This window comes from Synchiropus splendidus, chromosome 1 (assembly GCF_027744825.2).
Source record: "Synchiropus splendidus isolate RoL2022-P1 chromosome 1, RoL_Sspl_1.0, whole genome shotgun sequence".
NCBI lineage: Eukaryota > Metazoa > Chordata > Actinopteri > Syngnathiformes > Callionymidae > Synchiropus > Synchiropus splendidus.
Window position 1 is genome coordinate 44781387 of NC_071334.1, and position 110827 is coordinate 44892213.

The 110827-nt window shown below is 41.8% G+C and overlaps 8 protein-coding genes across 23 annotated transcripts in view; 5 read left to right on the plus strand and 3 right to left on the minus strand.

The window, feature by feature from the left end:
* The window catches only part of ggt1b (gamma-glutamyltransferase 1b), an 11392-nt gene extending 2291 nt beyond the window's left edge, over positions 1–9101 (plus strand). For both annotated transcript variants that reach the window (XM_053882276.1, XM_053882284.1), the window contains exons 4-14: positions 443–573; positions 923–1012; positions 1080–1272; positions 1349–1509; positions 2454–2603; positions 4344–4480; positions 6097–6284; positions 6355–6482; positions 6560–6672; positions 6891–7004; positions 8416–9101. In XM_053882276.1, coding sequence (XP_053738251.1) covers positions 443–573; positions 923–1012; positions 1080–1272; positions 1349–1509; positions 2454–2603; positions 4344–4480; positions 6097–6284; positions 6355–6482; positions 6560–6672; positions 6891–7004; positions 8416–8562 — 1552 coding nt within the window. In that variant the 3' untranslated portion in view covers positions 8563–9101. The remainder of the gene's footprint in view (positions 1–442; positions 574–922; positions 1013–1079; positions 1273–1348; positions 1510–2453; positions 2604–4343; positions 4481–6096; positions 6285–6354; positions 6483–6559; positions 6673–6890; positions 7005–8415) is intronic.
* Positions 9102–11319: 2218 nt separating this feature from the next.
* On the minus strand, positions 11320–21914 carry LOC128752455 (glutathione hydrolase 5 proenzyme-like). 4 transcript variants are annotated; one of them, XM_053853671.1, is made up of 14 exons: positions 21772–21914; positions 19684–19947; positions 18622–18749; positions 18459–18554; positions 18009–18204; positions 17791–17951; positions 17560–17706; positions 17313–17443; positions 15117–15292; positions 14963–15054; positions 14534–14643; positions 14349–14459; positions 13049–13233; positions 11320–12262 (listed from the first exon to the last, which is right to left on the minus strand). In XM_053853671.1, exons 2-13 carry the CDS (start codon positions 19854–19856, stop codon positions 13087–13089), a joined length of 1668 nt encoding a protein of 555 aa, XP_053709646.1. In that variant the 5' UTR covers positions 19857–19947; positions 21772–21914; the 3' UTR covers positions 11320–12262; positions 13049–13086. The 4 variants fall into 4 exon arrangements, with proteins under 4 accessions (XP_053709646.1, XP_053709645.1, XP_053709648.1 ...); XM_053853670.1 differs by having other exon boundaries at positions 11320–13233; XM_053853672.1 differs by lacking the exon at positions 11320–12262 and having other exon boundaries at positions 13089–13233; positions 14534–14635.
* A 5723-nt stretch (positions 21915–27637) lies between these two features.
* Positions 27638–48150, plus strand: LOC128756451 (calcium-binding protein 1-like). Of its 4 annotated transcripts, XM_053860997.1 has the most exons (8): positions 35856–36313; positions 42317–42481; positions 43695–43725; positions 43802–43945; positions 44023–44132; positions 44224–44298; positions 44963–45035; positions 46057–48146. In XM_053860997.1, exons 1-8 carry the CDS (start codon positions 36272–36274, stop codon positions 46080–46082), a joined length of 666 nt encoding a protein of 221 aa, XP_053716972.1. In that variant the 5' UTR covers positions 35856–36271; the 3' UTR covers positions 46083–48146. The 4 variants fall into 4 exon arrangements, with proteins under 4 accessions (XP_053716960.1, XP_053716966.1, XP_053716981.1 ...); XM_053860985.1 differs by lacking the exons at positions 35856–36313; positions 42317–42481 and adding an exon at positions 27638–28413 and having other exon boundaries at positions 44224–44301; positions 46057–48150; XM_053860991.1 differs by lacking the exons at positions 35856–36313; positions 42317–42481 and adding an exon at positions 27646–28413 and having other exon boundaries at positions 46057–48149.
* A 2062-nt stretch (positions 48151–50212) lies between these two features.
* On the plus strand, positions 50213–61931 carry LOC128756436 (golgin subfamily A member 6-like protein 25). Of its 3 annotated transcripts, none has more exons than XM_053860958.1 (6): positions 50213–50637; positions 56536–56966; positions 57066–59184; positions 60189–60887; positions 60979–61072; positions 61170–61931. In XM_053860958.1, exons 1-6 carry the CDS (start codon positions 50309–50311, stop codon positions 61374–61376), a joined length of 3879 nt encoding a protein of 1292 aa, XP_053716933.1. In that variant the 5' UTR covers positions 50213–50308; the 3' UTR covers positions 61377–61931. The 3 variants fall into 3 exon arrangements, with proteins under 3 accessions (XP_053716933.1, XP_053716949.1, XP_053716940.1); XM_053860974.1 differs by having other exon boundaries at positions 50298–50425; XM_053860965.1 differs by lacking the exon at positions 50213–50637 and adding an exon at positions 50792–53956.
* A 388-nt stretch (positions 61932–62319) lies between these two features.
* brf2 (BRF2 RNA polymerase III transcription initiation factor subunit) lies at positions 62320–66310 on the plus strand. The gene is made up of 4 exons (XM_053886527.1): positions 62320–62685; positions 62788–62847; positions 62921–63242; positions 63820–66310. The coding sequence occupies exons 1-4, from the start codon at positions 62547–62549 to the stop codon at positions 64559–64561; spliced, it is 1263 nt and encodes a 420-aa protein (XP_053742502.1). The 5' UTR covers positions 62320–62546; the 3' UTR covers positions 64562–66310.
* Positions 66311–68159: 1849 nt separating this feature from the next.
* Positions 68160–71401, minus strand: LOC128751187 (prolactin-releasing peptide receptor-like). Its single transcript, XM_053852059.1, has 2 exons — positions 70965–71401; positions 68160–68790 (listed from the first exon to the last, which is right to left on the minus strand). Exons 1-2 carry the CDS (start codon positions 71399–71401, stop codon positions 68160–68162), a joined length of 1068 nt encoding a protein of 355 aa, XP_053708034.1.
* A 10265-nt stretch (positions 71402–81666) lies between these two features.
* On the minus strand, positions 81667–92274 carry anxa4 (annexin A4). Of its 4 annotated transcripts, none has more exons than XM_053867359.1 (13): positions 92172–92274; positions 89486–89524; positions 88808–88895; positions 88222–88316; positions 86277–86390; positions 85899–85989; positions 85637–85716; positions 84900–84956; positions 84720–84813; positions 84426–84521; positions 84165–84223; positions 83455–83577; positions 81667–83173 (listed from the first exon to the last, which is right to left on the minus strand). In XM_053867359.1, exons 2-13 carry the CDS (start codon positions 89492–89494, stop codon positions 83117–83119), a joined length of 963 nt encoding a protein of 320 aa, XP_053723334.1. In that variant the 5' UTR covers positions 89495–89524; positions 92172–92274; the 3' UTR covers positions 81667–83116. The 4 variants fall into 4 exon arrangements, with proteins under 4 accessions (XP_053723334.1, XP_053723317.1, XP_053723343.1 ...); XM_053867342.1 differs by lacking the exon at positions 92172–92274 and adding an exon at positions 90694–90975; XM_053867368.1 differs by lacking the exon at positions 92172–92274 and adding an exon at positions 89820–90306.
* Positions 91567–108604, plus strand: LOC128760193 (AP2-associated protein kinase 1-like). 4 transcript variants are annotated; one of them, XM_053867318.1, is made up of 20 exons: positions 91567–92582; positions 94704–94822; positions 95178–95286; positions 95660–95802; positions 96316–96437; positions 96555–96636; positions 96864–96996; positions 97084–97187; positions 97435–97517; positions 97693–97853; positions 98220–98341; positions 99156–99449; positions 99843–99970; positions 100054–100226; positions 100728–100784; positions 101166–101261; positions 101402–101509; positions 102108–102248; positions 102358–102465; positions 106982–108604. In XM_053867318.1, exons 1-20 carry the CDS (start codon positions 92420–92422, stop codon positions 107569–107571), a joined length of 3036 nt encoding a protein of 1011 aa, XP_053723293.1. In that variant the 5' UTR covers positions 91567–92419; the 3' UTR covers positions 107572–108604. The 4 variants fall into 4 exon arrangements, with proteins under 4 accessions (XP_053723293.1, XP_053723284.1, XP_053723273.1 ...); XM_053867309.1 differs by having other exon boundaries at positions 91569–92582; positions 99159–99449; positions 100728–100811; positions 106982–108603; XM_053867298.1 differs by having other exon boundaries at positions 91570–92582; positions 100728–100811; positions 106982–108602.
* The last annotated feature ends 2223 nt before the right edge of the window (positions 108605–110827 follow it).

Below are 110827 nucleotides of genomic sequence, written 5' to 3' on the forward strand. Positions count from 1 at the left end.
TAGTTTCCTTCATAACGGAGGTTTTGAATTATGACATCAGGTTGTGTAATGTGGTGCACCAATGTGCACATTACAACCACACTTATAGTGACTAATCTGCTTTATTAGATCAATTAATCTTCTCTGTAATAAATGAATGAAATCTGTCCCAGCCCTAACTGTTATATTGCAGACAATTCTTTCTACTTACTGTAGGGTTGTAGAACATCAGTTTTCCACCGTCGTACAAGGAGGGTTCAAACAAAAGCAAACAAACAAACCAAAAAAAAAATGAAATAGCATTGTGGCAAAGAGATTGTAGCATGTTAATTGACATGTCTTACCACCCACATATTTACAGTATTAAAAATTTAAATGAACAACTTTGTTTTATCTGTTTCCACACACTGACCGCGATATGAAGTTCCTTTCTCCTTCTGTACTCTTGCTCTTATCAATTCAGAGATATGCTGAAGAAAGGAGGGTCAGCTGTAGACGCCTCAATAGCGGCTCTGCTGTGTGTCGGACTGATGAACGCTCACAGTACGGGCATCGGCGGGGGCCTTTTCTTGATCATCTACGACGCAAAAACAGGTTGGACCGTTCTTTCTAAATAACCACTCTGTATCTGTCTCAAAGCAGTCGACACACAAGGACCTGGTGGATGAGTTTAGGATTCAAGTCTGTAAATTTCCTGTGATGAATGTAGCGTAGACATAGTAAGCACCATGACAGCACTAAATGAGGTCTATGGCCAAACATGAAACTCAAATGATCTCAACCATAAGGTGCTTGAACCCTCATATTTGTTACTGTTGAAACCCCATATTTCAGTAGATTCAGCAAATCTCAGGGAGTCGCATGTTGTGACTGTTGTTTGTGTTTTTTATGCCTAGTATACAAACTTTAATTCTTAAAGGAAGTGCATGCTCGTGTGTCTCAGGTAACGTGGAGACCATTGATGCTCGGGAGACAGCGCCTCAAAATGCGACTGAGAACATGTTTGGCAGCAGCTCGGAGGCATCTCAGATGGGTAACAATGGAGGACATTTGGACCTGCAGCTCAGCAGTTGTCAATATTATGATGAATTGTATTCCAGGAGGGCTCTCCATCGCGGTCCCGGGGGAGATACGAGGCTATGAGATGGCCCACAAGCGACATGGGAAGCTGCCTTGGAGTGATTTGTTCCAGCCCAGTATAGAACTGGCAGAGAAAGGTTTTCCTTTGGGTCGAGCCCTCGCCTCCGCCTTGAACGCACATCAAGAGACCATTGTCAACGATCCAGCCTTGTGGTGAGGATTTAAGGAGTCAAATGTGTGTGTATGTCTAGCCTCATCTCCAACAGGGAATGATTTTCCGTCCTTTCAGTGAGGTGTTTTGTGGCCCGGATGGTACCGTTCTCAAAGAAAATGCCACCATTAAATATCTGAAACTGGCTCAGACCTACCGGAAAATCGCAGAAGAAGGTGCAAACACTTTCTACCAAGGTCAAGTAGCAGAGGACCTTGTGTCTGACATTCAAGCAGCAGGTATGGATTTTGACTTTGAAAATATTAGCTCACCTTTCCCACTAGGCTCACACTCTAAGGAAGACCCATTTGGGAGACTGAAGAGGACACTAGGCTTCTATACAGCCAGCCTCCAGAGCAAAGGCTAGAATAGATTGCAGTTGAGGTGATAGGTGCTTTTACATATTTTTTTTTATGTGTCAACATGCAGCGCAGAAGGCTGCCTTTTTTCGTCAGTAGAGGACGCAAAAGGCAACTTTCCCAACATCAAAATATGATGCCATGAGAGTGAGGATGTGTTGTTCCAGAAATTGCCATTTACCACTAAGAAAAAGTCAGTACATCACCAGTGCAATCCAAGATGATTTTCCCAAATGCATAAACATTCCACAAATGTGTGTTTCCTTTTCATCTGGAACATTTTCTAGCTGCTAAGGAAACATCTATTTATCAAGAACTTACATCTCCCGGACTCGGGCACGTGTGAGATTATCTTACATGGTTACTGGAATGCAGCAGACCATATGTTGGAAATGAAGATGCCAAGTAAAAATGACCAATGAGGTTCTTGGATGTTAGTGTCGGCCAGGATAGGTGCAAGGATGTGCAATATGTTGAGGGAGTTACAAGTATTGCAGGTGAAGATGAAGATAGCATATCTTTCGAAAACCTACTGTAACTGTTTGTGGACTGCAAGGTTTAATATTTGCAATAGTGTCAAAAGTGTGAAATGCATGGCTATAAAGCTCACATGTAAGTTTCATAAGCAGCGTCTGATGCATAAGTGACGACTCTCTCTCTGACTAAAAATCGAATTATAATTGCTGCAACTGTCTCCGTCACACACGTGTACAATATTCTAAAACCTACTTTTCTTTCATGCTTCTAATTTTAATGGCATGAAGGATTTGTTTTTCCAATTCTGTCCAAGTGAGCATTCACTGTGTTTGTCAATCCCTGCACAGGCGGAATCATCACAATGGAGGATCTGAGGGATTATGTTCCCATCTTGGATGAGAACCCTATCAGGGTGAATGTGGGGGAGTACACCATGGCTGTTCCCAATGCCCCCGCTAGCGGCCCTGTTCTCTCACTGATATTAAACATCTTGAATGGTAAGCCTTGATGCAGCGTCCAAAAGCACCTCGAGTGGGAGAGAAAGTGCTTTTAACATGCGCTGCCTCGGTCAAAGGAAAGACTCTGCTGAGCAGTCACTTGAGCTGAAGCTGTGAAAATCTACTCTGAGAACAAAAAAAAAAAAGGGAAGACTTGTTGGCCTCGATATTCTACAGTGGCCTCTGTCAGTGCAAATGCTAATCTTAGAGATCGCTGCAAACCATGTACAAATGGTCATGGCCTACGAAAGGTTCCTCAGCACAGAGGATTTAATAACTTCATTCTGGGAAAAAAAACAAAAAACAAAGTGGAATCTGAGCCAGTTTTTGACATGGATTCTGAATCTGGTCTGACAGTATAGTCTGCTAACACAGTGACGTGAGCCAGGAAAAACAGGTGGGACTCAGATAAAATGAGGGAAGATATCGCATCAGACTAAAATAGAAATGTCGAGCATCTGTTGAAGAGGAAATCTAAGATTCAATCTAAGACTAAAATCAAATTTGTGTTCAGAAACATTAAGACTTTAAATAGTTTCTCTCGACTTTCTGTTTCTTCAGATCAATGTATACTTGCTACGGGTGCGTGACCTAACTACATTGAACTGTCACGTTTTACCACCTCCATAAATCCCTAATCTTGGCAACCTTTTACATTAAGTCATGATGACTTTCCCGTTGTCTTTTACGACACAGCGGTATCCACCTCCTCTGCTCTTCCAGTCAGAGTTGACTGAATCAAATTAATAATTAGTCATAGGAGCAATATAAAAAACAATATTTAGCTTGAAAGAAACACAACCCAGGACTGGAAGTTTCACATTTATGAAAAAGTGTTGAATCATTTAGCAGTGAATGTGGAAAAAAGTCTTTACTGTTTCATAATGATAATTCCAAATATGGGATTTACATTTTTGCTTTGTGATTTTAAAACAGAAGTCCCTCACGAATGCTACTCATTCTTGAATTCATTCACACAAGAACTATGAGAAAGTATGAAAAACGTGAGATTTAATGTTGCAATATAAAAGTAAATTGGTGATACAACTGAGTTGAAGAACATAACTTTTTAATGCAATTTTGGAGACATCGTATCGTACTCTCCTCCTCCAAAAAAGTGTTTTCCAATTCAGTGTTTAATTACTATGGTATTCCCAAAAATTACATATATTTTTACATGCCTTCTGTCCATTTGTGAGCTCATCTATATCCTCCACAAAATGTGTAAGTCACTGTTATTTTTCCCCACAAATGTTTTTTTTTAACGTTGTTCAAAAAAAATCTAAAGCTCCCATAAGGTTCCCATGAAGTTATGTAAAGTTCATTCTGAGGCAATTCATTTTAACTAACAAGTCTCTGCTGGTCATCCGCTCGCTGCACCACGACCCGCTGCACCACGATCTGCTGCCACACTCCAGCACAAATCTCGTCCAAACAGTCTGTAATGGGACACAGTTGCACGGTTCTTGTTCCTTGGCCTCCGTGAAGTTACATTGTGCTGATTTACTGTGACTCCTGACTTTGCAGCTGAAACCCATCAAGCACAAAGTCACAGTGACTTCCACAGTCTCGAGTTGAGACTGTCACCTCGAGGTTAATGCCACCAATCTTGTTGTCTTTTAGGCCAGAGCAAAAACAAGCTCAGAACAGTTGCACCAGCGGAAAATACTGCACTCATCAGTTACGTGTGTCACTCATGAATACAGAGTTACAGATGTTGTTTGTGTTTTGTTATTGTAGGCTTCAACTTAAGTTCAGAGAGTGTGTCGACCACCGAGCGCAAGATCTTGACATACCATCGCATCATAGAGGCCTTCCGTTTCGCCTATGCAAAGAGAACCCTGCTGGGAGATCCAGCTTATCTCAACATCACAGAGGTAAACCATCTGCTTCTTTCCATGTCTTTTCCCATTTAAACCTCATCTGTCAGCGACAACGTTTTTCTCTATTTAGTAGGTGATTGTTGATTTTTTTCCCCTTGACAGACTGAACTCACCCCTAATGAAAATATTTCAATGTGTATTGTCTGTTTTTCACTTTGCTTGACAGACCAAATCTTCCTGGGGTAACAAAGCAGACTGAATTACTGTGAAGATTTTGACCCCTGCAATGCCTTTTAGCTTATGTCTGTTTTTATGAAGCCATAAAAGCTTATTTTAGTATTAGTCTTTTAGATGTCATTTGTGATATCTCAAATCAAATTAATATTTCAAATGTACAACCCTAAGAGTGAAACACTTTTTCAGTTTAATCTTGTGGTAGGCAATTAAAATATGTATATTTATTTATTTATTCCATTGATCATCCTAACATCTTTCATGGGAAATACACACGTTACATAAAAAAAAAAACATTTTAGTATTTTCTCCAGGGACGACGGATCCATATAGTGTCACTCACTATAGTGAAATCAAATGTATTCACTGACATATTTCTTGCTTTTGAAAGACCATGCAATATTTCTAGACCACGGGTCTCAAACTCTACCATGTTTTCCGTGGTTATCCAGGGACCAAAGCGCTTTACACTATGTCACGAAGTCAAGCACACAATCATACGCCGTCCGCTGTAGATCGCAACACAGCGTACCATCTGAACCACCAAGATCTCACAGGATGCCAGCATGATCTCACATGGATCATCTGTTACATGAAAACAGGTCACCCCACAGTCTTGGTGGCTGTCATCAATTGTAGAGTGTTATTGGGTCAATATGTTCTTGTCTTGAGGTGTGCCAACATGCCCTGCAGGACTGAAAGATTGATCGTCCCTATGGGGGTCAATATTGTGTGTGTGAATAATATTATCACCTATATGAATGTCTCTAACCGAAATTCCACTCAGATCCGGGTCAATGGTGTGTGATGCAGAGCATTCAGGTCTTTCTGAAACTAAGTTTGCTGACTATCAGTTCTGATACAGTCTATCACAGTTGAATATTGCTGCATTGACACCAGTCCCTTTGGAGCCACAGGAAAATGGAAATAAATAAATAAACACATACATTTTCCCTGGTGATCAAATCCAGCCAAGTCCTTTTATGCGCCTCACAAGTTCTATAAATATGTCCAGCACAAATCATCTTAAAGTCTAATACAAAGCCTGCCAAAAACTGGGTCACTAACCAAACACGGTGAAGTCATGACCCACTAAGATGAGCGTTCAGGCTTTGCCCTTTGATAGTCTGGCATGGGCCATTAAAACTGTCAAAAATGTGACAGAAAAATTCTTTAAAAACTAAGCAGGTAAAAGCTCAAAGATGGGGATCCAATGAATGCTTGTGCTTCAAGACGAAAACCAGAACGTCTCTTGTATAGTGAGTCAGTGGAGAAGGAAGACAATTTAAGTTTTGAAACAAACCCCTGAGAAGCCTGATGCTAAAATTAGCTACCAATCATTTAAAGGCACACTGATGTCAAACTGCCTTTTCTCTGGAATAAATATCAATCCAATTTGCCCCGTGATGGTTCTTATTTTGCCTCTTCAATTCCAGCTTATCCAGAACATGACCTCGATGACATACGCAGCGGATGTCAGAGACAAGATCACAGACGACACCACACACCCCATAAGCTACTACGAGCCGGAGTTTTACCTCCCTGAAAACCATGGGACGTCACATCTCTCTGTGGTGGCAGCGGACGGGAGCGCTGTGGGCGCGACCAGCACCATCAACTTATTGTACGACCTCCATGAGTAACCTGGCAGGAGTACATCAAACATCTCACTGCTCCTACTTGTCTTCACACAGTTTGGGCTCCAAAGTCATGTCAGCCAAGACTGGGATTCTCCTCAACAATGAGATGGACGACTTCAGCTCCCCCAACATCACCAATGGCTTTGGACTTCCTCCTTCACCCAACAACTTTATCAGACCAGGTTAGCATTGAGGCCACACACCAAGCTCTCATTCTCATTTGTTTGAACAAGCAAGTGTTTATGGAAACTGTTTACAGGGAAGAGACCCATGTCTTCAATGTGTCCCACCATCCTCTTTGACAAAAAAAATCAGGTGAAGATGGTAGTGGGGGGGTCAGGTGGGACGAAAATCACTACCTCAATTGCTCAGGTAAGCGCTCTGTTGTTGTTGTTTTTACACCATTGAATAAACACATCCAGGTTATCAATGATTCTTAGTTGCAGCTCTTCCCTCCCAGAGTTGTTTTTGTCAGTGTTATGACAAATTCTGCGATAAAGTTTTTTACTTTATCATACAACGTTGAGTTTCACTGATTCACGCCATTTAAAATGAAGACCTTCCTCTGTCCCTCACCCACTGTTTCCCAGGTGATTCTCAACGCACTGTTTTTCAATTACGATGTGAAAAAAGCTGTCTCTGATCCGAGGATACACAACCAGCTGGTGCCCAACTCTACAGTGGCAGAACCCAACTTTGACAAGGTGAGCGTGCTCTAAGTACAAACCAGACACTTTGGGGATTGAACATGTTATGTCGTCTCTATGGACGGTCCTGGACTGCTGTGAGCGGCAAGCCAACCTTCACTGCAAATATTGTTTGGAAAGAAAAGAACCAATACTGAAACAGTCAATAGTGCTGCCGAATAACTGACATGTTGCTACCGCCCACAGGTGGACGATAGCCCAGGTCTGTCAGTAACAACACAACTTAGAGATTTCTTGCTAACTTCACGTCTGTGAATATTAGTGTGGACTTCAGAAGCAACACTCTGCATTAATATAGATTTTCTGGTGGAAGTAATTCTGTTCCAGGTCTCAACTCGAGTCATCTGTATATTTGACTTGGACTTGTTTCCTCTGGTTCACAGAGATGAGGTGTGGAATTTCAGCGTTTGACACAGTAAAAACCTCTTTGTAGATACGAAGGAGCAAATGAAGGTTATCTTGGAGTTAGCTGTTCGTACTGCCAGGACTGAGAGTGATAATCCTTTGACCTGTCAACTGTCAATAATCGCATGACTGGAAATACTTACATATTTCCTAATCATTGGCAGATTATAGAACATGATAAGACGATAACTGCATGTGACGGAAACACTGGAGTGCAAATTTCATCCTTATCTGACTCACACTAATCTGTCTGGGGCAAGGCATCAGCAGCCATCTGACAAGCTACTGCCATAAATGTGTCAGTGAAGTCATTCAGCACAGCCTCCCACCCCCAATACGCAAATAGCTCAATGGCCTTTGCCCATGTGCTGGGCTTCACTTCACCTGGTACCAAGGTCCAGATTAAATTTGGTGTTGAGAGGAGGCTTTTATTCTGGGTGTTCCCATCTATCTAAGTTCAATAATGGGTCCGGTACTAGTGTTCTGAATTCCCATCTGACTCCAAGAATCATTTGAAGACAGCTCCACTTCTTACGCAAACCTACTGTGTGTTTTGTGAAAGCTGGTTCCAGAAAAGTGTAAAATGCTGAGGAAGGTATTGGACTTTAAAGACTGAATAAATGTAGGGCAATAATAGTGAATTAAAATAAATGCGTAAATAAAATAAAACCATCAATTTAAGTGTAAATGATGAGCTTGGCTGCACTTGGCTCTCTCAGTTCTTTTCAAGTTTGTTACAGTTACTGAGAACAATGATGCCGTAAAATTACCCAATTAACAATTCTAAAATGTACAATGACAAATGTAAGTTTTGCACTGACTGACACTCGTCGATATGGCCTACACATAATGACATTTCCTGCTGCCGAACTTGCTCCTTTGTCCTGCTTTATTCAAAAAATGGATGATGATGACAAAATGACACAGTGGTTCTGTAGCTTCCTACCGTCTGACATTTCAACCAGAAAAGCCATCTGACTTTTACATTCTCTCTGTATTGCAGAACATCTTGGAAGGCTTGGTGAAGAAGAACCATAAGACAGAGTACCTGACGGCCACAGGTGCCGTGGTTCAAGCTGTGGTTCGCTACGACAAGGGTCTCCAGGCCCAGTCAGACCCACGGAAGTGGTCGTACGCCTCCGGATATTGATGGCGTAAACGCACCTCGAGAGACTGTTGCCTGAACCTTGACTCTGACAGTATGAGCTCAGAGATTAGGGATTTCACAAGAACTAGAAGCCATTGCGAGCACAGATTTCACCCTCATTAACTCACAATAATGCTTCTGTTCTGCTGAGATAACAAACCACTCGATTCTTGTTTTAATGAATGATGAATTTTGTCTCTCCACTGTTGTCACTGCAGAAAAATGTTCTGTATTCATTTGTCCTTCAGTTCAACTGTTGTAGAACTGTTGTCTATTTATTTAGCGCGATCGGTGATGTTGTGTGTCACATTTTATTGACGACAGAATGTGAAAACTCCCTGTCCTTTCAAGCCTTTCCTCTCAGGGGTTCCCACAGCAAGTCAGCCTCCTCCACCTGGATCTATCTTGATCATCCTACCTAGTCTCACCAATCCCTACACTATGTCTACAATGTCATTGGGTGGTGACGGAGATGTCATCCGTTTCAGTCGTCATTTTCACACAGAGAATGTTTGCCTTTCAAATAACAGGAATCATTAAACGTGAGTGGTGACAGACATTATTTTATACAGTCTTGTGTTTATGTCGGTTGAAAACTAAACAAGTTCAAAGATTCTACGTCAGCTATTTGACATTACTTTATCAGTTGAGTGACGATCGATTGTATTTTTCGAATGTAGTTCCATCTCCTTTAACTTTCCTTACAGAGCTAAGTCATTGCAGGATCAGACTCAGGCGTGTGTGTGTGTGTGTGTGTGTGTGTGTGTGTGTGTGTCTGTGGTGGGAAAAAGACCCCCAATGCTGGAAGAGAGGCGGTGAAAAAAGAGGGAGCAGGAAGCAGTCCAAACCAAAACAGACTGACGGGGGTTCGTGACAGTAAGTGTAAGATAATGTGAACTTTGACATAACAGAATTATTTCCCACTCTCTCTAACTTTTCTCCTTGTTAATGCTAAGCGCCTGTTGGGCACCTCCTCATGTCCACATCTAATAACATAGATGACAAGCAGTTGTTTAATTTCTGGAGGAAGTGAAGCTTTTGACAAGTTTTGCCAAGTCATCTTCTTCTACTTCTTTTTCTTTCGGCTTCTCCCTTCAAGTGTCGCCACAGTGGATCATATTCCTCCAAGTCTGATCCGCATCTTTTAGTTTGGCCGGTTTTACGCCCTTCCTGACACAACCCTCTGCGTCAGAAGAAACTGGCTTGCCTCCCCTCACGGCTGCCAAGTCATGAATTATTGTATTACTATGTTATTGACCTCTTTGTGAGCTGCTGGTAAGTGCTTTACCCTCTGATCAAGAAGAAATCTGGCCCTTTAAAAACAAAGTTGGCTCAAGATCCAATCCATTATGAATTACCAGTTATAGTTCTTGATTCACCTATAATGCTCTTGATATTGTGACCGACGATGACTACTGCGTTCAAGAATGTGCCTTTTGACAGGGTGTTTTCTCATGAGTGAAGCTCTTAAACTGATCGGAAAACGAGAAAAACAGTGGCACCAAATTCATTTACTTTTTTACAAGAAACAGACCGATACTTTCAAATTATCGTACAAGTTATGATAAAACATTATTTTTATGGCTTGCCAATAGACAGGTTTCATTGGTACCTACATTTTGTTTAGTAATTTGGTCCCTTGAGTGATTGAGCTTATGATAGCTGGACTGCAGGTGGATTTTGGTGAGACTCTGGGTCGAGGTCTCAATAAAACAATGTCGGAATGCGCCTCTCAACTCTTTGTTTGGGCAGAGGGAAATGAAATAATCACAGTCTTGGGAAGGGATTTTATGATGTGTTTTTTCACGCTTAGGCGTAAAGAGATTTTCTTCCATTTTTGGAATTTTAATATCTTTGACGCCACTGCTGATGACTTTGCCACAGCTCACTGAGATGTTTTTATTACAATAACAACATATTTACATCCAATATCAGTTTTATAGATGTGAAGATCTTGGTACAAGAGTGTTCAAATCACTTTTAAGAGTGAAATGAGTCATAGGAAGTTGGAAACAACAACAAATCAAGGGCGAGGAGTGAAAGTTGTAAGACTCCCTGACAAATGTTTTTTTTATCTCTACTAATATAACATCACAGACGCCAACTCACAGCTCACCCAGATTAAATTGTCAGGCGACACAGAGCTGCCTCACACTGGGTAGAATTCAAATCTTCTCATAACACATCAGGAGCCTCAAAGGGGAAACGCAGCGGAATCCACTTATGAAATCATAACTTATTCATCGGTGTGGACTGAAACGCTTCACCGTGCTGCTTCCTTTGTGTTGGAGCCGAAGTGCAGGGAACCAGGAAAAGCATGAAGATTATTGCTGATCACGTAGGACTTTCTGCGGGAAGTAAACGCTCAAAGAAGCTGGAAATGAGAAGTCATGTTGAGCGTAACTTCAGAGATCATCAACTGTCATTGTCCACGCAGCTCCAAACATTTATTTTCTATACGTGCAGAAACAACAGTCAATATCAACAGTGAAGGGGCAATATATGGAATGGGCTCAGCCGCAGTGCCTCAGAGGAATGGTTTCATCAGCTGTATTCACCACATTTCTTTGAGTCATTTGAAAGTTTTAAGATGGCAATCATCAAACTGTCTGGGTCTCCAGCGGAATACTGTGTTCATCAATGGTGTCAAATGTCGCCAAGTTAGAACAGTATTCAACTCTTAGCAGCGTCTAAGACTTTAGAAAAGCAAGCTTTCAACGTGTCAGAAGGTTGAAAAAAAGTGTAAGCTGCCAAGCTCGGTGTAATCAAATGTGCTTTATTTCTTTTCTTTAGCAATCAAAAGTCACATACTCTTTTCCCCAATTTCCACCGAGTCCGGAAGAGGTGTGAAGGCGGAGCTGTGTGGAGTTGTTGTCAACTTGTTGAGGTCCACTGGCTGCGTAGGGCTGGTGGAGGGATATCAGCCAGTGAAAAGTAATGTGAATCCGAGAAATGTATGTGTAGACGTTATTCTCTCTTTACTTCATAACCAGCGAACGTGAGTCCGAAGCAGTCAATGAGTTTTGTGGATGGTGAGTTGTTCATTTTGGATGGCGAACATCGGCCAATTCCTTTATGACACTGGTATAAACTCTATAAAGGCATCGTGTCTTTCAATCCGTGAAGTCCCACAGGATTGATGATTCTAGTGCGATGCTCCACTGCACTTCAACTCCGCCTTCCTTCTGCTAACATACCTGGTGGAAGTTCAGGGATAGGGTTGGTTTGTCTCAAAATAACATCTCAACACAATATCTCAACATCTCTGTTTGTATTTACCAAGTAATATTCATGTTAAGATTACAAAATGGCCACCAAACGCGAGTGAGACGCCGATCAGCGGAACACTGTTTCTGTCTGTTTGCCCTCATTATTGTCTTTGACGTCAAATCCACAGCTTTACTCATTCACAAGGCATTGATTGGCGCTTCAGTATGTGGCAAACACATCATCTATGTAGATGAATACACAGATTCATAAAGGTTCAGATCCAGGACCAATGGTCGGTAAAGCACCTTAACTGAGCATGAATGGTTTTTAAACCAGCAATGTACTTCATATCAGTGGAACTGTCTGCTGTGAAATGTTGCGATGGGAGAGCTTGTTCAAAGCTGGCCGCCGCTTGAAAAACAGGGACCAAGGAGCCTCCACTGCAGGGTCTTTAGGAAGTCCATGTGAGCCTCACCTACAGTCAAAACCACACCTGGAAAATATAGTCATGCGCTAAATAAGTAGCTGAGTGAAGGCTGTCAGTACAGCTCTGGACGTACTTATACTGTGTTTATGTCAATGACGCCATGATCGTTTGGAGGCATCAGTACTGAACGTCTAAAAGTAAGTAATTCTCTTGGCTTGTTTTTAGGGTTAAATTAAATATTAATGGAGATTTTGATATAAGTTGTCACAATCTGTCAGCATTAACTGCATATTTATTATCACATAATATCACAAAATAGTGCAGCCAAAAACAGTTATACTAGCGCTAAGTGATAGGGGTCTCTGTTTGCTCCAATTGTTTTAGCTGAGTAGCACTTTATAACACCATGCTTATTCTAATAGTCCTTGGTGAATCCTATATTTGCGGCAAATTTGAAATAAACTGCACAATGCATATTTAAAGTCTGATTTTGCATTCAAAGCTGTTCACGCAATATTGGTTTTTCCTTAGTCTCGCAAACAATTGTGATGAATAACCCTACTGCCATAAAATGTTTTGCCAAAATCGTGCAGCCCCGCTTGTTTTAAAACTCAGACATAGCTGATCATTCTTTCCCCTTCCAGTAAAGGTATGACTAACAGTGACGTTCCATCCTGCGAATACTGTCGATAACACTTACACGGAATCGTATTACAGAGATCGTTTGACATTCTGGTTTGGTGTTAACTATTGTCAACAAAGTCCATCATGGGGAGGAATAAGGCATCATAAACGTTACTTCACTAGCAGTATTTCTTGCTAGCCTGGATTTTGTTTTAGAGGATCGATAACCTGTAAAATGTGTAACGGAGCTCAATGTCAGTACGATGTTAGTATCCTGCAGCTGCTCCCATCTTCCTCATATCTGAAGCCCCTTCGAAGCAGCCGTTGTCTCTCTCCACCGCGTTCACAACGTTGAGGAAGAATTTCCAGTCTCCAACTTGGTGTCCTTGAGCTTTCAGGCCATCGATGACTGACTGGAAACACATACACATTCAACATGTTAAGAAGTTTTTATCAAGAGCATCCATATCTCAGATCATCTATTCCTTAAAAAAAACCGTCTGATTTAAAAATGTGTGCGTTGCTGTAATCCAAATAAAGTGTCTCGAGCTGAGGGTGGGAGTGGGGAGATCTAATACCATTCCTCCTGTTTTTAGAGTAAATATTGCAAATATAATCTAAAAAACAAATGTAAAAATCCTAAATAATGTAAAAATCGTAATAAAGGAATCAATGCGAGTGGTTGTCTTATATTGTTCCAATGCTCCTTTATTCTGCACGGCAAACAGGAACAACAATTATCAACATCAATTGACCATCACGCCTAAGAGCTGGGTGAACAATTACCTTTCCTCATGCACGTATGCAGACATTTTTGGGGGCTGGTGCTCAAGAAAGAAGACAGGGCACACATCACAGAATTATTTCTGTTGCTGTCACTGAAATAATTGACTTAAATGTATCTATTTCAACCAAAACATAGTCCCCAAGTGCAATATTTAGAATTCATTTGCATGCGACTTGGCCTCATGGTGAGCGTGTCTTGCCTTGAAGTGGAAGATTGCAGGATTGTATCCCGGCTAAGACTATATGCTGGTGAGAGTGAAGAATGAATTGGGTCATAAAGAGGCACTTTAGTCATTCAAGGCAAAGAACGAAAAAATGGCTGGTGCTCGAGCACTACTGCCATTTTATGGCGATACTTTCATTTATACTTTACCTATATCATCTTTGAATATATTATTTTTATTTTGTGATATTTAGACATGGTTTTATTATATTTATTTTATTCAGAATTGTATTCTGTTTTTTCCAACAGTTTGCATCAAGTGTATTTTTTTTTTTTTTAGTAAATTTGATGAACATGACTTGCACCTGTTTCCGCTGCTGGTTGGACTTTTCGATGACAATGCGATGATCACATGGTTTCATGTCATTTCACAAGGTTTTGGTTTGTGTACGAATAAGTAGATTAAACATGGTTGTTGATCACAAATGAAATCAAGAGTCATGAATCAGTTCATCACTTGAATAGGCCCCAGGCCCATTTGTTCTGGGAAAGGTGGATCGGATCAAAAACGTTCAGTACCTGATCAAATCCTGGCTCGAAGTTGACATTGTTCCTTGAATCGACAAACAGAATGGGAGCAGCGATGGCGTCTCTCAAGTTCATCCCCAGCCACAAGTGATTGATGATGGACTGAAAAAAGAAATATCGTTTTTGGATGGAAAGAAACAACAAGACAATGAAATACTCCATCAGGACAAAGGTACCAAGGCCACAGCTGAAGTGATCAGGCTTCCACCGGAACCTCCAATGACCAGAAGTCTTCCAGACGACCACTCCAGGATCACAGGAGTCATCGAGGACGGAGGCTGCTCACCTGCCGTGGCAGCTCAGGTCAGTAGATGAGACTTGATGGCATTTATTAGCGCCACAGTGGGGGAATTATTATGATTATTAAATTATCATATCGGGGGAATAGTACAGAGGAAGCAGACCGATAATTAACTTTGCATGTAATTCATAAACCAACAGAATGTTTGATAGTGTGGCAAACTTAAGCCTAAAACTCCCAACACTAGAAGGAGAAAAAGCTTGTCAAGCAAGGATTGAATGGGCATTTGAGACAAGAGCAGTGTGGACAGAGATCACAGTGAAGGGGATGTTTGGTGGCTGCAGCAGCTTGTGTGAGACTCCACCTGCGCCCACAGAGTCCACCCTCCCACAGAAGTCCAACAGCTCATTGTTGAGGATGACGCCTGTGCGAGGGGAGTAAATGGCAGCGCCGAATCTGTGGCACGGAGCGGCACAATCAGTCTTTTCATCATTACAGCAAAGCCTTGTTCCACTCACAGCTGGTTAATGGTGCTGGTGGCCGACACGGCCAAACCGTCCTCGTCCACAACCGACACATGAGTTGTCCCTAGTTGGTCTGATGGGGTTTTGACATTTTCCCCGTGGGAGCTGTTTGAGAGAATCTGCTCTCTGATTTTGCTGATGAATAAAGGATCTATCAAGAGCGCCGACCCCTGCAGGAAGACATGATGGGGAAGCTGTGACAGCACATCGGTTCATTTGTAGCCTGATGCCAGAGCAGCTGGCATTAGGGACTTTTGGAGTTTTCCAATGCAGGTGCAGAATGCAACACTCACACAGTTCACTGTTCATTTAATGTGCTCCATTTAATATTATTTTGTTTAAGAATGAATATTTTAAACTCTAAGTCGTTGTTAAAGTACTTCCCTCATAAGTAGTGTCTGCTCACATCCAATATCTTCAATATCATCTTCATCTATCTAGATCAGATATAATTCCTAAAAGGCCAAATTAGAAACTGTAACTGTTGTGAGAGGCCATCATCAAAAGAAAGACATAGATGACTACAAAACACGATGGAAAAATATCCAAAATGTATACTTCAGTCACAAGGACAAAATGAACCTAAAATGATTACATGTAAGAAAAGATATTTTATGTAAATTTGCCATGAAACCTATTGAAATATTTCATTTTCTATGCATTTAAATTGAATATAAATCAACATAACTATGGGCAAGAAGGCAATTTATTTCAAAACATACATTCAGGTCAGATCTAGATGCAGTTTGTCTTTTGAGATGTTTATGATGATTTTAAACCGGATTAGTTATCCACCACTTCATAAGATTTTTACTAGGAAATTATTTTAGAGCCCAATCCCGTTCTGCCAAGATATGAGAAAGCTCATTTAAAATTTTGGGTCACTTTGGAATATTTAACACAATGAGTCTTCAATGAATAATGCGAGGCCATAAGGAGATTAACTAAATGCACAGACAGAAGTAGAGCAGGAAAATAAACTAGCTTTAAATAAAGCCTCAATCTCAGTTCAAACTCTTCAGTCTCAGGCACTGATATATTTGTTTTGTCCAATGACAGGGAAACCTCAGTAACTGTAAGATTGAATGTCAAAACAAGACAGAACTGGACTGATTCTATGACCTGTACAGCAGGTCGGAGCAATATTTACACGGTAGAACTTCAGTCCTACAATGGATCAAGTCATTACTTTTGTTCATAAAACTTATAGAGGAGGGGCTCAATAAACAAATAATAATTTCTAAATTTGGCACCAGGATGGTCAAATTCTAATAGGATATGTGCTTAAACAACTGGGAGGAAGTGCAAACCTTCAGTGATCTGTGCCTCTATTCTGACTTTTGTTTCACTGTAATTCCATTCATCAGCGCATCTCATGTACTCTTCTTTCTTGTAGATGTTTATGGCAGTGGTCACCAAACCCAGGGCCGGGGACTGGTACCAGTCGGTGGATCAATGGGTACTGGGCCACACAAGAAATAATTATTATCGTTTTGTGTATTATCTGAATCTGAAATATATTTTATTTTGAAAAATGACCGGATTCTCTGGGTTAAGCCTCGGTCACTTGACAGCCAAAATTAACCCACAAGCTGGCAAAATGAGTAGGAAACAGTCGTTTCTTTGTGAAGGGGAAAAGGCTCAGTGAAGAGACAGAGGAAGAGCCCACAACTTCCAAGAAGACGAACGTATTTAACAAACAGTATCAGGAGTCATACTTGAAATATGGATTTAACGCGGCCGTCTACTGTCACGCCCAGATGGGACCGTCTCGTTGCACTTAAAATTTTCATGCACTATTTTGTGGTGTGTCTGTGTGCTCTTTTGAAGGCATGTTTAAACGTTACCATGGGGACCAATGTCAGAGAGCGTTAGGGCACTGGTCGAGAGGTGGAGAGTATGTGAGTCTTAGCGGGCACACAAACATGCAGAGGCCTTATATGAAGGGTCAAAGTGGCAACTTCATGCCCCCCCGGTGCCACTTTCAAATGTCCGCAGTGCTAAAAAGGTTGGGCACCAGTGGTTTATGGTATGACATCACATTGTATAATGTGGTGCACCTGAAATTGGGGAACTAAAAATGATTGATATAAAGATGTAAAATCTGCATCTTTTATGTAATTCATAAATTGAAATTGAGCATTAAAGCCCCAGCCCAAATAAAAAAAATTAACCAGCCAAGATTCTTACGTTGTGGCTGTTGAATTCAGGGTCATAGATCCGCCGACGGTTGTTGTTTGCAAATTTAGCAGCTGTCGCATAAAGATGGTAGAAGTGAATTTTCCTGTCGCCATCTAGAGAGTTTTCAGTCACGTTGAACCCTGCAGTGAAGGACATAACATCGCATTTAAAATGTTAAAGTATGTGCTGAAGGACTGTTTTTTTTATATTATTATTTTTTGTTTTACATTAAGGGAGCACTGGGAAAGAACCAAACCTTCCATTAGTTTCAGGATAAAAGCCAACAGAGCGCCCCCAGCTGGCGGTGGAGGGAGATGTAACTTAACATCATGTAAGGAAACGGTCCAAGCTTTGGTAACTTTCACCCGGACAGACTCCATATCTTCCATCGACAGCGTTCCACCTGCGACCATAGATGAAATTGAGGTTGAAAAACCACTCTGGACGCACAACTGTAATCTGGAGAATTCTTCTCACGCCATGATACCTGCAGCTCTGACATCCTGGATCAAGTCTTGTCCAATCTTGCCACTGTAGAAGGTGTCTGCTCCCAGCGTGGCGATGGTTTCCATGGTTTCTGCCAATTTAGGGAACCTGAGAACGTCTCCATGGCTCAGAACAGTCTTGTTCTCGTTGCAGAGGACCTCACTGCAAACAAGCATGTCAGCAGGTATATTTCTTCTCCCCTTCTTCGCTCCATCCTACCATAGGGATGAACTTTTCACCCGCTGCTTGACTATGGGAGACTGCAGGAATTTGCCCAGATATGGGGGCATGGGGATCCCCTCTCTGGCCAGTCTGATGGTGGGTTCAAACAGCCTGGACCAGGGAAGTCGGCCATACTTTTTGTGGAGCGCTTCATAGCCACGAAGCTCAGTAGGAACTCCGATCCACTTGGGGTCTAAAATAGGGAATGGAAGAGCAGGAATAAGTCAGTGCCAGGCTGTTAGTACTTCCATTTACAAGTTCCATCCTGAAATTGACGAAAACTGTCGATCTCATAAATATGGAAATAGAAGTAACTGTCCAGCATCTCTTAATTATTTACATCATATTCAATGAAAGAAACAAATGTGACTTGTTCTATTTGAAGTACACTGTGGATAATGATTCATGATGTTGCAGTAATTATTATTATTGTTGGGGCAAGCTCACCGACGGTCAACTGAAATCTGGTCGGGCAGTCACTGAGCAGGTTCTTCTGAACTGAACGAGGCGCAGTCTCTCTGAAGTTGTAGACGCTCACGTTACCTGGCAAATCGCGGCAGAACCTTTTTCATTTCGGAGCTCAGCTGCTTGCGTCATTCAGGGAACTCACCTGTTTTATCCCGGACTGTAAATATGGATCCTCCTCCGATGCCCATGCTCTGAGGATTCACCACGGAGGTGCACAGCAGAGCGCCGATGGCGCCATCCACCGCCGAGCCTCCCTCCTGCAGCAGCTTCCTAGGCAGCCAGTCAAGTGGCTTAGTTTCACATGATAAATGTTGCCCATTTTCTTTCAGCACGCTACATGATCCAACGCCATTCAAGCCCAGACTCGTGATTTGCTGTTTATATAATTCAAGAAGCGTCCAAGCTGGGGCCCTTTGTTTAAAAGAAGGAAAGTATGCGGTTTTGGGTTTTTTTTTGTTTGTTTTTTAAATGAAGGGCAATGTGTGGGGGACGTACTTTTCAAGTCATTTAACTCACTGTAGGAGTATATAAGTAAGAGTTTATTATCATTATTATTATTATTACTTTCACCATGGAGGTCAAGTTTTTTTTATGGTGTTTGTCTGTTTCTAAAGTGACTTTGAAAATTATAATTCGGATGAAATTAGGATGAAACAAGGAACAAATGATTCAATTTTCGTTGCTATCTCTCTATCAAGGCAAATTCTTATGAATGTGAAAGGAAAGACATCTTTCTCTTGTTTGTTTGTTTTTTAATCATCATGTAAATCACTGCGTAACATAACATAAGAAAACGTCTGGCAGTATCATGTTTGCACAATCAAACTGTCGTCGCATCTCTTTAATGATTTTCCGAAAGCTTTGGCAACAGTGTGAAGGACACACAAATCCCAACACAAAAGGCGGAAGAACGACATTCCTCTCATGAAAGTGCCGCTTATGACTATTTTGGGAGATGGTTTTACTACAGATTTATATGTTACAACTAATTTGGCACTGCAAAGTACATCTATTAGAGATGTTTCGACACGTATAATAACAATAACTATTGTCAGGATTAGGTAAACACAAGTACAAATCTCTTAATCTGCTTATCAAGTGTGCACACTTCAGCTTTGTACCTCACCTAGCAGAAAATGATCTGTTGCAGCTAACAAACACGATAACATTTGCTATCATTTGCTTAGTTAAATCCCAGACTTACCTGCCGATCTCTGAGCAGATTTGTGAGTCTGCAGAAACAGCAGCATTTTTGAAGCTACTGCTGGAACATCTCCTGTCCACAAGTGAGACCACACACAGACACACAAGAGCTGCCACACAGATTAAAGCAGAGAGGAGGAAGCAGCAAACCAGCCAAGCTTTCTTCTGAGCCATGAGACCTTCAGGAGTTAGACTGTGAGTGGAGACTCTGCTGCTGGTGCTGACTGACCCCCCTCAGTGGGGATTCACTCCTCCTCCTGCAAACCTGTCACAGAGTCAAGTATCAATGTGTTGCTATCATTTGTTTGATGAAGGATGCTTAAACTCCCCCCGCCAAAAAAAAAAAACAAGCAGCAGCAGCATTTCCCAGCTTGACCTGGATATGACCTTCAGCTGTGTGCAGGATGTGCACTCTGTGTCAGTGACCACGGATGAAAGACACACCATTTCAAAGCAAGGGGACAGGAATACAAAGCAAGACACACGTCCTGCATATTTAACACATTGTTTCACAAAGTCTGCAATTACACAACAAAAGAAGGATTTCCATCATCTGAGGAGCAAACTGGACAGAGCAGAGAAATGAAACTGAAAGGAGCCTGAGCTGGAGCTTTCTAAGTGAATGGATTTTTGTCTAACAATGGTACAATTGTGTGGCAATCTAACATTGAAATATAGCTAGTGTTTTTATTTATTTATGTATTAATACTAATCATAACAATAATTATAATTAAAAATACTTCCACTACTACTATACGACTACTACTACTAATAATAATGAATTCGCATCCTCCTACTGGTGAGATGTTTGGTGTCTAGCTGAGCATTTAGAGTGGCTCATTTAAGTTTACGAGGTGTGTTCCTTGCCTTTTGAACTCAAACCTCAATGTGATCGCAATATTAATGTGATGAGTCAGCAGTGACCCAACAATGTTGAGTGTTTTCAGAAATTCACCAGCAAAAGTTGATCTGGACAGTGCAAAGCAACCTGTTAAACACCGGGCCAGGGTAAGTAACAGGTTTAAAACCGTTACGGTAGTTCATTTATCATCCTTATGGCAAATCAACTTATATTGTGATGACAGCATTTAACTTGACTTGAACTTAACATGGTTAAGTTCAAACATTGTGAGCACCAATGTGCTCAATTTCCTTAAAGCTTCTCCTAGCATAGAATGACTACTGAATTTTTATATATAAAAATGCACGGCAGTTTACTCAAATTCACTGAGTGACTAAAATCACAGAGAAGCCCTCAGCTCATTCATAATTCACCGCTGGTAGAATTGCGCCCTCTAGTGGTCATTAGCCGCAATTATTCAGTTCAGTTGTAATACATGTACAGTATATTTTAACACCAAATAAAGAAGAGTATGCGCATGCAAAATACTAGCTCCCACAAAGTATTTTAACTCTGTTCGCTTTATTCGTATTATTAAGGAAACATATCTCATCTCCCATAAACGATAAAAAAAAACCCGTTGAATTTCACTCATGAATGAAATTTGCTTCTTTTCCTTTTTTTGAGCGCCAAAATGCGTTCAGTGTGACCTTACCAAGATGGCTTCCGAATTCCGAATAAACAACCTTCCAATCCCGGATGCAGGTTGAGTAAAAACACTTTTCCCAAATATGGTGAGATAAATGTCACACATTTAGCAAGTTTTGAGTCTTGGCTAATTTACAGTAACTTAACATGTCTGAAATATCACAATCACAAGTTCATCACATAGAATAATTAAGTCCATTATGAGCGTCCAGGTGTGAGAATTTCAGATGAACAGTAAACATCTTGTAATATCTCGTCATATATTTTTGTTCATTAATGTTTCTTTCTCTCTATAGGAAAAAAAGAGCAGCATCATATAAATAGCAGTATGGATGAGATCGATGATGACATTGTAATTGCAGTAATTTACCCAGAAATGTAATACATATATCATGTGGTCGTACATGTTTTCTCAGATCCACCGTACAGTGAATGTGTTTGTGTGTGAAACTGTCGCGTGTCGAGTGTGAGCAGACACACCATTGGAGCAATGATTTGTCATGTTGCTATTCTTGTGCCGTGTCAACCTGGGAGCCTTACCGCACTGTAGTTTCCAATATAAGCGGAAGCAGAGTAAATAACATCAAAAATAGTGTGGCCAGTCTTCTGCATGTAGAGTTGGTGTCCCTCCAAAATTGTGAGGAACGGCTAGCTAATGAAAGGAAGGCTTTGGTGACCTTTGTAGTCGGAACATAAAGTAGTAGTGACATCATCCGTGTCACTGTCACTTTGATCATTTTCAGCCTTCCTTCTCTGCTTTTATTCATTTCCCTCGACTATGTAAAAGTGACTTTAATGTTGGTCAGGTGTCTTCAATGACAAGACTCAATATTAAACATGCACACCACGTTCTGATCTGTTCCTCACGGCATCTAAGAGAAAACAGAGTTGCTGCGCAGTTGTCAGCAAAACATCAATGGACAGGTTGGATCTGGACTTTGAGCAGTTGATAGATGGCATTGACCCTGAGGAGTTGATTTCTACGGTCATGTACATGTGTGAGCTCACGCCGGACCCCTCGCCGTGTCCTTCCCCGCCACCAACACCTCTCCCATCCTGCTCTGCTGAACTGGTCCACCCAGCTGAGGACAAGAAGTCAGAGACCGATCAGAGAGGAGGACAGGACAAAGTTTCCGCCGTCCCTCGTGAACTAGCTGAGAAAGAGTCAACTGTCTCTAGTCAGGTAATGTTTCAACCCCTTTCAACCCTCTCTCAAAAGTTTTATTAGCAATGAGCATTAAATATTAACCCGATTGTTCTGATCATCGACACACTTCACAGACTGGACAATGTCAAGGGAATGTCCAGCGGATCCTGGTCTCTTCAGCACACCGCCACTCTGCTGTTGGTCGATCCATGGTGAGATCCAAATACCCACTTTTGTTTGTCAGTACAGGCATTTGGGCACTTTAGTGCAACACTCACATGTGGGTCCCAGGATCTCCTCAGTATTATCCCTGCAGAGCTCCAGAAGTTTCTGGAGAACTACGAGTGAAGCCCTCTTTGCTGGTCTCTGTTAACTCATAGACCTCAGTGACGTGGCTGTTGATCTTAAAGTGATGGATCAGCAGTGGCATCTCAACATTTGTGTTGTTTGTGTTCAGAAATTTAATGGTGAAATGGTGATCCTGAACGAGAAAAGCAACCTGACTAACGGCAGCCTAGTGTAAGTGATCAGCTACATTTGCAAATGTATGCAGCTTAATCTCTGACGTGATTTGTCCTCGGCTGCAGAGGCCGACAAATTTATTTTAAAGTTCTGGACCCATCCAAAGTAGAGCCAGCATGGGAAAGGTCCAGGTTGGAAAACTAGGTGAGATATTTGGGTCGAAAATACTGACTGAATGAGGCCCTGGAGCCTGGCATGTGTGCACTGTAGTTTTCCATGTGTCAACTTTTTATAAATTAACCTTTTTTTTTTTTTTCCATTTGCGGTTTCATCTAATGAAGTGAACGCTTGGATGCCACTTCAACCGACTTTGAGGCAACTTTTCTGTATAAATATAAAATAAAAATTATTTTGTATAATGACTTGTTTATTGCATTACTTTATTACTTATTATGGCATATGTTCCACAGTACAGCCAGAACTCTTGAGCATGACTCAAGATAGGAGTGGGTCAGGAATGAACCACGAAACAGTTGAAGATATTTTTAAATTTGTTTTACAGTTTTTGATTGTACCTATCTTCAAATGCGAGGGTTAAGATTATGGTTTGGTTCCAAGTTTGCACATACATGTTGAGTGATGTTGACAGGCTTTGTTTTATTGTTTCAATTGTGATCTCAGTGTTGTTCTTAGTGAACCTATAATGAACCCACTGCTCCAGTGAACAGCAAATTGTTTCATGAATTATTCACTTCCCTTCTAATGTCCCGCAAATGGAAATTTAAGAGACATTAAACTTAGTAATATAATATTATATATATATATATATATATATATATATATAGAGAGAGAGAGAGAGAGAATTTGTGATTAATGAATCTCAATTAATTGCAGTTTAATGGTATAAGAATATTTGCCAAAAGCAGCCACATGTTTCAGTTTGAATGAATCTGGTACATTACTGAATCAAATGATGGACTCATACATATATTCAAACATATTGCATACTTCAAGTCCATTCAGAGTAGTGGAAACCCTGGCCATTGTGTAGTGAAAAACCTCCCTGAACCAAAGCAAATAGAAGCTTTTGTTTGCTTTTGTTCAGGGATTCCTCCATGTTTGTTGTTGTTGTTATCATCCTAGCTGCCACGTATCTTGTGCATCAGTGGGATCAGTGGACCAGAAACCTGACAAAGGTTCCCTGTTGTCTGGAGAGCAAACTGTTCAGTTAAATTAAATTAAATTAAATTCTTGTTGTAATTGATAGCAAATGATAAATAAATGATTTTTTATTTATTTATTTATACACATAGACACACAAGCATCATCTGCTCTTTTTAAATCTAACTATCCTTAAGGACGATGACAATAATACCAAAACATGGCTTTTATCTTAGACGGTTTTGTTTCTCTTTAAAAATGAGGACTCAAAAGTATAAAGGATGTATTTGTCATTAAAACAAGATGCATGTGTACAATACTTCCAACCAAGACGTTACCGATTTAAAAAAAACATCACATATTTCACATATTTTCGCAAAAGATCTTGACAGACAGTAAATAATATTTAAAAAAACAACAACTCTTCAATAATAAAATTGAGTTAAATAAAATAAAGGACATATCCCACTTTAGATGATTCCATATTTGTATTATTATTTATATTATTATTAAAGCAGATAGCTGTGCACCCTGTCACCCAACACATTTTAAAGCCACTCAATATTTAGTAAATTTAACAAAGAATTTCACAGGTACGGAAGAGGGCTGTGGCTGACATATTTTAGTCATTATTTTCGAGATTATTTTGGAGATGCATCCAGGCCAGAGAAGAGGACTAATTGAATACAAACAACACCTACTTATCGCCAAAAATCCATCCCATCAAATCGATGAATAAAATAATAATGTAAATCAGTCATCACTGAGATACTCCTGGTTCCCACTGGTATCCATGGCAAAAAGACAATGGAGAGAATAGGAGGAGGGCAATGAGTGACAGATCTTCAGCTGGAGGTTGAGGAAGGGTAAAGTGAGTCTGCTGAATGTGAGTGGATGAGCACTGACATTCTGGAGTGTGGGTTCAGTTTATGACGCAGGGACGTCAGGATAATAGCTGGAGACTATTTTTAGGAATGTGGCGACCCAGAATACAGTACCCTCCCTCCCAAATTTGTCTCCTGTACATTTGTGGGTTTTGTTTGGACAGTTGAGGAGGTGTGTTTGGGGTGGGCATTTCTTTGGTCACATGGCATTGATCTGAATTCCATAGGATGACAATTGAATGAATCAAGGAGTTGTAGCTAGTTTATTTGACTCACCTGGGCTGTGATTTCTTTTACATTGAGAAATATCTGGACTATATTGTGCACAGTCACACACTGTTATATTCTGAATCTTTTGAACTTGTTGACTTGTTCATTGAGAAGTAAAGACCAGTACACAACATCTTGTGAGGTTAAAAAACGATTACTTTGATTCCTTTCCATAGAAAATAAAAGCAGCAGCAGGTTTTTCATATTGGTGTATGACATGGACAATAACAGTCATTATCACAGTCTTTTTTCTGTGTTTACAACTGACAGGTGTGGTAACATTTAGGAACAGGAGAGAAGAATGTGTGAGACATGAAGCAGAACCTAGTGGAGAGCCTGGAGGAACACCAGGAGATACAGAAGTGACACGTGCAGTGTTGATATCTCAGGTTCAAGCTGGTCTGTCGCCAACAAATGGTCGGAACCTGGAGGTGCCATGGAGGCGGAGTGGAATGGAACTGCAAGTGGGTCTATGGTTCGATTGCAATAGGCGCTGTACCGGTGAAAGCTGGTCAAAAAGCCTGGTCTGTGACTCTGATCCAGACTTATTGCACACAGTGACACAAGACACAGTGTCCATCACTCGCATTTGTGTCAATAGACAATAATGGATTCAACCACTGATCTGTACCTGGATGGATTAGGAAATAACACTTTGAGGGGAAGCTCGAGACTCATTCTTGTATTTGTTATGATGCATCTGAGCAGGATTTCTGTCCAGTTGACATGTGTGAACTCATCGGAGCCGACACTAGTTCTCGCAGCAGTGTTTACACCTATGCGCTTTGGTTTCAGTCGGCTCCAATGATGCCGCGTGTAAGCATGCACTGCATCTGCAATGAAGATTCAGTCAGAGTCAGCGCTGTATAAATGGGCTCTTGGTCTGAAGCAGAAACCAATGATAAACATGCATATCACACATGAGTTTTTTAGGAAGTAAAATCTCAACCGAGGGGTTCAAACTTCTAGCAGCGGGGTCCTATGCTGCTAAAGCGCTGGGGGGAGCCCTGTCCAGACGTTTTTAGCAAGCTATCTTCCAAGCTAGCCTCCTAACTGAAATAGTTTTGAAATTAATTGTGTTATGTAATAAGCATTTAATAAATTGTGCTGCAACCCAGTTGTTGTTTTTTGTCTCGTTCCTTGTCTATGTCATTGGTGAAGCTGTGTGTGTTTTGTTTATTTATTCATTTATTTATTTTTATCACACCAACCGTGGAACTGAGACTCATGCGCAAAACCAGGGGCTACAAATGTTGGGGACCTCAGTAATGTCAGTAATGATAATATAAAATGCATGAGTCAACTCACGTCAGCACTATACCTGTATGATCAAGAGTTAAGGAATTGCAGTTCAGGTGCCACAACTACTTGGCTGGGGCCTCGGGCTAAGAGTCATAGTGTTTGTCCTTTCCCAGATTTGCCTGAGGCTTCAATTGAAATTATGGAGGCTTCGTGCCATGACACTCCAGCTTCACTTAGAGCGTGGTGCACATTCATACCCTGTTATTCATTGTCTTATGTGTCAGTGACGTTGCAGTGGCGTCTCTATCTTGAACACACCGAGCACAAAAGCATTGCGAGCCAAATGCTGCCAATGCTGAAGGGAAGTGAGAGAGCAAGGGTGAAGAAACTTTCTCCCCGGAGGAGAAGAGGCAGAGTCACAGATGTCGGTGAACAAAAATTCCCCAGAGAGAAGAGAGAAATCTGCTCATTCTCAGCTCTTCTCAGTGAAAGTCAGTCCGTGAGAGCTGGAGTGAGTAATTGGCCTGTTTATTAACATAGTTACGCACTTTTGCCCTGCATGCCCGGACATCTGCTGCCAGAGCCACATCCCTGATGCTGCAGATGGGATGAGTGTGTGAGATGTTGTGGCTTACTGTCGGGTTTTTTTCCCCCTCATGTTCAGCTTTGAGGAAGATACTCCGTTTTCTGAATGAAGAAGTGCCAGTTCTGCAGGCAGGAAGATGAAAATAGGGAAGAAAAGGGAAGCTTTTAAAGTAGGAAAATAATGAATGAGAACATTGGATGGAAAGACATCAAGAGAGGAAACATCGTAGAAGAGAAAGAATGAGGATACATATCCTGTTTCTTTCTGTGAAAAGACACACACAAATAAAGGCAAAACAATCCACAAGGAAAGTAGACAAAAAAGAAAGGACGATGTGCAAGAGAACATTGAATAGGAAAAGAGGAAAAGAATGAAAGAGTAAATTATGCCATAAAGGTCTAGAGTTGGAGTGTAAACAATAGCAGAAGGAGGGATATTACATAGATAGCTCATAATAACGGACATATATGGAGGAAGGTGAGTGCGAACAACAAGGTGATGTTTCCATTTTTAGATGGAATGGAGCAACCACTCTCCTGGTGTCCGGTAATTCATTGATCTGATCAGACATCCACTCCGTTGGCTGCGCTGAGAAGTGAGGCGCTCATGAGGCGGGGGAGTCCGCAGTGACGTGGATCTGAGGGAACTTTACGCGCCGAATGCAGCGTCCAAACTTCGTCACGCTGTTGGCTGCGAAGGTTCGACCAGCTCGCTCGGCATCAGCAGCAACGCAGACGTGTTAGTGGGTTGTAGATGTGGACCCAGCTGGAACCGAACCATCACCTGCGCCACTCAGCTCCATCTTCCGACCTGCAGCACCCTGCGCTGGTCCTTTAGCGCACAGATCAGAGATGAGCTCCAAGGTGCCCAAAAGCGACTCCACCACCTCCCTTTTAAGATCTGGACTGAACCGCAGGTCCGCTGGTTCGGATCATGGGCAACACGGGCACCGAAGCCACCGCAATCATCAGCCGCCCAGTGGAGCTGCTCCGGACTGGTCCGACTGTGAGACAAGTTCCCGGAGACCGCTCTGCCAGCCCAGACACGCCGAGTCCAGGTGTACCAGCGACCAGAAGACCCGCCCGGACGATGCCAACCAGAGCTCAGGTCGGCATCAGAAGGAACGCAGCAAGTCCTGCAGGTCCAAAAACCCTCAGCATCACTCAGCGCGCAGTGAGCCGGCGCACCAGCAAGCCGCAGCCAGGAGGACTTCACCGGCGCATCCAAGACCGTCTGACGAGGCGGACTTGTTTTTCGAGTCCAGCGGGAGAGTGATCACCAGGGCCTCATCCACAAGTCTTAGCACGGGTTCACCTGCGACCTGCGCCCCGGTGCACGCCAAATCCGGCAAAACCACCAAGAGACCAAGTGCCAGCGCGTCCGAGTGTGACTCCACTCTGCATCCCATCGTCAAGTCAGTCTTCGGGCAGGTAAGAGCGAGACTTGAAAATGAAGATACCTTCAAACAGAAAACTGGGGCCCCGTGCTCGGAAAACCCTCAGCTCCTTTAGTTACAAGATCAAAGTGCTGGGAAATGGCTCTCTCTTGTTTCACTAATTCGGTATTGTTGACGTCATATAATGAAGAAACTTCACATGTCTAATAATATCCGAAGGCTGAAATGTTGATAATCTGTGATGAGATTGAAAAAATGAGAAAACAAAATAATACAACGAACTTGGGTCTTTTGGTTGATAAAAGCTAAACAGTTGGAACAAAGAAAGAAAGTGTGTGGGTGTGACAAAGATAAAAATGAATTCATCAGTTAAGCATTCTTCACTCTCCACAGATATGCTGCTGTAATTCATTTCCAGAATTATTTTTCTTGACTAAAAGATTCACGATCAGCGCAGCTGGTCAAAATCTGAATCCAAATGCTTCTACTAAATACAAAAAAATCTGATTGTTTGACCTTAAAATGGACGGGCGGCTTCTCTCTTAGTCCCCTTCATGGTCTCTCTACAGCCATGCTACTTTTGGCGCATTTATGCATTGCTGAAACTGTTGATCCTGGCTATATGGAGAAGGAGTGACTCCATGCCGAGTCTCTGGATGACGGAGATCGTGACCATAGGTGAAGATCAGACAGCAAAGCCCTGGTTCTAAAACAGGTGATAGGAATCAGTTAGATGTAGTTAGGTTTGACTCAACATTCACTTTCATGTGATCATGACGAGTGATTTATGGATTGTAATTCATTCAGTAATTTACATCATGGAGCCATCCACAACATTCTTCATCCAGTTGTCTCTCCCCTCAATGTCTGCCCCTTTGATAGGCTCATCTAGCTCTGGTCGCTTGCATTGAGAAAGTTATTTTTCATTTTTTTCACTTCTGTCTCTGCATCCTCGTTCTGTTTTTTCTCTCAACAACTGTCTCTAAACGGAAAATTTCAAACTCTTTTTCATCTTCTGAACTATGTAAAACGTAGACATCAGTGTTGTCAGTCACTCTCTTGACGTTTGTTCTAATAGATGTGGTAAGGATGAGGACATGCTGTGACATGGATGGCTGCTGGTAGTGCAGGCGACGTCCACCTCTGATGGCAAATGAAAAATTGATGTATATTTTCCCTTCAAATCAAGTTGCCTGGCATATCTGGTGTCTGCCAGGCTCTGTGATGGTGCTGTCATGCATCATATTGAGGCAGCTGCTTTCATTGTGGAGGGTTTCAGCGGGAGATCTAGTTTCACTTTATAAAAGACCTGGACCGACCATTGGAGAGACTGAAAAAGGTGTTTAACTCTGTACACCTGGTTCTCCGCTCTTCTCCCAGTGTGTGTTTGAACTGGTCGTCGGCTCCTAATTTTCTAGTTTCATTTAAATCCCTCTCTGAGTGTCGGTGATAAAAGGCTCAAGGGGACACAATTACCTTTGTGTGCGCTAATGTGATCCAAAAATAACTCGACTAAAACCAGGCCATAGCGTCAATCAGTCTTTGGGGCTCCAGTGAGGCAAATCCACGCACAGATGAGATATTTTTAGGCTCCAAAGCCGCTGCTGCAGTCTTCAATTTTGACGTTTGACAGGTTGTTTTCTGGCAACTGATTGTGAATGTTAACAATAAACAAAAAGAATAAAATTGAGGCGGATGATAGACAGGATTGCAGATGCATGTTTGCATTATGAAGTGAAGAATTTAGTTTCGATTTCTCCATCCTGTTATTGTTAAGCCAGTTGGAGACTGTTGAATAAAACTTTATCCCACATGTGATCAGGTTTGCCACCCCTTATTTACATCATTATAATCATATGGTCTCAATTTCAAAGTCAAGTTATCAGACATCATAAATGTGCGTCGCAGTATATGTTAAAATAGAAAGAGCTGGATTATCATTTTTAGCCTTTTATCCAGGTACTTCAGGGTTGTGTGCCCATACCAAAGGCAGAGACCATCCTGGTCAGGTTACATCAAAGGACAACCACTCAAATCAGCAGACCATTCAGACTCATCCATCCACCACAGACGCAGGAGAATTGCACGCAGAAGAAACCCAGGTTGTCCTTCAGCCAGGGTGATGTCAAGGTTTTCTGTTCAAATACGCAGTGGCTCCACTATCAACCAGAGATGCACCATACTGTAGGTAAAGGTGGTGAGATGGGAAATGCCAGAGTCTTATGTAGGGAAATCAATGTGGTTTAAATTTCATCCTTGGGTTGAAACTATGGCATGTTCATGACCACAGACCAACCAAAAATAATAGCAGCTAATTTTTCACAGTGCTTGCATTCACTCATTCACGTCACTGCTTTTGCAAAAAAGGTGTCAAACTGACCTGCTGAGCAGAAAAATGTAGTTGAAGTCAAACCGAACAATGAGCTGCCAGATTCAGACTTTATTATTACAAAAGAATTCAATGGATTCCAATGTTGCGACTCACACGTGTTTGTCCTGTACGGTTCACCGCAGTAGAACTGTGTGAAGAACACAGACACATTAGACGATGGTACACACCATGAACGTCCACAGAAGTATCGAGCGAAGGAGGACATGATGGAGTGCCCCAAGTCTCCCACTTCAGTTGCTGTTCATTAACTGACGTGTCCACGCATGGATGGGACATCACAGCGAGACGCCGCAGATACTTATACTTCACATTTTACTTATGTAACATCCAGATCTGCATATAACTCTGTGGCTGCCAGTGGAAGCAGCTAAAAATAGAACCTCCGGTCCTGATTTAGAGAGACTGGAGGATGGCAGGGCGATGGAGTCAGTTTTGGTTTTAAAAATGGCTGCAGCACAGTCGTGGCTTGATGGGCTTGTTCATCTTGGCGAGAGGATGAGAGAGGTTGAAGTGGGGGGGGCGAGTACGAGGAGAAGGTCGAGGCTTGATTTGCAGCCAAGCGCCTGTCCTTGTGATATTTCAACAGAGCAACGTGGAATTGTTTTCCACAATGAACGCACACGTGTCTCCTGCACCAAGTCTCACGTCATAGATGTAGATCCAGACCTTCACAGAACAAACCTCTAAGGCAGTTTATTGCGTCTATTTAGAGATGCATTTATCCATCCTCTACAAACCAGGACTGCGATGCTGATGGAGCTAATCTCACCTCAGGTTTAAGAAGAAGTTGCATTCTCAACTCTGACACTGTCAGAGTCTGTCGCATCAATAAGAGCGGTTGATACTTGCCTTATTTGGTTGTTGACGTCTCTGACTGACTCTGTTGTCATGGGACTACACAGGACAATATAAATAAGGTGAGTAGCGCCTGCAGTGCCTAAATCACAAGAATGCCAGTTGCTTCACTCAGAAGAAGCTTACAGCAAAACCTCCGTCAACGCATATGTTGTCTTCTGCTTCAGTTTGGGTCGAGGCAGAGTTGTCTGGCCAATGAGGCCCTCGACTTCCTCCTCACAACAAACACCCTTGTCGAATTGTTCACAGGACATCCAAACAACCTGGAATCCAGGATCCTTCCAAGTATACTGGAACTGGCATCCTCCTAGTACAGACCAGGGCGTAGTACAGCCTGGGGACCTGACCGCCCCCTTGGAAACGCAAAATGAATTATTCTGAAAATAAATAAAGAATGTATTTTGTAGACAATATATACTATTATTATTTCGCAGTTCAACTCCAAATATTCATATTTTAAGTATACAGTAGTGTATATATATTTTTTAAATGGTAATGAAAGAGCGACTGTGATGAAAACTTGTGATACATCACCTGAATGTGGAGCCAGCGGGGCTCCTTGTCTTTCACAAAGGCACCACCAGTGGAGCGAGGACAGCAGTAAATTGAAAGTGGAATAGCAGTGGAAAGTAAGAGTGCTTGCCAGCTTGCTAGCTGTAGCCTTTGCAAGGTTGTTTTTTGTCTTTTTTTTTCAAAGAAAAAAAAAAGTGAAATGTGAAAAATGTAAGGACTGACTGAAAACGTCGAAACTCAAAAGACATCTTCCAGTGGGAAATTTATATTTGCTGCATATGGATGGCACGTTGCATGACCAATAATAATGACTGCGAGCTCGTGGTGCTGTCCATGGTGATGATTTGACCATTGTAGACTGTCAGGAGACACCTATCAAAGTGTGATCTGTTCCGGGTCGTCTCATTTCATTGGACAGTGAACGAGACAGAAGTAGATAGTGTGCCAAACTGACAATGCAATTCTCATGGGACCTAAAAATATGAACGTGAGCCAATGGAGAGATAAAGGTCATTTTCTGATCCAGCCTGTAACACTCCACAGATCTCAAATATGATGTCTATGAATTTGAAAGAGAAATTCTAACGCTGTGTGAGAACTGCTTTTCAACCACCATATATTTAGTAGATATACGGTATATTTAGTAAATTGATCATTGCAGGCTCATTGGCTCTATGGACAAGCTTTATTGGGTCACTACACAGTTACGGTTTAGTATCTTTGACCTTCAGTAGTTATTTGCATCTGCTTTTTCCCCAAAGCAGGCGGATTCTTCTGTGTATTCATACAGTACATGCAACGTTTAATTTGTATGTAGTCCACATAATTACATATTTTCACAGCAAATAAATAATAATAATAATTCAATAAATTATAAAAATAATTTAGAAAATAATTACGACAAATTTACACAACAAACATAGCTGAAACTCATATCATTATTTGTCATTTAAATTGAGGTACAGCCTATGTGTGATCCGGGGCACGAGGCAAACTGGGCCAGAAAATAACTTGGTTCTCCCCCATTTTTTTTAACGACCTTAGGTCCCATGGACCAACTGTCAGGGGCGTAGACTTTGGCTCCCTATTACATATTCTGAGATCTGATTCCATATCAAGACTCTCATCTCAAACCTCAGCCTTTACGCTGAGGAAGTTTCAATAAGTTGTTAGAAATTGAAAGCGGCGCTACTTCCAGAGGCCAAGTATCTGTTTCAATAGTGACCAGTAGATGGTGCAAGTGACGTGTGGCTCTGAGCGTTTGAGACTATGCCGCTGTGGAGATTCAGTTGTTGTGGGTCTCGTTCAGGGTTAAAACGAGGAACAAGGTGAAATCATAAGAGAACACTGAAATATATTAGGTAATGATGAAGAATGCTGACAGCTGAGTTAGCTTCCTGTGCTTCTCTCTGAGGACAAAGACAGGAAATATTTTTCAACAACCATTAGCCCTGATCTTCCAGAGCTCACACGTTTCCTGTCCTCACCCTCTTCATTTTGGAAGTCTGACCTTGCATTCTTTAACAGATAACAAAAAAAGTAAACTGCCGAAGGAGGAAAATATGAGCGGGAGAAGAGCGGAATCATCACAGTCGGCGCAGCATATGCCTCCAGAGTGAGGCCGGCTATTTTTAGACACTAGTGTATTTTTATTTCCGTGCCAGCTCTGAAGATGGCAGAAAAATCCAGTCTTGGGTTAAATCCCTTCTTTGTAACGGGGATTAGTCCAAATGAAAGAGCTTGCGATTGTCATTGTCACTGAACGAACAAATAAAGATGACGAATATTTGTGGGAATCTGGAATTAGATAGTAGAGTGTAGACATGAGTCAGAGAAGTGAAGGTCTGGAAATACTATGTCTGTGTGCAGAACAAGCTTTTGACTCATGCCATGGTTAAATGGAGCCAGGCCGAAATATTCTGCCTCAGGGTCATATGACGAGGAAGATTGTGTCTGCAGTCTTTTACTTTGACCTTGTCACCGGAGTCGCAGGTTAGAAGGTCAGAAAACAGACTTGACACTCCGTCCGTTCCTCCACCTTGAGCAGGGGTTTGTCAACTCAATTGAGAGTAGTAGCTTGGTTTTTCATGAGCTGGTATCTGGGTCAGCTGGTCCTCCTCTCATCTCCTGCTAACACCAGAAGGTCCTGCACAAGTGTGTCTGTGAAGTTGTTTCTAATTAAAGGCGACCTTCAAAGCAAAAACACCGAGTTTGCAACAAACGCGCAGCGTTCCTAGTTTGTGCTTCACTGTTATGTAACTTGCGTGAAAAACGCCGCAGAGCCAGAGTTGGAGAAGACGTAGAAAGCTCTCCGAAGCAGCCAGGCAGGGATGACTTCCTTACCCGTGCGCACGCCGCTCTGACATTATCCGAGCTGATGGCCGCTGTGTCTGACGTCTGATTTGTTCTGATGTTCACAATGAGCCTCCGGTGAGAGGGTGTGTGATTCATCCACACAGACCAGCCGCGGCTCTGCTGAATGGAGGAGATATTGGAAATGACTGTGGTGTGAATGCGCTCATTAAAAACAGACAAGGCTGTGCACGAGAGCGGCGCTGGAATGTTTCTGGCCCTGCTGTAAGTAGGCTTGACAAGAGAGACACAATTGCATTTTAAAGGCAATTGGCTGGTGTTACTATTTTGTCTTTTCAAGTGAAAGATGGTTGCGACACAGACTCCTCTAACTGAGAAGTAATTGTGTCTTGACCAAGTGGGCACAAGCAAGAGTCAATGTTTGTATTTACAACTCGCTGGTGCTGTACAGACAGGTGTTGAAAAACATTTTCTTGTCCTAATGTTGTATGGTGTTAGGTACCAAGTGTCGGTTAGGGCAGGTTATGTATATATATATATATATATATATATATATATATATATATATATATATATATATATATATATGCCATGTCATTGAATCATATTTTTCAAATCTGAGTGGAGAGAAAGTAGAATCACTGTCTGTTAGCCTTTCTGTTGGCTTAAGTAATTATATTTAGAATATTGTTTTTGTTCTGGTGGCTACAATCTGTTGATACTGCATTGCCTGGGTTAGACTTTGTCATAATGGTGATCAGTGCAAGAATGTAGGTCCTGGTAGGAACCGGACGGAAAGCCTGTCCAGTTACTGAACTTTTAATAATAATGATAATAATACACTATATGACACAGGCTCAGGGCTGAATGACCTTTGATCAATGGCTTTCACTTAAATACATTGGTGTGTGTCACTGGTGTTTCATAACCGTGTGTCATTTCTGATCATTTTAGCCTTGATCTCCATCCAAGTCCTTCGAGCTTCGCATGACTTTGTGACGTCTGTGTGCTTCTCTGCTTGAGTGCGTGTGTAGCAAAACTGTGTATATATGGTGCATCTGTGTGTCAGAGGGAGAGGCTTGGGGTAGAGTGGGGTGAGTTTCTGGAGGATAGAGGGAGAGAAAGTGTGTATTTTTAGCAGCACAGCCCCACATCGGTGTGTGTTTAATCAAGTGAGTATGTGTGATTGTGTGTGTGGATGCAACTGTGTGTGTTACATTTGGATTAGTGACTGGGGCGTCTTGCTTAGGGGAAGGTAATATGCTTGTCCGAATGAGCTTCTTCTGTCACATTTGCATAGGTTTGGAACAGTGGGGAGAGAGAGAGAGAGAGAGGAGGGAGAAGGAGGGAGGAGAAAGGGGGAGTGTGAGAGAGATAGAGGGAAGAGAGAAAGCGGGGAGGGAGCAAAGACTCAGTTGGAAGGAGGATGGAGTGAATAAGCAATCTTGTTTTTTCTATTCCTGGCGCTCACATCTCGCTCAGATCACATGCATGCTTCCTCTCCCTCACACATTTGCTCCTTTCTCTTTGTGTGTATATTTACTCCCTTTGTCTCAGTGTCCCTCCCTCGTCCCACCCGGTGTCCTAGCTTCTCGGTCCTCCTCTCCCACCTGTGATACCTTCACTTCCTTCCCTTCCCATATGTTCTCTAATATTGATCAATGACCCACTAAACGCCCTTCCTCTCCTCTTTCGACCACCTCTGTTTCCATGCATGCGGGGAAACAGATGCAAACACACATGCATACACGTGAAACTTCACACATACACACACACTTAGAGAAAAGACACAAGACACAAGGACGACTTTTCTCTTGCAATGGGCAACTCTGTAAAGTCGCTTAAAATTTTCAACAAGAAGGTAAGGTCAAGGGTTTTTCACTTGAACCCCCCTGCATGTTTGAATCCCTGTCCTGACCTCGACGTTACCTGCGTGACCTCCATGTTGACCTGACAGTTTGAAGATGACCAAATATGACCGATATGTATTGTCTTTAATGAGATCTGAACCAGTTGGCTTTAATGCTAAAACCATTTGGCAGAAGAAGAGAAATGTCTTGGAATTTGTCGATGTATGACATGAAGAAATATAAGATCGGAGGCATCACTTTAACTGCTACTCAAAGGCAAAATAAGTACTTTAAAAGGAGATTCTTAAAATCTGGTGGCTCTGTTGGATAGCAGCAAACATACTCACAAGCTAACAGTGACGCAACTCCAATTTGGCTCGTGTTTATAGGTTCCCTGTCACAGTACATTAAGTAGCAAACAAGAACTGGTAAATCCCAAATGTGGCAAAGAAAGAGTCTGTCTGCTATGCCTCCTATTTTTGCCTCAGAATCACCCACTTTATCATAAATTAAAACAAAATTGAAACAGACTTTTAGTTCTGTGTTCTTCTTGTATGTCTCACAACGGCACTTTCTCCTTAGCAATCAAAACAATGGCGCAACACGAATGCTGAAATGCTTCCTGCAACCAAGGACTCGCTGCAGTATGAGACCATTATCTTTGTTGAAAAATCGTATTCACGTCATAAGACGAGCACTAATCATCACTGACCATCATAATTCACTGACCTTTTTTTTGAGCAAATATACCAACAAACTCTGATGCAACTCAATGGACAACAACTTGGAGACTTCAGGTTCGGGTTCGGGTCTTTTGCTCAGGCTTGTGGTAAATACACAAACCAGGTATCAGTCATGTTGTGTATCATTTCTCAAAAGAGCATTTGAAGATTGGATTTATCTAAAGAGTAGTTTACGGACATGCCGTTAGCATCACGGTTAGCTATGATGCTAATATATTCGAGTCACACAAACAACAATCTAAACCACAGCTTTCATGTGTGAATATATTACACTGATATTAAAACAAAACGCCAGATCAGAACGTTTTTTTCTTTTGTTTTTTTTTCTGTCAGTAGTAGTCACAGACATCATTGGCTCTGTGGCGGTGGGCAGTTTCTGTACTTTTTTTTTTAATTCTTGCAAGTTTACATGTTTTATTGACGGACTGTTGAACTGGAATGACTCATGAGGTCACAGCGCCACCCCTAGTCATTGTCATTCATTCAGTTCACTCTATATACTGCAGCAAACTCAGTGACTTGATCCTGCTGTTATCTTAGTCTGACAATCCTCTGCATGGGAACATGGTCACCGATGTGGGTTTTTTTACTTTCAAGTGCAGCCTGTCCTCGACTGGCATGAAATGAGACCATGGCATGTATCCTGGCTCTACACGGCGTGATGGACATATTCTTCCGCTGCGGTTTGGATGTCATGTAAGAGATTTGCTGTGATGTCGGAATCAATGTCAATCAGAACAAGGCATATGACACAAGTCATTGAATCCGAACATCAAATGTTGGTTACATCATAGGTCGATAAACTGTATAAATTCCGAAGAAAAATGCATGAACCTGGTTGGGAACAAGACGCTGGACACACTCGACTGTCTGTCTGAGGTTGTCGTTGTCCGTCACATGAGATGGGTTAACCAAATGTCATCTGTACTCGTACGTTACCTCCTTACTGAAGCCAACTTCTTCCAGTCTTTAGCATGTAACCATGGTGCGTGCCACACATGTGTCCGCTCAGGCTTGAATAACTTCCTCTCTCATCACCCGGACGTAAAATTATAAAACACTGTACAACTGTTGATGCCATCTGTGCTGGAGAAGGTTTTCACTCGACTTCGGGCCCTTCTCCGTAATTTTCATGCTTATGTAACCGCAAATGCATGGCTTCATGGTCATTTCCTGGCACGATATCTCCACAGACATCCCAGCTCCATGCATCACTTGGCTAGATCTGCCAGCGGGCAACTGACTCCTGTGGTGGGAACCGCACGAACCGGCAATAGGTCGGCCGTGGCAGCAGATCCAGTGGGATGATCAGCTGAATAAAATGTAGCAAGGATCTTTCCATATTCCTTCGTCATGATTACATTTATACAAACATACACTACGTGTCTAATCTTGTCTTTTGCCTAAAAGCTTCTGAAGGTCACTTGATGTCTGAGCAAGTCAAAGAAAAGGGAGTGTATCAGTAATCCACTGTGACAGTGACTGCAGTGCTGGATTTTCCTGCTCTCTCTCTCCCTCATGTTACACTCCGATAGTGAAAGAGCAGAACACTAGTAGGTACCATCATGTTCCTTCAAGGAGCTACCAAAATGTGCACATGATTGTTACTCAGTATACGAGAGAAGGTCAGTTTAAGTGCATGTGTGAGACCCAGGCTTTGTACGGTTTTGGGTCTTTGCAGTCCTCGGGTGCAACATCAGCCCGGTCTGAGTTGCAGCTGAAATCAATTGGACATGAACAGAGTATGTTAGGAACAAAAACACCCTCACTACATGAAAATATTATTTCTTGCTCACCATCAAACTCAACATCCTGAGGCGACCAAGTCATTTTATGTGACCCAACAGAGCTGTTAATACATACAGTAGAGCTCAAATTCAAAACTATGTTCTAAGGTCTGAGTTAAATCATGGCTACTTTTGTTTAAGTTTACATCTGCATGGGATGTTTTTTGTCTGTAACCATTGGCCCAGTGTTTGTCAACTTTTTTCTAGCCACGACACCCTTGGTTCATTGAAAAAATCCGGGGTCACACCACCAAAGGAACCTCGGCCAAAGCGCACTTGTGCTTACAGTCCTATAGAAAATCCCTCTTCATTTGTGGAAAACTGTAACTACTGACGCTCGGTTGTCATTTTTCCAGGCTATTGGCAGAAACAAATAGCAGAAAATGTATTTGTTTCAAATGTGTCCAGAAAGGGGTGAGCAACATGGCAAATTATATCATGATTTATTCATTTATTTACTTACTTTAAATAACTGTTTCGATTTCATCACTTCTCTTTTGTATGATTTTATTGTAGTTTTGAGTTTCCAGACAAATCCTTAGCATTCTTTGCCTGAACTTGCTTCATAACTTGCTTTGAACTTGCTTCATAAAAACTATTTTTCTTTCTCTCTTCACATTTTGGAGTGTATTTATTTCGTTGTGCATTTAGTTTTTCGCCAACTTTTAAACCACAAAGCAAACTTTGACAGTCCATGAGTATCAATAAAGTTTTGAAGTGAGACGTCATGTTAGTTTTTAACTCTGCGGTGCAGACAGTCTTTGGCATCGCGGGTCGGTCAAGGATCCCTCCCTCCATGGTTCTGTGGTGAAAGTGTGTGGTCAAGTTAGGGGCGCATCGGGTTTAAAAACAGCTGGAAGTTGCGCATGTGAGCGGCTTCTTGGCTGTGAGTGTGTGGGAAGAGGAGCGCCGCGCACCACAGCAGCGCTGCTTTGACTGACGGACAGATCAGCGCATCAACACACTGTAGCTCTACAGTAGAGTGGAGAGAAAGAATGTCAGTGAATCCATGTGATCTCCTCACCTTGGTTGCTCCTCAACACCTTCTAATTGTCATGATCTAATGTCATCATATCATCCACCTCAATCTCCGGACACATGAGGGGAAACTGTACCCCAGTTTAAAAACGTATAGGTCCCACAGTGGTGAACTGCAACATGTTACCACAGCCAATGGCAACAAAGACACATACAGTATTAGACAAAGGCTCAAATTCCAGTTCTTTGTTGGAGCAATTCTTCGTTTTTCTGAAAGCACCTATTGGATGGACAGCTACTGCACATTGAACACATCACAGGGTGCAGAGCAGTTGCAAGTGTTTCCAGTTTGCTTCAGTAGGTGTGAAGCAAAATATTGATTTACACCGGCACTGATTATTTTCTTTCCCTTCAATCTAATGCATGAAAAATGTTGTTTTTTTTTTTATGATGTTTGATGAATGACTTTTGGATTTGTACTTTAATTATTAAAGAATTAAACTGGAGGAGTTCCTAAAATTGAGTAAAAAAATGCGAGTGAAAAGGGAATTCATTGAAAAGATGGGAATGTTTACGCCTGGAGGACCTGGAGGAGCGATGCAGTTTGTAGCTCACCAAAAAAGAAAAATAGAGGGCTCATTTTGTCATGAGGTGGCATGTGTGGTGATGGAGTATCATGGATGTAGTTTGAAACCACTAAGGCCAAAGTTGACTGTCTCTGCCTACACTGAAACGCCACCCTCTCTTGACTCATTTCTGGTCTGGGCTAACCTCTAATAATGTCCTCAGATCTCTCTCTCTCCGATGTGAAACAGCCGCCAACCACTGGCAGCGTTTAATTAACCTGTTGCTCTCTCTGTTATTAGCCTGTGAATCATGTTTGTCCTCCGCTGGATTGGCTAATTGGTGATTATAATGAGCGGGGCGAGTGAGCATAATCCTCCTTTGAACAACATGGCCACTGGGGAAGGTGCTCTTGTGGACGGCCGTTATTGTGGCATGTCTTTATTCCGATGTCTATCAGCCAATACAACGATCCGGTTTCTTTTTGTGAAACATCCTGTTGTCACCGAGAGTGAAGGAAGAATTGTGTCAATAAACATGGTGATGCAGTGAAACATGCGTCAGACAGCAAGAACGCGTACAAATGATATGCTAATGCGTCAGTTGCAGGCGCACTAAGGCTGTGAACCTGAACCTAAAACCCGGAAACAAGCCAGTTGACCGAAACAACCTGTACCCTTTAAGTACAGTGACAGCAATTGCAGGAAAGCTGTGATGCTAATGCAACATCCAACAGAAAAAAACATATGAAGGTGCCTTATAATGCGGTCAGGAACGACGGGCTGTGTCGAACCTTCGCCCATAATATCTGTGGCAGAAGAGAAACAAAATACCAACATGTAGTTTTGACATTTCTTATCAACTAACACTAACATCAAGTTACATAACAAGTGACTCCTCGATGCTCCAGTGTCCTCATACGCCGCCAACACTCACAAGTTGTGTGTCAGTTTGTCTTGGTTCTACGTCGTGTTTTATCCAGAGAGAGAACTTTTGAGACGAATGCAAGTTCAGACATATTCCATGCACCGAGACTTTTAGCCACGCTCAACAAAATTGAACAAGAACACAAAGTCACCTGATCCCATCTTAGACTACTCAGCTATTTCCAGGTTGTCATAGTAACAACTACTCCTGCCAAGTGCTATTCTTAAGATGAAAACTAGCCAGCATGGATACGCGTTTCTTGCCATGTGGTCACTCTTAGAAATCAATGACATCCTTGCTGAGACGGCCACAAGAGAGAAAGGGTTGGGAAGGTATTTAGGATTTGTAAAGACCGGTTTCCTTTCTCTCTGCATTTTTGTTTTCAGTAGGTTTTCACATCAATTCAGGCTTGTTGAATGGCAAAGCCCTCATCTGCATGGGTCACGATACCAACAGAAACTGGGGTGGTTTACTAGGGGTGTGATAAAGTGTTGGTACTTCAGTGTATTTCTAGAGTTTTCCAGGCCCTACATTATCACTGCACTTGTGCCCAGTATCTCCCAAAAACAGCCTACTCCTATTCCTATAGATGCCACATGATGGCGCTGCTTTGCATGACCGTTAATACTGTTAGCCATTTCCTAATCAAGTTGGTGGTCACGCACAACACACACCATATCATTGTTAGTGTTTACATTGGTATCGGATTTCATTTAAAGCCAACTACATTTTCTAAGCTCTTGTGGACTGCATAAAATGGAAACTGAAGTCAGCATTTCAACTTAACCAGTCTGAAACCAACTGCTGATGGAATACGTAAATGAGTCATTTTGTTTGTTCCATCCTAACTCCTCCTCCATGACTCCTCCATCCTACGACTGACTGACCTAATCCTCCATCAGACTTGAACCCTCCCATCCATTTTCCCTCTGAATATAGATGTTGTCCCTACATTGCCCGTCACAGTGTCTTATCCTTGCGCTGCCCAATGTCCGTGCCTCTGACTTGGCTCCAGGACCAGAAGAAGAACTACAAGGCAGTGTCCTCTGAGGAGGGCGGGTCTGGGGGGGGCTATCTTGAGCCACTAGTTGCCCTGGCCCAGAACGGCGCCACCATGCACAACGTACTTGGGCCTGCGTGCATCTTCCTACGCAAGGGCTTCGCTGAAAGCCGGCAGGCTGTACGTAAGTCCAGAGAAACATCACGTGACTGCATGTTGAGATCAGAGCACCAATAAAAGCCACATTCACTGAAAGTCCAGGGGTTCAGAAAAAGAGAGATTGGCAATATGGCAACTAGTTTGACTGCGTGTGTCTGTTTTGTGTGTGGTTGTGACCACAAAGCTGGTACAGACGAACTCTGTTTGGACTAGTATATGAAGCTACCCAATCATTTATTTATGAAGCCCTCATCTTTAGAAGTGAATATTCATTGAGTCCCCTCCAGACATACCAATTTTCTGATTTTGCAAATGTTGGTGTTTTTATTTTACTTTGCAAGGTTTAATACGTTGTGGTTTCTCTCCATTTATCACCATATTTTTTTGCATTTCATCTTAAAAATGACTGAACATTTTCCCCTGTTGCCATATTCTATTTAATCTAAAGTCTCCCTCTTCCCCACAGATGTGCTTCATTTCTGTGTCTTCATTTACTCTCATCTCCCACACCTTTGTTTACATAAATCCTTCTCACGTCCATTCCCCCCATTCGATATGATATTGTTGAAGATGAAGGCCATATCATTAAATTACATAAAAAAATCATTTTTAAATAATTGAAAATTATTTGTTGTATTGATATAGTCATAGTTATTATTTGTAATTGTCTTAGTCGCATATTTTAACCTCATCACTTCTGGTTTCACTGTGGATTGTGGAACATCTTGCTGTTTCAAGTGAACTTTTGCCCTTTTTCAGGGAAAAATATACTCAGTGCTATATTATTAATAATAATAATAATAACTGCCTAATATGCTGCAAATATACACATATGAATAAGTACTTTATTTATGATAATACATATACAGACAGGGGTTGGATAAAATAATGGAAACACCTTAAAGCTTTTTTAGCTTTATTTTGTCCAACCCCTGTATATGTTCCATAAAGTGTCATCATTTTTCTTACTGTATTATCCTTATCAATGCCATTTAAGTTGGGATTTTTCGATCAGAATCAAAGCTGTGGAATATTCTTTTTGTGAACTGCAGTGTTGATTCCATGTACAGTATATGCCTGCTTTTAGATGCTCTGTCTGTGATTTTGCTTCTGTGCAATGAAATCACCGTCCATTTTTACTCGCAATAGCAGCGTGGTCCCTGAACTCTGATGTGGATTGACATGATTAAATAAATATTTTTGAAGTGACTCAACTGAATGTGACTTCTTGCAGGACCGAGAACTGAGGCCAGAGGAAATGGATGGTAAGTGACATCAAGTTCAAAAGAGTACGAAGATCTGCCACAGTCTTTCCTGCAGTTTGTCTTTTGCTGCTCTCAGAGCTGCGTGAGGCGTTCAAGGAGTTCGACAAGGACAAAGATGGCTTCATTGGCTGCAAAGACCTGGGCAACTGCATGAGGACGATGGGCTACATGCCAACTGAGATGGAGCTGATAGAGCTGAGTCAGCAGATCAACATGAACTGTGAGTGACAAGAAAATGGACTGGAATGTGATGACAAGAAAAACTTGAAACTGTCATTGTTTCTGTCACATGCTCAGTGGGAGGACACGTTGACTTCGAGGACTTTGTGGAACTGATGGGACCAAAGCTGCTGGCAGAGACGGCAGACATGATTGGTGTTAAGGAGCTGAGGGACGCGTTCAAGGAGGTGACAGAACTGAAACATATCAGTCACTCTAGCCAATGATGGTGAATCACATCTGTTTCACTAATCTTTTTTTTTCTTAAATCTCTCTTAGTTTGACACGAATGGTGACGGCCAGATCAGCACTGCAGAGCTCAGGGAAGCCATGAAAAAATTGCTGGGACAGCAGGTAGTCAAGTGTTTGCGGAGTCTGCTAGTGTTGCCGACTGGACACATATTTGTGAGCAGTTTTAGCCCTTCATTTCAAGTCCATTCAACTTCTAACTTCAAGCCATTATTATTATTATTGTTATTATTCCTCCTCCTCAAATGAGCTGAATTGAACTGCAGGTGCCAGTGGCATCTTGGAATGTACCTGTGCAAGGCAGATAGTGAATGAAGAAGAAATATAGCAGACGGCAGCTCAATTTTTCCCAGATTCACATGATATTAGATTAGATTAGAAGGCCTCTATTCAACCATTCATTTGTGGTTCCCCTGTCAACATCTTCTGGAAATTTGATATCTGTTGCTTTTTTAATGTTTTGCTAGCCAACAGAGAGGCACAAATATTGGAAGTACATCAGACACTGACGCCTGTTGTGCATTGATGAAATAGTTCATTTTTTCACTCAAGAACTTTTTAGTTTGGAAGTGAATCTTGGGTCATTATTTCTAGGGTCCATCACGTTTTCATTGATGGACAAGAAATGCCTCAATGAGATGCATGTCCCTTGCAGGGGGCGGCCATTTTTTTATAATACTGGTAATAGATATTTATATATTTCAAAGTGACAACATGACAACACTTCATTACATGAACATCATCGTCATCCAGCATGTATTTATCACAGGTGGGCCACAGAGACCTGGAGGACATCCTCAGAGACATTGACCTCAACGGGGATGGACACGTAGACTTTGAAGGTAAATCAAACTGCAGCAAAGATTTAAAATGGACGCTGCGCATCCAATTCTTTTCTCTGCTAGGTCTTCTTCGTCTCGGATATTTGCACTCCCCACAATGTACCACACTCATAGTGATGTGAGAGAGCAAAGCAGTATGTCTGTCTGTCAGATTATCTTCATACTGAGGGATTATGTCACCTCTCAGATTGCACACAGAGGCATACTGGCAGGAAAGGATGAAAATATCAGGCTGCAGCTATAAATAAAACCATGAGAGAAATACACACACATTTTAGTTGGTTTCTGCAGGATTTCAAAAATCACACGTCGCAACCATTGTTCAAGGAGCTACTCTGGTTAGCTTTGAGTTGATTCAGTCTGGATTCTGAGACGCAATGTTTGAATAAAACAGTAACCGGAATATGACTAAATGTTTGTTCTGATACGACACCACAAGTCTCAGCCAACCATGAATAGACACGTTAACCAGGCAAACGTGGTCTGGTGGAGCTGAACCTCACCAAGGAGACAGGAGTCACTAGTGTTCACCAAATCACAGGAAAGTTGCTGTGAGGTTTTAAAAACATTCATGTTCTGTAGCAAAAGATGATGCGGACATTTCATGGATGCTTTCTGTGCGACACAGGAGGACCCACTTCACAGATCTGGGGCTGCATGCGGCTCTTCAGCCTCCTGGTTGTGGCTCCCTTCAGCGTGGACTAGTGATTTGTCGATTATGACTGAAATGGTTTCAGGAGCTCTTGAATGAACAAGTTCGTCCCTTGCAACCCTCCAATCCCATGAGAGGAAAATTGCTTGTGTAATTACATGTGCAGTGCGCGCGCTGCTCCACAGTGCAAGTCTATACACACCTGGCTGGATTAGGCCAGGTTGACCTGCTCACAGGTCAGGTATTCCCAGTGTCCCAGGCTCATTTATAGTGTAGATGCAGTGACACAAACCTTAGTCAGACTTGTCAGTGACCTTTTGTTGACCTCTGTACTCAGTGACCTTAACATGTTCATTCTTTACATCCCAGAATTTGTAAGGATGATGTCCCGGTGAGTTCACACATGGGAAGGCGTCACGTCCTGAGTCCCTATGCTGTCAGTGAAAGAGAGAAGACAAACATATCAACCCTCGTCTTGAAACTGCCAATCCGAAGCACAAAGGCTGACATCCACAGCTGGGAGCTGTGACAAAGCTGCATTTTTGACTTTTGCAAATGACTTTTTTAATACCTCTTTAACTTCAGCTCTGATATTTCTATGAAACGAGATTTTTGAAACACACTGAACATCGCTGGAGCTGATCAGTTGTATGTAGCAAAGAAGAAAAAAAAAAAGATTTCCCATCACAGCATCAACTGCAAAAGTACCTCCTTTTCTTATGGGAGGAAAATCAAAAGCACAATTTTACAATACATTCAATACGATCCTGTCGAGGCTGCATTGATGTGTTTATGTGAATATTATCAGCTTATCATTATCTTTATTTAAGGGGCCATGAAATGATAAGATGAACTTTGCAGTCATCCCCCAATATGTTTTTATTGATCATAAAGCAAGGCATGTTTTCGTGGCGTTGACACGAAGAATGCAGTGGAGGTAGAGATGGGAGTTCTACTAAATCTGAGAATCGAACTGGACTGTAAAGATGAGGGAGGAGCAAAGACGACCATCATTCACAAACACACATGTGAGGATTCCACTGTTGCTGTATTCCACTTCCAAGTTATGTCCAACTTTTGTGGCACACCAGGTGAGCCACACTTACAAAATGGACTGTACCATTTCCATTGCAAACAGGCATGTTATAAGGTCACCATTGGACTTGGCCTGCCTCCATGTCACCTGAAGTCATTTTTAACATCTGGTGACGAGTATTTTCAGCTTCTATCTCAACTCCAACTGCAAGCCCAGAAGCACTATTACTAAGCAACACAATATTGGACCGATTTCATCATTGCAATGACTAAGGTTCTGATGGAAGGGGTTGCAATTTTCTCCTCCATCTTCCAGTGGGGAAATCTGAATGCAATTCCCATCATAGGAAGCTGGAGTCGACATGCTAATGTAGCTGCTGTGCTCTCCGCTCCGCTTGAGGTCGACCATGTATGTTGTGATGAATCTTGATTTGGATGAAACAGCACTAGGCGACCTCTAACCTTTTAGAGCAGAGATGTCAGTATGAACCTAGAAATGCATTCTAGAGAAATCAGAACTCCATCAGGAGTGACATTTATTTCATTCCCTGCTCAGCAGGGATACAAATTCAACTATACGTTTTGGTTCATTCAGCATTCACTGCTTCCTCACTTCAGCTGATTCAGTGCATTATGGGACCAGTTTGGTTGATGGAGATAAGTGATCATGAGCCACCATGATTTTCGATTTTAAAATGACCCACAGGAGCCAGTCACTAGAAGAGCTTTATGACATCACAGGCCTTTAAGTACATGACAAACATGACATACAAAGTTCTGATAGATGAAAGAGACGCAAATAAATGCATTGCAAGGTTCCTTTAATAAAATTCTCAGAGTGCTGCGTGATAGGCCAGACAACAAAAAGCCTCGTGCTGTGATGTCGTTGGATTTTATTTACGATATTTACTATCTACTGTAGCAAATCTTTACTGTGATAGGAGTGTGTGTTGAGGAAATGTGTGATTTTTTTATGAATACTTCAAGCTTGCACTGTAGCGTTGGGACCTTTTTAAAAGCCTTTTAATTTAAAATAAATCTATGATATATAACTAGGTCTTGTCTTTAGTGTAAGGTTGCTACAGTGACCTCTGATACCTCAACTTTATTTAAACAATCCACCTCATCCCTGCGGCTTAGTTTGCCTTCATCTGTGTGTTCAATAATAAGCATTCAGTTCTTCATGAGCAGATGCCAAAGAAAGTTTATAGAATTAGGTTATTATTTAAAGTGCTGTAAAACATGTGTGCTGTGTTTTTAAGTAGTTGAGTGAGGTGCGTCTTGGTTCAGGAAGCAGGCTGGTTTTTAGAGGCATGCTGTGAACCTGCAATGAAGAAATAAAGTACCGTGATTCTTCTTGTCTTAAGTATGAACACCTATGCATGCAATACAATTTGTAGCAGAATATTTAAAGAAAATAAAGATTTTTATGAATATGTTGGTTGCAGTTGTCTTCCTTGTTTTTTCACCCTCCAGCCAATGTGACTGCATATTCTCTCATTCATTTACCTATTTTAACCCCTTGAATTGGACTCTTCAACACAGCTCCTCTTTAAATCAGTGGTCTCACACTGATATATATTCCGCACCAGTGATTTTCTGCTGTTTCTACAGTGGTGATTGTGTTGCTGCTTTGCGTATGTCTTTAATGTTACTATGCTGCGAAAAAGTAAATTTCCCTATTGAGGAAAGAATAATGACAATCTAATCTATCTTGATAATGATGCAGCAAAAAGTGGTATTTAAATACAAAAATAATAAATAAATAAAAACATATAATAAACAACAAATATAAAAAAGAATTGGTCACTGTGGGCTTTGCAAAAAAAACACACAAGACACAACAGTAAGAACAGTGCAAAAGATGAATGGAAACAAGACAGATACTGTACATTGAGAAACAAAAGAGAATAAAATGCAGTAAGACAGTGAAATTACAGAGATTCAATTCCAATCAATGAGTCCAGTAAGTAGGCGACATCACATGAAAGTCAGTCTTTAAGTCGTTTCTTCAATGCTCTGTGCAGGGACTGTTTTTCTTGACCAATTGTCCAAGAGATTGATGCAGTTACATGGTATAAAATGTCGCCATCTATAGGTCTATCTCGACGATCATGTGGAATAGAAATGTGTATTTTAACGACATAAATTATTAGGGTTCATCGTGTAAATGCACTTATTGTCTAGATAATGTGAATCTCGAGCATGCACCTCATAAGTCCTAATAATATGGCACTATCTGAAGATTAGAACAAACGTCTTTGGGAACACGCTAAAGCCCGGTGTCACTCTTTCTAACATAGTGGAGCTGCGGCTCGTCAACAGCGCTTCCCCGGAGACGCCACGGCACAAGGGGATTATGGGTCTCCTGGACCGGGTACTTGATCTCTCCTGGGTCACTTCTGCTTCGGCATCTCTCCAGGGTGCTTTTGTCATCTCTGGTGGGGTGGACTAGATCCCAGTGGGGGGGGGGGGACTAAATCTTGCCTCTGTGTTGTCAACATGACATGCTGCAGATACAGTATTCACCTAACACATTAATAATAATAACAACAATAATGATAATAGTAATAATAATAATAATAATAACGAGTGTTCAGTAATAGCGCGCTACTACCACCTTGTGGGCATTAACATGCATCACAGAAATACGAAGGTCACTAGTTATTATTTTTTTTAGTAAACGTGAGTCACGCCAACAGGACCAACCAGATGTGGGTGAAAATAGGACAAAACGATTGCGTGTTGCTTTTGATGTGTCACTTGCTGATTGCTAGTAGTCTTGTAAGGACATTTGTTTTTATTTCTATTGACTTGATTTGAACGCAAGTTTGACTCCAAATGGCCCTCATTTTAAAATGCCATTGGAAGCATTCATTAAAATGAATAAGTAGCTTATTCACTCAAAGACCAAATAACTATATAGACATTTAGAAATGTATAGAAATACCAAATGTGTACTGCGTCTGACGGAAAATGAAAATTATTCAGTTTCCTGTGCATTTGGTCAGAGGAGACTATTACTGTTTTAGGCCAGCAGGAGTCAGTATAAGATCAAACACTTCTTCTCAACAGGGCAGTGTTCATTCATTTACGTATAAGACAGTGGTTCGCATGGTTTTGAAGGACCCCATTTTGACTTGCTATCTATCTGACTATCTGTCTATCCTTCAATCTGCTATCTGTCTGTCTGCCTGTCTACCCATCCACCCAACCATCTATCAGACAAAAAGACAGGTGGATAGATAGATAGTTGGATAGACAGATAGATAGATAGATAGACAGACAGATAGACATAGATAGATACTTTATTACCATTGTACATTGTACAACGACCGGACTTCGCGAGAGCATCTGATGCTCCAGCGTTCAGTTCACATGTGACGTCACAGGCTCAGGTGTGGCGGCTCTGGCAGCGTGAGGATGAATCAGTCAACTAATCCGCTAATCTGAGCCAGGCTTTACTTGAGGGCGCCTCTGTGTGAGACCACGCCCACTCAGCTGTTTCCTCAAGTCCGGCGAGGCTCAGAGAAACTTTACTTCTGACCAACTCCGCGTTGAACACCTCCGAACCCGAGCGGTGGAGATGTCGCTCACGGACCAGTTGTGGAGTCCCACCAGCGTCCAGGTGACCGCGGTCCAGGCCCGGGGTTTGCGGGTGAAGGGCAAACAAGGAACCAACGATGCCTACGCGGTGATGCAGGTGGGGAAGGAGAAGTTCCAGACCTCGGTGGTGGAGAAGAGCGTGGCTCCGGTCTGGAAGGAGGAGGCCGCTTTCGAGTTGCTGCCGGGGGGTCGCAGCACGCTGCAGGTCCACGTCCTGCACCGAGCCCTGGTGGGTCCGGACAAACTGCTGGGTCAGGCGGTCATCGACCTGGTCCAGCTCAGCGAAGACACGGGCCGAGACAAGACCGCGTGAGTCCGACTAAAGTCTATCGATTAAAGAAAGAAAACAGTCGGTACAAATGTGAAAACATCGTCAGAACGTGAGTGGCGAGCATTGCGGTTTGACCGTTAAACATTAACCAACTAAAGGTTGTAAGGGTCTGTGTTGGTTGTAAAAGTCTTAGTACAGCTGAAACGCTTAAAATGTTAATCACATGTTCGGCGTCAAAGGCACTTTGGTTGAATTCACCTGCGCTAAATTGGGCCGGTGCCCGACCCGAATTGTCGGGAAGAGCTCTGACGCGATATTGCTCTACCGCTCTTGTGTGTCGCCACCTAGTGTCGTACTCTGAAAGTCCTTCCCCCAAGCTTCTCGTTCATTGTGAATATGATGAATGGCAAGCTTCCAAAGAACTACAGCCAATTGTCCAGTCAAATCCTCTTTTCTAAAAATAAATACATAATCATATCTCATTTTTAGCTTTTTTTCTTCGCTACAGTCTGCTGTATTTTTTTATTTTTTTTTTGCAACATTGCAAACGTCCCTGAACATATTTCCTTCAACAAGCAAGTCTTTGTTGAGTCTCAAAACTAGATTCCGCTCTGAGAGCCGACTTTCCGGCAGCTAAAGATCTAAAGTGGTAGATAATTAAAATTAAATCTCCACCTCACAATTGTTTGTGATCTCAGCTTCCTGTCTGCCTCCGCCGCGGGGTGTACCCTGTGGCAAAGTTGCATAAGCTCTGTGGAGTGACTTGTAGTGTGCACAGGCTGCTGACAGTGGAAAGAGTCTGGACTTCCTAATTTTGTAACGGTGCAGTTCACTTCCCATTAGATTACACTGCAAATGTCAGGTCACAATGCTGTCATTGAAAGAAGAAGCATGACTTGGAAGTTAGGCCCAACAGGACATTAGATTGTTTTTACATTGCATATATGTACGTCTCAGGAACAAGGAGAGCTGCAGGGGCCATTGTTATTATTGCCATATTTTGATCTTAAGTTGTTCATCGGATGAAATACCACGCATCCCACATAGGGTTGTAAAGGGAGTGAGTTTTCTCCTCTCCAGAGCTCTTCACGCATCTCAGGATTAAGTTAAAAGGTGAACTTTGGTTGCATTTTGTTCAACCTTCAGATCTCACTGTGGAACCCTCATGCCCAAAACCAGAAGGTGAATTTGAATTTAGACTGATATAAGGCATAATTCAAGTACTGTGTTTCCGAAATGAACCATTGTCATTTGTGAAAGTTGTGCTCACATAATGGGGATTGTGTTAATCTGTTCAGGTATTTTGGTTCTCCAGTGTGTGATACTGAGCGCACACACACACACAAACACCCAGTGTGGCTGTTTGCCTCTCATTGTTGAACCGTTTTGTTCGATGTTTCAAATGCATGTTGCACAGAGGTAAAGGACATTTACTCAGCAATTAATTTACTGTATATTTTTAAATGTATTTCCCATATCAATTATTCCCGTTTCAGTGCATATTTCCTTCCACATAAATCTATACATTTATCGCTTCCCCTTCAATCCACATTTATGTACACGGTTCTGTTTATGTATTCATTTTCAAGTACCTCATATATATCATTTTTTTGGCTGTGTAGTATTGTTTTAATTTACTTTTATAAATAAGAATTAATTTGTTCATATCAATGCAAGTTTGTTTCTACCTTAATTCATTCATGTTCTTTCTTTTAGTTTTGCCACTTGTGATTCCATTGTAGAAAAGGGGGTTATGCATGTCTAAATATGCTATTAGTTGAAGTCAGAATTGTTGTTTTGTCCTAAGTCCTAGATCTAGTGCTGAGATATAAACATTTCTGCTTAAGCTCATGTTGCGGAGCAGTCAATGCCTATTCCAAATTCCTTCTTTACTTTTGTGAAGCTTTGTAAAGTGAATCAATGTGCTTTGACTTCTCGCCAGTTTCTGTCAGATAAGGGATAAGGGGTTTATCTGTGCAGGTCCAAAGTGTTTCACATTCCTCAAAGTTAAGATCGATGAAGCCCAAATACTTTGGCTGTTTCAACAAAACAGGTCCAGTGTTTTGTCAGGAAAACGAGTCACTTTGTAAAGTCTTCACTTTCACATCTGCACTGCAAACATGGATGAAAGTAGAACTGGCTCCGCTTTTACAAAACAAAACATTGATTTATCGTTTGAGTTTTTACCAGCTGCAAGGTCATGTGTCTTCAACCATCCTCCGTGGAGCATGCTCACTGAAGTCCAGTAAGATGAGGCAATGCTATATGAGGCTACACTGCAGCAACCGTAAAGTTTCATCATCCCTTCATTTCCTGTACACATGCTTTCATCCAGCCCTCTCGGACCACTATATGAGGTCTTATCCAGAGAGCCAGGGCCAGTTTGGTGCCCCAACTTTATCCCTCTTGTAAGTTGTTCTACTGACTCGGCTCTTCTTCCTCACACAAGCTGTGTGTCAGGATAAGAGCAGAACATGCTTATCACAAGTTCAAGCCTCACACCGAAGGATGCATTTTCAAAGTCCTTAATTATTGGATGCCACTCGGGAGCAGCTGAGTGTGTGTTTAGATGAGATTAACGGGAAACGTTAACCAACATAATAGTTTCTATGTTGCCTCTACAGTAAGCTACTGTACAGACATGTTTTTATAGACATAATTAATAGAATTTTCAAATACTGAAATGATGGCGGCAGCCCTACTATCGACCATTGAATGTCGTTGAAGCGTTTTACATCACTTTATCCTGAGTTTCTTCTGAGATGGAGGATGACGATTTGTAAACATTGAGCGCCTCATTTTGCAAATGGCAGGAAAAGGTCTTCTGCTCCATTGTTTTGTTTTGAAAATCATGAAGGATAAGAAGAACCTAAAATGAGTGGGAAAACTGAGGGTGTAGTTGCTGGTTGAACGCTTAAAGAGGTGAAAGCAGACTTTCTAAGGGCTGTTACTCACTTCCTTCCTTTCTCCGGTGCTGAAGTTTCATTTGGAGTTGTTTGCTCAGTGGTGAGCTGACCTCTGATTCATGCTTCGTCAGCACATTTTCTGCTTAGGTGGTTGTTTCTTTTTCCCCCTTCTTGATAAAACTGCAGGAATTCTGTTTGGATGACAAAGGCAAGCTACTCGTATAAGATTTTATTGAAGCTAAAGGTTGACCAAGACCAACTGTTCTATCAGTCCTTTGATGTAAAATAAATGAGAAGGTGGAGTTGTCTTTGTGAGTCATACTGCTGTGAACAGCCATCCTTCCACTCTCCGGTGTTGTCTAAACTCTGGGTCAGGTTCTCACCGAGGAATGTGTTGGAATTGTTTGTCCAGATGAGCATGTTCTCTCTGCACTCTGACGAGTTATTGAAAGTGGGTTCGACCCATACATACTGGTGCGGTCAGTGGGAACTGGAAGGTTCTGATCAAAGGTTCCCCGCCCCTCCGCTCCTGGTAAACACAGTACATGCATTCATAAGTGCTTTCCACTTGTGTGCTGCTCCACTTTGGACTGGGTTATATATACTGGGTTGAAACTTTCCTCAGGGTTGGTTTTCTGGTTATCAACGGATGTTCCACAAACATTTCAGCTGCTATTTTGCTGAGTCACTTTCCATGGCAGCATCGTGGAGCCGAGAAAGAAGCAATTTAGTGTTCTCATTGTTGACGTGTTTTGAATGCATTAATCAGTATTTTTTTCTCCTGATAGACTTCAACCAAAACTCCGCCAACGCGGTGTGAAATCACTTGACTAACTATGGCATGCTGGTTGTTTCTGCCAGTGGCTCATGCTTGTCACAAATATTAATCCATGTAGTTCCACAGGATTGGTACTCTGCAAATGGCTCTTTCCTGGTCGACTTATACTGTTTACTTATTCTATTACAGGAGGGATTACTGTAGTCCCCAAACTGTAGTTTTATCAGTTCATCTGTAAATGTCTATGACAACTCTGTAGAATGTAAAGGATTGTTTTGTTCGATGTTATACCGAGGTAAACTGGGAAATGCAGATGTATATTAAAACACTGCTAAAAACACTTACTTATTAATTAATTTATATATATTGTATATTTTTAAATGAATTGCTGCTATTTTGCTGACTCACTTTCCATGGCAGCATCGCAGGGCCCAGAAAGAAGCAATTGAGTGTGCAGTTTGATCCTAATGTGGGTTTTATGGAACATTTTAAGCCAAATTTGGTTCACAAGTTCACAACTGCCACTTTCAAAAGTAATCCAGTGAGACCATGGCCTCGGAACAGTTGCTTGTGAATCCCTTCTTCTAGACCAGAGGATATTAAATTATTGGAAACCTCATTGGTGACTTTAGGTCACTGGAAATAACTAAAAGTTGGATTGTTTTCAAGTCTACAGAGTGTGTGTGCCTCGGTTGTTGATGGCAATTGTTGTTGGGCCATTGATTTATTTATTTATTTATGCTTAATGAGGAGTAGTGTTTATGGTTTCACTGTTAATGTTTTGCTGGCTTTGGAACCTTCACCTTTGAATTCAGTGGTTAAGGCAAACTCAAGTACAAGAGGGAGGTGATGAGCACTAGCACCTGGAACATGGTTCTGACAGGGATGCTCCGGTTGATCGGTCACCTATCGTAATTGGCCGATTTCAGCGTGACCGCTGAATGCCAGTGAATTCACTACCTGTCATTGCCAGTCACAACAACCGATCACATTGTTACAGCCGGCACTCAGATGTCATTTAAAGTTTGCATCCTGCAGCACATGCACAGGAAAATGCTGGGCAGGGAAGCGCCTTCAAAGAGAGTTTTCTAGGCTCATGAAAGTGAGACCGCTGGTTCCTCAGCAGCAGGCTGTTAGCACAGCTGACACTTAGCAACACCTTCCCGTCCAAGTCTGACATTTGGAATGCTAAGCTAATTGCCCAAGAAATAATTATTAATTTCACCGAGCTAGATGAGAAGCATTTTTAAGGTGTCAGTTATGTGGAGACAGCCACCTGAATCTGAAGAGTCCTGCTACAAGTCGCCAGTATGTAAATATTTTAAGAACATCACAAAGTCTCAAGAGACTCACCAAACTGCGACGTCTGTCTCCAATTAAATGTTTTTCAGTTGTCCTTTTGCCAGAAAAGTTGCTGCATTCTGCAAGTTTTTTTTTCCTCTATTTTTTGCCTTCTTGAAGATGTGTATTAAAACGTGTCTGAATTAAAATTATTTAATGGTTCATGTTTTCACATCATGTACACAGAAGGTCTCCTCATTTTGATCCCAAAGTCATTGTCAATCCATGTGATAGGTATCGGTGATCGGCAGCAAAAACCCTGATCGGAGCATCCCTAGGTCTGACTGTCTGACCTTTTTAGATTTTCATACAGTACATACAGGATTGACCAAAGGTTTGCAAGTGTCTGTTTCATTCCTATTGGCATGAACAGCATGTCAACACAACTGTGGCACCTCAAACAGCCAAACGAGGATTCGATAGTCTGTACATGACACTCAGTCAACACAATAAATGAAGACCTTGGTGTAAGCTGGTTTAAAAAAAAACAACAAAGCAGTAACCTACTGCTACTGAGTGATGCATGTTCTGCCGACACGGCTGCAGGAATATGAGAAGGCGAAGGATTTCTTATAGGGTCTCTTTACCCTGACTGCCTGAGCAAGTGGCTGTAAGTGAGAGACGGGTTCAAACTTTTATGCAGAGTCATTTTCAATTGTGAACCTGTGAGAACTCACTCTGATGCTGCTGTTGTCCTTACAAACTCTCAGGAGTCATATACCCGAGACTCCCCACTATTTATTATTTAGAAGACGGTAGGGAGAAAGAGAAGCCTCTTCAAGAAACCTGAGCAAGTCTTGCTTCCCGTATTAGTCCTTACAAGCACTTTGAGAATGATGTCAATGTGTGGTTTGTTTTTGAATGAGTTCATTGACACACTTGAATTAAAATGAATCTCTCTTGTTCTGCAGGTGGTTCAAGTTATTGGATAAAACTGGGAAGTCTGACAAAGACAGAGGAGAGGTTCTTGTTGACATACAGTTTATGAGGAACAACATGACCGCCAGTATGTTTGACCTCTCCGCTGCTGGAAAATCCAGGTCTCGCCTGGGCAAGTTTAAAGACAAAGTTCGAGGCAAGAAGAAGGAATCGGAAGCGTCGTCTGTCTTGGTCCCGACGTTCGGCCAGGTTCTGACCGACAGTGAGGAGGAAGGGAAGGGGGGTTTGGAGGAGGCTGCAGGAAGGGACGAGGAGGAGAAGAAGAAGAAGCACAAGATGAAGTCGCTTTTTGCCCCAAAGTCCAATCTTCAGAAAAATCTGTCCCAGTCAATGACTGTCCTTCCTGGGAAAAACTCATCATTGACAGGAAGCCTGTCGTCCTTGAATGTGGATACTTCAGAAGGTAATTATTGGAATAATATTGATGCTTCAATTGTTTCACTTGGTTTTTTTTTTTCTAATTTCTTAATTTTCTGTTTCTATGTGTGATTCCACATTGCAGGCAAAAAGAAGTTCAAGTTCTTGAAGCACAAACGCTCCGACAGCCGAGATTCTCAGAAACAAATGGAACAAAGTAACTTGTGCATCAATGGAAGTCACATCTATTGTGAGGAGCCACAGCCACGCAGCGCTCGCACCGGATCCAACTTCAGTCTCACCAGTTCAGGGCACGGTTCGATGGAGGACGTTCCGCAGAGTTCTCCACCTTCTGTGGATTCACTCAGAGTTGTGAAAGAATGCCCTTCGTGGACGGAGGAGCAGGAAGAAGCAGACGCAAGTGTTGATAAGATGGACTGCGTATCAGAAAACAGAAGGCTTGAGGAAGAAGAGTGTGGAGGGCATGATAGACTTCCAGAGATTCAGAGCAAAGAAGAGGTGGAACAGAGGAGTGATGAAGACGGCAGCATGGGGGAAGTTGGCCATCATAAAGTTCTGAAAATGCTTAAAAGATTTGAGGAAGGAAAGCAAGAAAAAAGAGAAGTAAGCAAGATCATAGAAGAAAAGCAAAGGAAGGATGAAAAGAGGGTGATGGAGAGCAGAGCCAGAGAAGAGGAAAGGATTCGTAAGGAGAATGAAATGGCTGACACAGAAAAAAGGAAGCAACAACATATAGAGGAGGAGCAAAGACTGAAAGAGGAAGAAGAAGAAAGGTTGGTGGTGGAGAAAAGGAGGCAAGAAGAGGAGGAAAGGAGGGTTATGGAAGACAGAATGCAAAGGGAGGAGTTTGAAAGAGTTGAACAAAGAAGGAAGGAAGAGCAAGAAAAGTTAGAAAAGAAAAGAATTCTAGAGGAGGAGGAGGAAAGGAAACACCAGGAAAGAATTCAAAAAGAGAAAGAAGTAGAAATTAAAAAGCTGCATGAAGAAAAACAACAGAGAGAATGGGAACGGAGGCAAGCCAAAGAAGAAAGACTGCAAAAGGAGAAAGAGGAGTTATTACGGAGAGCAATGGAAGAAAAGCTCCAAAAAGAGGAAGAAAGGAAACAAGTTGAAGAGGAGAGAATAAAAAGAGAGCAAGAAAAGCTGTGGGAAGAAGAAAGACTTAGAGAAATGGAAGAGAAGAAGAGACAGGAGGAAAAAAGGCAACAGGAAGAGAAGGATAGACAAGAGGAAGAAAGGAAACTGGAAGAGAAGAAGAGACAAGAGGAAGAAAGGAAACTGGAAGAGAAGAGACAAGAGGAAGAAAGGAAGCTGGAAGAGAAGAAGAGACAAGAGGAAGAAAGGAAACTAGAAGAGAAGAGACAAGAGGAAGAAAGGAAGCTGGAAGAGAAGAAGAGACAAGAGGAAGAAAGGAAACTAGAAGAGAAGAGACAAGAGGAAGAAAGGAAGCTGGAAGAGAAGAAGAGACAAGAGGAAGAAAGGAAGCTGGAAGAGAAGAAGAGACAAGAGGAAGAAAGGAAGCTGGACGAGAAGAGAAGACAGGAAGAAAGGAAGCTGGAAGAAGAAAAGAGAGCACAGATGGAGCAAGCAAGGTTGATGGAAGAGGAGAGAGGAAGAAAAGAGGAAGAGGAGAATTTAAAGAGGGAAATGGAAGAAAAGAGACAAAAAGAAGAAAGGAAACGGGTTGAAGAGGCAAGAATTCAACAAGAAAAAGAAATATTGATGGAAGAAGAGAGAATCCGAAAGGAGGAGGAGAAGAGGAAAAGACAAGAGAAGGAAGAAGCGCTGAGGCGAGAGGAAGAACAGAAGGTAAGAGCAGAGCAGGAAAGGAAGAAACTCGAAGAAATGAAGAGAGCTGAGGAGGAAAGAATTCAAAAAGAGCAGGAAGAGAGTAAACGACAAGAGGAGCAAGCAAAACTCAAGGAACAAGAAAGGATGGAACGAGAAGAGCAGGAGAGACGAGATGAAGAAGAGCGAGTGAGAAGGGAACGGCTATTAGAAGAGGAAAGCAGAATGATGGAGAGAAGGGCTGAGGAGGAGCAAAAAATGAGGGAAGATCAAAGAAGTCAACTCCGGGAGTACAGGATTCAAGACGAGGAACAGAAAAGGCAGCTGGATGAAGAAACAAGAGAGAGAAGTGAATTTCCTGACGACTCTTCCAAGAATCCACTTGAGGAAAACCTTTCCGATAATCCCTCTGATGAGATTCCTGACTCGCCTGCTGTGTCGACGGTCCTGCCAAGGTTTGTGCACCAGTCACAATGGAGAGATAGTCTTGTCTTTCACTGTCAAGGATTCGTCACAGGGTTTCTGACATTTCACGATAAACAAAACAATTTACCAGTACATTGTCCGTAGTTGCTCTAAAAACAACAAATACCTGCATCTTCAGTGTTTTTCAACCGGTGTGCCGCAGCACTCTGAGTGTCAGGTGACCCGTGGGAAATGGTCCAATTTAATTTGGAGACAGAAGTTCGTGATCTGATGACGCCATGAACCATTTACGTGTTGGTGATCTGCCAATGTGAGGGCACTACATGGATTCAGTCACATTCTTTCTATACACTATACATCTGTCAGCGCTCCTGTTCCCACACATGCTCGCAGCGAAGAAGCCGGTCAAACACAACTTTGAGTTTTTAAACCGGATGTGTCTCTAACTTGACCACGCACGCCATCATGACAGAAGCCTTCCTCGTGAGACCCGCCACGCCAAAGACTGTCTGCGCAATGTGACGTCTCAATTCAACATTTTATTGACACTCGTAGACCAATAAAGTTTGCCAAGTGGTTTTAATGTTGCTAAAAACTAAATACAGAACCAAATAAATGCGCTCCAAAATATGACGAGTGACAGAATCATTGTTATGAAGTTGATGCTAATTTGTCTGGAAATTCCCCAAACTAGAATAAAGTCATGCAAAATAGAATGAAATAGTAATGAAATCGAGACAGTTATTTAAAATAAATATTTTTGCCCACCACTTTCTGGAGACATTTTAGTAGTAGTAGTTTATCATCTTGTATATTTCTGTTAAAAATAGTGTGGCTGAGTTTGTTTAGTAGCATTTTCTTGAACGTTTTTCTTTTAGCATTGTTTTTGTTTGTAGCATTTATCAAGTCCTTCATGTATTTGACATTATCTTTAATCCACAAAAGGCTAACTCCATTTTCTAGTGTGTCATGTGGGAATATGTGACTTCCAAAAGTATGTCTTTCATGAATGGTTTTGTGCCTTCACTCTTAGGTGTCAGTCAGATTCATCTGACAGGAGCGAGGCAGTTCTAATAAGTGACAAGGACCATTCTGTTAGTCAGTGGAAGAAATCTCCAGCGCCTCAGCCTCCAGGAAGGAATCCAGCTGTGAGACGGCGTCAGCAGGAGTGGGATGAGTCACAAGCACAAATGACAATGAAACACAAAGATCCCAAAACTGTCAGTGTTGTTCCTCAACAACTGGCAGAAGCTGTCCCTTCCCTCAGACTGATTCCGACACAGACAAAGTCCGATGACGTCACTGGGCCCTCAGAACGAGTTAAACACTCTAAGGGTCCTGCACCATCCAGGCCGTCTCACAGGCTGCTGTCAGCTGCCTCTAAACCAGGTCGTAGTTTAAATCCCTTTGAAGAAGATGATGCTGAAGACACTGAAATCCCTCACTCTGCCATTTCAATTGTCCATCCTGATTCTGAAGCAAAAACCAAGTCCTCCAAGGTGACCCGAGCCCCCAAGCCTCCCACAAATCCAACAATGCCATCAACCTCTGACCCCTTCGCTGACAATCTCAATCTGACACCACCGCGTGACAGTGAGAAACCAATGTGTGATCCTGAACGAGATTCGGGCCTCTCTCTGTCTTTCCCCGAGGGCTCCCCACACAAGTCTGCGCCTCAGCAGAGAGTGGAGGAGAGCCACAAGAGGGCTCATCCTCCTACCACCCCTCGAAGGTGAGGCCACGTGACAACATGAAGTGTTAGGTTGTAAACCACTACTTTAAAGCCTGTGTTCTTTGGTCTGAATTGTTTTTTCTCGTTTCAGGCTTCAACCTGTAAAACCACTAAATGCTCTGGAGCATCAAGTTCATGGGCAGAAAGTGCAATCTGCTCCAGCCGTTGAAGAGCAGAACAAACAGGTATTATATTACTGCTTATTGGGCTTCCCCTTTCACCACCGTTCCATGACTGTAGACAACACAAGAGAAATGTGGATTTTTTTCTATGTTTTCTCAGATAAAAAGATCTGAAGTGAAGGGACCGTATTCTTTGCTGACTCAGGATGAGCTCGTAGGTCTGGTCCAGAAACAGGAGCAGCAGCTGATGGATCGGGACAAGAAGATAGCAGAGCTAGAACAGTACATTGACAACCTACTGGTTCGTGTCATGGAAGAACAACCAAGTATTCTCATGTCTATGACCTCCATGAAGACGGTTGTATAGGCTGCTTACACAGAGTTTATCATTTTGGTAGATGATGAACCATGAAGTTATGCCCAAGTATGATTGTCTGAGTGTCACTCTGGCAATTTCAAATCACAGTCATGGCTTCGTTCAGCTCTCTCAAATTGCTTGTGGTTGAAACAATTCACTTGTGTATTTGTATGTACTTCTGTTAGGGTTACAAGTAGTCTGCCATGGTGAGTGTTGCGAAAGTGCCTTCTGTTGCATTGTTGCACTTTGCCTTTGAACCTACGCTGCTTTTGCACTACATGTTTGCATGATGTTTACATGACTAGTCTGCTAACTCGAACACGCACTTTACAAAGCTAATGCTCCAAGCATGAGGATTTTCATCTTCATACTGGGGTTGTTTGATTTCTGCATTTTCATTTTTCAGACTACTGTCTTTTGATTATAACATTAAATAATGATCAGTGATTAAATTAATTTACTGTAATCATGTGTGATTTCTCTTTGTACATTTGAACAGGTGTTTGTGTGTTCTAGCGCAATGTTGGGGGCAACAATTGAGCATTGTTCTTTGACTAAATAGTAAAATTGAATAAAGATTTTTTTTCCAAAATATGTTTCCTGGTCTTTGATTACATTTTAACAGGTTTTAAAAAGACAATCTATAATTTGTGAACAAGGACTGCATCCAACAAGGGTTCCTTCAACCCCTGAGGTGCGTTGCGCATTAGATTTAATGAAACTCTCTGTAAATCAAAATGAATGTTTTATTGTCTAATCTGAATAATCTAATCTCAGTCCACTATCATAAACACTGCGTAAAGTATCAGTGTTCGTTTCCTTTGTTTTATCTTGTTCACTTTATAAAGGCTGACGAATTACACTGAATACACCAAAGCCAAGTTTGGAAAAAAAAATCTAGTTACCGGCAATATGTGTGTTATTATAATTAGTTATTCAACGAAGAACGACTTCTCTTTTTAAAGTCGCGGTGGAAACAACAACGTAAGATGACTGCGTTGGGTAAAATAAAAGTGTCACGTGACCGAGCACTTTGCACAGCCGGAACCTTTAGGAGGCTGCTCTTGTTTCCACACGGCAATATTTTGGTCACTAACGTTTAGCGAACGTCAACACCTGTGAAATGTGTGTTGGGTTAAACGTGCCATTAGTCGTTGTTTTTTTGCAAATCTGTCAGCAATGACTTCTACCTGTTCAAACTGTGGATCCACGAACGTCGTGGAGGACGACCTTTATGCCCAGAATCAGTTAGTGTGTGCGGACTGCGGCTTAGTGGTGTCCGAGGGCATACTGACCGGCAACCCCAGCGAAGGAACAGGTGTGTGAAATAAACCATAATCGTAATGGTGTTGCACAGCTTTTAACAGTCGCTTGTTTCATTTCACCCTAATGTTCCATGTCTGGTATCATCCCTCTGTAGATGTCAGCTACGCCTTCACCTCAGCTGCGACCAAGAAGCCGTGCCTGAACTTGAAGAAAGGTGAGTTTTGTGGACTTGCTGCAAAGTACTTGAACTGCTCCCTCTGCGGCTGCTCTCATGTACTCAATTCCAGGAGTGCTGCGCGTGCAAGCCATATGTCGCACTCTGAGGCTCAACCAAGAGATCGAGGAACATTCCATCAAATTTTTCAAACAGACCTATCAACATGAAAAATTCATCAACGTGCTCAACTCCAAGAAGGACATTCTGGGCGGCTGCTGTATCCTGCTGAGCTGCCGTTTGCTCAACTGGCCCGTCTCCATGGGAACCATCGCATGCATGCTGGACAGCGACGCCATGACGGTGGCTGGCGTTTACCAAGACATGGTCCAAGTTGCCAACGTCACGTCACCATTTGTCAGCATCACGACGCTAATAGAGGCTCACTGTGTAGAGTAAGTCAGTGTGACATTTGATTTAGTGCTGTATTGGTCGGTATTTAGACTTCATTGAAAGTGCATTTCTCCCCTCGGCCGTCAGACTGATGAATTCATAGACAGCCCTTGTTGTTAATCGTTTTTTTTGTTCTATCTATTATATTCTATGTTTATTCTATCATTATTATTATTATTATTATTTTGTTATTATTATTCTTATGTTTTGTTCATTGTTGTATGTTGTTCCAAAGCACTTTCCTAGTTGGTGGGATCCTCTCGGAACTTGGCAATAAAGCTCATTCTGGTTCTCTCTGAAACAGCCATTGATCCATTCGTGACGGTGGCTCGTGCTATTTGCAGCTCAGACTTATGTTGCTGTTACAGCTGTGCAACTGAGGGATGTTCCTAAAAGTAGCTATCATGTATTTTTGTGGTATTCTAGGGATGGTTATGTAACCATAAGCAGTCTCAGCTCATAGTTCTCCCGTTTAGCTTCTGGATTAGGTGCTGTCAAATAATGCCAGTAGAATTTGTCTTGAACATCAAGCAAAATAAAGCTGAATCCCCCATTGATAGTTTTTTTTTTCTTCTTCAGGTACAAACTGGGTTCAGATTGTGTTGCTGAGGAGTTTGCAGAGTCCACCAGAAGCCTGGCCAAACGTACCGAAGCTCTGCTGGAGCTGGCAGCAGACACGTGGATAGTGACGGGCCGTAAACCGATCTTCATAATGATGGCAGCTGTCTATCTGGCTTGGCAATCTTTAAATCCCACCCGGAATCGTCTCAAGGTCACCCTGAGTAAGTTCTGCAAGATGGCCAGAGTGAATAAGCTCGCTATGGCCCTGACCAGAGTAGCAGAGATAAAAGAAGTCCTTGTGAAGCTTGGCAAGGAGATTCCCTGGGCTCGACAGCCGGTGACTCCAGATAACGTTGTTGAACTGGTGGAGGACATCCTGAAGCACCGGACGTCACTTCTCTTCAAGGCTCTGCGGCGTCACGAAGATACTTCAGACACTGAAGATGGCCTGGAAAAACCGTCTGAATTAGACCAGGGGAATGAAAGCGCCCCTTCTGTGGCAGAAAGTGAACAGGATGTTGAAAAGTCAGGGGAGAGCACATCTAGCACTGATTCAAGATGTAAATGGGGCAAGAGGCTACTGTTTGCTCCTCCATGTGTGGCCCATCCCAAGAAAAGGCGAGTGGAGCAGCAGCACCCACTAGTGGATGTAACTGGCGATGAAGACATCTCTGACAGCGAGATAGACTCCTACATCCGCACCCCTCAAGAGATCAGTGACTTCTCCCGAGCGCAGAAAATTTTAAACCAACAAAACTGATGTGTTGGACGTTGGTGCTGCTGATTATGTTTATCTTATATATTTTGTAAATTTGTAATTAATTAAATGGTGTGGGTGATTTTGTTTGGCCACAGACATGTAGCTTTTTTTTCACTATTAAAAATAAACTCAAAGTGATAATTACAAATATGCTGTTCGGACTGTTGACGTATTTCATGATATGAATATTTGACACCGAAATACGTTTTCTATGTTCTGTTTTCTTCCTAAATTATTCAGACTTCTGAAGATGCTTTTTATTACGATAAAATACGGTCAGAAAATCAGTTATCAAATCTCACATGACCGAGACTCTGATTTGAGGAGCGCCGTCACTGTTTGCGTCAAGATGTTGTCTTCCCTCCTCAATTAATTTTTGTCCTCATTCCTGGCGTGCACAACCCAAAGTTCACAGTTCGATTGATTCCAGAGGACTAAAATGGTGTTTTAGTACGCGGCAAAACCACGTCTCCACTTTAGCAACAGCAGCTCCAGAGCAGGAGGATGGATTCACACATCCAGACAGACATAAATGCCCCTGGTTGGAACTGGATTTTTTTTTCTGACAATATTTTTATTGACTCATGACAGCAAAAATACAAATCTCAATGATCATCTTCTTTTCCCTCTTCCCCTCCAACAGTATTAGAACAAAGAAATTATGTCTATAACATTGCAATAAAAAAATGGATATATTAAGAAAAGGAAAAAAACCCAGAAACAGGGATGAAGGCGGTCTTCATGAGGGCACTAACTTCACTGCTTAGTGAAGAAGAGGCTGGAGACTTGAAGGGCTCGATGGAGACTGATGGTGGCCAGTACAGCATGCATGACTGTTCTGATGTTATAAGATTTTACAATGATGCAAGCAAATTGGTGAGCGATTTTAACATTGATGTCGGGCTAGCCGACAAACCATGGGCTTGAGTCTGACATGAAAAACATGATGGGAATCTGAAGTGCAGAGGAACTGCACAGGCTTGACAGAGGTCTTGGCATTTTAGCTGACATTTCGACAGCTTGATAGAAGACTCTGAATGCGCTATTTCCCCCTCCGTCCATTTTTGTGTTTTTTAGAAATGGAATGGTGCTGTTATTCAATGTAATCTTTGTACTCTCTCATTTCTGCCTCTGTGGTGGCGCACATCCGTGGTTGGATTGTTATTCACGTAGTTTTACATCCGCACCAGCACTGACTCACAACGATTTATGATGACGCACCAGCTGCTTCATGTGTGATCTGTGGTGAAGGGGTTGACATCCACTTGTCATACAATGAATTGTCTTAAATCCATTTGAAGGTCTTTTGAAGTCCCTGACAGGAAAAGAAAAGATTTTGAGAATCCTTGAGTGTGTAGCCACCTTGAGCCCCTGATGCTGCTCCCTCTGATTTCGCCCAGTAAAACTGGGGGCAGCATCAACTGGGCCTTATGTAATACAGACACATGAAGAAAGACAAGAGCTGTGAAAGAGAAGATCAAGAAGATCAACCTTCAACTTCTCGTAAATATGCTGGTGGTGTTTGTAAATGCTAGGAAACGCAGATACTCTCTGACCTTTTATTGTACGAGTCCACATGTACAGAGAAGCCTGTGAATTTTCTACAGTTGCTTAGCTACAATCTGCCAAACTCAAACAGAATAATTATTGATGATTCACGCACAAAATGTGTCCTTTCTATTATTTATCTGTGCAAGTCTGCATTGCACAATCATTGCCTGAAACATTTCTTTTCAATAAATCATTGATCCTGTGCCTCATTGATCTCACTTGAATTTGCCCTCAACAGGTTCCATAAGCTTCACTGGCGGTGTCCAGTTGTTTTCTCACCACCTCAAGTGTCACATACCCTTCATAAGTACACTTGGCCACCCCTTGCCACTCACGTGCGCAACCCAAAGTTCACAGATTGATTCATTCCAAAGGAGTGAAATGGTGTTTTAGTATGCGGCAAAACCATGTCTTCACTTTAGCAACAGCAGCTCCAGAGCTGCAACATGTTTGCAGCTGCAAATGCCATTGTGAAAAACAAACTTAATCCACCAAGCCTTCATAGCAGATCATCAGACAGGGTCTTCTTCTTTGTCCCTCACAACCCAAAAACATTCTTCATCTTACAAGACAACAGTTAGCCAAGGCTACGTGCAGTGTGTCACTTGTATTATGTCTACAGTGAGGAATGTCATCATCCCGTGACCCTTTGTCGGTAACACGAGAGGGTTTTCGTGACATCAGTTCAAACTTCGTACTGAGAGCTGAGTCAAACAACGCTGTGAAGTTGAATGACTTTCAAGAAGGCCTACACATCTTTTATTTTACTTCCTCTCACACCCCCCAAATACAAGTAACATCCGACTTACGAGCAGGATGGGTTCCGACCAACCGGTCGTAAGTCAGATTGGACGCAAGTCGAATACCATTCAAAATAGCTGACGCAAAGGTGATACTGTAGTGGTAGTTTGCAGTGTGAGAGTGAGATGCTGGGACACTGTGCTGCCATAACTGCCGTGCGTATTGCCGGGCTGCTATGTGCTGCGGTGCCAGACATTGAATAAAAATAAATAAATAAGCATCTGCTGGCCGTGGTCGTAGATATGGGTGGATGTAAGTCGAGCAGGTCGTAAGTCAGATGTTACTTGTACGACATTTTATCTCAATCCAAATATCAAGCACATGTACCTGCCACATGTTCACCCACTGCGCTATGTAACACAGTAAAAGCAACGGCTTAGCTGCACACACAAACACAATGCGTGCACACACTTAACTCACATCATTGAAAAACAAACACATTGTTACACGCTCATTCTGCATTGCACATCCACTTGTCCTTTCAAATGGTAAACAATTTAAAAGCACGTGTTCTCTGAATAATCTGATACACTCACTGTACTGTGGATTCACTTCACATTAACTTCAAACATTTTTACGTTCACTTGGAACAAGCAAACACAGGGGACAGGCCCTGAAACTGGTCCGCCGTATGATGCACCCTACAGCTTGAAATGGGTGTTGTTTTGGCATTCTAAATTCTAAATTAACCAAACCACTGCACCTGATTTTGCGGCCCACGGAGTGATGTATGTTAACTGATGGTGCGTTCCAGTTGTGCCTGGAACACAGGAACTGCTAGCTACACCTGAGGTCAGATTCACAAGTGGGAAAGTGAGAGCATCCTCAGGTGTATAATCCAAGATGGCCGCCGCGAGTGTGAGCAGTAAGTTGAGCTCCTGTACTTTTATGTCAGTATTTCTGGCATTTTTTTTCTCTCTCTGAATCTATTGAATACATAACAGTGTATGAACACAAATGCTGCTGTTGTTTCATTTCTATTCATTTTAAACTTAGACAAAGCAAGTGTGTGTGTGTGTGTGTCCTTGTTATTTGAGTCAAGTTGTCGATGATAAAAGTCGGACACTTTCGACATGTATTACCATAGTTTTGCTGCTGTGCTCTGCTAAGGGCCAAAAGCCCTCTCGCTCAGTCACCTGCTGCTCTGGACGCAATCTGCATCAAAACACAAAACTTCTTTGAGATATTATGTCACACTTCAGACCAGCAAGACGCACGAATAGCAGCCATTTTCTGCCGGAGATAATTACAGGGTCATGCCTGCACGGAGATTGACAGGGTCTCCAACGCGGCGATGGCATTTGAACAGCTTCCTCAGCTCTGCGCGGAAGCGGTCATGGAGCCACGCGTAGAGAAACGGGTTGCAGCAGGAGGAGCTCATGGCGCACAGGTGACAGAGCAGTTGGATGAGCAAGAAGAAGCGTTTGTTGATCAGGTGGATGTCGATGTCTCGCAGCACGTTGAACACATGGATGGGCAGCCAGCAGACTGCAAACACAGTCACCAGCAGAGCAACCAGGCGAAATATTTTCTTCTTACGTGCTTGGTGAACCCCTGCCTGACCTTGTGACCTGTGACCAGGAGCGACACACTTTTTCAGTTTGACCGTGATGCAGAGATAAGAGACAAAAACAGCCGATAAGGGCAGAACGTAGGTGACTAGCAGGGTGCTGTACGCGTAAACGCGTCTTTCTGCCTCTTGATCGATCCAGAACTCCTCACAGATGGTGAAGCCTTCATCTTTGAACTCTACGTGGTAGGTGTGGCTGACGGCCGGCACCACCAGGACACAGGACAGAAGCCAGATTCCAGCCAACACTGCAACGCAAGTGACCACTGTGGTGCGTTTCTTCAACGGGTGCACCGTCGCGTAGTATCTGTAAGACAAGACTGAAGATGAAAACCCCACTTGCACTGGACAGGTACAGTTCGGCAGGAGCAGACAACCACTTGCCTGATCTCACAGTCAGTCCAATGTAGGCTTCACCTATTAGATCAAATATTTTTTGAGCTGTTATATGAGACAGGAGTGAAAAAATATATTCAGAATCAGTGATATTATGGATTTGAACCGCGGTCTATCTTCCGGTAAGGAAAAATAAACCAAACAACAAAATCAACCAAACGGAGCCGAACGAGCCATACAAGCATTCGAGGAAAGATCACTAAGATTTTGAAATGAGAGAAATGACTCATCATTGTTCATGAGTTCATCAGTAAACCAAAAGATTTACCAGTCAGATCAATGAGGATGAAAGTGGATAACAGTTACTGGTGGGACTTTAACAAGTTACTTACGATGAATTAATTACAACATTTTACTATTAATTAATTACAACAAAAATATTTTTAATTTAATTGAACCGTTTGCTCTCCAGACAACAGGGAACCTTTGTCAGTGCAGGAGTTCCTGGTCCACTGATCCCACTGATGCACAAGACACGTGGCAGCTAGGATGATAACAACAACAACAAACATGGAGGTATCCCTGAACAAAAGCAAACAAAAGCATCTGTTTGCTTTGGTTCAGGGATGTTTTTCACTACACAATGGCCAGGGTTTCCACTGCTCTGAATGTACTTGAAATTCTTATAACACTGAAATTCTTATACAAATATTTTCAAGACATTAAAAGAGCTTTAGTTTAAATAAGGCGATATAAAAACTTCAATATAGACACCATTGTGATTTATTGTGCTATTGTCAAACTGATGCAAAATAATGGGTCCATCATTTGATTCAGTAATATAGCAGATTCATTCCAATTGAAAAATGTGGCTTCTTGAGGCAAATATTCTTTTACCATTAAACTGCGATTAATTGAGATTCATTAATCACAAATTCTCTAATTAACAACATATATTTTTTTAATCTAACATTTGAATTTTCTAATTCCAGTTTCTGAAACTATGTATGAATATATAAGAGAATATATAATATATAATATATAATATATAAGAGATATTGTGAGGGACACGCGTGATAGGATTCAGTCAAGCATTGAAAATATGACGTGTGATGGACCCCCCACTGGATGTCTGGCCTCATCAAGTTCCTGTATGAGGGGAAGAAAAAGACCACTGTCTTAAGGTGAGTTCAGGAATGTCAAGGGAAAAAAGGGAAAAAATCAGATCCCTGAGAAATGTGCTGAGGGTCCTCATGTGGTGGTGGGGTGTCAATCAGTGTTCTTTCAAGAAAGTGCACCCTAAATAGAGGCTGTCCGTCCTGAAAAAAATAATGTGTAGAATACCTGTGCAGAACTGTGCAAGGACAAAAGTTGTATCATAGTTCAGAACTTTAAAGTTTAAAGTATATGTTTCAAGAATAAACTGGTCAAAAGCAGTTTCTGCTTTACGTGGGATGATAATGTTGAGTGTTGAATTTGTCATTTACAAACTGTCATTTTTTTCCCTGTTTTCCCCACGTGGATCGTTTCATCATTTAAAACTGGACACAAATGGCAGCTAGCTGCTATGTTCGCAGGCCATCTTCTTCAAATGCCACATGCCTAACCTCCTGCTGAATACTCCGGTTCTTATTGCGCGTATTTTCAATCCACTCACCATTAACTGCCGCGTTTTGAAAGTACTGTATGCTGTTAGTTAAATGTGTTTTGAAATATGTGAAAAGCAGTGAGAAGTATCTGTCTCATTATTTTGTTAAATGCCAGCTGGCTGCAGCGACGGAAGATCTTCAGATGCAGAATAAAGCCACATAATTCTTCACTAAGGAGGAACGCACCATCGGTGCATGCAAATCAGGCGCACATTTTGTAAGAAGTAATTGGGGAGCTAATTGAGGGAACATGGTGTGGAATGTTGAGCTGAGTAAACTTTGTTTGATCAGACATATACTTGCTATTTGAGTGAACACTTTTAAATTAAGCATGTTTTCTTAACAGGATTAAATAGATAGTATATGCAAAGAAATCCCTGACTAAGTGGAAGCTTCTCAACAGGTTATGGTGTTCACATGTATCCGTTATGGTTATCGTTTATTTTCCTGAGAAGCTCAGGTCTAAGATGGAAAACAAGGTCCTCCGTAAACTCACCTGTCAACAGCAATAGCTGTGAGTGTGAAGACCGAGACGTAGACGGTAACTGGCTGAATGAGGAAGACCAGGTAGCACAAGGTGCGTCCGAAGACCCATCCATGAGGGTTGAAGGCGTAGGCCAGTGTGAAGGGGACACAAGTCACGCACATGAGCATGTCAGAGAAGGCCAGGTTCCCAATGAAGAAGTTGGTGACGTTGTGCATCCTGCGTGTTCGGCAGATGACATAGACCAGCAGGTAATTCCCGGAGATGCCGACCACCAGCACCAGCACGTAGAAGGGGATGATGAGAGGCTTGAAGGTCTGCAGCAGCGCCACATCTGCAAACTGAGTGCTGCCGTTGGTGGAGCCGTTCTGCACGGCAACCTCGTATACTGGCTCCGTGTGTCGGGCAGTTGAAGTGTTCTTGGTGAGGCTGCTGTGGTTCGACTCCATGGCTGATGTCTGTGCCAAATACAGAGAAGCATTGCAACTTCATTTCAATCCATCTCGATTTATTCATGTGTTTATTCGTCACTCAAAAGTAGGGATGGGCGATAACTTATCGTACACGCCAAATACAATCTCCACAATGACAATTCTGCATCTGCAGGTCCACGGCGTTTGACAGCTGACACCGGCGTGTGACAGTTGTGGAGAGTGTGGTGGACTTTGATTCACTATCATAGTTTTAAACTTATTTTTAAAACACGAAACCTTTGATAATGACACCAGTCGACTCTGAGTCTCTGGATCCCTGTTTCTTTTATTAGATGGAGTGGTCCTCATAGGTTCTCTGACGCGGTCGTCTGCCTTGGTTCACATCAACACATGCAGGTCTCCCGCTGCACTGGCGCCTCCGCGAAACACCATGGTGAAAATAGTTGCATATTGGACGTACTGGTATCTGGCTCTGGTATTCACTGATCGCAGACACACTCTCACAGGCAGCACACATGCTACGACCCAGCATCAGTTAGGGACCATCAACAAATTCTAAAGCGGTCAAAGTATTAGTCAAATCTTCAATAAGGCAATGGAAAACAACCACTTTAGGAGAGAGAATTGTGAACATTTTTCATCACACAAGACAAAGGACTGACAGTTTGTATCAAGATTTGGAGAATAGAATATGACTAAATGATCATTTATGCACATGATTTCTAATATTTCTTCAATAACATCTAGGAAATGTGTCCAGACTGGTCCTTAGTTCAAGTCAACTGTTCAGAGACATGAGATACAGCAGACAAACAGCTCAATTTAACCCCTAAATAAAGCTGGCAGAGTAGTCTGTCAGACACCAGCAGCTTCTACCAGAGACGTGAAATACTGAATTTCTCATCTCTGCACTTAGTTAACCATTATATGTAAACATAAACAAATAATGATGTTGGAGACAAACTCCAGTAATAAGTTTCATCATGAAACAGTTTCAAGAGAGACTGTAGCGTCCAAGACATGGAATAGAACGAAAATGTATTTATCGTGATGATTATCGTTATCGCTAAAATTACAACATTTATCATGATAACATTTTTTGTCCATATCGCCCATCCCTACTGAAGACTGTTAAGGCAGGAAGTGATATTACCAGGTGATAATCACAAACAACACATTAACCAGTGTGGTGTACCTTTTGTGTGTGTCTTTCATACAGTGAAAAAAAGAACAAGATGGCGTCCCCACTGAAATAGCACACATAGATAAGGTCATTTAAACAGCTGAGAGATGGTACAGAATGAACAGTATAGTGTGAGTCGAGAATATATATGGCATCATTTCATTTGCATTTCATACAAACAAAAAAACATTTTCTATTGAAAGTCTCATGGGACTCTAGTGTTTTTTATTTTATTTCATATAGCTTTACATTGTTGTTTTATATTTTTTAAATAACTTGGTCTTACTGTGTTTTCAGTGTTTCATGTGTTTTTACCATTTTTTGGAATACATAACTGTGAGCACATAATTCCGATCATATATTACAACTTCATTTTGAATATAAAATGCCACTTATTAACACAAACTATATGTTTTAATGGGAATACTTGCATGACACTTATTGAGCAGCTGTCAGATTTGACTAAGATTTGGTGCAGAGTCAGGGTTGTCAACTTTGGTTTATTCCATCTTGTACACACACCATCAACAACCCTGCACACTGTCCCCAGACCACGCACACACCTGCTGGCAAGTCTGGAGGGACAACCCGGACTCTAACAATATTCACCAATTATTTTGTTTCATATAATGCCTTAAAATCAATCTAAAAGTAACATTTGACCTCTGCTATGTGAGCCGACCAGTTTTAGTCATTTGATATGATTATTGTGTGCTCAAATAGTTCCTTGATATATTTGATATATATACTGTAGTATGCATTTTGTTGGTTAAACATTACATTTACATACACCTATAATGCATAATTGGTATATTCATAAGACATCATAATGTCGTTCTAAGGTTTATACAGTAGAATGTGTTATGAATGTTCATCATAATATATGATCACTTATGACAAGGTTTATGATGTATTAGAAATATTGGACGAAACAAAAACATTTGTAATACTAAAGAAACAGTGTTGCACTTGATTATGAACACTCATAACATCTTCTATAAAGACTTACTGCATTATGATGTCTTATGAATATACAAATATGTATGAGGTGTAACAAAATGGTGTCAGTTTACTGATGATTTCGGTTAATCGACACATTTTTTTTTTTTTTTGCAAATTTGTTGTTTTGATCATCTTTAATTCATACACGACATGCAGTCACTGCGTCTTTACTTAAGATACCTGGTTCCACACTGTCATCTCTTCTACCTCTTCTTCCTTAAGTATTATATTAGTGCTGGATAAATGAGGCATCATATAAAGCGTTTAAACACAATGACACACTGTGCTGATACTGTGTCATTGAATACTGACACCTGCTGGACATAAAAAATCCCTGCAGGCCACCGACTTGACAGACTGAGCTGACACTGATTTGATGACCTATTGTACACAATAATATCATTTTTGCATTCCTTATTGTTCCATTTCTTTAAATGATGCGGACATGTATCATAATGTGAAAACCATGAAAAAGATGTGGATGAGGATGCTTTTTTTAATTTATTTAAAAAGAAGTTTTTTTTCCAGTGTTTTTTAATTTTCTAAATTAAATTATACCTTGAAACTTACACTACTTGCCTCTTGCTTCCTTCAAGTGTTTTTTCAGCATTTTCTGTTGGACCTTGTGCGGCTCATGCCGGGTGTATTTTTGTTCTCCCTGTTTTTCGAGCTTGCTTGCTTTCCGTTTCATTTTTTTCCCCCTTCCCTGCATGTTTGTCTTCTCTCTGGTTTGCGGCTATGCCTTCAATTCTGATTGTGTTCGGTGTTCATTAAATACTGGTAGCGCACCTCCGTTGTTCCGCCTTTTCAGTTTGCCAGTGCCGATTGGCATTTGGGACCAACTGAGTTATAAATATTGACAGTAGCACAATGGATAAAATCTATTTCGGCTGTGTACAATTAATTCAAACATGTTACTGAGTGAGGAGAACAGGATTCTTTAAAATCTGATGTATGTTAGAGGCTCATTATTGTCTTTTTTTATATCTCTCCATGACATGCGTATGACATATGACATAAGTATTTGGTGGAATATAGCTTGATACCTGCTTTCCGCAACTTCACTGGTGAAATAATCGTCAATGGAAAACGTCATTCATTTCTCCTATTCTCAGTTTTGCGTTTCATCTTTGTCCTTTTAATTCGCTCTGCAATGTATTTTTCCCTATTGTTAATAAATAATGGCCAACAGGAAACTGTCATGATGCAGTGTCATTTACACAATGTGCTATGTGAAATGCCTGAACCAAACACAGCAAGCTCTTTTAGCTTTATGCCATTTTGCCGCTTCATGATAGCACTTCAAAAGGTCCTTTATAGCTATTATATTGTCCTTGTATTAATGTTCACCTTTGATCAAAAATCTACACTCACAAACTTTTTTTTCCTGAAACAGTCCTCTTTAAAGAAGTTAAATCCAAGCAACATTTCATTTAACAAATGCTACTCTGATGAATGAATAAAATGACTGTCGATGTCATGAGTCACAATGAAGTCAGTTCCCTACCTGAGCCAGTGGAGAGCAGTTGAGGAGCTGACAGTCCTTCAGTGAGTCTGAGAGCGGCGAAGCTGCAGCGACTGTTCTCTAAACAAGTGGAGAGATGTGCGAGGGAGAGAGACGTCGGTGCCAATGACAGCACAGACTCTCTGCAGATTGTTTAATGCTCTCTTGCACAGCAGGGTTTAGTATGAGGACCTAACTAGTATGACCACAAACCCGTTCAGGAAGTCATTTTTTGCTGACTGATTGCAACATCTTAGGCAATGAAAACTCAGCACTCAAGTGCATTTGAAAGGATTCTCTCCTCTTAATCTACGCTGTTTTGCTGCTGCGCCTCCCAGAGACTCAGAGTTGAGCTGATGATATCAGAAGTCTAAACTAGGACACTGGATATTCTAACTTAAATTCTGACATTCTTCCCCAGTGCTTCAAAGTGAAGAGGCCTGTACTTCAGGGGAAGTGAGGAGGATGACCTTGACAGGTCACACGTCCATCGCAGGATCACATAAAGACAGCCACTCATGTCGCTCGTTCTGTGACTGGTGTGATTCTGTCAGCCACAGCCATTTTTCCCCACGAGAGTGTCTGAGTTTGAGAAGCTCTATGCAGTTAGATTATGTGTCTCCTATCCTAATGTGTTTCTGCCTGAGAAATGCAGAGGCTTCGCAGATTCTCACTGTTCATTGATGTCAGAGCATTTGAAGAGTGGGTAACACTGCGCTTCTCACGTTTGCTTACATTCTATCAGGAAACTGCTCCACCTGTCCGTCAGCACGTTGCCAGGTCTCTTTCCCTCAAATGAACACTCCCTTCAAATCGGAATTATTTGGCGGTGATGAAGAAAACTGTCTCCAAAACTCCACTAAAAAGCAACCAGTGTGAAGTCATCTGCAGTGGGTGAGATGGTGGAGCAGCTGCTGCTGGGTCCCTGAATAAGTGCATGTCTGTTGATCTAACTCTGTTGAAATGAGGGTCAATGGTGAGGAAAAAAGTCAATATAAGGTGTTTTCACTTGTTCATCTTTCCCTTTGGGGTTGTCATTTAAGCTTCCTTCATTTTGTTCTCCCTTGTTATTGCAGAGGAAAAGCTGCTCTGAAACGGGAGCCATGAAAATGGTGATCAGAACCTAACCCTGCGATAATGGTGATTCGTGAGGAGGAAGGTGATCGCGAGGCTCATAATGTGCAATCATTTTTGTGTGAATGAACATGGTCTTCACGCACCATTCTGGACCCTTAGCTTTTTATTTTTGTTTCGCAACATTGGAAGTGGACTGATTATTTGGAGTTGCTTACACGAATTAGAGCTGGGATATTCAGTTAATATTTTTTTGATAAATAAAACTAAAAAACTAAATAAAATCAATAATCACCTAAATACTTTATTTGACAGGAAACATTTGTCATTTGTAACTGAAACCTCCACGATAAAAGAGATTGGGAAGATGCATGGAAAGTATTTGTTAAAAATGTCTGGATACAAGCACTAAAATGTTTCTTCATGCTAGAAGGAGTCGCACTTTGACAACAAAGCTCTTGTGTAGAGATGAATCTTTAGTCTGATCACTCTGGTGTCGAATAATAAAATTCAATGAATAGAACCTCTAATGGGTTGATTCTTTTCCTTAGCTAGTCTTTACTGGAGAAATAACTTGTCAAAGTTCCATGCATAATAACTATAATGCATTTGATAGGTGGGGCCAAACAAAATCCCCAAAAATCACAATTGAGACACAACATTTGTTCCTGCAAAATAAGCTGATCATGTTGCCTCCAAATGAAGCAAACTTAAATCAACTGTCTTGATTTAATACATGTGACAGTATTGATCATATCTGCTGTATATGAATTCATGTAAGGAGTCAAGTCAGGTCAGGTTGTTGCACAGTTTAGTCGAACCGATTGAGGGAGGCGAGAGTGGACGGGCTCAGACTTGCTCACAGAGAACAAGCCGTAACCTTTAAATTTGACATCATTGCTCTAGTTTAGCAATCTGAGGTTCGAAACCCTGTTTTCCATATTCAGTTTCAGTCCTCACTCTGCTTTAAATGCAAGTAAAGCCTTGGTGGAGATGGCGGATGGCTGTGTGCTTGGCCACAGATTCACAGTCAGGCGTGGATCAACTCCCAACACCTCGCCAAGAGATGACCTTCAACCACTAGATGGCAGTGTTTCATCTTCAGTGGCCTTCAGACAACAAACATCAACAGAGAAAGACGGTAGAATTTGTGTGTTTAAAGTACCGATACCGAGCACGTAGTGTGATACATTTAGCCACAGAGAAAACAATTCTGTTCAGTCACTTTGTCAGTCACAACATTGTTGGACGGATCAATAAATATTGAAGCCAAAAGCCTGCTGGCGTGATCAAGTGTGACATGTGAGTGGAGTCCTGTCGTCCACCTGTCTTGAAGAACTCCCCGGGAACTTATTTACATTCAGTCGGAGTAGCATATTCTTTTTGTTATTCAGTCACTTGCTCCCTCACATTCTCAAAAATGTGTCTGACACCTCTTGTTTTCAAGCCCTCTGCGCTCTTTGACGCCAATTAGTCGTGAAAAGACAGATTTACTTTGATCTTTCTCAGTGACAGCAGTTAAGGGCTTTCTGTTGAGCACAGGCCACGGTGCACATGAAAAATAAATTGCCGTGTCAAAGAAGACCAGACCGCGAGCACATTGAACAGGAATCTTTGCTCACCGGGCTCTGCCCTCAAGGACAGCTGTGATCAGATCAGCTGGAGACACAGCGTAGCTGTTATGTTTCCTGGATGATACCTGCTGTTTGGCCAGAGTCGGTGTGCTCCGGTGCCCTTCCTCCTCGTCTTGTTTGGAAGGAAACTTGCCAGAGAGTAATGCAAGAGCAGAGGACAAACCTGACGGATCTTGTTAAGGAGGATATAGACCTAAGCCTTAGGAATTCTTCATCACAAGACTGTTTGGGGAAGTTGCACAAATGAATATTTCATTGAACAAAAGTTATTTTTATTCTCAGTGTCTGACACATGATTAAAATAAAATATATTTGTGGTAGTCTGGGACATCACCCCCCCCCCTCCAGAAATGGCTAACATTGGTGCGCATCAGTGACACAAAATGGCTTTAGGGGGTTCTGAACCTTTTTGGTCTCGAGGCCCACCTTTTCCAGAACAAAGGGGTCCGGGGCCCATTGAAGGAATAGGACTGATTCATCACTGTGATTACTGATTTCTGATTTCATTTGTGTTCAATAAACATACTGTACATGTAAACAAACCAAAACCTTGTGAAAGGACAAGAAACCATGTGATCAGGGCAAAGATATTTGTCATCGAAAAGTCTAACCAGCAGCAGAACCATATTCATCAAATTTACTAAAGAAAAAAATACCCCTGATGCAAACTGTTGAGAAAATTGGAAAAACTGTTGGTCATGAATACAATTCTGAATAAAATAAATATGATAAAACAACGTCTAAATATCATAAAATATTTTCTTTTTCATAAATAAAGAAGATAAGTGAAGTGTAACAGATGAACTGTTTTTACTGTTGGGGATGGCATCACTTTCTTTATCATGTTTTCTTTTCAGGAACTTCTCCATAGTTGGCAACTATCACAGATTTGCAGCTGTCAAGTCAATTCAGTGACAAACTACTGCCACCATATGTGGCTCGTGTATTAACACTGAGCGTCTCGTGGCCCAACCATGGGCCCTGGCCCTATGTTTAAGACTCACTGCTCTAGACAACACAACAAAGTGCACTAAGGTTGTTTCCTGCAGCCAGGGGCACCCAACGTGATAACGTCCGATTATTGCTTCGTTTCAGCAACACAATTGGTATCCGCTGCAAAGATACGTTGCTGTTGTTGATCCTCCTAATAATGACGATGAATTCGATGGTAATGCAGCCATCAACTCAGTCTATCGAAACTGGCGTTCATTTGTAAATAAATGCAACTGTGTTTTTACTGCAGCTCAAATACTTCTGTGAACATAAAGTTTAAACGTACAAAGTTCATTTTTCTGAAAAGGCCAATAACTCTATATTTAAATAGAAGTGCTTGTTTGTTTGTTGGAGTCATTCTGTGCGTTATGCACAGTGGCTGAGTGGTTTGCTCTGTTACGTTTGTTTCTTACAGAAGTGTCCATTGGTTGGTGTGACTGCTCCTCTCATTGGCTAAAGAAGGCGTACGCGACGTGATGTGTGCCTGTTGACGTTTGTAGTGTCACGGAAGCCAGAGGAGCATTCTAGTTTTTGATGGCGTTATTGCTGTTTTTGTTTGGAATACTGCACAGTTTGTTTTGTTGTCACGAAGAAAAAGGAACAGCTGTAGACATGTTTCTTGCATCGGAAGGCACGCGTCAACTACCTGTTCGACTTCCAAAATAAAGTGTGTTTAGGAAAAGAAAAGATGGAACCACACTTGCATTGATTATCAGAATGACTTCCTGCCCCAAGTGATAGGTACCTCAAGAGCTTGTGTGGTGGAGAAACTACAGTAACTGAAACCTGGATGAGTTTAAGCAAACCAAGAATGTATTGAAAAACAACTGTACAATTGGAGAGCAGTCCTCAGACCGTGTGTGCACTGAATCCAGGGAGGCTCTGGCTTCTCACAGCTCAGAACACGAGCATAGAACAATGATAACTCAATTCACTGAGGTCATGCAGACAAACTAAGTGAAGCAAATTCCTTCTGTAGCTTCATGACTTTTCCTGACACATTTTCATCTCACACTTGCTTTCAGCCCACATCAGGGACCCATCCTGTCCTCCCTGTTTCCTTTCTGCTGCCCTGCAGGTGGTTCCCATCCTCATAGAAGGAAATCATAGAAATGGTGATAGCAACAAGTTCATCAAGAGAATCCAGAAGTCTGAGTAAAATGTTCAAGTGAATAATGAAAATATTATTTACCTCAACACTTGTCATTTTGTGATTGGAGGAGATATCAGTAAAGCATCTTCACTCATGAGCAGCCAAAAATCAAAGCGTTGCATTTGGAGCCAGTTCTTTCTGCAGGGCAGCTCCTCAGGACATTGTGTCAATAAAATATCTATGCTCCCTCTAACACTGCTGGACGAGGTTGATCGCAGCTGACACCTAACCCTGACCTTGAATGATAAAATAAATGTCACACGGCAGTTGTTGTTCATTATTTACATGCTGAGCAAAGACTGATGAAATAAACATACAGTGTTTGCCTTTATTGTGAGGTGCGCCCCGGACCACAGGTGCCCTGGTGCTGAGCCTTGTGTGGAAGCTGAATTGTCTTCCTTCAGAATGACATGACCAGAGATGAATGTATAAAGAATGGAGCTGTTGTAACTGTCAACCCAACAAGGCAGCGATGGCTCCAGCAACATGCCTTCCCACCTGACCTGCAACTGTGTAGCCAGCACTTCCTGTTGACCTTCTGAGAGTGACCTGATCTGATCATCTCAGGTAAGATACTTGTGCAAAAGGTTGCACTGTTCCTTTAACATTGAATTCTGAAGTGTGTGCGCCTAAAAGCAGTGAGTTATGTTAGCATGTAGTTAGCTGCTAAAGGGAATTCATGCTACACTGTCTACTGTTATTTATGTTTTCCTTTGTTCTCTCACTCAGTGGGTTAGATGTGGTAGTGGGTTAAATAGGCTATGTACATACATGTATGATTGACTCCTTAAACTTGTGCATCTGCATTTCATTTAATCAGTGTGTGTTCCTGCACCTCTATTGCAGCAACCACACACAGACACAGGAATTATTCGCTCCTAAAATTCATATCAAGAGTGAACTTCAATACGGACTGCTTTCTTCAGTCTCCACCTCCCTGCTCATGTGTCCTGAGTGACACACTGAAGTGTTTGCTGCCACCTAAGATCCACATACAGTAGAGTCTCCTACAATACTGATGAAGTGGACCAGTGTTTTATCTGTGATGCTGGCATTAGTAGAGACATTATGTCTGTAAAATGATTAAAAAGAAACAAGCAATGAGGCATTCAGGGACATTTCTGCCTGGATGTTCAAATGTAGATTTCAAATCGTGATTCAAAATATTTGCAGGTTGAGATATATAAGTTGAAATACTTTTTTAAATCTTTCTTTTTCAGTTCATTAACTTTGACCGTGAACCATATCCTCCAGGTGATCTTAAATGCAACTCAGCATGAGAACACTTGTGCCAGAGCGCTGATGTCCTTTAGAATGTATCATTTGCTGTCTGGGTAACTGAAGGATTCCAAGCTCATCTAGAATCACAGTGAGTGCACCATCCAATTTATTCACAGTGATTCAGCATCAGAGCCTGGACAATGGAGCCCATCTCTGGTGCTTTCACTGGGTGTTTCAGGTAGGAATTCAGCTCTCACAAACTTTATTCATCTTGTCCATAAGTCTTTATCCATTATATACTGCAAATGAATTTGAAATGGGGGTGATTGAGCAGTCGATGACTGACATCTTAATAACACTTATCGAAAGGTGCCACTGATAGAATTTGAAAATTATGAGGATCCTTGAATGAGGAGCATCATGTACATTATACATTATACATTACATCATTACATTACATCTTGCTTGTTGATTTCCACATCAAAACACAATTGTAATTGTCATAATAAATGTCATTTAGCAGTGTTTTCCTATTAAAGCTCTTCAAGCAAGTGCATGACTGCAAGAGCAAGGGTTCTATCCCAAAACCTCATGAGTTATTTTAGTCTCAAATACATTTTTCAAGTTTTGCCGTCCACTGCAACATGAGATCCATGTCTCCGGAAAGGAAAGCTGTTCACTATGAAGAGAGAATCCTTGAAGAAGGAGAAAGTCATTGGTTGAATTCAAGCGATTTATGTTTCTTTCATTGAGAAGACAGGCTGCTACTGTTAATTACTTTTACGGCACACAATGAAAGAGCATTATTGGGAGCAATAAATAAACCCAATGCTGTGACCTCATCCGCAACACTCACCAAACTGATTGATGGTGTTTCGCCAGTAAAATCTGACATTTGCTGAACAACATCTTGAAACTTTACCCATTTGATTTGCATGTTTCACTGACCTTGGCCAAGCAGTTCCATTTCCCTTCTCTCTTGGATTCTTTAAATCATATTAGTTACATGTTGGACTACTTTGGACTACTCATTCATATTTGTTAGCAGTGTAATTACAAGTTATTATTCATTATGATTCACCGACTAGCTTCTTGTTCAGCCTGACCTGCCATTGACCTGGAGCGGTCACCTAAAGTTCACTGCAAACAACACCATAAACGTTTTTTTTTATGTCTAACTCCGATAAATGTATTCAAATCCCTTCTTTTGCAACAAAGAGCAGAAGATATTCCTCTGTCAGATAGGATAAGACAAATAAAAGTGACTGTTCCACCTGGAAAACATGACATGTTCACATCACTACTTCTGACTCGTCATGCTGAGTGTTGATGACTCTTCTCAGGTTTGTATATGGGTGAACACACGACAATGTTACAGTCATGTATAGTTATTTGAGACCGTTCTCTGGTTTCCTTCGCGTGCTTGTGACTCATTTTAATGCCGCCCTCTAGTGGCCATTCTGTATACCGCCGCTCTAAATCCACATCTATATCTAGATATCTAGAGCGCCGGCTGAGTTTAGAGGAGCCAAGATGAGACGTCCTCTTTACCAGATTAGAGAACACTTTACGGCACCACAAATCGAGATAGGACACTGTTAATGTAATTGGGGAAGCCCATTGTGGGCTGACTCAACAAAGGAGGAGTCACAGCCAATTAAACAAATGGATTCCAGTGACTCATCCATAATGGAGACGCGGGGTAACAGACATGTTTTATGAGTTTAAAGAAGCCAGATGCATACATCACTCAACTTTACGACTAATCCACTCTTAACAGTGACTCAATAACAAAAACACTGACATGTGTAAAAGGTCACTGCTCTTTGGTTTAATTACAAACAATCCCAGAGACACTGTGGGGAGTGGGTGAAATATGAAAGAGGAAAATATAATCGAGTTGAATCATTCGCTTCAGAGCTTGTGGTGTGGATCAGATCAGACACATATTTTGTTGACTGATCTTTTACTCCCCTCCACACAGCTCCAGCAGGATCTTGCGGTAGTCGCCGGATGTATCGCCCTGTACGCAGAAGAGGAAGAAAAAGAGACGTCAGCGAACTGCAGATGGATGGTCAGGTTCACACAGCCAAACTAGAAACAGCTTCAATTTACCGCGGTGTTAAGAAACTTTCTCTGGGCGAGCCGCCATGAGGCGCTAAAATGGGATAGATATACTTAGTGTATGGTGAAAATATTTTTTCAGTGATATGATTGCCAAGAAAATCAGAAGCTAGTCACAATTGAATTCTTCTTAAACTTCCAAAATAAGCTTCGACATGCCCTTCATTCAGCGTGACCAACCTTGATAAAGGAGTAGAGGGTCTTCCCGTACATCTTCATGAACTGTGCCTTGATGTCCAGCATGTCTATCTCAGCCCTGGAGACCATGATCCTGATGAGGACACTGTCCGTGGTCCCAAGACCCTGAGCAGAACAACAGAGATGTAAAACATTCACATTTAGACCGCTAGATTGCTGAGGACAAAGCAGTCAAATGGAAGACTCATTCAAATAAAGATGATGATGGTGATGATTTGGGCTCCTCCTGTTCTTAGATTCAAAGTACCTCAGTCAGCTTTTATGTAAAAGTAAAAGCAAAGTCATCAAAACGATATACAAAACAAGACTATAGTAACAATCCATTTTTAACTTTATGATTTGTATCAGACTTTTTATAGAAGCCTTTAAATTACTTGTAAGGAAATGTAAGGAAGGTTGAACCCTTATAAATAAAACTGAAAAAACCCCGAATAATAATAAAGCTCTACTTATGTAGCACTTTTTAGGATGCTGTTCACAAAGAACTTAATGAAATAAAGGAACACAATTAAGCATCACTTGTTACATAGTGGAGCGACTAAGCACATTTGTCATGGCGACTTACATATTTCAGAATCAGCTTTATTGCCATGGTCAGTGAGGATCTCACCAACTAGGAAAGTGCTTTGGAACGGCGTGCAAACATGAACAAAAACAAAATAAAAATAAATAACATTTAGGAATAGCTTTACCTTCATTGATTTGTAAAGCCGCTCAGCGAAGAACGCCGGCTTGCTTCTGACGCACTTCACTGCCGCAGAGACGATAGAGACACAAAACAGATAACAGCCATTTGAACTAACTTCAGTGGCAGAAAACAAGAGCAGAAGTTTCTAACTGGCAATTTCACTAAAAGGCCTGTGATGCAATATGTTCCTTCAGTTACTGTGGTTTTCATTTCCTGCAGGCGGCAGCACTGATGTGACGTCATGAGTGAATCCACAGTAACAAACCTATAGCCACGAAGACGTCCTCTAGGCACCCGGACATCTCTCGTTTGATGCTTTCCTCGATGTCTCTTCCCGATATCTTCTTATACTCCTCGAACACTGTTCAAAGAAAGAGCATGTATAAATGGAATCAGGGCTTTGTGATATCAGTATTGTCTTAGTGAAGACTGCACTTTAGATGAAAACAGAGGCAAGTCGTCAGGATTTTGACAACAGAGGGTTAAAAATAAATTTTCATCGTCACTTTAGAGGAAGCAACTTCACATGACACAAACCAAAAATCTACTGTCAGCTGACCTCGCAGCAGATGCTGGTGGTTCCTCACACAAAGCACCGTCAGGAATTTCACCTCGTCGGTGCCCCATCGAGCCTCGCCGGCCTCGTAGATGTCCTGCCGTCACAGACGTGTACACAGTTTAAAAAGCTGACAGAATTTCTCACTCACAGCTCTTTGTACTTGGGAGTATAAAAACTTGCCTTGGCGTCTTTGGCAGCCTGGGCGTCATCCACGTGGCTGCTCTCGTCACGGCCAGCCTGGATATGGAAACACAAGAGGAGGAGATGGTGTCAAAAGAGTCAGTGACCCAATCCTCATTATTCTAGTGGATCCTTTTGGGGGGTTTTCTAGTGATGCTGAATCATAAGGGAAATGGTTGCATCAGTTTCCCCAGCCCATTGTTCCAAAACATACTTATAGGTTTTATTTCAGGCCAGTCAGGGGCACTGCAACCTCTTGTCAGACACTATAAATTACAAACACATCTAATACAAGATGTACTCAGAAATATGGTCAAAAGTTTTCCCCCTTCTATTTATAATCAATTGCAACATTGTCATCAATACATTAGTAAAACCAGAAAGGCACTGGGACAGTGCATACCTTCACCACCCATTTTTCATCTACACTACTGATATTTATAGCCCTTACTATTGTCCAACGCTACTCGGTCTATATAATCCTAGTTATATCTCAAGGACAGTGAGTGCAATGGGACAGAGAGCTTTTACAATACACTCACACTAAGTAAAGAAGTAAAGAAGAGGAAGTGAATTCGTAAATCATTCGTAAATAGAACACCACCAAAAGAAAAAAGAACTATATAACTTCTTCTTGTGTTATGAATCAATAAGCAGCCAGCAAGAATCGATTGAAAGGCCTCACAATGTTCTTTTGAACCCGTAGTTGCATTCAGGAAGTTGCAAAATCAGCTTACCGTCAGTAAAGAAACCAAAACTCTCTGAAACATTCCAGACGTGTCACCACAAACGGCATCTTCCAGGCTCTTGCCATACTCTGCACAGAGACACAAATCAGGCCGCCGCCCTGTCCATGCATACTTTCCTTTTAAAACACTAGAGAGATCAGATATTGATCTGATGTGGAGTTTATTTTTACAATCATTACATCTTGGAAATGAATGTTTCATCTCTGGAATATCCGGTTGCATACACGGCCCAGATGAGGGCTCCACTTACCCTTCTTGTAAAACGCATTGATGGTTTTGATTTCATCGTTGGTCCTGGAAGCCAGAATGTCAATGAGACAAGCCTCTTCTGTCCCAGCTCCCTGAGATCACAAACATCATCCAACATGAGAGTGATGCACTCATAAAGGTAAAGGTTGAATCATGAATACAAACTAGGTAAAACGTCATTCTAAATAATTATCATGTAATAACCACTGCAAACATGAAGAATATTTAATATAATAAAGGTCATCAGAGCATCAATATGTGTTCCAAAAGCTAATGTGTTTTCAGAATTTTCAACTACATGCAATGTGTACTTCAAAGTACAGTCATATTCAAACTCAACTGAAATGGAAAGAAAGTTACGGAGACAATAACGCTTCACCTTCATTGCATTCCTCAGCTCGTAGGCATCATACACAGGCGCCAACATCAGAAGCCCCAGAACGACACTCCTGAAGTTCCCACTCAGCTCTGAGGACAGCTCGTCTGCTAGGTCCTGCGGATGTGAAAAAGGTGTCCAATCACTACCTTAGAGATGCTATTATGGTTTTAAAACAAATAAGAATAAATACCAGGGATTGAGTTCCTGCCTCATGTGGAGGACCTTCGGAAACTAATGGTCTACTTCATGAGTGAAGCAAGGATGAGATAGAAAGATGGATGGGTGCTGCAGCATCTTCACTGATGATCACCATTACTTACTGTTACTAGTGAGTTAAAGTAACAGTATAAGTTATACGTAGGGCAGAAGTTAAAATACCTAACAACACCACCTCCAAAAATTCGTTTTGAGACGTCGAATTTACAACGCAAGCAGGACGCAGCGAGTGAGGTCGCCACCAGAGGGCGTGGTTTCTTCCTCTGCTCCAAATAACTGGAGTGCGACCACAAGTGGGTGTCGACGAGTGAACACAATGACTCACTCTTTCTGTCTCGGTCCCTCTGGCTGCACCTCTTTGGGGAAGACGTTATGGTAACCGCACTGAATGAACAGCTCTGTGGCTACGTTATCAGTGACATACACATCGCTGACCTCCCTTCAGTAAACATATCGAGCGACCAAACGAAGAAACAAAGAGCGCCTCCGTCTCTTTGGAAAGATAGCAGGAGGATTTTCACTCCTCCACAGAGAACACTCTTTTTGTTCAGGTCAAGTGTTTGTATTCGGATCAATTCCAGTTCCAGTTAATAATTTACAAATTATCAGAGAAGTGTCAGCTCAGCAAACCTCACTAACCAGGAAACAATGATGTGAGCAGACAGTGAAACAGTTACTGTAGATACTACTGCTGCTGTTTGAACTTTTTTTTGCTTCAGATTCCACATGCACAGGTAGTTGACCTGCTTCGCCTGGCATATTTGTTTGAACATTTGTGAACATGTTGGACTCTGTTGCACTGTATGTGTTTTGTAAGGTCAGTTTTTCAGAAGTGGATATTATTTACAGCAGTGCTCTCGGTTTTGGTTGGAATGTAAAACACAAACCCACCAAATGTGACTTGACAGGAAACAATAAGCAATATGAGAGCAAGAATAGATTTCAGCATCAGACATCTGTCACTAATTGACACTTTTCAAAGTAACTGTGCACATGTGTTTGATCTGAACATAAGACATCAACACATGAACCAAAGTCTTGTCAACGTATATCCGAGTGGGTCTGTATCTACAGATACATCCATGGGTTTTCTATTATTAGCTGACATTCTGCTTCTTATTTACTTTCTGTTTTTGTTGTGTTGCTTAGCAACATCATCAAGAAATGTCCAGGCTGATAGACTGATGGAAGGGGAAGAGTTGTTTCATGGTGCTCAATTTTGTTCACTTGAGGTGTGTATTTCTGGATTGTAATGAGTTTACTATCCAAAATAAATAATCACATTTCTGTAGAAAAATGTTCAGAAAAATGTGCCTCATCATCCTCAGCATCTGTGATTGGATTTTAGTTTGCAACACTGACACAACTCCTCCGTCTGTCCTGGGTGTGCCTCAAGACTTGGCCGCATAGTTACACCAGAATTTATTTGTCACTCTGCTGTACGCCAACATCATACTGGACAGTAGAAGAGCTTTCTGCGCTCCATATTCTTTAATATTTCCGTACTTATTAAATATATAAATAATCCCATTGAGAATTTGGGTTACAGATTGTCATTTAACTGTGACGCTGTGTCTCAATGCCAAACCAGTTGAGGACTACTAGTCTAAACTTAGTAGTCAACGGAACCACATCGTCTTCACCTCAGAACCATAAAGCCTCACTCCCTGTGATTGTTTTTCAATTCATTCAACAGACACATTGAACAAGGTAGCTGGCATTTTCCCACCTTTCCAACAGCTTGTTTAAAGGCCTCCTTGATGCGCTGCCTTTGAGCAATGGTTCGATGTGCCAGGACCTCGATGACGGCAGCTTCATCGGTGCCTGCAGATGTGGAGACATTCTGAAAGTTATTTTTTTAATGGAATAAAGGAGATGTTTAGGACAAGTTCAGGCACTGACGCAGGGACAATGCTATCTAGCTCACTAGCAACAGCATTGTTGAACCATCTGTTTGCAATAGAGCTCAAACTAGAGTCAGGAGATAGTGATTATGGCTGCAAACACATCCTCCTGCTGCTGACACAGAACTGTGGCTTCGAGAGAACCATAAATTTAGATGTTTTCATCTGACAATGGACAGAGACTTTTATTTCATCACAGCAAATAGTTTTGTTTGGTATCAGGAGACAGAGTAACATTTACAGGCCAGGGTCTAAAGTGCAAGGACACATTCAGCACCTTGAATGAGCTGTAGAACTTATGGCTACATAGGCAGAGGGAAAGTTATGTTTCAAACTTTCCAGGAGGAGTCACAGGAACATGTTGTTTCCACAGTTTCCAGGCATCTCCAGTTTTTTAAAGAAGCCACTCACCGGCTCCCTTCATTGCTCCTCGAAGCTTCTGAACATCGGCTTCTGGGTCAAAACCGGAAGCTTCGGTCACAGTTCCCCGGTTTCCAATCTGATCATAGGCGAAAATAGGAGAAAAAAAACATTTACTTAATGTCGCAAACATACATCAGGACTTCCTTTTTTGCTTTTCCACTCTTTTTGACCTTTCTGACAGTTTCACATTCACATGCTGAAATGCTTCTCTGCCGACTGAGAGGCTGGAGCAGAACTTGGAGCCCTCTAAATATCGAACTATGAATTATGATGCGACTAAAGCTGTCATTTCAGGTACGACAGCAGTAATTAATTGAAGCGTAAGGTCACGAGTGAAGAGATATAGGTGGTGCTGAGGTCAGGCACACAAAACGTCTCAGGTTTCCACTCTAATGAGGGCCATTCACTGAGTTTACATGCTGACCACATGCTCTCGCTCTCACCCATTGTCCTCTATGACTAGATCTGCTTTTCTTCTACTGTCAACGAACAGATGAAATTATATCTGCTTATTTAAAAGTAATAATATCCCAGCTATTTGTAGAAATATCACAGTCTTGTAGCATTTTTTAGATCAGCTATATATGTGGACAGACAGACAGACAGATACATACATACATAAATAGATACATAGATATATAGATGCATGGACAGTGTTATACTTACGGCTGCCATTGTAGATTTCTGAAGTTGAGGGTTGTACACCTGAATAAAATACACAAAAACATCATTAAATTACCTGCAGTAGCATGTGGGCTCAGCAACTAGCTGTCAATGTGCCCATTGTGGACTTCTCATGAATTTTAAATGCACTTCATCCAACCATGCAGAGAGGGTTTCGGTCACACATGATTTGGAGAAGAGCTCTCGAGTCGCACATCTGTGCTGACGTTCTTGGAGCTCATCTCCTTTGTTTGCAAACACTTTTAATTACTCTACTACTAGGAGGAAGTGTGCTGGTGTGGGGTTAATCTTTCCCAGTGTGTATGGATCGTCTTACCCTCTGACATCATATGTGTGCCAAACTCACTCGTCACCCACTCCTCTTCGACTGTCACCACCAGACTAAAATATGGTCCACAACCTCCAGGGCTGCAGTTCACTCATTTACATAGTAAACAAATTGTCCACGAGCATATGCTTGGGTTCAAAACACCTGGTCTGCCCCTACCATGGACCACTGATGGTATATAAACAGTAGGACTCTGTCAAACAAAGTAAAAAAAAAAAAAGCATCTTCTATGGTGGCTGCACTGATGTCAATTGACTGTAGTGAATGTTGGAGAAAATAAAGGCAGCACTTTTAAGCTTTCGTTTATGATACATTATTAATACATTCATTAGCTACCATGATGCATTTATAAGACCGTAAAAGACGGAGATAAAAGTCGTGCTAGTAATCATGTACTGTATGGTAATACACGACAAGTCTCGTAAAGCGTTATGGACTATATTGGATTGCCTTTATTCTTCTCACACTGGTGCTACTTTGGTTGTTACAGCAGCACAGAAACATTACAGATATCAAAGCCAAACTGATTTATATGAATCATAATATATAAAAAAAAAAACATATCCCAAACCTTACCCAAGTGCTATTACAAATAACAGTATAATCTAAATCTAAGCAGCGTATAGTACTTCAGAATATTTATAAATAGTCATTCGCGATTATTAACATTCATAACATCATCTATAAGGCCTTATGAATGCATTGCAGGACGATGTTTTATGAACCTACAAGTAAAAGATCACAAATTAGAGCGTCAGAGTAACCAGGAATAATGCACCGTAGATGCTTTCAACTCTTGGAGCCAGGTGGATTAAACTGCAGGACTTTGAAAGGGACAAAAACGACATGCTTATAAACTTACGTAAAGTTGACTTTCCTTTTTATATCTAGACATCTGGCCTTGATAAAACAGCTGGATTAGACACCGCGCTCAACCCGAGAAGACACGATCACATTCTCAGCATTCTGACTTATGATCAGTTACATAATATAGTAGCCGCTTGACAGTTCGTTCTATTATACCCGAACAAATAAAAGTAAGTTGGCCAACTCCAGTTAACAGTTAACTTGAAGTCGCGTTAATCCTGGGCACACCCAAGAACGCCTCCACTCTCCGCCAAGCTGAACTCCGAACATATGCCATGACACTCGGACATACTTATTCACTTACCTGCACTGACAGAAGGAATTCTGTTGAGCTCACAAAGAGGGACCAGCGTCCAAAACCAGGAAACTTGAGCTTATAAATGCAGTCCCGTCCCACCCACTTGGATGCAAATCCTAACCGTTTCTTCTGTCAACCAGGAGGCGTTCACGTAGCACATTTGCGGTCGTTAAAAATCATTTTATAGCCCATTAACTATCCTTGAATGATACGCCTTAAACATTATATTGTCTATCCGTTTATATATTGGGAGTACACATATTTCAAATGATCGTATGGATTTTAGATTTACGGTTTGATCCCTTTGATTGACTTTAACTCTTGGATATTCTTTAAATGTTAAACCCCCGAATGACTGTCATTTAGTTTCCTAAAAACAAAAAAACAGAACGGCAACACAGCCTCTCACGCCTCACTATTCATTATGGTTAATTGTCAATAAGAGACAAGGTTTCCCAGGCGCTTTAATCAACCTCTGTGATCATCAATCTGTGACGTACATCCGTTGACGCACTGCCATTGAACGCATCATATGTGACCACATCCTCAAGGGGGAGGGGAGGCTGCAGCGCTGCTGCGAACTGCATTTCCCACAATTCCCTTCCCGCAAGCAACAGCAACAGCTCGGATGTTGCGATATCGCTGGCAGCCGGAGATCGCCGTGGTTGCAGAGATTATGCTGCTGGGCTAAAACCGCAGTCTAGTGTTTCATAGATGCCACATTCTCTAGTTCCTCAGCAATAACAGACGAGGGCTGCGTCGAACCTGCGACTAGCCGTTTTAGAAGACGGCTGGTTTGGTGCGACAGCGCTAGCTTAGGGGGTAGAAAATCCTAGTTTTATTCCAAGTTGGCGCGATTAAACAGCAAGACGCGGAGCGATGAGGCATCACACGCGCACCATTTCTGACTGAGTATGGATATGCCCTTATGTCAACGCCATTCTACGCCTGAGACATCGAGCTCGAAGACGTTATCTTCCGAGGATAACCTGGATAACCTTACACGAAATGTCATAGCGCGTGAGTAGCTAGCACTGAGCTAGCTTGGCGAATGCTGAACGAGATGGAGATAAAGTCGTTATCGTCAGCAGTCGAGCACGGACAGCTGGATGGGTAGCTGAGGAGACACTTTATCCGGAGATGCTGTAGCCTCCTGGGTGGTGTAAGTCACTTACATAACAGCCAGTCGCAGCAGCTCCAACCAACTGGCTCGTCTTGGTAAGCAAATGGGATTTTTGCCACCAGGAATCTGGATAGTGTCATCATAAGTGACAAGGCAGCACTGCGTGTTTCCGAGGCTGCACATAGACTATATACACGAAACATTGTGAGCCGCATCATATTTCAGTGGACAAGGGAACGAGCTGTCATCCTCGTCTGTGATTGAAGCCACGAATACTCCCCCCTCTCTTATCTCGACATCATGAGGAAGTTCTTTGATTCTCGTCGGGAGTTGGTCAGCTCTGGGCCTGGTTCTGGTGGAGGAGGAGGCAGCTCTGGGTCGAGCCATGCTGGCGGAAATTTCATTGGACGAAGCTTTACAGTCGGTAAACACCAAGTCACCGTGGAGGAGATCATTGCTGAAGGTGAGGTGGAATCATTCTATCTGGACTTTTTTTTATTATGTTTCTCATGCACTTGTGACAAAAGGCAACCTGGCACCAGCAACACGAGCTCATCTCTCATAAAGCCTCAACATCATTACAACTGAGATCAGAGCATTTCTGTAGAATTTAGTTTCCCATCTGCTCAGGTTCTGCTTGACTTTGTACAGACAAGACAGGACGGGACTCTATTCTCTCTCACCATGTCACATGGAGATTACATGCTAAATCAAACATAAATGTCTGTAGAATGCCTCACCGTCATGGTAGTGAATATATATTTTTTGAAATAATGCCGCTATTCTGTTTTAAAGACATTGAATCATTGGTGACGATGTAAAGGAATATTCATGTTTCTTCAAATGTTTTTCATTCACATAACACTCATTATTGTCCCCATTTGACCAATTGAATTTTAGTATGTGATGCCGTTGGTTGAAATGTTTCCACCAATTGATTATGATAGAATTTTTCAGGTTTTGTCCTATTTTCAAACAACCAAAATTTGATGGGTTTTGAAGGTCATCCTCGTCTTTCCCTACAAAGCACTCAATTTCTGTTAGTGATGTCAAAACCAAGACAGGAAGCGGAACCTTGTGATTCACAATTGTAACGGACACTACTCTTATTGAATGAAGGTGTGTGTAATACATAGTTAGACCTGTAATGGCAATGAGTGTAGGATTAAGCATAAGATGAAAAACATTACCTGCCAGTTCAGACTTGAATCTTTCCTCAGTAAAACATGTGTAAAAAAAATCATCTTTTTAATTTTGTATCCCCTGACATCTAGTAAATGCACTGGTTTCAAGGGTCTTGTTTAATAGTTTATTAGATTGTCAAAGTACAGATGTGAATTTTGTTTTGCTTTTATGTCATTTGGGATATCTGTCACTTATTTTCTTTTTGTCGCCATTTTTGCTTTATTGGTCTCCATCCTCCATTTCTTTCTTCAGCTTTTGTTTATGTTTACAGTGCAGTGAATGGAATGATGATTGGCACCACTAGATCTGAGGCGAGGAAATTATAGAATCATTACCCCAAGTGTGCAATGACGCTTTGCTTGCCAGGGAGAACATTAATTTACTTAATCTAAAGGTCACGGCCTTTTTAGGGCAGCCACAAGGCCATTTTACTCTTGTGAATAACGGTGGCTGAAGCAACGTAAACATTAGGTATTGATCACAAATGATTCAATTGTTACTGTAACAACCACCTTTGTGTTAATAATGGAACTGTTCCATCAGTTGGCTAAGTCTGAATAACTGTAATGAGATGTTGTTTAGAACGGAATCTGAATATTTCCCCCCCTCACTCATAGTTGTTTGAAGTCGATGTTGTTGACATATTTAGCTTTGTTTAAATCTTTAAGATTATTAACAAATTCAGTCCTTGGGCAGTTGATGACACTGTTTGCTCACAGGTGATGAAAACAAAAATGGTTATGGTGGTGTCCGCCTTCATTATTTTACGTGCCAGAATGATTTTTTTTTCAGTCTGACTGCCAGTCAGATGAAGTGAGTAATCATCACCAAAATAAACCAATTTTGTTGTCAGAACTGTACCAGATGGCAAGTCTTCAATGTAGGCCTTCATATAAACCCTGCAGCAAAGACATGACTAATGCATGGGTATAAAAGAAGTCACCATTTGCTGTTTGTTCTGCTCTTAAGCACTGATGTAAAGTCATGATGCAAAGATTAGCTGAGAGAGCAATACGATGCACATGGTGCATAACTGGGATGTTAGTTCTCAACCCTGCTGGTTATTTCTTTGTATTTAAAGTCCCATATTGTTTTCTCTGCTTTATGATGGACCTGAACAGTCAGGGGCATGTCTCTCCAAAGATGTAGACAAACAATGGGTCAAAATACTGTGTAATAATTCAGTTATTTTATTTTAAATGCTGCAACTTAATTCAGATAATGCTCTGTATCCTTTGCTTCATTGCCATGGATAATTAATGTGGTCATATCAGCTCGCCAGTGTTTGTTTTATGGTTTGATAATTACCTAAATAGACCAGGTCACCCACAGAAGGACAGAGAGGATAACGTTTTATGTATTTTCGCTGTAATCGGTTAAATCTTCTTCAAACCCGCAGGGGGCTTTGCAATTGTGTTCCTCGTGAAAACAAATCAAGGAGTACGATGCGCCCTGAAGAGGATGTATGTCAACAATGAACATGATCTGCAGGTGTGCAAGTGCGAGATTCAAATCATGGTAAGTCTAAATACCCGTTCATTGTCTCTACATTCTTTTAAATATGATCAGCTGTGACCCCCAAACGAAAGGGGTGCCCAGAAAGAACAAAGATATACCTTAATACCCGTTATTTGCCTTTGTTTTCATGATATTACGCTCCCATGTGCAGGTCTCCTCCTCATGTGTATCATCGTTCCTGTTTTATGTAGATTTTTCCTTTGCAATAAAACCAATCAATTATTAAGCAAATTTAATTAAATGATTTGTTTTAAACTAAAAAAAAATAAATTCTGGTTCCTCACAAACTGACTGACTTGATGATATGATACAAGTACTCATTAACATTGGGAGTGGGTTCTGTGTTGTTTTGCAGAAAGATCTCGTTGGTCACAAGAACATTGTGGGTTACCTTGACTCCAGTATCACAGCAATGGGATCCAGAGATGTGTGGGAGGTTTTCATCCTCATGGACTTCTGCAAGGGTGAGTTTGGGATTAAACACAATGCAGGCGTTAAACCTGTCAAGGTGGGCTTAAAATCTTGTTGATGCTAAAGAACAAAAACAATGTCATGGATAATAAATTGGTGGATATTTGAGGGCACAGTTTCATTATTCAACAATCTCAGCACTACACCACATGCAGACTGTACTGTACTGACAATAAGAGCAGGAACAAATCTGTTACTACACTCCTGGACCATACATCATCTGATGTGAATTGTTTATGAAATGAAGTATTTTATTTTGGTAGTGTTTTTGTCTTTGTCTTTAGTTCAACAAGTTAATCCGACTGTAACATTTGCAACAGTGGAATTGTAATGCAAATGTTGTGTGTCATGCTTAACATCCTGCAGGAGGCCAGGTGGTTAATTTGATGAATCAAAGGCTGCAGACTGGCTTCACTGAGGCTGAGGTTCTCCAGATTTTCTGCGACACCTGTGATGCTGTTTCCCGCCTGCATCAGCGCAAGACGCCAATCATACACAGAGACCTTAAGGTGACATATGAGGATGCTGTCAAAGTCTCGGCTTTAAATGGAGCACACTGTGTAAAAGCCACCCTGTGTTTTGGATCGTCCATTTGTATTTTTTCATGAACAAGCAACGTTGCATTTTAAGCATCTGTTGCAATAAGGTGGCTATTTTCTTTTAATGTATTTTATTTAGAACGAGTTGACTTGGTTACGTTGACTTTATCATGTATTTTTACTATTTTGGTGGATGTCTTTGGTGCCTTAAATTTAACAAGACTTGTGATGAAGATGTACCAGAAATTGCTAATTTAGTAAAGCTGTTAAATCACATTTTCCCGATGTCATACATCATCTTTAATGCTTTTATTGTTGCTTAATAGTGTCTTCCTCAAAACCCGTATTAACTTTTATAACTAGCTTTGTAAATCTGTTGTTTTTAATGTATAGTATTTCTAGTAGTAATGATTTATACGTACATTTATGATCAATATGTTCTCTCACAAAGAGTCGTCATAATATCCACCTGCTGTATTACAGGTGGAGAACATATTGCTGCATGACAAGGGTCACTACGTGCTGTGTGACTTCGGCAGTGCAACCAACAAGTTTCAGAGTCCGCAGACTGAAGGTGTTGCCGCAGTGGAGGAAGAAATCAAAAAGTTAGTGGTTCTCTAATTTTGTATTTGTGCTTTTACAATGACTTATAAATGACAATATTTTGAGTGTCATTGTTGAGGACTGTCGATGACTCAACACTGGTGCTGTTTTGTTTCCAGGTACACCACATTATCATATCGAGCCCCTGAGATGGTCAACCTGTACAACAACAAGATAATCACCACGAAGGCAGATGTTTGGGTAGGCAGCCATGGCCAGTTAAATGCCGCGTATCGTATATGTATTTGTCTTTTGCGCCGTGTCTTGCATCTGGAGGGCTTATCAAGCAAGAGGACAAAATAAAAAACTGTAACTTTCCAGATCATGTTATGCATTTTTGAAACTCATTTTTCTTCTCTCCCCCTTTTCTTTATCCACCTCTCCTCTCTTTTCACTGGTGTGGTGTGATGGGACGTGGGCACTTCCAGGCGCTGGGCTGTTTGCTGTACAAGTTGTGCTTCTTCACTCTCCCCTTCGGTGAAAGCCAGGTGGCCATTTGTGATGGCAGCTTCACTATCCCCGACAACTCCCGCTACTCTTATGATCTCCACTGCCTCATTCGTTAGTGTCTACATATAACTATTTGTTTTCAGAACAGCATCACCTTAATTTACCACCATTCCTGCTGTGTGTGTGTTTCTATTTTAGGATACATGCTTGAGCCAGATCCAGACAAACGACCAGACATCTACCAGGTGTCCTACTTTGCTTTCAAACTGGCTCAGCGGACTTGCCCTGTTCAGAATTTCCAGGTCAGTCTCTTTGACTTCAGCGAACACTCAGTGATTATATTCAGTACATCAACCAATGGTTATTTGTCTCTGAATTCAGCAGCATAAACATAATACTTATTTGGAGCTGAACTCACATAGTTCCCAAATTGATCGATTAGTTATGCCTGCTTTGACCCTGACATACACAGGTGATCTTCATACATTTTTGTTGTTGTTTTTCTCAATATTGTTTTTCCCTGTTTTCTTTTTTTTTTCCTCAATCCAGAACTCCTCCATTCCATCTAAACTCCCAGAACCCATCAAAGCAAGTGAAGCTGCTGCAGCAAAAAAGAACCAAGCTAAACCACGGTAAGGCCACACTCTTTGTACATTGCTTAACCTAATGAATGACATTTGAGGGGTACAGTAGTCGGGTTCAGCGATGCACTGCTTCTTGTAGCTGTGGTCGATTTAATACACTGGTGGTGTGCACAATGTTTGCCATGATTCACATTGAGACTAATGCATCATTGCATCCTACCAGGCTGACAGATCCTATTCCCACCACTGAAACCTCCATCACTCCACGCCAGCGGCCCAAAGCAGTCCATACGCAGCCCGCTGCTGGGATCCTCCCCATCCAGCCGGCTGCTCTTACTCCTCGAAAGAGAGCTAATCTCCCTGGTGGTGCAGCTCAGCCTGTAGGTAGGTGCTGCACTTGTCATTATGGTCATAACCCAAGGTAATGAATCAGAGATGTGAATTAAGAAAGGATTGGACTAATCCTTCTCCTCCCACTTGATTCTTAACAAGAATGGTATTACCAGGGCATGACTGTATATACTTAGAAGACGCATTTGAAATGATAGTGGAGGGGTCTTGGTTCACAGTAAATCTGGCTCTCTTCTGTGTATCAAACTAGGAGGAACAACATGTTTGAAAGTAGCAGCCATTTAAGGTGGTCAAAGATTAGATGTCTGTAATTTGTCCCAGGATGGGGAAATTCCAGTAAAAAAAATGCCAGAGGATTTCGTACGCTGATAAATCTATATTCTTCCCATCATCCCACAGGTGTCAGCTTGAATCTCTCTCAGCCAGCTGCAGCTCTTCAGTCTCAGAAGGCCCAGAGTGCAGCTCTGCCCATCATTCCTGCTCAACAGAACTCCAGCCAGGTTGCACCTGCACCCTGTCAGGTAACGTTGAGGAGGTGTTGCACAGGCAATGTCTGATTTGAATTAATTGAATCAAGCTTTATAGTAGTAATTGGTTCATTTGTAATTTGATTGATTTTTAATAGCACCATGTGGAGGGACTTGTTTTAGCGAATCATTTGCGATTGCTTGCCACGTGTGCAACAAATTTCTTCACTTAACACAGCAAAACAACTCCAATTGCTGTACAACGTCTCAACACCACAAGCAGAACGCAGTCTAGGCAGAAATAGATCACATCTCCAGCTTCTCCCTCTGGAGTCATTTGGTCATCAAGACTTTTATTCTCCAGTCTGTCATGAGGGGAAAAACTGATGAGTACATTCCTTTCTTTCTTGCCATTGATCTGCAGACAGTGGAGACATCGTACAGCCATAACAACAACGTCCTGCTTATTAACCAAGTGTATCACATTTTGCTCAGGTTTAAATAGACTTTACAATACCTCTCTCTCTCACACACACACACACACACACACACATATATATATATTTATATATATATATGTATGTATTTCTAACAACATTAGCCATAGACAACTACTTCCAAATTCCTGTTTTGTGAATTTCAGTCCCTCTTGTCAGCTCCTGAGAAGTGTGACTCATTCCATTCATTTCACTACAATTTTAACTGTGATTAGCAAGTTCACACAGTGTGGTTGATGAAAGGAGCCATTGAAGGGAAGATAGATTGTTGACATCTAAAAAACAAATGTGTAAATGAGTGTGCTTGAAAAAAATACTAACTAATAATGATCTTTATCTGCTTTTATTTTCTTGTGCATGAAAAATCGCAGCAGGTCGTGGCAACAACCACTGCAGTAGCAACAGAAAGTACAGCAGTCATGGCACCAGCGACTAAAGTTGACAATCCGCAGCAAAATCAAACACAAACTGCACTACCCTCCACTGGAGAAAGCCCGTCCAGCCCAGCACCTCAACGCCCTGCTAGACGTAAACAGCCAGGACAGCTTCCTGCCACTCAACAAACGTCCTGCAACTCAGACGCTGGTCCAGGATCGGAGCCGCCCAGCCAGTCATCAGTCGCCCAGATTCAGGCTTCTGAGACAAGCAGAAAAGTAGCTGAGACAGTAAGTCGGCATCCGCCAAGTCATTGTATTTCTTCAATGAACTGTAACAGTCCCCAACTGGACTGTTAATTCTGGGTTTACTTTAGCTGTTAGAGGATTTAAATTTGAAAATTCCACACAATTTCAGGCATGTGAAAAAAGTTAATCAGGTCGCCACTTTATGTGTTCTCGGATGGAAATGGGGAAGGAGTGGTAGTTGGGAACAATTCAAATGTTTTGGGGTGGGTTTCATCTCCTGCCTTCTATCAGGACCTCTTGGGATGGAAAGGCTTTAACAGTTCAATGGCATGCTTTCTCTGTACTTTATTAAGCAAGTGTGTGATCATATCAAATGCTGATGCAGAATCAGATATAATGCTTCATTGTTTTTCCCATATGCTCTTCTTGGTTCAGACCCCAACTGTTTCACCAAAGACGAGTGATGATCTGCTCCACAAGCGCACCCCGAGTGATTCCATATCCGCAGTTGCAACTGCAGTCAGCGGCGTAGCACCTGCAAACGGAGACACAGCATTAAACAAGTACGACTGTCATGGTGTCTTTGATTCTGATAGATTTTGTTGACACTCATCGGATCCTATATTTGTCTCTGTGTTACTCCCAGACCAGTTGCATCTCCGCCGAACTCTGACCAGATACCTGACGTAGTGCCAGATCAAAACAAAGCAGTGCATTCAGTTGGCACTCCACCTCAACCTCTTTGGAACCCCTTTGATGATGACAACTTCTCTAATGTGACTGCAGACAAACCTCGAACTGAAGAAAATAAGACAAATGGTAGGTCATGTGCGGGACTGGGAGTGGAGGGAATGATACAAGTCGTAGTAGTAGCAGTAGCTGCACTTCCAGTTGTGAGTGTTGGACTGCTAACTGACACCCACCTGCATGCTTGCAGTTGAATAATAAGTAACCAGGTGTACTTCATGCTAAATTGAATCTACGCTGTTGAACATTTATGCTTTGACTCAATCAATATCTTTGGTCATTATTATTACTGACTGTAGGTATCTGCTTGACATGTCCTCAATATTTGTCCTCTAGAAATGCTTTCTTTGAATGAATCAATTTTCTGTTGAACACAACTGCCATGCTAACGTAAAACTTCTTTCTCAATGCTACTGTAATTCTACTCTGTTGGTGAAGATCGGCTTTTATTTGCAAAATATGACACCGTTTATTCTTTTTTGTTAGTGAGTAAATGATCCTGACAAATTAGACAAAATGTGCTTTCTGCTTTAAGATGATTTCAATAAAGTGATGGGCTATTCTATTTTCCAGACATATCTGAAACCAGCATGTTGGGTGAAGAGCTGATTCCAGGCTTACAGGCTTCAGGTGTTGAAAGTTTACAGCCGTCTTCTGGTTAGTTTCAGTTAATCTGTGACATTCACATATGACACTGACAGGTTCCATGAAGCGTTTGCATAGTTGCTAAGCCAAGCAAGCCATGTAGAGGTAGAATTACTGTAATACATTTAGAGTAAATCATTTAGGTTGCTCAGCTCTCTTCTAATGTTAGATAATGCAGTGAAACCTTTCCTCTCTACTAATGTAATGCCACTCTAGCTGAGGAGTAAACATCTTAATGCACCTGGTCTGATGAGCTTAGTCCATTGGCTTCTGTGCGTCACATAGAGTTATTTGTGAACATAAAAGTTGTCTGAAAAGGGCGGGGTTGTTTTGCTAATTCTCTTTCAATTTGTGTGTGTTCACCAGGAGAAAAACCTTCAGGCAGTGTGGATGTTGATTCTGGAGCATCAATGTTGTCTGTTCCAGATCCTTTCCACACTCTGGATCTGTCTAACGCTCCAGGTGAAGATTCTTGTTGTTTTGTCTGTTCAATTAACAACCATCTGAGCTTGGAATGTTTGACCATTTTTAACTTCCCTGCAACTTAAGTCGTAGTACATGCGGCCTAATGTGTCTCAACTGTGACTCGTCTTGTACTACAGAGAAGTTGATTGAGGGGCTGAAATCACCTGACGTGTCATCGCTGATGCTTCCTGACCTGCTCTCGCTGTCTGATCCATTTGGTGGATCTGTGGAGGAGTCTGTGAAAGGTGCTGCACTTTGTTTCAATATAGAGGAATTTTATGACGTGCACATGCAGCATTGTTCACTCTCCGGTTATAACATCTGCCTATGTGGGTTCACATTTGTCACTCTGATTTAGTAGTCACTCTCCGGTCACTGGACCAAGGCTGTGTGCCGCTGTGCTCTCTACAAAGGTCACCAGAGAACCAAGAACTGGGTTGTAGGAGAGAGACTACGTGCCATTTAGAGTTGAACAAAAATGTTCTCAATCATTTCAACAATGTTGTCATTTTTGTAAGGTTTTAGAAAGAGCAGTTTAAAGTAAGCTATTTTGTTCTTCATTTACACCATTGTCCCATTTTATTTCCCTTGGTTATTTCGCCATCTGAACTCATGGAACGCTGTGCGCAGACTACAGCTTCCCATGTGTCTCCTTGGATCTTTCTGATGAGCTCTTTCCAGCTCCTCTGCTGCAGTCGCTATGGATACCTCAAACTAATTTGTAAATTAAGTGATGAAGTGAGAACAGTTGAAGGTGTCATTTCTAATCTCAGGGCTTACAGCAATGATTCCTTCATGAGATTTTACACTTTATGTGAGGACTTGTCCTTTTTCTGTAACCAGACTCTCTCACCGGGGAAGACTCTCTCCTGGGCTCACTCATCTCTGGTCCGGCTGCTTCGTCGGCCCCCTCTGCCCAAACCTCCTCCGCTTTAGATGACCTGAGTCTGCTGGAGACAAGAGACTTGGCACAGCCAATAGCAGGTGATGGAGAGAATAATGAAGGAGAATCTGTCTCTGAGTTAGCAATGTCATCGTAGGGCTGTTGTCAGAAAGTGAAAAAGTTCGATAACATTCTCCCCCTTCTCTCCAGACTCGTCCCTCCTTATCTCTGACATTGAATCCCAGCAACAAGGACAAGAGGAAACCACAGAAGATGAGTTTGATCCCATTCCAGTCACAGGACGTAAAAATTCCCAAGGTATGCTTCAGCAGTGTTTAATCCTGGTGGAGTTAAACTTGATTTGCATGTGAATTGGCTGAGAGGATGAATAACTCACTAATAACACAATATGCTGCATACTCTACAAACTATGTAATCGAGGTGCCTTCTCTCTCCTCCATCCTCGACTGTTTCTCTCCTCCTAAACTTGCTTCTGCTCCTCTGCTTCTCCTCCCCTTATTCGCCTTTGTTTGTCTCCCCCTCTCCCTTTCCCCGGCCAGTTTCAGGTGGCCACTCTCGCAGTAACAGTGGCGGCTCTGAATCCAGCCTGCCCAGCTTGACTCGCTCCCTGATGCTGGTGGACCAGCTCATCGACTTGTAGGCGGCCCCTGTAGAAGCCGGACCATAGACTAGCGATAGCGACCACTGCTGCTGTCGTATCTAGCGTCCTGCGCCCAATGGCTGTTGACTCAAGTCTCCTGTAGAAATGTCTCACCCTCTTACCGTGTCATCATCCCTCCTCACCTGCCACAGTAACTGCATTATCTAACCTGTAACTACCTGTCAACTTCTCATAACCCCTGCTCATCCTCCACTGCCAAACACTAACGTCATTCTCTCTCGAGGTTATTCCCAAAACAACGTTGCATTTATGTGAAATAGCAGACAATAGAAGATCCTTGTTGTCATGTACAATAGGCATAGTATTAAGTGGTTGTAGTTCTTGTGCACAAGTGAAATTGTTGTCGTCTGCCCTCTTTGAATTCTTCTCCCGAATTTATTTGCACATCTTGAAGTCTGACTAAATAGCAGCATCTACTTACTGGCTCATGGAAAACATATGGGGATGAGTGTCGGGGCGCTCTCACAAATGGGTCAGGTTTGTGCTATCATCGCTACCTACAGCAAGCAATGTACAGCACAATCCAATCATCCCATAGTGCTTGGTTAATGGTTGGTATATAGAAAAAAAAATATACAAATTTATTGAGAGTCTGTGAGATGTGTCTGAAGACACTGTCATTCACTGACATAGACAATTGTACATGGTATCATATGAGTTTGTTTGATCAATAGATAGTGAAATAATGAAAGCAATAATATAACATCACACTGAGCCAGAGATCCACCTGCTAGTTGACCAATACAGAGTCAAAGTTAGCGATCTTGAACCGTCCGGTAGTCAAACAGCATGTGCCACATTCGCTTCTCTGCAACCGCGACACAGCGCACAGTGCGATTCCTTACTCTCGCATGATGTGTTGGTTATGGCTGCAGAAGATTGTAGAGCTCAGATGCTATGACCATCATTGGACTCTCAGATTATCACTGCTGCCACTCCTCCTGTAGGTTAAACAAACTTCAATGCATACGCTGCGACGCAATTGAGGCCATAGAATGGGTTAAGCTTTTAACGCAGCAAGACTAAACGTAACAACAACTCCCTAACAGACGCTGATTCCTCCTCACATCATCATGTTTTTGGGACGTACAGCTTCAACTCCTCTGTGCAGTGCCAATGCAACAACGTGTCCTTATAATATCCAAACATATTATTAATCAGATGTATCAAAATTGAACTATTTATCATGCTCATATCATATCTGACGTAAGGCTTCTTTGGGTACAAAGAGATTCAGTTGGGCCTTTAAAGAAATACATGGAGAAATAATGCTAAATACCTTAAAACTTTATTGGCTGATTTGCACAGTAGCAGGAATGTTACCTTTGACAAAGCTGTCGAGTTTCCTCCACAGTGTCGCGCTGTGAAGGACAGTAGCGCATCAGTATGTTAACAGCCATAGGAAAATATTTAAACGGCATATTGAAATCGATCCCTCGTGATTCCAGATAACTGTGAACCAGAGCGAAGCATGTGACACAAGCTCCCGAGCGAAAACATTAGAGGTGCCATTAAATAACCCTGTGAGTTTACCTGACCATGCTTCCCGAAACTATCAGGAAAACTTTGCAAGACACTTTTGTTCAAGTCGAATCGGTTTGATCTCGTTGGTGGTTTTAATTTACGCCTCAGGAACCGGGCGCATCTGTCGAACACACAAGTGTCGACTGATATGAATAATAAAAGTGTAGCTGATAGCAATCGTTGTTGTCCGTGTTGTTGGCGGCACTAACAGTTTATTTTTATTTCCTCATTTTTCTTTTGTACCATATCACCTCATTGTAAGTCTCACCAACATTCCTGTCATGTTTACTCCTCGTTTCTGTAAATACTGACCCCACACAGTCTTGTTGTTGCTATTACAGACTATGTTCAACTGGCCCCGTGTATAATGTAAATATGATGTTTCTGTCATAAAGCTTTACTTGTTAAAATAAATGCTTTATCCGGATTAATATATACATATATATATATATACATCTATACATGTCTATAGATTTATATATGTATTCAAGATAATGTGTCGATAGAGTGTTAGAGAATGAATGTAAGAAATGAATAGTAGTCTACGATAATGATAAATATATATTATTCTTAATGCCATAGCCACTAAAGAATTATTGAAAGAAAATATAGATATTTTATTTCTCTTGTGAAAATGTGAGCAGGAATCTTCTGTTTTTCCATCATTGAAATGTGTCTTTGTTCAGCCTGAAGATTCCAACTCTCCCTGTCCCTCTCTTCCTTAGCAAAGAGGAACATTTACGTTTACATGGACTGAAGAAGGATTATATTTTTATTGTCGTTTTCTGGGAAGATGTTGGAACCGGGTCCTGTTTCTCTGTCACCGCGCAACTAGAACTTTTCTGAAAATGTGCATCATAGAGTTTTGTTCGGCTTTCCTGATATAAGTGATCATATCAAAAGAAGCATGGCAGTGTTGTTTGTTTGTGTGCGTGTGTGTGCGTGTATGTATGTATGTGTGTGTGTGCTGGTATGTGGTGTTAAGATGAGTGTGTGTTTGGAGTCAAGAGATGTTGGAATTGTGTTACAGTAGCCTACTTGTGTTGTTTGCTGCAGATGTGGCGACGGTATCGTTGTCATTAAAAACTCTTCTGAAAGCACAGGCCCCCGAAATTCTCTCAGGTAGTACAAGCAATGTCCGTCTCGCTCAGAGGTGGACTCACGTTGATGTACTGCTCCCCTGTCTCAGTGTCGACTCTATATTACAATAAAGTGTCCAACAACTGAAACGCCAGAGAGCTTGTTTCATGTGTTGGGTTCAGTGCATCATCCATTTTTGAAAAACACAAATGGTTATGTCAAAGTTGGATTATCTCTCCATCTAAGGCTTTCGGTTAACAAAACAGAAGCAATGACAACAACATATGTTAACACATGTATCAGAATGAGACTTTTTTCGGATATGATTTACTATATTATATAATGTTAGTTTGTGTAATTTATGTTGTATAAAATGCAGTATGTATGGTCAGCAACAGCTTCAAAAGGGTGTCGGCAAGGATGAAAGGGAAAGTGTCCAAAAGGGTGGTGAGGCCAGCAATGTTGTCTGGTTTGGAAACAGTGGCACTGAGGAAAAGACAGGAAGCAGAGCTGGAGGTAGCAGAGATGAAGATGCTGAGCTTCTCTCTGGGAGTGAGCAGGATGGATAGGATCAGGAAGCAGTAGATCAGAGGGACAGCACATGTGCTCAGGTGTTTAGGAGACAGAGTCAGAGAGGCTAGATGGAGATGGTTTGGACATGTACAGAGGAGAGAGAGCCAGTACATTGGTAGATGAAGATGTTGAGGTTGGAACTGCCAGGCAGAAGGTGGAGAGGAAGGCCAAAGAGGAGATTGATGGAGGTGGTGAAGGAGGACATGAGGTTTGTAGGTTTGAGAGAAGAGGAGGCAGAGGACAGGGTGAGATGGAGGAAGATGATCCACTGTAGCCACCCCTGAGGGGAGAAGCTGAGAGAAGAAAGTCAGAAAATAGTAACTGAATGTATTATTTGTTGTCTAACAACTGATTTGATACGGAATTCAATAATCTGGCTTCAACTTGTATAGTAACATGTTGTAATCGAGTGTAAAACATTTTACATCTAACTGAGAAGCGGTGGAAGGAAACTATTCAAGTGGAATAATGCTGTCACCTAGTGGTCACTTGGATGAAAACCACACATTTCGCCCAATATGGTGAAAAGTTTAACAGTATAAGTTGAAGAATAGTAAGCTTCAAATTAAAAATTATTATTATTGTTAAGTTAAATTTTTTTTTAAACAACTAGGTCTGAACGTTAGTGCACGGATCCAACCATGTGCAATAGGCGGCGGAGGAAGTGCTCAATTCATCCAGGCTGATCGTTCAGGCTCTCGGGAGTGGGAGGGGTCTAGCATATGCACCTGGCTCTTACCTTTGTCTCTCTCAAAACGCTCTGACAGGTACTGAACTCTGCTGACTAGCAACCTCTTAACTTAATGTTTGATAGTAGGTGGGATCTATTTTTGTGTGGGATCGAGGCCGGGTGAGTATGTCTAAACTCATATAATGTAAATGTCAAATCTTGTCTTAACTTTGTATTTTTGTTGTCACAAGCTTCGGGTTGCAAACAGATGATCGTCCTTGACAGTTCTGTTTCACATCCCGTAGACCTGCAGGGGGCGCTCAGCGACAACACAGTGGGATCCCATGCGGCCTCTGGGTCCTCCACTGTGGAATCTTGTAAACAAAAGTTCCCACCAGCTGATGTTCCACCACACGCAGCAGCCGACCTGCGGCCAGTATCGCCACTCCGTCCTGACAGTCCAGTCACCTCTGATGTCTTCCAGCTGGCTCCTTTTAAAACTCCTCCAAAAGAAAGCAGAGGGGGACTGAGCGCTGTTTCCTTCGTGGCCAAACCTCCTGAGAGCCCCGATGTTTTTCTCCGGGCTCCATTTGGAAAGAGACAGGAAACCGGCAAAGCTGTTCACACAAACAGCCACATGTACCGATATGCTGTTGAGCAGAGTCACATGGGGAAACACCTCGCAGGGTCAGCGGCTCCACACCGCGGCGCCGAGAGGCCCCTGCCGCAGCAGCCGGTGGCAGTGCACCGCGTCGTCTCCAGAGTGGGGCAGCAGGCTGCCGTGGGTTCGGTCGCAGTGGGGCCGCTGCACTCCTGGACGATCGGGGGCCGAGCTCTGGACGACCCATTCACCGCTGCGCCATTTCATCCCAAATGCTCTCAGCAGAAGCCGTGACTGCACCTCATATCAAGGCAGCAGTGTTCGTCTTAGTATCTCAGCCAAATACGTTCTTATCTGAACTTCTACCTCGGTCATTGGTGAGCTCGCCGCCTGAATACAGTTCGCACTTTAGAGGCCGAAGATGACTGACGTGTGGTGTAGTGTTGTGTTTACGACAACATTGTGTTGTACTATTTACTAAGAAGTTCATACAAGCATTGTATCGCTTCATATATCCATATGGCTAGTTTCACTAGTGTCAGTGTCATGAATGTCCCAAGGGGCCACATTATCTAGGGGAAGGGGAGCATTAAATTTGAGTTCAATTTCTTACTTTAACATTATAAAGCAGGAGGAAAACAGGAAAAAGGACAATAAGTATGCCATTGTTTAATGCATTGTATTTAAATATTGTCGATGCAGATCACAGATATCAAACATATTTAAGTGATTCATATCTTGGTAGCATAGATAGATGTTTTATAATATCTTTAATAGCTTTTTAATATGTAATTTAAAATTTTAATTTGTAGTTTAGCTCTGAGGCCTTGTGTGGCCCGCGGGCCACGCTTTGGCCACCTCTGTCGTAAACCTCTGAAAATGAGATTTTAGTGAACTTGTGATAAAAATATATAGATATATATATTAAAAAGGGAGCACAAGTTCGCCACGCGGCTATTTATTATACTACGGCTGCATTAAGACGTTACATACAGTGTTTCACGTAAGGTAACGGAAGTATTTTATCTCAAACTGTACTGACTGGAGGGAAGTCTTTCATATCTAGAAATATCTGTTCATGTTGTGTCTGTGAGTATTTGTGATGTCAGTGGAAGGTATCATGTCAGCAGCGTCAGTGATGTTGTCTTAGGAGGAGCAGCAGGGAAATGATCAATGCCAAATCTCAACTGAGGCAAATATATGGCCGTCGCTTTTACTGTCGATACTTGATCTGTAACCCAGCATCATCGTCGTCATTATTTTGCAAATATATGTATGAACTCTTTTATAAACAAATCACTTGACGAAACAAAGTCTCTTGTGCAAAATAACTTGGTATGATTCACTATGTCCATGACATTATTGTGTTTTATAACCAAATAAGGGCAGGTATCAATATAATACAATATGGAGGAAGAAAGGTGAAGGGTTACACCAGCAATGCAACGATGGAGCCTGGCTGAAACAAGTTGCCATCCAGATTTAACTTAGTGAGGAAGTGGGCAAATAGGCAGGAGACACCTGTGGGATTAGGGTCCGGCAACATGACGTGCCTACTGAATGACCATGCTACACCACCATCAATACAAGGTCTCACTGATATGCGCTGAAACTTCATCTCACCGAAGCGTGCCCTCGCGAATATCTGTCTGTAATTTGGTCCAGTGAAATGCTAGAATGAGTGCCGTGAGAAAAACCAAAGCAACAATGGCAGCAAGTTGTTTTGGATTATTATCATTATTGTTATTATGATTGTTATTATTATTATTATTATCATTATTGTTGTCATTGTTATCTTATTTATATCTCTGTTTTGTTTACTATCGAGGTGTACATTCAACCTAACGTAGCATCTCTCTGTGTTACGCATAATTATCTTGCTTTAAGAGGACGTCTTCTGTACTCTGTTATGAAGTAAACTAGCTTTTATATATCAGTTTAGCTTTCATGCTACAGCTGCCTGGAACCGCCCCCATTTGTATCAAGTTGTAAGTCACAAACTGATCCGGTGTTGAACTCGACTTCTGTTCAAATGAACACAGACCGAGGTCAGCGCATCCAAGACGCTTTCGCTTTATTAGTCGTCGGCTGATCGCAAATTCTTAACGTTAAAATGGAAAACTAACTTAACAGGCGCAGTAAACCTTGGCTGACCTGTCGTTTCAGCAGCATCACATCAAAAAACAAGAGTCAGCCTCTTCTGAAGGAGAAAAAATGTGAAAGATAATACTTGTTTTGATTCCACGAGATGTGAAAGAGGTGTATTCTGGGGATGAAGGGAGACATGGAAAAGTCTGAGCAGTGAGCCAGGTCGCCAGGACATCAGGGGTTCAGTGTTGGAGCTTGGAGAAAAAGATACAGCTCGAGATTTAGAAGAAAGAAAAACACCATTGGAAACTGTTGTTTGAACGGTGTAAATCATCTGCTCTGCAAAGTCTTTGGTTTGGAGCAACTGAAATGTGATCATGATCTTCAGCTTCTTCGTGCAAACCTGGACATGACGGTGCATCGTCACCAGCTGAGGGGAGTCAAACTCACACACACAGGGACTTTCATACATGGCAACACAATCCGATGAAGCTGTTCATGAAGGCAACATTTAGCATGAGGATTCCTCACCTTCTGTACTTTGCATTGCATTTTCACCTTCTGTACTCAAAACACCTATGTTCATATTACAGTACCTCCATTTTTAGAGTTTCCCAGATGAATTCTTGACATCTGTGACCTCCACTTGCTTGCCTGTTGAAGATCAAAGCCATGATATCCTCATGTTTCTGCTGAGCAACTTTTGAATGCGATGTCGACTATGTCTATTCATAGCATTTAGAAGCCACGTGAAATGATTCGGCAGGCCAGATCTGGCCCACGGGCCTTGAGTTTGACACATACTGTGGCTACACTGACAACGTTTCTAACCACTTCTGGCACAAATCTCCGTCTGAAATGAGTGTATGCGAATTTGATGGTAGAAAACCTGGAAAAGTTCATTTGATTTTTGCATCTTGCAATGACATAGATTTTTTTTTTATTTCAAAAATTGAATTTGTAGAAAAAAACAACCGCGGATCAGCAAATCAACAGATGAAATCAATGTAATGTTGTTGTTCTTTGTTAACTGTACTGAAAAGAGAACAAAATAAGTTGTAGGCACATTTGATTTGATCTGCTCTGACTACTTGTATTGTGAACATCAAACCTTTAAGAGGAGCTGAGCGCTGCTAGAGGTGTTGCTACACGGATACTTAAAAGACACGAAAAAACAAGGCGCAGGATTTGTGGTTTCCTTCACAAGTTTTCCCTCATTTTCCCTCAGCCCGCTGGTGGATTTGGTGATATCTGGAGTGTTGTGAGCGCTTGCCTCCCAGGTCTCTGAGGCATCTGAGCAGCATTTTTGGTTTCATTGTTGGCTGTTTTTTTTCTCAGACACGGCTCAGTGACCTCACTGCCCGCAGCTCCGCATGTGTCTGTGAAAGCGTTTTTTGAGAACTGCAGCCCACATCTGCTGAATTTATTTCCTGGTTTGTTTTAAGTGGATGTGAGTTTTAGA

Bases quoted from the DNA above. Each gene is read 5' to 3' on its own strand.
- LOC128752455 (XM_053853671.1), bottom strand. From the start codon at position 19,856: ATGGCTCAGAAGAAAGCTTGGCTGGTTTGCTGCTTCCTCCTCTCTGCT. The intron at 17,707-17,790 runs GTATCATGGCGT...CTATGGTCGCAG, and splicing joins CCAGGATGTCAGAGCTGCAG to GTGGAACGCTGTCGATGGAA. The intron at 13,234-14,348 runs GTACTGAACGTT...ATGTGTTTCCAG, and splicing joins TCGAGCCAGGATTTGATCAG to TCAGTCATCGATGGCCTGAA.
- LOC128756451 (XM_053860985.1), top strand. From the start codon at position 27,835: ATGAGCTCCAAGGTGCCCAAAAGCGACTCCACCACCTCCCTTTTAAGA. The intron at 44,133-44,223 runs GTGACAGAACTG...AATCTCTCTTAG, and splicing joins TGAGGGACGCGTTCAAGGAG to TTTGACACGAATGGTGACGG. The intron at 45,036-46,056 runs GTAAATCAAACT...TTTACATCCCAG, and splicing joins TGGACACGTAGACTTTGAAG to AATTTGTAAGGATGATGTCC.
- LOC128756436 (XM_053860958.1), top strand. From the start codon at position 50,309: ATGTCGCTCACGGACCAGTTGTGGAGTCCCACCAGCGTCCAGGTGACC. The intron at 50,638-56,535 runs GTGAGTCCGACT...CTTGTTCTGCAG, and splicing joins ACGGGCCGAGACAAGACCGC to GTGGTTCAAGTTATTGGATA. The intron at 61,073-61,169 runs GTATTATATTAC...ATGTTTTCTCAG, and splicing joins TTGAAGAGCAGAACAAACAG to ATAAAAAGATCTGAAGTGAA.
- brf2 (XM_053886527.1), top strand. From the start codon at position 62,547: ATGACTTCTACCTGTTCAAACTGTGGATCCACGAACGTCGTGGAGGAC. The intron at 62,686-62,787 runs GTGTGTGAAATA...ATCCCTCTGTAG, and splicing joins CAACCCCAGCGAAGGAACAG to ATGTCAGCTACGCCTTCACC. The intron at 63,243-63,819 runs GTAAGTCAGTGT...TTTCTTCTTCAG, and splicing joins ATAGAGGCTCACTGTGTAGA to GTACAAACTGGGTTCAGATT.
- LOC128751187 (XM_053852059.1), bottom strand. From the start codon at position 71,401: ATGGAGTCGAACCACAGCAGCCTCACCAAGAACACTTCAACTGCCCGA. The intron at 68,791-70,964 runs GTGAGTTTACGG...CTTGTCTTACAG, and splicing joins ACAGCTATTGCTGTTGACAG to ATACTACGCGACGGTGCACC.
- anxa4 (XM_053867342.1), bottom strand. From the start codon at position 90,726: ATGTCTAGATATAAAAAGGAAAGTCAACTTTAC. The intron at 84,522-84,719 runs GTCAGCTGACAG...TTCTTTGAACAG, and splicing joins CCACCAGCATCTGCTGCGAG to TGTTCGAGGAGTATAAGAAG. The intron at 83,578-84,164 runs GTAAAGCTATTC...TGTTCTGCTCAG, and splicing joins GGCTTTACAAATCAATGAAG to GGTCTTGGGACCACGGACAG.
- LOC128760193 (XM_053867298.1), top strand. From the start codon at position 92,420: ATGAGGAAGTTCTTTGATTCTCGTCGGGAGTTGGTCAGCTCTGGGCCT. The intron at 94,823-95,177 runs GTAAGTCTAAAT...GTTGTTTTGCAG, and splicing joins AGTGCGAGATTCAAATCATG to AAAGATCTCGTTGGTCACAA. The intron at 102,466-106,981 runs GTATGCTTCAGC...CACATCCCGTAG, and splicing joins AGGACGTAAAAATTCCCAAG to ACCTGCAGGGGGCGCTCAGC.